General features: G+C 42.9%; 1 protein-coding gene across 1 annotated transcript; it reads right to left on the bottom strand.

The window, feature by feature from the left end:
- Positions 1-44,493: 44,493 nt before the first annotated feature.
- Positions 44,494-105,374, bottom strand: LOC124624717 (lazarillo protein). The gene is made up of 5 exons (XM_047149124.1): positions 105,250-105,374; positions 74,821-74,951; positions 58,491-58,722; positions 47,889-47,975; positions 44,494-46,966 (listed from the first exon to the last, which is right to left on the bottom strand). The coding sequence occupies exons 2-5, from the start codon at positions 74,941-74,943 to the stop codon at positions 46,764-46,766; spliced, it is 645 nt and encodes a 214-aa protein (XP_047005080.1). The 5' UTR covers positions 74,944-74,951; positions 105,250-105,374; the 3' UTR covers positions 44,494-46,763.
- Between the last annotated feature and the right edge of the window lie 38,805 nt (positions 105,375-144,179).

Raw genomic sequence — 144,179 nt, 5'->3', positions numbered from 1 at the left:
GATCCAATATTCTCGCGAGTATGGTTTGTATTTGATGACCTGTACACAACTTTGCGATGTTTATTTGTCTGTGCAAAATGTTCAGTGTAAAATAGTTTATTACCACTCAGTGTGGCGTCTGTAGAAAGATCAGGTTGGGTGAGTATAGATTGACGTAACTGTCTGTGCAATTTATCAAAATAACGAGAGAAAGCCCAAGAAAGAAAATGCTCGATTGATTGTTGTGGGATATAGAGCTGTGAGACTTCCTCCGGGAGGAAGACTGGATTAGACAAAATTTTGGTAAACAGATTCTGTTAGGACAGGAATTTTGGCGGATACAAGCTGAGACAATAAGAAAGTGAGCGTTATCTATTTCTTGTGGGGGGGGGGGGGGCTGTGAAATTAAGTAGAGTTAGACATGGTTGTTATTTTAGATAGCAATGTGAGTTGAATATAAGATTGATAACATTGCTAGATGCATTTGCAATGGTATATAGCTAAGCGCAGCGAAGTGTGAGTCAAACGTGGGGTAGGGTCCGTCAGAATCGCTAAGACGAAAGCAGGTTCTACTATTGTGGAACGGAATTCTGCAGCTTCTTTGCCGGACCGCAGTTAGAGTGAGGGTACAGAGGAACGCCGAATGCGTGCGGCTCTGCTTGAACTGCGCGCTGTGTAAGTAAACCTCCAGTCGTTAATGGCGCCTACATACAAATAAGGTCTGCATTCGGCTGCAACTCGCAGTTGCGCTCCGGCCCGATCACGACAGCAGGTGTGTAGGTGAATACGTATTTCGATAGGAATTTCTCAGGTGTTACGTATGAATGGGGGAGCCGCCACCTCATGCTTGCGGAAGCCGAGCAGGGGTTGTGCGCGGCTTTCATCTGAGGGATGCACCACTTATCACTACCTCCTCTGTACTCTAATGGAGAGGGGGCTGTGGACTGTGCTTGCTCGCATTGATTGCATTATTTCGGGAGCGGGTCTGTAGGCCGTGATATGCGCTGTTTGGATAGTTTACGAGTACTTAGCGTGTCTACAAACCAATGTTCTGTATTATTTAGGAGCAGTTTGCAGGCCTGTACTGAAATTACTTCGGAATGTTAGAAGTTGTTTGTGTGTTCAAAAATGGGTTCTAATGGCTCTGAGCACTATGGGGCTTAACATCTATGGTCATCAGTCCCCTAGAACTTAGAACTACTTAAACCTAACTAACCTAAGGACATCACACAACACCCGGTCATCACGAGGCAGAGAAAATCCCTGACCCCGCCGGGAATCGAACCCGGGAAGTTTATGTGTCTGCAGACTGTGTATTGTGACCCCAAGCATAATACGGCGAGTGTTTTTGCGTCTGTGTGATAAATATATGCGATCGCTAGAGAAAATGTTTGAAAATAATTAGAGTGAATTCCTTCTTTTCTCCCCTCAGCTCCCCAGAGCAGACTGAGTCGTTTTCCCTCAGGATCTTGGTTTACGTCACGAAACGGACGACAGCATCATAGACCTCGTGGAGAACACACTGTTTGCCGCTATTACGGATAACTGTACTTCTGTCATCAGCTGGTATCGCTGTGGTCTCCTCTGATGGCGAGGAAATGTACTAAGACACTTGGGGTCTGGTGCTCATGGTGAACACACTAGGCAGCGTCATCTTAGATTACAGTACTTGCGTCACTACAGCATCCTCTAGTGGCATCGATATGAACAAAGTCAGCTGGGCTATGGACTCAGTGGGGGATGCACTTGGTGGTGATGCTGCCTCTAATTGTTTAAATAAAGGATGGTGAATGATTTCGACAGTTGAGGATTAGCAAGCAGAGTCTTTGACATGGATTATTATTATTATTATTATTTTCGATTATTCCCATTTAAGAGAGCGTTTGAACTTGAATTCCTTTATGATGATTGTTTATGATTTTTCTGAGCCCAAATTTCCTTCATGTGTTCACTGTGTTGTTTCTTTCGCTCCGCTGTCCATTTGCATCCTGGTCTCTTCTGTGTTGTGGTGTCAAAATTATGTTTTTTGATGATGTTCCTGAATTCAGTTCTATTTTCTGCAACGTTTACTGTTATTTGTGCTTGTCTGAGGTCCTCTTCAACTTCTTTTATCCATTTTGTTTTTCCCCTGCCTGAGTTGATGACTTTAAAAATTCGCTTTGAAATTCTGTTTTCATTCATCCTGTGGATATTTCCGTAGAACTGCATTCTTCTTTTCCTTATCGTATCCGTAATCTTGTCTGTGTATTTATATAATTCTGTTGTTGGTCTTTTCTTCCAGATTCCTTGCTCTTGTATCAGGCCAAAAATTTTCCTGAGAATTTTCCTTTCTTGTTTCTCTATTTCTTTGATTTTAGTTTCCCAACTATTTGTGTTGTTTCAGATGCATACAGTGCCTCCGGAAGTACGACAGTGTTGTAGTGCCTCAATTTTGCGTTAATGGATATGGACTTTTTGTTATAATAGTTCCAGGTGAGTTTATATGCTTTCTGTAGTTTTTTTATTCTTTCCTCATTGGCCTTTAGGTTGATCCGTGATGGCTGGATGATTTCTCCCAGGTACTTAAAATGTGGTACTTGTACGATTTTCCCATGTGTTGTCACAATAGGCAATTTGCCTTGTGGCACTCTTTCTATGTACTGGGTTTTCTCATATGAGATTTGCAGGCCAGTTCTTTGTGCAATTTCGTGTAACTTCTCTATGGCGTTAGTGGCTTCTTTTCTATTATTTGTGAGGATTGCATGGTCATCCGCAAAAGCTAAACACTTCACATTGAATCTATTATCTTTTCTAATGCCAAATTGGATTCATTTGACTTCTTTTTCCCATGTCCTGATAATTTTTTCAAGAATGATATTAAAGAGTAATGGTGAAAGTCCGTCACCTTGTCGCACTCCAGTTTGGATTTCAAATGGTTCCGAGATATCCACCATAAATTTAACCTTTGAGACTGTGTCAGTTAATGTTTGCTGAATGATTGATCTTGTCTTTCTGTCAATGCTGAATTCTTCCAGCGTCTTGCAGAGCGCTACTCTGTCTATTGAGTCGTAGGCCTTTTTAAAATCTACAAAAGTGACCACTGTGTTTCGGGTGTTTCTCATCTGGAGAATCATTTTCAGATTCCAGATATGCTCTATGCATGATCGTCCCTTGCGAAAACCAGCCTGGTATTCTCCTATTTGTGGGTCAGCTTGTTCTTCTAATCTATTCATGAGAACTTTTGATAGGATTTTATATGTGTCCGGTACGAGTGAGATACCCCTGTAATTATTTCGTTCAGTTTTGTCTCCTTTTTTGTGCAGTAGATGGATGAGTGCGCATTACCATTCAGAAGGGATCTGTTCTGTTTCCCAAATGTTTAATATGATTTTGTGAATTTTTCCTGTTAATCTTTCATCATTTAGTTTCCATAGTTCTGCAATAATTCCATCTTCTCCTGGGGCTCTATTGTTTTTCAGTGTCTTGATAATTTCTACTATTTCTTTGATGGTTGGCGGTTTACGTCGGGATTTGGTGTAGACGTCTGGTAGTGAATACCCTCTGTAGGTCTTTCGCAGTTGAGAAGTTTGTTGAAATAGTCTGCGAGGATTTGGCAGTTATTCTTCGTGTTAGTTTCTATTGAACCATCCGGTTTCTTGAAGCAAAGATTGGGTGGCTGGTACCCTGCAATATGTTCTTTAAACGTCTTATAAAAATTCCTGGTGTTGTTCTTCATAAAGTCTTGTTCTATCTCATCTAGTCGCCGTTTGTCGTAATTTCTTTTTTTCCCTCCGAATAGTTTTCGATGTTTGTTTTCGGATTAATAGAAATTGTTGCCGTTTTTCTGATGTTTTGTGACTATTGAAGTTTTTCCAGGCATTGGTCCTTTCTTCTATTGCTTGGTCACATATTATATTCCACCACCTGTGTTTTCTCCTTCTCGGGGGTTGACCCAATTTCATGGTGGATTTGAGGACGTCCACAAGTTCTGTCCAGTTTGTTGTGTTTGTCTGACTAATTTCCTGTAAGATGTTTTCCTTGTTGTGTTTTATGTATTCGGGGTCTGGTCTCAGCACCTTATTTAGTTTTGGCTTTTTTTCTATTGGGTTGTAATGTGGTCTTTATCTATAGAAGATGGTGGTCTGATTAAAAAAATCCTCTTCTCGTTTTCACATTCGGAATTTCTGCTGTGTTACTCTTGGAGATGGCCACATGGTCTATCTGGAATTCACCCAACATTGTGTTGGGTGACTTCCAAGTATACAGTTTCTTGTTGGGTTTTTTGAACTGTGTTGGCATAATTACGAGGCCGAAATTTTCGCAAAAGCCTATCAATCTTTCCCCATTATTGTTAGTTTTCTTGTGAGCTGTATGGATTCCGGTGATTTTCCTGTATTTTTTCTCTTTGCCTAATTGTGCGTTAAAGTCGCCTAACAAGATTATTACATGGTGTTTGGCAATTTTGTTTGTCGTCTCTTCAAGGTATTTCCAGAAGTCATCCACTTTCTGGCGGTTCTTCATGTTATAGTTATTTGTGGGTGCGTGTGCGTTGATCAAGGTATATGCTTTGTTGGCCGATTTCACGGTGAGCGTTGACATACGTTCTGAGACAGACTGGAAATCAATGACAGAGTCGCTGATAGATTTGTGGACTACAAATGCTGTACCAAACTGTTTGAGTCCTTTCATCATGTTTGGTTTTCAAGTTGAAAACTAACTTGGTGGTGGTCCTTCCGAGGAAAGATCACGAGGAATACGACTTGATTGTTGAGATCAAGAAGGTTTCTGCAGCCGCACCATCTAGGTGAACAGACGCTGACCCCTAACCGCTGGATACCAGACAGACGTTAGTGGATTTCGGTTGATGGTTTTGGTCCACCCCGGGTATTTTGTTTCCCCGGTACCCTCCATATCTGGAGAGCATTCCCCTATCCGCCACCTGGGGAGGCGCCCGATGGGAGACTATCAACTCCACACGGGGATTATTATTATTATTATTATTATTATTATTTAAGATTTGTTTGGCTATTTGGACGTAAATGTATTGCACTATTTAGGAGGGGTTCGCATGTCTGTAGGCTGTGGAATGCATTATTTTTGACGGTTCACAATTAGCAAGCGTGTTGCAGGTCTGTATACTGTGGGACATGTCAGAGCGTGTGTTCTGTGATAAATATACTCCACCCCTAAATAAATTTCTCCAAAATAAATAAAGTACACTCATTCCTCTCTCCATCAGCATAGTGCAGGATGAGTCCTTTTACCACCCGGCCCTAGGCGGCCTGGTGACTTAGGTTAGTGATGGTGGAGAGCTTCGTTAGCAACACTTTTCTTATGTTGGTAGAGAAAGCAGAAGTGTCCTTTCTTCACTGCCAGAATTCAAACTTGGCGCCAGTTCCTAGGAGGTGGTGGCAGTCGGGTGGTTGATGTTAGTACAAGTATCGTTTCTTTCCCACAATTTTCTTAGGTTGGTAGCGAAAGCACAAGTGCCCTGTCTTTCCGCTATTTTCTTAGGTGTGACGCATTATCAAGTTGGAATTTGAACTTCGCACGATTTTTTTGGGGATATGGTTAGGTTAGTGGAGGTAGACCAAGTGTGCAATCTTACACCTTATGGTGTAAGCCGTCTTGAACAACGGTACATGCATCACATTCTGACGTGAAGGTGGTGCTCTCTTTAAAAATGGTTTAAATGGCTCTGAGCACTATGCAACTTAACTTCTGAGGTCATCAGTCACCTAGAACTTAGAACTAATTAAACCTGAGTAACCTAAGGACGCCACACACATCCATGCCCGAGGCAGGATTTGAACCTGAGATCGTAGTGGTCGCTCGGCTCCAGACTGTAGCGCCTAGAACCGCTCAGCCACTCTGGCCAGCTGGTGGTGCTCTCTGGTGTGATCAATGTGAAGTGGACTCTGGATCTTGTGGTGGTGGACACACTGAGTGCAGCCATCTTGAATAACAGTACTTGCGTCATGATCTGATGTAACAGTGGCGTCCTCTGGTGGTGGCGCTGTCTACTGTGTCAGATGGAGTCCAGATCTAGTGGTGAATACACTGGGTGTCGCTATCTTGGATTACATCACAGATGAGAGCGCCCTCTGGTGGTGGCGATGTGTACTAAGTCAGTTGGAGTCCTGACCTTGAGGTGAACACACCTGCATGGAATTGTTTAAATAAAGTGTTGCGTCCAAGTCTTTTTCCCACAAATCCTTAGGAGGTGGTTTCAGTCTGGTGACTGAGGTTACTACGTCTTTTCTTTCGTGCCATTTTGTTAGCTTAATAGAGATATCGGAAATGAATTTCTTTTACTGCCAATATTAAAACTTGGTGCCAGTTTGTAGGAAGAGATGGCGGTCGGGTGACTTAGGTTAGTGGAGGTAGGCCAAGTGAGTTATTTTCACGCGATTGTCTTTGCTTAGTAGAGATAAGAGTGGTGTGATGCATTATCCTGTTGTAATTCAAACTTGGCGCCATTTCGTAGGAGGAAGTGGCGGTCAGGTGACTTAGTTTAGGAGAGGGAGCGCAATTGACCTTCTTCCTGCGATTTTCTTAGATTAGCAGCGAAACATCAAGTGACTTATCTTCCTGCGATTTTCTGAGGTGTGGCACATTATCATGTTAGAATTTGAACTTTGCACCATTTCCTGTGGGGTGGGGTATTAGGCTAGTGGAGGTAGCACAATTGACCTTCTTCCCGCCAAAATTCAAACTTCCCGCCAAAGTCCGCCATCTTGGATGATGTCATGTGCTGTTGCAAAGTCTACAGGCCACCATCTTGGATGACGTCATCGCCGCTATCTTGGATAACGGTACTTTGCGCTGGGATACAGGTTGTTCCAATACTGTCTATCTATGAACTAAGTGTGCCAAGCCTGATATGAGAACACTATTCATATTTCTGTTAATTAATTAATATATCTATAACTCTCGTAATACTTTGCCTACATAAATCCCAGTATACTTTGCGTATATAAATCCCTGTTGCAGTTTCGCAATCTTTTGAGCAAACGAAGTCGTTCGATATATATCACGATAACATTCTGTTTGATTTTTATTTTGGCAATTTTCTAATGATTTTTGTGTTTGTGTCTTTTAGCACTTCCATACTTGTTTCAGTGTGGTTCAATGCATATATCATCAACAGGATTTACATGTGAACAGAACTGGCAGCTTGTTAGGGAGCCTGAATGTCACTTAGAGAATTATCCAAGTAACTGACCATCAGCATAGCTTAAAGTTACATGAAACTTAATTTCATTCATAAGTGACGTCGTAATTCTGACATAGGACCTGTTTAACACCTTGGGAATGACGTCACGTGCCACTAGAATAAAAGCAGCAGGCTCATCTGAACCTGGGTAATCAGCCAGTTATGGCGACAGTCTTGGCACGCTACCGACAGTAGCAGCAAGCACATGCTTTGACAACTACAGGCAAGATAGCTCGATATTGCTTTTGTGTAGTATGAACGAGGCAAAACATTACTCAAGGTTTTTGTATACTTGTTATAAAGTAAATGGTAAACATAAAGTGGATCCTTGGGCCTGTAGCCCTGGATAGCCAGCGGCCACCAAAATAAGTACATCCGCATGAGTAGTGAAACTGGGATTCTACGTTATTAGTGGAGAACCACATTGCTGCCATTTCAGATAAACTTAAGTAGATCTCATACGAATGCCAATGTGCTATTGCTGACAGCTTAGGTTTTTTTTTTCATGCCGATGTCCTCGAGGCCTTGGAATAAACGAATTAATATCAATAAAATTTTGAGGGTATGTGACCGCACTGTCAATATATAAAATTCTTCAGCCTTTCGGCCACTGTAGCAAATGGCCTTCCTCAGTGTCGAGTGTTAGACATTCTTTACTGGTGTTCGCTTTATTTCTGGCCACTGGTGAAAACAGGCGAATGAGAAATGGGTGGCAGTTGTGACGTAGCGCTGTTTACTTGCTGCCTAGTGCCGGCTGAGGCGTGCCAAATGGTTCAAATGGCTCTGAGCACTATGGGACTTAACATCTGAGGTGAACAGTCCCACCGGTCGCTGTGGCCGAGCGGTTTTAGGCGCTTCAGTCTGGAACGGCGCTGCTGCTACGGTCGCAGGCACGAATCCTGCCTCGGGCATGGATGTGTGTGATGTCCTTAGGTTTGTTAGGTTTAAGTAGTTCTAGGTCTAGGGGACTGATGACCTCAGATGTTAAGTCCCATAGTGCTTAGAGCCATTTGAACCATTTTTTTGATCAGTCCCCTAGACTTAGAACTACTTATAACGAACTAACTTAAGGACATCACACTCATCCATGCCCGAGGCAGGATTCGAACCTGCGACCGTAGCAGAGGCGTGCCAGTACACAGTGTACCTACAGACGCTGCGGTCTCACGCGCGCTTGTGTGGATTGCTTTGCGAATGCCGTCGTCCAGTAGCCCTGTTAATACAGAGACGTATAACACCCCTCCTCCTTCTCTTCCTCAATACCCTATCAGATTACGAAAACAGGTTGTTTCGAAAGTAAACAAAAACTTAAGTTTCTCTCATTCAGCAGTCAGGATAACACCCTAAGGCAGGCCACTTGCAACAGTGGCCGAAACGTTGGAGAATTTTACATACTGATAATGTGGTCACATACCTTGAAGAATTTTATTGACAGTAATGGCGACAGCGATAACCTACGCTTACATTAGCCCACCCGGCTAGGCGCGCGGTTTAACGTGCTGCTTCCCGAGCAGGAAGGCGTCCCGGTCGCTGGCACGAACACGCCTGGCGGATTAGTGTCGAGGTCCGGAGTGCCGGCCAGCCTGTGGATTGTTTTTAAGGAGGTTATCCATGTGCCTCAGCGAATTAGAGCTGGTTCCCCTTATTCCTCCTCATTTACACTGTGTTGGCGATTGTGGCGCAAACAGTGTCTCCAACTCTCCACGCAAACATTTAGGGTTACATTCGTCTGGTATGAGACGTTTCCGGCGGGTCCACTAGGGTTCGGTGTGGGGCGGCATCGGGGTGGGTGGACTGCTGTGGCCTGTTGTGGAGCTGTGAACCACAGAGGGCTATGGCGGGACGAACCTCTCCGTTGTTTCTAGGTCCCCGGTTTAATACGATACAATACGTTTACATTTCACAAATTAATGTTTGTCTTAGATGTGAGCGTGTCTGTGTAGCCTTCTTTCACTGGTTTTAAACACTGCTGATCACCGATTTAGTCATGAAATGTTATGAAGGTACGTATATTCTTTGGTTGTATTAATCAGCATGCCGTTAAGACGCCTTCACAGATATCAATAACAAAAGATTTCCAATTTTCTTAATGCTCTGAGTCGGTGCAGACTGCAGAGAAACCGCATTACTGAGTAGAGCAGGTTAGTTGTCGACAGAAGGCATCTGAAAAAGATCGATAATTAAGCCCGTTAATTATTCAACACTTCAGTGAAACGTTTATCACCAATCACAATTTCTCGAATGTAATTATCTTAAAAGCTGGTTGTCGCATCCGGCCCACAGTCGACGTAATTGATACACGTCTATGTCCCGCGCCTTTATCATCTCACAGGGTTTTCTGTAACTAACACAAAATATAAATCTTATAATAAAATATGCTTCTGTATTCTGAAAATACCATTCTTGTAAGATGAGTTTCACATAAAAAAGAAATGTTCTTTTACTCAATAGTGACTTGAAATATGCGGAAGAAACTACTTTCTTCATTCCTAAATAACTTGTAGCACGAATCATACGTAACTGCAAATAAATCTCATCTACAGCGCTTCACTAATTCTAAGGATACGTTTTCGAATTGAGGTTGTGAGATCCGTCTGTAGTCCCAAAAATACTTCCTGTATTTCATTGCTTGAATAGAATTTTTATAGGCAGAGGATTTCAGTAACACCTGCTGGATTGTGTGTGTGGAGCCTTATCAGAATTTAATGTTACTCCATTTGATTTGAAACACTTGTTGATGTTTTCGAATATTTCACTAGCTTCCTTTCCAGTGAGAGGATTGGTACACCTTTTTATATCCACTCATACACCGTACGTGACAAAATTGGTTCTTCCGACAATACATGCCGATGACCAGTTTCGTATATAAGAAACAACAGACGACTCAGCATAGAGTCCTGTGGTCGACCATGTCTGGTTGTTTCTAATTTTGAGAGCCTGTTGCTACGTTTTCGACATGGCACTGGTGCTGTCTCCTTTTCGTCATGTAGTTAAGATAAAAACCACGGGCTGCTGTATCTTGTATAACACGAAGATATAATGGTTGACAGTTATTACCAAGGATTTCATATTAGTATGGATAATTAAAATATAAGCATGGAGTAAACAGAAAATACTGACTAAAGAACAGCGGGTTAGTTCGAAGTCGATGTGCTGTTTGCCAATGCTATCATATGGTGGCAAGCTTGATACAGTCAAGTGAATAAATGAAGATATGTACACTTTCAGCAGCCTATGCACAAAATAATCTGACGTATTCAGATCAAGTGCCTGGAATACCATCACGCAAAGCAGCAAACGCGTCCGGTCAATATAAAGGCAAAGGCACAATATGCGGAGGCCGTTAACTTCCTCTCCAAAATTTGCACGTGTTCCATAATGCATGAACCTCGACACGCGAAGAGTCGGAAATCTTTTCGTCAGGACAGATCATCAGAGAGTCACGTTCGACATTATATAACTGCGTGGCTACCTACTGGTGAAAACATTAACAGTCACGGACGGTAGAGCGTCGCAAACAGCACTGGTTTGTTCTTCCGTTTTATCCATAACTAGATGGAAGTGAGGGCACTAATTAAACAGTTTAAGAGAATATTTCGGCTCAATCACTACTGCAGTATTAATCACCTTAAAAGTTGATCACATTAAAACTTTTTTATGAGATCGGTTTTTAGGGTAGCTAATATTACGAAATGGTTTACCCGAAATATTTTGAGGAGTTATTATTTGTTGATGATGCTGTGGTCTCCAGTCCAAAGATCTGTTTGATGCAGCTCTCCACGCTACTCAATCTTGTGCAACCCTCTTCATCTTCTAATGACTACTGCAATTTACATCCATTTGAACCTGCTTACCGTCAAGCTATGGTTTGCACCTACAGCTTCTACCTCCATGCACTTCCCTCCTTTACTACAACTTCTTCATAGTTCAAGATCTGTCGTATCAACCGAATTCCTTTTCTTCCCAGTTCGATTCAGTCCTCCCTCATTAGTTATTCGGTCTATCTGCCTAATCTTCAACATACTCGTGTAGCACCTAATTTCCGAAGTTTCTGTCCTTTCTTGTCTAAACTGATTACCGTTTTCATTTCCGTACAACGTTACATTCCAGTCTTTCAGAAAATCCTCAGAAAAATCTTCCCAACATTTAAATTTATATTCGATGATAACAAATTCCTCTCCTTCTCAAATTCTTTTCTAGCTATCGCCAGTATGAATTTCGTATCCTCTTTTCTTCGTCCATCGTCAGTTTCTTCGGCCCAAATAATAAAACGCATCTCGTTTTTATTGTATCATTCCCTAATCTCGTATTCTCGACGTTGAATCATTTAATTCGACTACATCCCATTTTCCCAGTTTTGTTTCCTCTGTTGTTCATCTTATAAGCTCTTTCAAAGACCCTACTCTTCCGTTCAAGTGCTCTTCCTGGTCCGATGCCGCCTCTGTCAGTATTAGTACGCCTTTGGCAGTCCTCAAAGTTTTAACTTATTCCGTATGAACTTGAAACCCCAACCCAAATTTATCTTTTGTTTGCGACACAGTTTACTTTCTGTATACATCGAATAGCACTTGGGACCGGCTATATCACTATCTCACTTCCTTCTCAACTATTGTTTCCCTTTTATGTCCACTTCTTATAACTGCTGTCTGGTGTATGTACATATTATAAATAACCTTTCGATCCCCGTATTTTATTTTTGATACCTACCGTATTTCAAAGAGTGTATTCCAGTCAACCGTGTCAAAGATTTCTCTAAATCCAAAAGTGCTATAAACGTAGGTTTGACTTTGTTCATCCTATATGTTATAGGATATGTATTGCCTCAAATGTTCCCGCATTTATACGGAACCTACATTTTTCAGTAATAAATTCTTGTCAGTATTTTGCGTTCACAGGTTTTTAAACTTATAGTTCAGTAATATTCACAACTGTCAGCAACTGCCTTTTTTGAAATTGGAAAAACTGGACTTGTGACATTCTACTTGAAGCCCAGAGCTACTTAGCTTCTCTCACAAATCCTGCGTCATGGCAGGCTATGCCAGGGATCACAATAATTCTGAGAAAATGTCGTCTATTTCAGGGATCTTGTTTCGACTTAGATTCTTCAGTGACGGGTCAAATACTTCTCACGATATCATGACTCCCGTTTCATCTTCATTCACTTCCTCTTCGCCTTCTATAATAACTGTCTTCACTTTCGTTTCCTTAGTCTAACGCATATATACATTCCTTCGCCCTTTGGTTGTTGACATACGCTACCGGCCATTAAAATTGCTACACCACAATTATGACGTGCTACAGACGCGAAATTTAACCGGCAAGAAGAAGATGCTGTGATATGCAAATGATTAGCTTTTCAGAGCATTCACACAAGGTTGGCGCCGGTGGCGACACCTACAACATGCTGACATGAGGGAAGTTTCCAACCGATTTCTCATACACAAGCAGCAGTTGACCGGCGTTGCCAGCTGAAACGTTGTTGTGATGCCTCGCATCAGGAGGAGAAATGCGTACCATCACGTTTCCGACTTTGATAAAGGTCGGATTGTAGTTCATCGCGATTGCGTTTTCTCGTATCGCGACACTGCTGCTCGCGTTGGTCGAGACCCAATGACTGTTAGCAGAATATGGAATCGGTGGGTTCAGGAGGGTAATACGGAACGCCGTGCTGGATCCCAACGGCCTCGTATCACTAGCAGTAGAGATGACAGGCATCTTATCCGCATGGCCGTAGCGGATCGTGCAGCCACGTCTCGATCCCTGAATCAACAGATGGGGATGCTTGCAATACAACAACCATCTGCACGAACAGTTCGATGACTTTTGCAGCAGCATGGATTATCAGCTGGGAGACCATGGCTGCAGTTACCCTTGACGCTGCATCACAGACAGGAGCGTCTGCGATGGTGTACTCAACGACGAACCTGGGTACACGAATGGCAAAACCTCATTTTTCCGGATGAATCCAGGCTCTGTTTACAGCATCATGATGGTCGCATCCGTGTTTGGCGACATCGCGGTGAACGCACATTGGAAGCGTGTATTCGTCATCGCCATACTGGCGTAACACCCAGCGTGATGGTATGGAGTGCCATTGGTTACACCTCTCGGTCACCTCTTGTTCACATTGACGGCGCTTTGAACAGTGGACGTTACATTTCAGATGAGTTGCGACCCGTGGCTCTATCATTCATTCGATATCTGCGAAACCCTACATTTCAGCAGGATAATGCACGACCGCATGTTGCAGGTCCTGTACGGGCCTTTCTGGATACAGCACATTCTCCAGATCTCCCACCAATGGAAGACGTCTGGTCAATGGTGGCCGAGCAACTGGCTCGTCTCAATACGCCAGTCACTACTCTTGATGAATTGTGGTATCGTGTTGAAGCTGCATGGGCAGCTGTACCTGTAAACGCCATTGAAGCTCTGTTTGACTCAATGCCCAGACGTATCGAGGCCGTTATTACGGCCAGAGGTGGTTGTTCTGGGTACTGATTTCTCAGGATCCATGGACCTAAATTGCGTGAAAATGTAATCACATGTCAATTCTAGTATAATATATTTGTCCAATAAATACCCGTTTATCATCTGCATTTCTTCTTGGTGTAGCAATTTTAATGGCCAGTAATGTATGAGTTTTTAATACACATACAGATGCATACAGATGCTTCTCTTTAGTCACAGAGTTCAATAAAGTAAAAGTTGTTCGTAAGTAAAGAGACTCTTCAATTAAATGTTGAAATGGCAAAACTTCATATGAAACACAAATGTACACCGGGTGTTTGGAAGGAAGTGCTCCATTTTCTTACATGAAATAGTCTTGGTAAAAAAAAAAGAACGCTGCTCATCGGGGCTCAATTCGAAGTGGTACTCGTCATACTCGTCACTGAAGACAGCTGTGTTCCAGTCAGTGAGATTTGAGGTCGAAGGCATGTCTGGAGATGTCCCGGACAACGCCACACGCCCGCCATGCGGCCCGACGTCCTCGGGTGACGGTCTGGAGTGACACTTCTTTTTCATAACAGGACGTCTTGGGTTGTCATCCACGGCAACCTTGCAGCACAGCCGTACGTCGACTATTTTCTACGTCCCGTTTTGTTGCCCTTTATGACAAGCCATTCAGCACGATAATGCCCGCACGCACACGGCGAGACTTTCTGTAGCTTGTCTTCATGCTTGCCAGACCCTACCTTGGCCAGCGAGGTGGCCGGATCCCTCCCTAATTGAGAACGTTGGGAGCATTATGAGCAGCGCTCTCCAACCAGATCGTGATTTTAACGATCTAACAAACAAATATAGCACGATATCCCTCATGAGGATACCAACAACATTATCATTCACTGCAAAGTCAAATAACTGCTTGCAGAAAATATTGACTTACTCAGTTTGTGAAGCTCTTTCTTTTGAATAAGTCATACGAGTTTTCTGAAATTTTACTCATTTGTTTGTGTGTACATGTCCACCACATCAATCGATATCCGTCCCGTTCGGATAATTTCTTCGTGGTTCGTCGTTTTTTGTGTCTTAGAGTGTACTGAATACCTTTTTATGATAACTTGGTCGGCGTCTGTGGCCGAGCGGTTCTAGGCGTTTCAGTCCGGAACCGCGCTGCTGCTACGGTCGCAGGTTCGAATCCTGCCTCGGGCATGGATGTGTGTGATGTCCTTAGGTTTGTTAGGTTGAAGTAGTTCTAAGTTTAGGGGACTGATGACCTCTGATGTTAAGTCCCATAGTGCTTAGAGCCATTTGAACCATTTATGATAACTTGTGTACTGTAAACAGTAACGGCCCTATATGATTCCAGAATTACCTTTTGCGTTCGTTGATTTCGTTCCGTTAAGATCCACGTGTTGAGTTTTAGCGCCAAAGTACACTGCGATACTGTAGACAATATCTTGTGGAATCAAAGAACATGGCCTCAGCTTGGGCGCCATTGTTTTCGGTGCTTTGGATCTGATAGTCTAATAGAGACAGTTGGATTTCGCAAGATCTCCGTTTGCGGATTACATGTTAATTTCTATTCCACTCTTGAGCGATTTTAGCTGATTTTCTATTTTGGGCTCATTTATCTCTTTATATACGTTTAACATCACCCATTTTTCGGATGAAAGGTAACGAATATTGTATGAGCCAGGAATAATTATTTGTCCTCAACCACGTTAATAGTAACTGATTCGCAAGCTGAGAATGCACAATGGTGCCTCGGTCATAGCAGCTCGCAACTACCTCCGGATACTAGGAGAAGCATCAAGTGGAAAATGGCTCTGAGCACTATGGGACTCAACATCTATGGTCATCAGTCCCCTAGAACTTAGAACTACTTAAACCTAACTAACCTAAGGACATCACACAACACCCAGCCATCACGAGGCAGAGAAAATCCCTGACCCCGCCGGCAATCGAACCCGGGAACCCGGGCGTGGCAAGCGAGAACGCTACCGCACGACCACGAGATGCGGGCCATCAAGTGGACATGCTTGTTACCCACAGCTGAAGAAGAGGACACGGCGTGCTACGCGGTTCGTGTGGGTGAAAGTGGACAAGCGGACGACTTTACGTAAGACGAGAACCCATAATCCATTTCGTTTTTTCTTTTTTTTCTAATTACGTAGGAGATAGCAAACAGCTCGGAAGAGGAACTAAAAGGAGTGTTTTGAAATGTGGCTCTAAGATGAGCATATACGAAAGTAAAATACGTTTAGTAGAACATAGTGGGATTTACTGAGGCTATGCTCAGAGAATTACATTAGTAAATGAGGTTCTGAAATTAGTAGATGAGTTTTTCTTGTTAAGCAGCAAGATAACATTACGGCCCAAGAACAGGGGATATAAGATACACAGATGGTGTACAGCAAGAACAGTATTTATGAAAAGAAAGGAATTATTAACATCTAATAAGCTTTAAGGCTAGGAAGTCTTTTCTGAAGGTATTTGTCTGGAATGTAGCCTCGTACAGTGAAACATCGACGATAAACAGTTCAGGAAAGAAGAGAATAGAAGCTTTTGAAATTTGGTACTGCAAAAGAATGTTGAATATTGGATGGATAGATCGAGTAATTAATGAGGAGGGCCGGCTGGAGTGACCGAGCGGTTCTAGGCGCTACAGTCTGGAACCGCGCGACCGCTACGGTCGCAGGTTCGAATCCTGGCGCGGGCATGGATGTGTGTGATGTCCTTAGGTTAGTTAGGTTTAAGTAGTTCTAAGTTCTAGGGGACTGATGACCTCAGAAGTTAAGTCCCATAGCGCTCAGAGCCATTTGAACCATAATGAGGAGGCACTGAATAGAATTGGTGAAACAAGAACTATTTGGCATAACTGGTTGACAGAACATCTAGCCTGTTGGTTTACACGACAGGCGGCGTCTAGGAATTGTCGATCGGTAAAAAACTGTGGAGGGAGATCAAAGGCTGAATACAGTAAGGAAGTTCAAACGGATGTAGGCTGTAGCAGCAATGTAGAGATGAAGAGCCTCACACAGGATAGAGTAGCCTGGAGGACTCCATCAAATTAGTCTTCGGACTGAAGGTCACAACAACAAACATCTACTGACCAAACAGGAAAGCAGGGATATTTAAGTGGTCACAAAATTGTCCTTGGCCATACACAATAAGGTGGCGTCTGGAGTTTAGATACAGATGCATAAGTAAGTTGTTCTTGAGTGTATATCGACTATATCTAAGATATTTTCGCGAAACGAGTTCGCACGCTATAAAAAAGTGACATAGTGATGTATCCCTGAAAGTTTTTTTAATTATCACTAAACTTATTTTGTAAGTTGTCACTGATAAAAGTAAAACTTCGCAATCCTCAGAATTTTAACAGCTGCTGTGAAAGTGTTAGTTTCCACAACATGGCGTTGTTTGAGACAAAGACAGTGTTACAGGAAACCAAATTTAATGATATCACGAAATAAATGAAGAAATAAGAATATAAAGATTTCCACAAGACGCCACTGGATGCCTTCCTAGGTCTACGTCATTATAACTCCATTCGCACATGTTTGCATTAAGCTTCATGGTTCAAGAAGATTTTACATTTTAGTGACGCGTGGCACTGGAGGTCGTGTCCATTAATTGGATAATGCCAGGCTAATCAGTCGCTAATGAACCAAAACCGGCTCTGGAGGTAAGAGGCTTAACAGCTGACGCGCACGAGCTGGCGTGCATAGCGCGTGGTGATGGAAGATGTGCCTGCCATGTAGGGACAGCGTAACGAAATCCGCCGAGGGCGGCACGCGATCTGAACCTCACGCACACCACGCCCTCCAGGTGCCCACACTGTTAACGACGCAGTTAATTCTGCCTATAATTAGCTGTGTCACACTGTGATTAGATCACATTCGAAAAACGTGCGATGTTGTGTTCTGATAAGTGCTTGCTGAAAACTTTAGTTGACACCTCTCCGCCGATGATTAATGCGATGGAAAAATCACTGTTAACCATTCTCAGGACTTCTTGGACTGTATCCTCTTCTTCTGCTCTTTGGATGGGATTGAATCACTTGCTTATTTAATCGGCTCTCATATATTCGCTCGAAAATTAATCTTGGTTTCTAATTTCTATATTTTATCATGTAGAATGTGCATGTTCGCCTCTTGTGTCACAAACCAAATCCTGACTCTGTCCGGTAAGGCACAACTTTCCAATTTGATGACATGGACAATGTAAACCAGGGTGTTAGTGGAATTAAAGTCCAAGTGAAAGAAATAAGTTCCCAGACGTCAAAAGTCGATGATTCGACAACATAAGATGTATCTAGTCTGAATTGCCCATTTATACCATAGAATTCCTGTATCTGTTGAGTGTGCAGCTGAGATTGTAGTTAAGGAAATCTCACAAAACAATGGAGGAAAATTTTCAAGAACCAGTTGTGAAGGCGGACGTCTTATAAGGCAGTACATTGCGTTATCGTCAGAATTTGCACATTAGTATTAGGAAAATTTGAAGTACTTCCAGCGGTTTCCAAAAAATCTTTCTATGGCATACTGCTGAAGTATGGGACAGAATTTCAAAACAACAGATTTGTTGTGCACTGCAAGTGTGTCCAGCAGAGTTCAAGAAGTCGTGAAGGCGAAGGTTTGAACACAGCCCGTATTAATGTCCACTAATAGATGACTGGCTGCTTTTGATCGGATAGTGTATGCAAAGAGATTCTGCATTGTGGGTAATAACAGCCGTCGACACAAGACAGACACATGACGAATTCGGCAGTGCATACCTATAGACATATTGGTCACGTGGAGTGCAGTAGGTCTCCAGTCCAGAAACGTACAACACGGAGCAAGACAGGTTTCGTTGCTACTTTGAGAAATATTTGAATAAAGAAAAAAGTTGATACTAAAATATGTTGATTCTGAAAGGCAAACTGAAACTGTTTGAAATTCATGAAAAATTATGAACCTTTCTGGACAATGATTTAGAAGTGCTACGACTAGTATCGCCTACGCTCGAAATTCGACCAACTAAATCAGTGCGCCTCATCCGAGATAAAAAAAGAAGTCGTTTATCTTACAGTGATATATTCCACCGAGATCTCTGAAATTTCACTATCATAAATAACCCATAGCAAATGCTGCATTTTAGATATGAGTATTCTTGAAATAATTCTTTGATTTCTGTCTAATTGTTTGATCGTTCGAAGTGAGTCCTTGATACAGTGCATTGAAAAATAAAGTTTGTGTTAATGGCGGCAACAAAACTTATGACAACACAATGTGAATGCCGTGGTAGTCGCGCAAAGTAACATCAGACGCCAAATGATATGCATTACTTTATCTGGACTACAAATTCATCAGACCGAAAATACAAAACTCAAAATTATTTGACGTTACGTTCAATGCACATTTAAATGTAACTGTAAAAACAACTATAGGATTATTATTACCAACGTCCACATTATTCCTGTTACTTTGTCTACACAGAAATTGTCCTCCATTCCGACTCGTTAGTACGTACAGTTCCATGTTATAAGGAAAGTAGTAACCTTTCAAAACCTGACTGGTACGTTTGGTAGAAACCGGTAGCAATGTGGGAGACAGAGGAAAACTTTTCCTTTTGCCTGTCTTAATGTTTATGTACACACATAATTTTTTGTGCACATGGCAAAGTACCTTTTGAATTATATAAGTTTCATTGGCCTCCGTGTATAACTAAGTTTAAAAATCAGTTCTTCAATTTCTGATGTTCACGTATTAATATTGTGATCGTTCAATAAACTAGATGCACTGTCATTATAAGTGTCCACATTACTCTCCCTTTCTCTGCGCAAAGATTGTCAGACTAGCTCTGCGGTTTTTACTCCGAACTGTCAGCATCTTTCTTGTAGCCATAGTCTAAAACAAACATAGTTTCCGTATAATAAGGGAAGATGGAAGTCATTGTTATTTAAAATGAAGAAGATAAAAATCAGGTACTTACTTCAAATTTTGTGGTTAAGGTGGCAAATGATCACAAAGTTACTCTTACATACGAGTAAAAGGAAGCGAAATAACGACGTCTATATACAACTTTATTTGCAGACGTCGTTACTACGATATCTAATTTCCACTGCTGACATCAATCGCCCTAGGAGTTGTCACATTGCAGCTGCCCGGTATGGTTGTGTTACTGCAAATGAACCAAATAAACATGAACGTCCCTAGATTGCGATCCACGAAACTTCGTTACTTACGTGTGTCGGGAGATTTTAATGCGTGACAGAGAAGGTATCATCAGAGTTACAAATACAGAAACGTCTACGTCCTTTTATCTCTCTTCGCGGCTACATACACACATGGTTTTGTCTTTGTGCACAACTATGGCAAAGTACTTTTCGAATTATATAAGTTCCATTGGCCTCCTTATACAATTAATATTAACCCTCGAGCGGGCGCACCTGTATATAAAGTGAGCCAAGCAAAAATAAAATGTTTTTGTTTCACAACTGCAAACCTATACCTATTCCTTCAGTATTGTTTCAGGTAACACAGCGATAAATTGTGTTGTCGTACTTCCAAGTGAGCAGCAGTAATACATAATGCAAAGCGAGCTAGGCGAGAAAAAACATTTACGATCACTTCAAAAAAAATGACCCCAGTTACGAACTAGCAACACAATCCCACCTTGAGGCAGTTGTTTACGAGATAATTAGTGATCGAATAAGCAGCTGACCGAGATCTGATGCAATTGCACTGCTTAATACTTCGAATGCGTCATTACTTAACACCTGTCCTAGGCAACAGAGAGTTGGAGTGAAAATTTATTTCATTATTGTTTAATAAAACAGTAGTTTAGCTCATATTATGCAAGTTTATTTTTTCCTTGTTGAAATAAACTAAGATCATTGATTGGCGACTCCATGGAGTGTTCTGTGCACCACGACCAGATAATGGATATAATTGGAAGGTGAATCACCATTGGTCGTATTTCTTTGTTTTATTATCCGCAAAATCGATTTTCGGTCACTTAGTGACCATCCTCAGTGCTGTAATATACAATTAAAATTGGTAGGCACTGGTATCAACAAGCTTAGAGCGATCACATTTATGTGTTGATACCAGTGCCTACCAATTTTAATTGTATATTACAGCACTGAGGATGGTCACTGAGTGACCGAAAATCGATTTTGCGGATAATAAAACAAAAAAAATAATAATAATAAATAAAAAAAATACGACCAATCCTGATTCTCCTTCCAAATTAAGATTAAACTGTGATTTTGATGATACGTGACTTACCTTGGTAACATAAGGAAACCTATTCTATACATGTGTACAAAGTACACAGCGCGCCCGCTCGTGTTATAAAACACGGCGCGCCAGTTCTAAGGTTAAAAATCGGTACTTCATTTCTCGTGATAAGTATTAATAATATGATTTTTTGGTAGTTCTCGATAACATATACGTGACAGTGAAGAATCGAAGAGCAGCAAATCGCTAGAATTGCCGAGTGGCGTGAAATGACGTCATAGACGATGGGAACAGTAGAAGTGCGAGAATCGCGAAGTTGAAACGTAGTGACAGACGACGTGAGAACGGCTGGAGAATGCTTGCAGGAATGAGCAACTGGGCAGCGTCGCAAGTTGAAGTTCAGTCGCCTGTCAGCAGTAATAAAAACACCAAAGCGGCACTGCTAGCTTGTTATTTGGTACGTGACTAAGATGAATATCGTTCATAATGGTTACGCATTTAAAGTGGGGTATACTGAACAATACGAACGAACGCCAAGAGTGGTGATACACTGCTGGCCACCGTAAATGCAACACCCTGAAGGAAGCATCCGATTCAAGTGAATTTTACACCATGGGTTTGCAGCGATGAGATATGCAACTGATTAGAATTTCAGCGCAGACGCACATCACGCGCGCCTGTGGCGCCACCTCATAGCGCCATTTAAGGCTTGGCGATTTCGACGAGTGTACGTTCGGCACGTGCGTTTACCTTGTGGTTGTTTCACAAGACGATCAGTAATGCCTCGTAGACAACAGCGAACATCGTTTGATCAAGTATCCGAGCTCGACAGAGGAAGGATAGTGGCTTACCGAGATTGTGGATTATCATACAGAGAAATCGCTAGTCGTGTTGGACGAAACCAAACAACTGTAATGCGGATATGTGACCGTTGGATGCAGGAGGGTACGACGGACCGACGTGGTCGACCGCATTCACCTCGGTGCACCACTGCACGTGCTGATAGGCAAATTGTGCGCATGGCAGTGACGGATCGCTCAGTGACATCCCGAACCATAGCACAGCACATTGCGTCTGTAACGCATCATCCAGTGTCTGCGCGTACCATTCGACGCCGTTTACAGCAGAGTGGTCTGTCCGCAAGACGTCCATTGCTTCGTCTACCATTGACGCAGAACCACAGACGTCTCCGTCCCCAATGGTGTGATGACAGACGGATGTGGACGGCAGAATGGAATGACGTTGTCTTTACTGACGAGGCACGCTTCTGTCTGCAGCACCACGATGGTCGGACTCGAGTGTGGAGACACCGTGGAGAGAGGATCCTGGACAGCTGCATTATGCACCGCCACACTGGTCTTGCACCGGGTATTATGGTATGGGGCGGTATTGGATATTACTCTCGCACGCCTCTAGTACGCATTGCCGGTACTTTAAATAGCCGGCGCTACATATCCGAGGTGCTGGAGCCAGTTGTCCTTCCTTACCTTCAGGGCTCGGCCACAGCCATATTTCAACAGGATAATGCGCGACCACACGTGGCACGAATTGTCCAAAGGTTCTTCGTCAATAACCACATTGAATTGCTTCCCTGGCCGGCTCGCTCTCCGGATCTTTCGCCGATAGAAAACATGTGGTCCATGGTTGCTCAACGAGTGACCCAGATTACATCCCCAGCTGCCACACCAGATGATCTTTGGCAACGTGTGGAAGCTGCTTGGGCTGCTGTACCCCAGGAACACATCCAACGTCTCTTTGACTCAATGCCGAGACGTGTGGCAGTGGTGATCTCCAACAATGGCTACTGATTCTGGCAGGAACCACATGTCACAGACGTCTATAAACGTAATCATTTGATACTTGGTCAACATGTTATCTACAAAATAAATTTTGTTGTGCTACCTCTTGTCTTTCTTGGTGTTGCATTTACGGTGGCCAGCAGTGTATTTAAGCCATTCGTTACAGTTTTATTGACATTCTGGGAACAATGAGAATCAACAAGGTACGTTTCATTTGTTTTATTTCATATGTTTTGAAACCATTCAGATTTTCTTGTTGCGATTTTCATGGTTGAAGTTATCTGAATATCTTTTTTCGTCCCCGCGTAATATATTTTCAGTGAGTCATTCTGGACCTAATAAGGATTTGCTTATCAGCGTTATACACACTAGCAAAATACGCTTTGTCAGGTTTATATTCCTTGCATATCATTTACCAGAAAAAATAATTTCCTCTGTGTATGTTAATAAACAAAAAGAGATGTCCAGCCTGTAAATTGTATGTATTATTACAAGTATGCCTCATATGGCGCAAATCAAATTTCTTACATCATTAAATCACTGCCAGATATGAATGGAGCTGTGGAATTAACGAAGGACTGACCCCAAGGTCTTTGAATTACTAAGCAGACACTATGCCACTTAGCCATCAAGACACAGACCAATGTATGACGTTAGTCGCGGTGTGTTATGAACTAAATGAATAGTTCTAAGTGTAATTGTAAACAACTACTAAAGTCATTGTATGACAACTCTTTAGCAGTAAAACATGGCTTTTATGTTGGTTGTTGTGCAAGCAACACAGAAATTATACACTAGAACACCTAATGACGTTGTAGCTGTAGTAATCACAAAGAAATGTAAACGGTGAGGCATTCCTAACGGCATATCACAGCACATAACACGTATTTTACATAGAAAGGAATAATTTGTCGGTTTCGTCAAACGAACTTTTCCGGGTTAATTATATCTGCCCATTGTTTGCGTCTTACTTCATTTATCGGAAATGCTAGCGACGTGAAGTCACTTTCACTAGATTTAACACAGTCGAAAGCGAAGCAGCGTGGAATAATTCTGTACTGTCCTTAAACACCTCGTGATCCCTATTAGTTACATCCATCAAAATTTAGTCTACAAAAATGGTATCAGAATATAATACGACAATCAACGTCGCTGATTCGACTGTACACATGATACTTTTATAGATGAGAGCTTACGTAAAATGAACCAACAAAGGACGTTCATAAGTGCACCAAGACCTACCGCATTTCTTCCTGCAAATAATTGTGCTTCGGCTTAGGTGTTGGAAACGTTATAATTGGTCTGCAATAGCAACTAAAGCCACAGTAAACACAACAGAGGGAAAAATACCGGTTTCTGAGCTCTAAGCTAATCAGTGTCTGTATCACCATTGGCCATTTTCTCTATACTTACTCTGTAGACAAGTTCACAATTCAGATAACACTAGGAGACATTGGTAAGTCGTGGTAAGACAACAGATATACCCAGGATATATAAATGGAAACCAAGGAGGAATGAACAGAAAATGAGACCGTGGAACAGTGATCCTCACAACCAACAAGAATAGGATCAGAACATGAAAACAGGAAAGACGACTGACGTTAACGGACTGGAAAACTAGGGAAGTCAGTCTTAGCCCTGAACCTAACGCTGGAACTAAAGGCATGATCAAAGGAAGAGAAATAAAACTTTTGCTCTACAATAACAGAGAACAAGAAAGAACGTGAACTAAGAAAGGATCGAATAAATGTACAGTGAATAAGACGAAGCAATCAGCTACAAACATCAACGTAAAAGGAATAATGCTGGTAGCGATCACCAACACAAGGGGGGATTTTAGTATTCTTTCTATTGATTTATTTAATCAGAAAACAGGGAAAAGAGGAAATAATGACCTTTCAGTATGTAGCTTTAAATTAATTGGATCCGTTAATCACAACGCGATGGTAGTTAAGATGGAAACCCGTATGGAATTGGAACTGAATAACAACATAATGGAACATCCCCTTTAAAAGGTGACTGGACTTTCTGATTCGTTTTTTCAGGGATGAAGGATGCACAGATCGACTTCAGGACGGAAAGTTAAAATTGTTCGTTGAGAGAGGAGAAACAGATGTCGATTTACTAAGACCCAACAATACCCAGCAGTGTTCTGTGATCTGATTCAAGCACTAGATAGTGAAAATGGACCACTACAAGATGTGCACCAGGAAGAAATGGAGTAATTGAATGGAAAGGTACTCGCAAAAATGGACAAGAAAGAACAAGCTTGCTTAAATTTCGGATTCAAGTAAGAACTTAAGATGCCCGTTATAGCTGTTCGGATGAATTTTCAGAATGACTTGTCTTATTGATGTCATCTTAAAACGAAGCCTTAAGAACGTTACTTCCTCCCAATAACTTGGTCCGAATGATCGAATATAAACGATGAAATTCAATATATATTTCGTTGGCGAAGGGAGGAAAGGAGCATTATGACAGGAAAATACTACACAAGTGCGACAGGAAAGTTTGAGATTTAGTTCGTATACAGAATTAATAAAGCCACCACTCATAGCGAGGCTTATAAAAAAAGGGAAATGTTGTAAATGTACAGTATAGGATTGCTTGCATATCATATGCTGGAGCATATTTAGTATGTTAGCCAACTTCAAGACATATTAGACGATGATTTCTTTAACAAGATTTCGAATGTTTTTACATTCAAGAAGAAGAGACAGAAAGTTGCCAAGCAGTGACAATAATATTGTATTGGAGTAACATTTTGGATATTGAGTTGGAAATGACATGTAACTGGTAAGTAAATGAAACAAATTCAATACGAAAAAGCATGGAAACATTTTCATTTATCATGATTATGCACAATCGTCAATAGAACAATCACAGGGCTGTTGCACCGATATTCGATATCGTCACTCTCTTCTTTAGTACTAAAATATTTTGATTTTATTGTAACGTGTAGCCGGGATTTTTGGGAAAAAGGTAAAGGACATTTAATACACTGTTGACGTCACGTATATTCTGCACGCTCGTAAATACGGCTTACACATACGCCGACGTTAATTACGGTTGCTACGCAGTTGTTGTAACGCAACATGTTAGCAGAGTTTATAGAGGTGTCTTCACTTTTCTCCTTGGCCACTACCGGGAGGCACGGGCCAGGTTGACTTTCGTCCACAATCCCTATTATTCCAACTCGTTCATCGTGATGCTGCTGCATCAAGCGACTGTTTCGTTCCTGCACATTATTGTGCTCGGAATTATTTCTGTGTTGAATTTTTCCGTCAGGTGGGCCCCAATTTTGACTCGCTTGAACCGCCTTTTGGTTAGCCCACCCCACGTGTCGGTCTTATATCGACTACTTTTAGGATGTTGGAATTTGGGTAGTTGTCCCCCATGATGTCTCCGGGTCTCTTCTTATTATTTTCTTGCTGATTATTGACGTACCCGTTCCTATTTGAGTTCGTGTACGTTGCATTCTGTTGTAGTTGCCTGCAATCACCGTTGCTATGATCACTGTTGGTATGGTAATCGTTCGTTTTTCTGATTCCGTTACTACTGCCGTTTTTATTATTATTAATTCCGCCGTTCTGCGGAGGGTGATTGCCGTTACTGGAGCTAACCTTTCTTCTATCTTCATGGATCAGATCTAGTGAATGCACAATATCCAGCACTCTTGCCAAGTAAGCTTCATGGACGTTAATTAACTACTCTCTGACTGGAATAGGTAATTTCGGTTTTAATATTCTTAACATCTCTATCGTTTTCATGGGTTCGCCCCAATAACGAGTTTTACTAATATAACTCTCTATGTATTTTCCCGCGCTACCTAAGTTCGTTTTGTACACAGTAGGATTGTGCACCTCTTGTCTTAGACGTTCTTGCGTACAAGTACTCCAATATTTTGCTAAGGAAATTTTCTCAAATTCTTCGAGTGTTTGATAGCTGTCCGCTGCCAAAAGTGCGGCTTCGCCTATAATATGTGAAGTCATAAACTTTTTTTGGCACTCGGTCGAAACCTTGAGCAGGACGTGCCAAAAACTTTTGATGTAAATGACCGGATACACTGACAAATGGCCTTACATTAGTTAATTCAGCGGTAGGTCCAGGTTGTACCTTATGCATCCTTGTCCAGGTATGTAAATTCCTTGTTGTTATAATTTCCTCTCAATGCAAGGAAGGTTTTGAAATTTTAATTTTCGAATCAGGAAACATTAATCAATTAATTACAGATACAAGAAAAATACAATATAATAAAATAATGGTTTCTATTTAACTTTGTGTTTTGCGTAGATTAGAGCCGCGCGTTAGGGCACCACTTTATCGTCCCTCCCTCTTTTTTGGAACTAAATGGTTTTGATGTTAATATAAGATGTGTTCGTGACTGTTGGGGAAAAGGTAAAGGATATTTAATAAACTATTGGCGTCGCGTATATTCTGCGCGCTCGTAAATGCGGCTTACACATTCGCCGACGATAATCAAGGTTTTGCTTGTAATGGTTTAATTACGTTACCTAAACTCGCGGATGGCTCACGGACAATCAGAAGTAGCATGAAACTATTACTGTTAGTGGCCGTTAAATTAACTGCTGCGAAGAGAGAAGCGATATAACCCCCTACGTAACGTAAGAGTTTTTACGCAAGATAAATAATTTCATTGATATCAAACTAGATTACGCATTTCCTTGACAGAAATAAATTTAATTGCAAACTCAAAGGTATCGTGAAGTAAACCTAAGCCTTGTTGACTCTTGTAACTAAAGATATCGATGCAATTCCGTAAAAATTCTGATGAATTGAACTTTGCAAATATTAATGCTTGAAAATTATTAGCAATATTCAAAGTATTTATTATGTTAACTTGAGGGTGAAGCCCAGTATTTAATATTTAATTACATTCCAGTTAATGGCCGCCTGTGCGCCATTACGACAAAAGAAAGCCAGATGAGTAAATCTTCTACACAACTCACTTTAAATAATTATTTTTCACTTAAATGTTTCCACAGAGTGGGGGCGGTTTTGAATAAGAACAGGAGAAATTCACGTTTTACCGTATATTGTAACAGAAAATACGTACATCAAATACTTAGTGCGTCAGAACAGCTAAGCGATTTATTTCTTCAACAGCAGAGACAAAAAGTAGAATTTCATCTTTGAATCAAGTCTTTTTATAACCTTAACGAGATAGGATGTCCGTGGTTACAAAGAATGTCTTTACATTGTATAGTTACTCTCTGATGCTAAAATACATATTTTATTGTTATTTTTAACACAAAAAAATCATATTAAGGAGCTGTGGGTTTTATACCAATCTGTCGTATTAGCTACAGTTTTTATCGACAGAAACATACTCAGTTTAGTGCTTTCTTTACACTTCACATTTACACATCTGCTATAGGTTTAGTTTAAATTCTATAGGGCTTTCTAGGAGAGGTCACATACATTGTGCTGATGAACTGTTTGTGTGTCGGTCAGTATGACTACGTCAGAGAGGGAGAAGTGGCCATCAATCTGAAGACCGAGCACCATTGAGCTAGAATATGAGTTGAGAATGCAAGATCACTCATTCAGTACCCTGACAAAACGAAAGATACCAGATAGCCCCTATGAAAGGGGAGGTTCTGGTATATTACAGATAGGGCAGGACTTCTGGAGGAGGTGATGTAACAAGAAAACTGGGACAAATGAAGTCATTGCCTCCCATTGGTGACACCTGTACGCTCCAGCCTGCTATGAGTGCTGCTATTCAGGGAAATACTGGGTGGTAGTCTTAAATCTTTCAGCGCAAATATCTCTGCAACAACAATAGACACTGAAAAACGGCTTTCATGGGTAAGAATGTAAGGCAGGATCTCATGAAAATAAGTATTATGAGCCATTCTAAAATGTAAGCAAATATTGTTTTCAACGCAAACTTACGTGTTTTGTAAATGGACACCCCGTATTACCTCCTGCGCAATCTGTACCATGAAAAATCACAAAAAGAAAGGCGTTGGTTGCATCGCAATACGTCAATTATACGCCGAGAAACTGATAAGCGAAATTGGCTCTTGAAATAAACGAAACGTGCCACTATAGCACATCCCGAGATGCAAGTGTTGACCCCACGTTGCCCTTAATCGCGATGTGATTGACATACTACGATGCAACTAACGCTGTACTTACTGCTGTTTACAATCTTCCAGAATGAGATTTTCACTCTGCAGCGGAGTGTGCGCTGATATGAAACTTCCTGGCAGATTAAAACTGTGTGCCCGACCGAGACTCGAACTCGGGACCTTTGCCTTTCGCGGGCAAGTGCTCTACCATCTGAGCTACCGAAGCACGACTCACGCCCGGTACTCACAGCCTTACTTCTGCCAGTATCTCGTCTCCTACCTTCCAAACTTTACAGAAGCTCTCCTGCGAACCTAGCAGAACTAGCACTCCTGAAAGAAAGGATATAGCAGAGACATGGCTTAGCCACAGCCTGGGGGATGTTTCCAGAATGAGATTTTCACTCTGCAGCGGAGTGTGCGCTGATATGAAACTTCCTGGCAGATTAAAACAGTGTGCCCGACCGAGACTCGAACTCGGGACCTTTGCCTTTCGCGGGCAAGTGCTCTACCATCTGAGCTACCGAAGCACGACTCACGCCCGGTACTCACAGCCTTACTTCTGCCAGTATCTCGTCTCCTACCTTCCAAACTTTACAGAAGCTCTCCTGAGAGCTTCTGTAAAGTTTGGAAGGTAGGAGACGAGATACTGGCAGAAGTAAGGCTGTGAGTACCGGGCGTGAGTCGTGCTTCGGTAGCTCAGATGGTAGAGCACTTGCCCGCCAAAGGCAAAGGTCCCGAGTTCGAGTCTCGGTCGGGCACACAGTTTTAATCTGCCAGGAAGTTTCGTTTACAATCTTATTCATTTGACTGGAATCAGTGCAGATGTCCAGTCACACAACTTCATATAACTACCATTTACCCCTCTGTTATATCCTTGGTGAGCCATTACTTACGTTTACCCTAGCCGGTGATATTCGGATATTCGTTACCGTTATGTCCATTGTAGTACTATAGTAAAGATCAATAACGAATGAGGAAACTTTTTCCTCATTTTTCATTCTGTGTAAGTGGATGTAAGTATTGTTCCCAATCCACAGAATAACAGTGTAAACAGCAATAAATACAACGTTTGTTGCATCGTAGTAGGTCAATCACATCGCGATTGCGAGCAACTTGGGGTTCGTGCTTGCGTCTCAGGATGTGCAACAGTGACGCGTCTCGATTATTTGAAGCTTCAACTTCGCTTTGCAGTCTGTCGATATGTGATTGATGTATTGCTATAAAACCAACGCCACTTTTTGTGGTGTTTGATGTTGTTGATTGCATAAGAAATATTATGGTGTGTCCATTAAGGAAAACGTAAGTTTGTGTTAAAAATAATATTTGTTTGTATTTTAGAATGTCGCATAGTATTTACTTCCATGAGCCGCTGCCCTACATTCATAACTGTGAAAATCGGTTTTCAATATGTATAACTGTTTGCTGAAACGTTTAAGTTGGCCACCCTATACAGGGTGAAGAAAAATTCGCGCTCTCGGCCTTCGTAGTGCGATTTCTCACTGCAAAAATGTCTGTCACAAAATTTCGGCCAGTCAACGGACGTTAAAGATTGGCAATCTGGCAACACTGTAATCAAGTGTACGATAACTATGTCAGTAAAAAGCGCACTGCTGTGCATATGGTGATATATCTTGACAGAGGTACTTACTCTACACGTGATTACAGTGTTGTCAGATTGCCAGTCTTTAACATCCATTTACCGCCCGCAATATGCGCAGGACGAAATGTTGTGGAGACATTTTTGTATTACCAGTATGCGAGGAATCGCGCGGCGAATTCCGAGTTCGCGAATTTTAGGCTTTCTCAGATGTTTGATATATCCAGGGTATTCAGGTGAGTGATGCAGTCTGTGCAACTTAAAAACTAACAAACAGAGACCACTTGCGGCATAAAATGGTTCAGCCACCTCCAATCCGTGGACTCTGACGCCAGCACAGCTGCTGGCTGCTGCCTAAGCTGTGGGTTGCATGCAGTCAACTTGGTGCCTCCACTCCGCTGGTTTACCAGCTGAGTGACTAGTTTCCGTTGTCAGGTTCTTCTCTAGTGGGTCGTAAGTCCAAGCCTGCCCAGCTACGCTATCGCTATCATGCAACCTCTATGAGCTTACATTGTTGCTGACCATTTCCCAGGGTGGGCTCAAACTGACATCTTTGATGATGCTGAACACTAGGGTTAACACCATTTACCTCACTTTGTCGTCACTGTGGCCGAACCACGAGCAGCGCCCACAGTAAACCAGAGCGGTCGGTGCGGCGCTTACGCCAGGTTTCTCCCCTGTCGCATGATATCAGCAGCTGCGCCCCCCTGCACGTGTTGCCTGCAGGGCAAGCGAAATGCCGACACCAACAAACTGCACGTTCGCGGCCCTGTGCGTCATCGAGGCCAATAACCTTCTCCCTGACTACGTCTCAGTCCATGTAAGTCACATGAATAAAGAACTGTTATAACCAGGGATGTTGTGCTGACAGTTCGCTGTACCATTCCAGCCACCACCACACCCGCAACCTACATCTAGATGGGGAGACGGCTCTCCGTGCTGATTTGCCATTAGCCGTTCCTCCCATCACCGCAGGGATCAATCTGACGGGACACGTATCTCATCAGATGACGTCCAGAAATGGAGTGCTAGTGTGATGTTGATATGACATGTCAGTCACCTAGCGAATCCCTTGCGGTCTCGTTTGGCTGTTGACTGACAACGAGAAGCGAGTAGCTGTTTGCTGTATTTATTACAATAACACAATGCGCAGCCACGGAACCCAACAGCCAGTGGAATGGATAAATTATTGCGCAACCAAGCTGTCGATGCAGCTCTATTCTACTCTCCAGGGCAGTCACTCGCCAGTTCCCATTACACGTGCAACGTCTACTGTCTGCAGTAATCACACTTCAGAAGCAGTGTCCAAGGAATTTCGGATTCGATCGTGGGAATACAGTCACATATTTACTCAAGCATAGAAGCTGCAGGAAGGCCATCCAAGAGGGAATGGAAAATGAGAACGACACAAGTGATAGCAGACATGAGAATGAACGCAGGGATCAAAGGCAAACCCTGAAACTGAGTAGAAAAAAGGCTGACATACCTCCAGAAGACGAAGTTAGAATGCTCTTTGCGAAAAAGCATTTGAACCACTTAGCATGACGCTTGAAAATCTTTGGGAAGGTCCCGCTGTGCGACTGTTGAACCAGTAGTGAATGAATTCCCAAACGCCTCAGAATACTTTTCCAGTTAGAATGTTCTTCACTAAGACTCGGAGTGTGAACTCACAATGAACCCCAAATGACCAAACTGTGAACTATGAATGGCCTCCAAACGACTTCTCAATCTGCTTTGAAAGACCTCAAACTGCACCTACTTGGCAATTTTTTCCCCAATCTGTCCTTAAGGGTGCTGAATTCTTTATTACATTGTCTTATCACTAGTGTACTCAAATTCTTCGTCATCCAGTGAATGATGGGCGTGTGTACCATGTCCTCTCTGAAACGGTACAAGATGACAACCTTTCCAATTTTGATAGCCCTGGACGGCGCCTACCGTGTATCGCGAGAATTCAAGCGACGTTCTCAGGCTGTCTACCGCTGCGGCAACTACTAGTGTTTATGGCTGGTTTCCTGGCAGTTGAAATGTCACATTTATTTGAAAAAACATTGTGAACGCCGCTAGAGCCACAAAGAAGACGGCAGCTTAACACAATCCCATTTGTTCACTGCTGGAAGGCCTTTACACTCCAGTTCGTCTCAGGACCTAATAACTCGGCGTCGTCCTTGAGCAGTCAGACTTTAAATAAGATAACCCTTTCAGACCGAGTCAGAATTCAAAACCTCTCCATCTTCTGTGGCTTTCGGGAAAGTGTCACAGTATTCAGGCGGGACATGACTGCAACCATTTCGTCTAAAGCGTCGGACTGCAAAGGATTAAAGTATAAGTGTTCCACAATGCGTTTCTTTTAAGGTTGATGGAAATATATGCTATCATACATAGGTAATTTGTTTTCCTTTGCAATGTGTACATAGCTCATGTGACTGACTGGAATTTTATTTAAGACTTTTCTTAGGGAATATTTGTGGTACAATTGGAAGCATAAAGGAGACGTCTTTTAGTTCTGCTATTATGATTTCCTGAGATAGATTGGAAGTGCCAATGGTAATTTTGAGATTGACTAAGGATGTTCAAGTATAGTTAGCAATGTAAAAATCAACTATGAGATGGATCTAAAATTTGATTGTATGTAGCAGAAGACGCTTAAAGTCAGAAAATTACTATTTCAGTTGTTTTGCTTTACAAACGCAGTATTTGGTTTAAGAAGCGAAATTAAATTCTGCTATAAATTTAAAGACATCTAATCAAGTATTTGTGTTCTGCTGTTACTACTGAGGAGTTGGTGATGAATGATTTTTGCAGAACGATTAATCGCTGATTCGCAGTGAACAATTGCAAGATCATTCATATAGCAGTGCAGTGCAAAGTACTTACCTGTGTGAACAGCAGTGAAATAAGGTGCACACGGAGCAGAATGTTGCAGCACACTGACGACGCTGTCCTAGCGAAGGCCAGTAGTTTCGCACGCAAAGCAGTAATGCTGTATATTAAACGACGACAAACACAGCACCACACGTAATAGCTATGCAGTGAACAGTTGAACTGCAGCAGACTGAATGTTGTTAAACTGGCAAGGGGATCGCAACTGCTGATCGTCAATGACTTCCTCCAAGTTTATTGTACGTGCAGAGCTTCACCAGAAACGAATGTAACTGAAGCGAGAGCTGCAGATGACCAAGTGATCAGAAAAAAAGCATTTTAGCGACAAAGGGAAGTGGCTCAGTAGTTAGCACACTGGAGTCGCATTCGGGATGACGGCGGTTCAAAACCGCCCTCGACCATCCTGATTTAGGTTTTCCGTGATTTCCTTAAATCGATTCAGGCAAGGACACGGCTGACTCCCTTTCCCAACCTTGCCTAATTCGATGGGACCGATGACCTCGCTGTTTGGTCCCCCCCTCCACATCAACCAATCAACCATTTTTGGTGCGGGCCGGGGGAGGCATGAGGCATTTAGTTAGCTTAATTTCCAGGCAGCGGCTGGCGCAGCGAAACGAGTACACAACAGTAATCCGAGGATCATGGGGCGAATCCCACTGCCGATCTTTATTTATTTTCATTTATTACGTTACTTTTTACTGCAAATACGAGGGATATTCCGAAAGTAAGGTCCGATCGGTGGTGAAATGAAAACCACAGGGAAAATCCGATAAATCTTTGCATAGGTGTGTTGGACAGTCTCTAGTATGTCCGTTGATTGCGTCACGTCTGTCTTTTCAGTTCTGAGCGCATAGTGAGCACATGAATATGGCTAGAAAACTCTCTCTCCCGCCAAGTATGAGTGCCCGTGAGAGATATCGCCTGATTAGATGCAGCCCACGCAACACAACTTTCGTGCATTTCCTCCTCCAAGAGAGTTCTAGGCCACACTCTGCAGGGGCAATGAGACACCCCTGCAGCGTTTTCGATGGGAAGTGTTTGATTGCCCTCCGTACAGCCCGGACTTTGACCCTCTGATTTTCATTTCTGCTGACATAAACCGCTGGCTATGAAGTCGACGTTTTGGCACAGACTATGAACTGCAGATCAGCGTAGACAACTGGCGAAAAGTGCAGGCGGCTGCCTTCTATGACGAGGATATTCTAAAGCTGGTACAACGCTACGACGAATGTCTCAGACGGAGCGGCGACTATGTAGAGACGTTGCTGGAAGCTATAGATAACTGTTGCAAATAAAACACTTTTTATTTTCACCGTGGTTTCCATTTCACAACCGATCAGAACTAATTTTCGGAATACGCATTGCATCTCGAAATAATGCTAAATGTATTGTATTTATTAATATTTTCATAAAAGGCAGGGAAAGGAAAGGCAAAGGATAATTGGGGATTACAAATAAATTTCCAAGGACACTTACAGCGTCCACGAGAATTCCGCAAATAAGTTTCCAAGAAGGGATTTAACTAAAGCGTATAGGAGGACTTCGTATTCTGTTAGTTTCATTTCGACCTTCGAGCAGCCCTCGGCATCTGCACACGAACAGTAGCTTTCCGGTGAAGGTAAAATAGGCCCGTCGGCCGCTGGGGACAAAGTTAGCTACGACTCATTCCGTCGATTCCGTTATATCCCGTTTAGGAAAATGTTAATAATGTAAACTATTGAGTATTATTTCAGTTTATTTGCAGTAGAAGTAACATAAAAATTGAAAATAAAATCTGCCTAGAGATACATTCTCATGACCCTTGTAGTACCGTTCAGTACTCTTTCTGCCGGGCCAACCGCTGCGCTAACATGCAGGGCTAAAAGCCGTGCCCAGCCCACGCCAGGTATGCTATTTTTCTTTTTTCAAAAACACTTGGCCATCTGCAGCTCTTATTTCTGTTACTTTCATTTCCGGTCAAGCTCTGCATGTAACATAAATTTGGACGAAAACGTTTATGTCGAGTAGGCGCACACGCCTGTACAAACTACTGTACAAGGCGAATTCTATGGTGGCGCTGTCTTAACGAGGCCTACGAGAAAGACAGCCCACGGCGCGTACCTCACGATGGTAGGCCGAGTTCGCTCGCTCTCTCACTCGCTCAGCTCAGCAGATAAACTGTGTTTCTACACCCGTTAACTCGTAACTGGATGTGTACGTACAAACTAGAATTCCATCTTCTACTGGAATCCATTATTACGGAATGCTACTATTATTAGTCCTACAACGATAGGAAGTGCATAGGCCTACTAATAATTTGTTACGGCTGTAATAGGGTACAATTGTTACGGCTGTACTGGGGTACAATAAAATTAAAATCATGACAAAATGATTGTCATTACATCACATCTTGTGTGAAATGAGAACTGTTAAGCAGAAGAGACTAAATGCTACAAAGAAGCCTTTATACGATTTATTTAGAAAAATGATGTTAAATTTTGTTGTACGATTAGTAATCAGTAAGACTTCATAATACCAGATTCCAGTAGAAGATGCTATTCTCGTTAGTACGTATACACCCACTTGCGAGTTAACGGGTTTCGAAACGCATTTTGTCTGCTGAGTTGAGCGAGCGAGCTCAGGCCTACCACCGAGACGTACGCCCCGCGGCCAGTTTTTCTAGTGGGCCTTGCGTCTTAAGGGGCGACGTATGAGAAAATACACGGTTACGTGTAACTTTTACTGTTTGAGAGGTAAAGGAACCGAATTCTGTACATATTGTCATTAAGTTATTGGCTATAATCTGCAATGTTTTCAATTTTTTCTGTCAAATGATTTGTTCAGGACGTTGCTAGATACTTGCAGGATGCATTACATCACTATCTTAATGTGAAAAGTTGTTCTTAGTAATTAGATAAACAAATCTGTGTACTAGTTTCTCAATACCACTCTTAGAACTCTCTTAACAGTGTTTTAAATTTACGTGTATGATATGTAGCTATTTATCTTTCACAAAGTTTAAATAAGTAGACAGTAATACATTCTGAAAAATTTGAACCTGTCTTATAAACACAGGAAGTTTGTAATGACAAAGTCTGTGGCAACTTTCACCTTTTTATCTGCAATACTTCAGCAGAAAATGTTCCTTACACGGTGAAAAATGAAAGTTGTGGGACAGGCAGGAAAAAGATTTTATTAATATTTATGCTAGAGGCAAGTACCTTAATGTTGACCATGAGCATACGTTTTTTTTTGTTTTTTTTTTTTTTTCTCTGCATTAGCTCTTTTCTTCTAGTCTGTTCCTTCTCGTTTGTCCTTTTCTCAATGTGTTTCAGTGACAATTCAGAACTAGTAACAATAAGATTTCAGAGTAGCCACCTCCATCAAATACCTGTCGTAAGGGTCCTTAATATTCCACTGTTACCACCATTGAACATCATACAAGCATCGTGTGATGAAATTTTAATAATAGTAATTGGATGAAATATTGTCTTTGGTCGTATTTTATAAATGAGGTTATTGAAGCTTTCGTTCAGATGTTGTGTTCAACCAAGTCTGCATTTCTTTAAAAAAATCGTAATTAATCGCATTATAAATGGTCTCCCAGCCTTTTATACTCTACAGATGTATTCTTTGATGGCAGGAAATGATAAAATATCGCAAAAAAGGACGGAGTTGTGCAGAAAAGTGGGGTGTGGCACTGCGCATTGATTGAAACAAGGTGGCTTTTACATCACATGTAGCACGTATTAAACTCTCAAAATTGCAGACAATGTTTTAACTTGCTGCGGAGCTATATGGTGTCAAAAAAATTCATCATTTTTGACAAATTTTTCGTTATTTCCCCTACAACTGCTAGTGCGACGTGATATTCAAACCAGCATAATCCACTCGGCGGCACTAATGGCGACAAATGATAGACGACCGAACTGTGCACTCGACATACAAATGGAGTGTGTTTCACTAAAGGTGCCTAGGAATTTTGTTTATGTTCTGGAAGCGTGTTTTGTTCTGACTATCCTTCTAGCACGAATGAGGTAGGCTGTGTGTCTAAGTCGATATTTTATCTCTCATGAAAGCATCCTCATCATTTAATGTGATAGTTCCAATTTGTGTAAATTTCCTTGGATGATGAACTATGATGACAAGAGAATTTTTACTTCATGACACGAAGAAAAGAGTGTCATTAATGCTTTATGATTATTTTTTAATTACGGAATTTGGCCAATTGTAGACAGAATTTGCCACAGTTTTTCTTACCTCCCTAGAACTACATCGTGCGTTGGCTGATGGCCTGCCTTTGCTCAGTTGACTTCACTCTCCTAGGCTGTGGTTTCTGTTTCTATGTTTCTGTATAGATCTTCATTTCGCCTCTTTGTCCAGTTGTTATCTTAGTTGTCTTGTAGTCCCAAAATTTTTTAAAAGTAATTTCCTTTGTTTTTCTTTCACTTCTTTAGTATGTATTCATAGGATCTGTAATTGTCCACGATTAAAATGTGTACAAGACTGTAAGTTCAGATAATCTCCTCAGATACATGACATCCTGCGATACAGTTTCTGGAGGTGTCTTTCATGTCGCTAGCAGTGGTAAATGTTGGGAGGAAAGAGACACTGAAGTCGTCGTAATTCACTGCAAAAAATATTCTGACATATGAAAATTAATGAAAAATTGTGTGAATTAAATTGTTATATTTCTTGTAGTATTACATCTCTATTCCTTTCAATATTTTAAAAAGAATGATGACTGCAATTATAAAACATTGGCAATATCTAAAAATTATTTCCACACATTCTTCACACGTTTACCATAATTAATTGAGGTTGAGAATCGCTATTACGTTTTTTACTGTGTTTTCATTAAAGAGTTGCTATTGATATTGTGTATTGAAAGATCAATAAGGAATATTGCTGTTCGACAGACAAATTTTAAGGGACGAATTTAATTCTGTTAAACAAAGAAATTAGAAAGCAAACAAATACACTATTATGTGAGGACGAAAGTGTAACTGGACTGATTTATAACACAGCCGGGGCCTTGTCATATTACACCTCCCCTGGCTGTAGTGGAAATTAATCTGTATAGTTTTGTGATTGACAGTTGTGTTTAGGTGTTTTTGTCTTGCTATACTTCGCTGTCAGTTAGAAAATCACTTGAGCATCTGTTCATCTACTACCAGCTCACTTTCCTTTCATTTGTCAGGAATAAGATTTGAAATCAATGAGAGAATTGAACTACTCTCGGGTTAGTGTCGAACTAACAAGAAGTCCGACGCCACTGTGAGCATTTAAAATAATCAGTGTAACATTTATGAGATAATTGTGGAGAAATAGATAATGAGGTGACTTACGAGAACCATTTAGACTTGTCTTCATAATGTATTGTCATTCCATTTATATGACATTCAGATTCTCAAATCGATAACGTAACCAAATCAAGTCATGGGAAGGGGTAAGAAGTGTTTTGTTATCAAAAGGAAAGGCGGAAACAATTTCAACCAAGGGGAAATTCTAAGTGCTGAAACCGTAACGCCTTTTAAGTCTTTATGTCATTGCCTGAGTAGACTGTTTCATAGCTAGTGGAGTTTAATGGCGCGTTTTGAATCGTAAAATAACCTACTGACCCTTGACAATATTTAATGATACCCCGTTTATCTCGAACTATTTTTTTGTGATATCCTTTCTCTCCAGTGAAGAACCTGGTCAAACTGTTTATTCCTATACTTTTATCATTTGAAAAAGGACGAAATCTGCATCTTCTGACAATATAAGTAGAAGACGCGAGCATTATTACAACTGTTAAAAACCCGCAACTTCTCTCCTAGTCTCTCTCACGTTTGTGCATTGGTCTACCACCAAACATATGAAACTAAGACATAAATGTAATCTTTGTCTTAAATGAGTGTGTTAAAACATCACGACACAACAGATGTTAAAAGAACAGTTCACGACAATTTGGCTGGTTGATAACATACACAATGCGCATACGTCAGAAGTACTTCACCTGTCACCCCTTCAGAACAAGCGTCGGAGACTTCCCAACTCGATCGTGTGGGTGAACATTATTGGGTGATCCAAAGTGTCCATTTTTTCGTGTGAAAGGAACCACGACCAGTAAGTTACTCTAAGAAGAAGACTCCGCAAGTTGAAACAAAAATTTGCCAATACTGTTACCACTGTCCATGCACAAGATACGTCTCACAGAATCATCATGGGTTGTAAATCCCAAAAGAGAACTTCTGTACTCTCCAAAGGGCTGCTGGACAGATGATGGTTACGCCCCGATATATTGCCTGAGGATGACGCATCATGAATAGCCTCCCAACACAGTTAAGAAGGAACAAACACAAATGAACATGGTGAGAAAGGTGGCAGGTGGCACTTGCAGAGCAAATATATCAGTTATTCGTGGAGCATTTCCTGTATCGATACACTCGGAAGCAGAAAATTTGCGCACCAGTTTCGCTCCGCAACGCTCGTGTGAAGAAAGCTGAGGTTTATTTGAACGGAGCTATAAGAACCATTAGTGGCAAAGTCACATCTACACCTACATGCTGGCAGCCAATACTATCGAACATCTGTCCAGCTCGTCTTCGTCGAAAGATGGCTCTGTACAATCTTTGCCAACAAGTTTATAAAAATGAACCAGTCGCTCTTCAGAAAGGTTTATTCTCGCTGCCTAGAAAACGCTTCAAATTTAGAAGACCAGCCTATGAAGAAGGAGTCCAAATGCTCTTCACTGGATTCAACCCAATGCTGCTTGGAAAAGTGAGTAGCAACCAGGGAAATCCAGAACCACGAACTTATTGACAAACCAACTGTTAAGGTTCCTGACTTTCATCTTCCGAGAGAGGTGTGGATAGAGCTTAGTAGGTGCCTGACTGAAGAAGGTAAGCGCAAATACAACAGGCCCAAGTGGGGTTTTTGCACTGACGGTACGTGTGACTGTGGTGACATTCAGACAATAAACTACATCGTAAATGAGTGTCCTAGCAGACAATTCCCTGGTAGCATCAAGAGTCCACACGAAGCATCCAGAGAGACGCTACACTGGATTCAGTCTTCCGACGGAGATGTGTCGTCTGGGCCGTTTGATATTTATGTAGCGTAAATAATTACATATGTGTATTTTTGTTTTAATGTCTATTGGATTTGTTATAATTGATACGTATGATAATAACAACATCAATTGCTTAATGCTTACCTTGTGGAAGCCATAATCCAATTAGGAGATTCTTTTGCAATTTTACTGCAGCTCTTCTATCTACACCTTTGTTTACCTATTCTCTCTCAAAAGTCTGTAAGAATTGCATTATTTGTCGGTTACCATTACGTATTGCTACGATCCGTTGTCAGCTACGTACGTTCTCACATGTTTTGTTACTCATCGGGTGTCCATCAAACACAAAAAGAAAGAACCAAAATACTTTAACGTTTCCTATCTTACAAACTGGTAGAAGAACTGTAGAAGATGTCATATTTAAAAAAATCGTATTCGCTTCATTGTCAGCTGAGTTACAGGTTGTTCTGCTGGTAGTCAGAATGTGTTATAACGTGGAATATGCAAACTCACAGTAACGGGTTTTCGTCCTGCCCGACATGTAACTTACGTGTCATAGTGCCTCTGGAGGAGTGTTAAAACTACATAAAAGTTTTTCACTTAACAAGAGATCAGTGGTCAACTCATTGATTTAACTAATTCTGGTGTGTCGTCGCTCAGTTCCACTCTCCCTTCAGTCGAGTTATGGTCCCACGCCTCAGTCGTGAGATGACAAAATGTAGTGGGAAGGGAGGACATTGCTGATCACTGTGTCTCATGCAGGCATTCTCAACGGCTTCATCTGCATGCTCGTTTTCTTGAACTCCCATATGATGCAGTGAACAACTAAAGCTGTCTTCTTATCTGAGATTACCTTGAACACCACATTGCTTTCCTACGCACAGTGGTATGCCTTTGTCTTTCTTCGACATAACTGACTTACCCAACCGATTACAAGGTTACAAAGTTTAAAGGGGTCTCTGAACCAATGTGTAACTTCTCATTTTTCAGATTATTGTATCGTTGCCACAGGTGAAAGGAAGAACCAATACCAAAAACTTCCTAGGACCGACTGGAGATTGAAACCTAAACTTTTAGAATTTTGGTCTGACACACACACTTTTTTATGTTGAGGTAATACGGTACTGAAGTGCTGCACTTAGTGCGAAACTCTTTCTATTTACTCTTTTTCTTCTTCAGTCTCTAGATATCGATTCCTGGACGTAGGCTTCTTACAAAGATTTCCATTTTGATCTTTGCTGGGCGGTATGGATCCAGTTTTTTTCTGCATGTTGTTGGTTGTCGTATCCCCCATGTCACCAGAGGACTCCGACGCTTCGCTTAGAGTCCCGTGGAGGCCACTGAGTGAGTGTTTGGACCATTTGAAGTTGCTCCTGGCCTCGTGTCCTGCTCCGTGGCACCTCAGTCTCGCAGTCCGCTCATCAACGTCAAAGACCTCCGTTATTCTTCTTATGTCTCGTTTCTCGATCCAGTTTCCTGCTCTTTGATGCATCGAACTTCCATGTTGAAAACAACTGGAAACATTTGGTTGCTTTGCAGATGAGTTAATCTGATAAATACGTGATGTTAAGCATGTAACGTAGGAAAAGTTTGGAAAAGGTTTGAAATCATGTTTAAAATTTTCTGGAAATCGTTAAGTGCTGTTACTATAGGCTGGCAAATTTGCACTCCGTTTTAGTAAACGCTTGTTTTTCAAACATGTTTATGATGTCATATGTCCTGGACTATGCCGGCCGTGGTGGCCGAGCGTTTCTAGGCCCTTCAGTCCGGAACCGTGCTGCTGCTACGGTCGCAGGTTCGAATCCTGCCTCGGGCATGGATGTGTGTGATGTCCTTAGGTTAGTTAGGTTTTAGTAGTTCTACGTCTAGGGGACTGATGACCTCAGAAGTTAAGTCCCATGGTGCTCGAAGCCATTTGAACTTTTTTGTCCTGGACTATGTTTCCTGCAATGATGTGATTTTGCAGGGACATTGAGTTGTTTAAGTGGATACTGTGTGCAAAGCGTGACGTGACTACAGTTAGTACTAATCTACAGATAACTGCCGTAAGGCGCAAGCACTGATATGGCATTGCGCGGGAGAGAGTACCTTGAAAATCACTGCATGGAGTTGTGCCCCGTCGTTCGGACAAGGAGGCCGGTGGTGTGTCGCTTAAATGTGTGTGTGTGTGGGGGGGGGGGGGGGGGCGTGTGTCTGTGTATGTCATTCCTTGTTCGCAGTGTGATCGAGCATACTTCTTTGGTGTGTGTTATTTCCGTTCACTGCGTATATGCGAAGGATCAAAGTGTTTTCTGTGTTGACCTACGCGAGGAAAGAGTCGTATGTGGAAGCTCACTTTGCCTCCATACCAAAATTTTACCGTCTGAGCATTCCAAATGATTTGACAATGTAATGACTATCTGATCAAAGGTATCCAGAGACCTATTAGTGGAGTTACGGAGGCTTCATGAATGCTTGTACTCTGCTGGGAACGCTTCCCTTCAAGTGTCTGAATGTTTGTTGATGAATGGCAGTTCATTGCCGAATACAGAGAAGACAGGCTGGACGTTGGTGTATGGAGCCAAGACGACATTCCGACTCAGTACTCAAAAGATTCCACCGGGCTAAGATCTGGACAGCGGGCAGACCAGCCCATTACAGGAACGTTACTGTCCACAAACCATTACCTCACAGACGCTGCTTTATGGCAGGGTGCCCTGTCATGCTGACACAGGGTGACATTTATTCAACTATATGAAAAAAGTAAATTAATTACTTTATTCAACATGTAAATGTCACTACAGATATTCGGATTTAGGTTATGACACGTTCGATATGCCTGCCATCACTGGCGATGATATGGCACTGACGAATAGCGAGATTCTGTATGACCCGATGAAGTCTCGGGACATCGATGCTGTCGATGACTTCCTGAATGGCTGTTTTCAGCTCAGCAGTGGTTTTGGGGTTATTCCTGTACATCTTTTCTTTAATATATCCCCATTAAAAAGGAGTTGCATGTGTTCAGAACCGGAGAATACGATGGCCAATAGAGGCCCATGCCAGTATCTGGGTATCCCAGAGCCAGAATGCGATCCCCAAAGAGCTCCTCCAGGACATCAAACATTCTCCTGATTCTATTGGGTCGAGATACGTCTTGCATGAACCACACGTTGTAGAAATCGGGTTAACTTTGGATAATGGGGATGAAATCATCTTCCAAAACCTTCATGTACTGTTCGGTGCTCACCGTGCCATCAAGAAATATCGCACATTTGCAAAAACAGACATAATGTCTGATGAGATACCGCAATAACTGGTTATACAATGTTACTTATAATCCGTCTTGATTGCAAAATGTTTATTCACACGTGCTGCGTCGCTGTATGTGAAAGTTGCTCTGTGTGGACGGGTTACTCCTGTAACCGAAATTGCAGATCTGAGGATGGTTCTAGAGGAACCGAAACCGGTCATGTGAATAAACATTTTGCAATCAAGACGGATTACAAATAACATTAAATATCGCGGTTAAACCGTGACATGGCGCCTCAAACCGCGCGGGCCACTCCGCGAGGCACATTTCCTCTCCATTTTCTTCAGTACGCACTACAAGTACTGAATTTAAACATCTCTTACCTACTCACCCCAGACGAATGACACAGACCAAATGAAGTGAACCAATATTCCTCGTGTGTTTGAACTTGTGAAGCTACAGTATCACATGTATGTTTTCCGCTGTGACTGGAAACCACACCTCTGTTTATGACTCAGCCTACTGGTCCATACAGTACGACATCTGAATCTATTATTACCCTTTGACTGTCAGAGGGCCGCGGAAAACTGACGATAGAAGCGTGCTTATATTTCTTGATCTTTTGATTCATTATTTACTAGAAATGTACCAAGCATCTCGAGACATGCACTTTATCTTTCTATTCCTAGGTGACAATGCCGAACAGTTTTATTTCAAGAAGCTGAGCACATTGTGATACCGTGACAAACAAGACTTTGGATTGCTGATTACTTAACTTTAATAATAGTTTGATGAATTACATACATTTGTGTAGAACTTGTATGTAAACCTGTAAATAACAGTTATAATGAATTGTTCTTAAGTTTTTAAAATCTTCTTAATTCTCTCTCTCTCTCAAGATTTCGAGATTTTTTGTACCTTCATGCAAATGAAAGATGATGCATGTACGGGTTCTGGATGTACCATATGAAAAAGCAATAATTTTTTTGTAGAAGAAATTTTAGTGAACTACACATTAAACTTTATTATATTTCTGTACACGAAAGATAAATTAACGCAATATGTTTCTCCTCTTTGTGCAAAATACACTGTAATCACATGTGGACTGAAACGACTGAATAAAATAATAGAATCTATATAGACAAATTCGATTACACCTACATTAGCTGAAGAACACTTGCTACTGCACAACTATAAACACAAGGAATCGACAAGAACCTTGAAGATAAAGAAATATTCACATTTTTAACAAAAAAAAAATGTAGCATCTGCAGCTGTTTGTTGAAGATAACCTTACAATCCTACACATAATAAATAATTATTAATATAGTGTTGAAATATTTAACTGTTTAAACATTGTAATTTGTGCATTTAAAAAAGATAGAACAGAAAATGGTTTTAAGTCTTTCAGTCAATTTCAATTATTTCCATGACAATTTATACGTGGCTGCAACCATAGATGCAAGAGAATGTAATTCACAGAACTATCGCCATCCAGATGATCATTTCTTTTAAGTACCCCGAATAAAAAGCTACTATTTTTAGTTTTTCCCGGAAAGTAATAGTCGATGGGATACTAGAAATTAGAAGAATCAAAGAACGATTTTTCTCCTGCGATTGCACAGGTTCTTGACTGCCACAGTTCTCTTCTAACAATTTAGTCATATCCTCTTTTGAAGCTCTGGTTCTATTGTGGGGTTGATAGCTTTACATTAAAATGAAAGCCACATTATGGATTAACGTGCCTTCTTTTTGGTCCCTTCTCTAAAGATATTATATCTAGTTTGAGTGTAGCCAGATAACTCTAGACTCACATCATGAAAATGATAGCAGTCAAATAGCTGTGTAATCACTCAATGTGCCTGAATTTCCATTATACATTTACATGATCCCATTTACTTTCTTTGGTTTTGTGATGTAAACTGTTAACCACACAATTCTTTTAGAAGCATATTACAGCAAAACAGGACGGTAGAAAATCAGTAATACTATAGCATGTAAGTTTTGATCATAATTTCCAAATCCTCTAAAGGTCGCGAAATTCAAGAGACTAAGAAAGGCCTCCAGAAAGCACTCAAGTTAACAGTAAGTATATTTGAGATTATGAAGCATGAGCAATGTCGTTGAATCAATTTGGAAACGAGAAATACTAAATGTGCCTACAAAGCACCATCACCCTTGAGGTTCGTATTTGGACGATTCTTCCCAAATGAAAAATTACCCTCATAAGCTTCTTGCACAGTACAAGATTATGTAGAATGTAACCCTTAAATTAAAGAAATTTTTCAGAAAAGGAGTATATTATTTACACTGCAGATAACATTTATAAGGTTTAAAGTTAGAAAATTTGCCAAGTGAATCATACCATCTATGAAAGCCTGATTGTTCAGTACATCAAGAGTTCTCCACAGTAGGGCAGACTGCCACCTGTTATTTAAGTAAGGAGCTGTGCTATTCAGTTATTAACGTCTGTGATGTCACATTTGATAAGATGTTGACGAGTACTAGATTCGATACCTGCCCCAGAAAATTAATTTGAATTACAAATCTGCCAGAACAAATATTCACCCACAGCCAAACATTGTAAAAAGAAAACGAGAAACATATTTCATTGGAAATAGTAGGGCATCTTGAGAAGGAAAGCAAGAGCAATATACAATACTAAGGACTAGATATTACACTTATTGACAACAGTATGCATGAACATTTTCAGGTCAATGTCACCTTGTTGATTACATAACTCATAACCTGTTTCTAAACATTTTCTGTAAGTAGACAATAAACTGGAACCTTTCACAAAGCTTTATCATTAAGAAGAGGAAACATCAGTTTGACACATTCTGTAGCAAAAACAAGAAAAAAGTCATCAAATATTTGTGTTGAATGGTGCTACATTACAGTGAAGTAACTGTGTGTTTTATTTAATGAAAATGTTATCAGTGTATGTTCATTTCTGAAACAATGTGGACAATAAAGTGAGAAAACCCACGGACCACTCCTTCAAATCACAAGTTTGATGGTCTGATACACTTTATGGTCCCTGCTGTTGTATCCCAGGTAATGTGGATCGAAAATCTCACAAGAGTGCAGTGATGTTCACCTGGAAAACAATATGAGCTTTGGAATGCAGAATGTGTCGCAGCCTTAGACCATGAAGAGTGGAGATTGTAACTCTGTGCTGCACAGTAGTTTATCTTTGACGTGTGCAGTATTTGTCCAGGAGCGATGAGCCAGCATCGCTGACCTGAGTCATGACTCGCTGACCATACTGGCTCTAGTGCAGGAGCGCGAACAGCGACGCAATCGCAACGCTGAGCATTGCCCCCACCACGTGCTCTGCGCCAGCGCAATACTTTGCACTTTGTTCCGTTTTCGTGTACTTGTTCAAGTCTAGCTGCAGATTCTTCAGCTCATCCTCCACTCTCTCCAGCGTCATGTTCGAAGAGTTCCGTGATCGTAATAGGATCCATGAGATTTCTGCACAGAGAAAGAAGGGGTTTGATTCACGAGTAACAGAACAAAAAAGTCTTGTTTTTGTTTTTAGCACAAACATATGAGGCTGTCATTTACACATAGAACTCTTTTGAAGAAATTACTCCAACTTTCTTGTGCTAGCAAATCTCAAACATAATGTGTGTTGTATGTGAGCTGCTACAGTATATAAGTAATGCAAGATAACTTATAAATTCATAACTTCAGTTTAAATATTTCGAGATGATGGTACATAATACAGTTCTTTGTTCTGTTTGCATCCTGGTACCAAGTGAAATCCCCTGGCCACAGTACCATAGCACACCACTTAAGGAGGCAAAATAAATTATTAAATGGAGATGGGCTGTGCCATTTTGTTTAGGACAGTTGTAGCAGAATGACACGATACTATGGTTCAGTGATTTCAACATGTACCAAAACTGCACGCATATACCTGCATCCATAAAAATAAAATTTTTTCGAGATGATTATTAAAGCTTCTTGAATAACCCATCAGACTGTTTACATTGCATAATTGAATGTGCAATATATGTAATGTAGTTTTACACTTTGTGAAAGAACTGTTGAGAGTGTCTCAGAAGTTGTGCCTGTTACTCCACTCCCAGCATTACTCACATGAAGTGGTAAGTCACAGTAGTGCACAGTATCAGAAGACCACACAATGTAAACAGAAAATGTGATTTTTAACAATGACAATCCACTCGAGAATGGCATTAATTCAGTTAAAGTGTGTGTGTGTGTGTGTGTGTGTGTGTCTTAACAAGAATGGTGGTTTGTGTATGTGCAGTTGTAAACGAGGATGACTAATACTGGAAAAATGACTTCATTTAATAAACGAACTATATCAGGAGATTCATGGAGAAAGAAACATGACTGTGCTGAACAACAATAAAGCTAACTGACTGACCTGTAGAAGCTGCACTGTCCGGGCGCTTAACGCAGGACCACACAATGGAGTAGTTGTCGTAGTCTGTACTCAGAATCCAGTAGTTACCTGCAACATTACCATTACCTCCTGTAGTCAACAGTGACAACTTCATGAATAGTATACCACCTTGCCATACATAATGTCACTACTCAGATAGACAGATATCCCACCAGTATTTGTCCTTATTGCTTGGTAGTATTTGCCTAAAAACTCCACTGGTGGTCTTACTTTCTAGCTTGAAAGAAGGAAGATTAGAGTTTCGAGTCCACTCAAAATTATGGCAATTACAATAAAAAAAACAAGCCTATTGATAATCACGGAAATAAGCAGCTATGCCTTTGCATATACGGGAATGAATAAAAGTAAAGCGAAGAAGATTGTTCCGCACAGAAAAAGGAACAAAAAGTTGATATCGGCGTCTCTCCAGAAACGGATGTCGAGTCTCAATAAAGCAGTTAACAATACCAGTAAATAAAATAGCAGGAATTTCTTTACTGTTAGAAAAGATCTTGAAAGTGATCTCCATGGCAGGCAGTGCAAGCTTTCACATGCCACATAATGGATTGCCGCTTTCGAATGTTCCAGGCTGTAACCGAATAGTGTCACAAGCTATACCACAGTTCAAGGGCCTGCAACTGGTTCAGCTTACACTACGCTTTTCAGATGCCCTCACAGTAAAAACTGGGGAGCTTTAAGTCTGATGATCGAGGTGACCTTATACTTATTTCCTTTATGGCGTTATGGCAAACAAAGCAAACGATCGAAGTGTAGGGAAGCCAAAATTCCTACCTGAACACTGAAATTAAATAATTCCTGATGTCACGATTGAACCATCCTCCAGAATTACTGTAACGAACAGAGTACTGAGCTGGTGTATGATACCAGCTCTACCACAGGTAGCGTCGTCTGAAGAGTACTGGATACACAGTATATACACATATACACCACTGGTCATTAAAATTGCTACACCAAGAAGAAATGTAGATGATAAACGGGTATTCATTGGACAAATATATTATACTAGAACTGACATGTGATTACATTTTCATGCATTTTAGGTGCATAGATCCTGAGGAATCAGTACACAGAACAACCACCTCTGGCCGTAATAACGGCCTTGATACGCCTGGGCATCGCTGTACATGTATATGTACAGCTAGCTACCCATGCAGCTTCAACACGATACCACAGTTCATCAAGAGTAGTGACTGGCGTATTGTGACGACCCAGTTGCTCGGCCACCACTGACCAGACGTTTTCAATTGGTGAGAGATCTGGAGAATGTGCTGGCCAGGGCAGCAGTCGAACATTTTCTGTATCCAGAAAGGCCCGTACAGGACCTGCAACATGCTGTCGTGCATTATCCTGCTGAAATGTAGGGTTTCGCAGGGGTCGAATGAAGGGTAGAGCCACGGATCGTAACAGATCTGAAATGTAACATTCACTGTTCAAAGTGCCGTCAATGCGAACAAGAGGTGACCGAGACGTGTAACAAGTGGCACCCCATACCATCGCGCCGGGTGATACGCCAGTATGGCGATAACGAATACACGCTTCCAACATGCGTTCACCGCGATGTCGCCAAACACGGGTGCGACCATCATGATGCTGTAAACAGAACCTGGATTCATCCGAGAAAATGAGGTTTTGCCATTCGTGCAACCAGGTTCGTCGTTGAGTACACCGTCGCAGGCGCTCCTGTCTCTGATGCAGCGTCAAGGGTAACTGCAGCCATGGTCTACGAGCTGATAGTCCATGCTGCTGCAAACGTCGTCGAACTGTTCGTACAGATGGTTGTTGTCTTGCAAACGTCCCCATCTGTTGACTCAGAGATCGAGACGAGGATGCACAATCCGTTACAGCCATGCGGATAAGATGCCTGCCATCTCGACTGCCAGTGATACAAGGCCGTTGGGATCCAGCACGGCGTTCCGTATTACCCTCCTGAACCCACCGATTACATATTCTGCTAACAGTCATTGGATCTCGACCAACGCGAGCAGCAATATCGCGATACGATAAACCGCAATCGCGGCAGTCTACAATCCGACCTTTATCAAAGTCGGAAACGTGATGGAACGCATTTCTCCTCCTTACACGAGGCATCACAACGTTTCACCAGGCAACGCCGGTCAACTGCTGTCTGTGTATGAGAAATCAGTTGGAAACTTTCCTCATGTCAGCACGTTGTAGGTGTCGCCACCGAAGCCAACCTTGTATGAATGCTCTGAAAAGCTAATCATTTGCATATCACAGCATCTTCTTCCTGTAGGATAAATTTCGCGTCTGTACCACGTCATCTTCGTGGTGTAGCAATTCTAATGGCCAGTAGTGTATATTGTAATAGAGCCTCAACATTCATATTCATTTTCCCGTCAGGAATTCTCATGAGGTTTGTCCCCCTTAATGTTCACCCCATATGCACGAGGTTGGTTCAGCACATACCCCTGTTTGGTGACAGATGTCGCTATTAAGCCAAGTGGAGGTTAATAGTGTGTGTCTCCATTTTTTACTAACACAAAAAAGGCACAATTTAATAAGACACTTTGAATTTAAACGGCCATTTCAAATTTTGTTATATAGTTTCCAAAGAATCTTAATCTGCAGTCTGTTTCACTGAGTAAGTGAAACCATTCGCTTTTGGATGGAAACTTATGACGAGCTAAAATCTAAATTGGGTGCTGTACACGGTGGACCTTCGCCATCTATGACAGATATTGCTTCAACGATGTTAAAGGTGGTCGCCAGTCCTTTTCTGATGATGATCGGCATATCTGGTTACCGATGGAATCATCAAGTCCACGACATGAGTGTCACTGATCGTTTAACATAAGTGCAAATAGAAGCAGACATGTGTATCGACGGGAACGACAGTATTTTACACAATGGGTTGGCAATGAAAAAATTTTCGGCTCTACAGATGACGTGAGTACAAATGAATAATTGAGTGTGGCTTTCAAGTCCAAATACGTGCTTGGAGACATTTAAGTGAGATACAAAGGACACTTTGCAGTGAGTAGTCACCGTCACTGGACATTATATCCCGAAACCAAGTTACAATCAAAGCTAAAGGTTGCTTCTGGTGAACCTGCTCCAAGGAAATAAAAATGTTCCAATCAGCCAGGAATAGTACGGATATCATACTAAAGGGCATTATTAAATAAAGTGTCCTTTTCTTATGCCACGCCTAGCGAGATAAAACATTCGAGCTTTCGACAGTCTCCACGGCAGTCGTCCTCAAGAATTAGCAAAGATATCTCTTAGGCAAGCAGCAGCGTCCAGAACGTTCGAGAGATGAGCCTAAATCCATCGGCATACGAACCATGCTTTTGAACATTAACGTTGAGCGTGGCGAGTTCAACGTGCTGCTGAAGACCCAGAAACGATACGACTTTGCGTAAGGTACGCGCGTACCAACGTGGTATAGCCGATCGCAGCACGCTCCAGTGGCATTTATCAGCCATCTGGCTCGTAAATCACACTATGAAATGGACGGGCATAAAATTCCTTTATTAAAACGCACATTTCCCCCATTTTCCATGTATTATGTTGAACAATGTAAACTCCATGTAGGAATTTCAACAATTTAGGAAAAGATGGACAGCTATGTGCGATAAAGAAGACTTGTTAAGTTGCAGAGAGGCGCGATTAAAACACAATTACACAAATCTTTCAGCCAGGGCCTTCATCAGCAAAAAGGAAACCAACATCATTCATACAAACACACTTCATACACACATGACACCAACTCCAACAGCTCAGTCTACAATGCTTCTACCATGTGGGATGGCAATAGAAATATGGAGGGGGCGGGAAAAGGGAATGAATAGTAGGATATGGATGGGGAGAGAGATGAACACTGTCTGGCAAAGGGTTCAGGGACTAGAATGCAAATAGGCGCAGTATCAAGAGATGGTGGGGCAGGTAGGTTGGGGAAAAAAGGAGTGAAAGAAAGAGGAACAGGGAAAAACGGGCGGGTGCGTTGGCAGACGGCGGCAAACAAAGAGGCTGGGAGATGAGAATATGGAGGACATGATAGACAGAAGGGTTGGAAACTGTTAGGTGAAGGGTTTGGAGATAATATAATACCAAAGGTTGAGGCCTGTATAATTACGGGATCAGAGAATTCGTTGTAAACGTAACTTCAATCTGCGCAGTTCAGAAAAGCTGGTGGTGGAGGAGAGGATCAAGATAGCTTGGGTAGTGAAGTAGCCATTGAAATCAAGCATGTCACGCTCAGTTGCATGTTGTGCCAGTGGGTGGTCTACTTTTCTCTTGCCCACAGATTGGTGGTGCCCATTCATCCTGGTGGGCAGCTGATTGGTGGTCATACAAATATAAAAGGCTGTACAATGGTTGCAGCAGCGCTCATAATGACATGGCTGCTTTCACAGGTGACCTGGCCCCTGATGGGATAGAATAAAGCTGTGACAGTAACGGAAGCGCTGGGTGGGTGGATTGGGCAGGTCTTTCACCTGGTCTTCCACAGGCATATTATCCTGGCGGCATGGGATTGGGGTTGTGAGTGGCCTAGGGATGGACTAGGATGTTGTGGAGGTTGGCTGGGCGATGGAACATAAATTTAGGAGGGGTGTAAGGATCTTGTATAGAATATCCCTTGTGTCATGGCATGATGATTGGTAATCAAAGCTCTGGCGAAGGATATGGTTCAGTTGTTCCAGTCCAAGCTGGTACTGGGTAACAAACGGAGCATCTTCTGAGGCCAGTCCTTGGGTGTGGCAGGAGGATGGGGATGTGAGGGGAAATGGTATAGGAGACCTGTTTGCAGACTAGGTCTGAGGGGTATTGCCTGTCTGTGAAGGCGCAGATTGAGCCATCAGAGGAGGAGGTCAATGTCTATGATGGTGGCATGCTGGGTTGAAGAGGACCAGGTGAAGCGGATGGTTAGAAGGCATTAAGATTGTGAAGGAACAAAGATATGGTGTCTTGGCCCTGAGTCCAAACCATGAAGATACCATCATTGAATCTCCTCTATATAGCCAATGAACAGATTGGCATAGAAGGGCGCTGTGACAGTGTCCATGGCTCTGTAGTTGACTTGTTTGTCTACCTTCCCATCAGAGAAGAATTACTCATGGATTAGGATAAAGTTAGTAAGGTGTATGAGGAATGAGGCTGCAGGTTTTGGGGTCTGACGGACAATGGGAGAGGTAATAATGTTCAGTAGCGGTAAGACCATGGGCATGAAGGGTGCTGGTATATAGGGAGGTGGCACTATCAATGACATGTAGGGATCTAGAAGGCAAAGGGGTGGGGGTGATGGGTAGTTGATGAAGGAAGTCGTTATCTTTGATGTGGGAGGCTAGATTACAGGCAATTGGTTGGATGTGTCAATGAGGGCCAAAATTCTTTCAGTGGGGGCAAAATAACTAACCATAACGGGGGCTCCAGGATTGTTGGGTTTGTGGATTTTGGGGAGCATATAGAGAGTTGGTGTGTGGGTGTCGTAGGGGTGAGGAGGGAGAGTGATTCAGGGGAGAGGTTCTGGGAAGGGCCTAAGGCTTTAAGCAGAAACTTCTGGGATTAGATCACTCTGGTAGAGTTTATAGGTCGAGGAACCAGACAACTAGTGGACATCTTCTTACAGGTAGTCACCGTGTTTTATAACAACAGTGGCGGAACCTCATGATTTAATTTGGGTGAAGGGCTAAAGGTGAGGCCTTTGGATAGGAAAAACTTCTGTGGAGCTGAGGGTTTTGGTAGAAAGATTACCAACAATGTTGTGGGAACGTTTCGGCTCTGGATTTGATGGGAGTTTTGGGGGATACTTCAAGTTGAAAAGGTGACACAGTTTAGGTGTTACGAGGAGTGGACAAGGGGGAACATTGTGGGAAGGATATGGGCTGGATAGTGGTGTCCTGAGGTGGCAGTAGGATGCCAGCAGGTTAGATAACTTGTGGCGGTGGTGTCTGAAATGCTCCTCCAGATCCAGGACAGAAAGAAACTAAATTTCACAGATGTGGTGTATGGAGTGGGAATTGCACAGTAATAGTGTCTTGCAGAGGGAGCGGAAGTGGTTCTGGGATGCCTGTACCGTGGAGATGCGTTTTTGCCGTACAAGGTTTGTGAGGGCCAGGGACTGCCAGAATCTGAGTAGTTTAAGGTCGTTTTTAAAGGAAGGGCGGGATTCAGAGGAAGGAATTTTTATGGTTACGCCATGGGGGCGAGAGTGTTCCATGGTTTAGGCAGCATTTGAGAAATAGAATGTGGGGCTGGGTTTTAGCCAGAGAATGGGATACTTTTCTTAACTGGTGCAGAAAGATAGAGCAGGGGTCCATTGTGAAGGAACGGAGTAAAAAACCGGGAATGACACGGAAATGGGCAAAATAGGTGTTAATGGTTGTGAGAGGAGCTGGATAAGAGAAAAGACGCGTACGAAATACGTAAAGACACACAGAAACACATATAGATACGCAAAAATACGCACAGACATGCAAAAATACGCACAAATACGAAAAATACGTGAAAATACGACAAATGCGCGAAATTGCGTGAAACCACGTAAAAATACGCACAAATACGTTAAAACGTACAGAAACGCGGGCGAAAAGGAACAGGTGGTATATGGGAGTATAAACCTTGCAATAAGTGAAGAGAGGGGGAGGGAGGTATGGGTTAGGTCGAGGATCACAATTTCTTGTGGCATTGGCAGGTGCGGAAAATAAGATGAGGGATGAAATGGGGTCAGTAGGAGTAAATATTATTATAACTATCAGAAGGAAAGATTTGGGGCATCAGAAGCTGTATCAACAATCCGTGCAGTCACGAAGCCTGTGTCGTGCGCTGACGATCGTTGATACAGTGTCGCTCGGAAGTACATGAGGTTTGGAAGGCGGTGCATAAAAACAGGAAAGAAGAAAAAGATCGGATAACGAGAAGAGTAATACTATAGAGAAGAGTACCAAAGGAAAAAATCACAGTGTCATGGGATGGAAGAAAAGCTGTTGGCCAAAATTAAACAATAGAAACTCCAACGTAGGAATATGAACAATGTAGGAACAGATAAATTATTGTTACTTATAGTAATTCTCCCCTCCCTTAATTATCCCGGCCTCATCCTATGGTAATATACTGTTCCCACACCCTCCACCCAACAGTTTGCTCCCCCCCCCCCCCTTTCCTGTCATCCCACTCCAGTTGCATTCTGGCCTGAGCTGCTGGAATTATCATGTGTGTGTGTGAGCTGTGTTTGCTTGAGTGAATGAATAGCGGGTGTTTCTCTTTTGCTGATGAGGGGTGTGTCCGAAAGCTTTGTGTAAGTATCTTAACTGAGGCTGCCTACAATTTTACGTGTCTTCTTTACGGTAAGTAGTAATCTACCTTTACCTATGCTGTTATGTTGTTCAGTCTGAAGTATACGTAAATATAAAACTACTTCGTTATTCATGAACATGATATAAGGCGAAAGGAACAGTATCATGTGCAGTCAATAAGAACATCAGCTTATGGAAGTTCCATTGCAAATAGTTCTCCGCGTAAGATAAAAATTATTTCATCTTTCTCTCTTTTTAGCAAAACCCTAAGGTCATACTTACTTGATCACTGTTCCTATTCAGTAGCAGAATCTTTATATGTGAAATACAAAACTTCAAACAAGGAAGTGCAAAATATCTTACTGCAAGTAGTGCAAGGTGTCTTGTACATAAAGCCAGTCTAACAAACTCGCTCCTCAGAAAGAGAGCACTTATATTTGCGTAACATCGAATTATATACTTCTGTCAAGCTAATAAGGAATCACAACCTATTTGAAAATGCATTGGTCAGTACAACAATATTTTGAGCCACTGAGACGCGAATCAGTAACATGTCACCTGTTACCCTACAATTCTGCCTCTCTACTCACTGCGCTACACCGACCATGAATGTATAACGACCATATTTTGCATCTTAACATCTCTTGAACGCTTTAACCGTAAATGTGTTATTAAGGAATTATAACAAACTGTAACAAAAACAATGCTCTTTGTGGAATGCTCAATGAGCTGTTGCCTTGAAACGGCATACTTTTGTAATATGCAATTTACAATAATTCTTTAACCACGAATGCGGCGTTTCCCGTAATTTTACTACAACACAATTAATCACCTCATTAACGAGGGGTTTTTGAGAGATCCTCAAGTTACTGGTGACTAGACGCTATATATGGACTTCATCATGTGACGTAGGTGGCGTTCTTCCATCTCACTGGGTGACGTTCAAAAGCACGTTCAGAATATCTGACATGCCAGATACTGCCCTGCGCGTTCGGACAGATGCCCCGTGTTTTCTCCACGCTATGACGTCAGACACTCGGCACGCTCAACACCTAACATTTGAAATTACAATGAAATGAACACCCTTAGCTGTTAACAGGCGTTGACATACGTCAACGGGGGACAGATGAAAATGTGTGCCCCGACTGGGACTCGAACCCGGGATCTCCTGCTTAGATGGCAGACGCTTTATCCATCTGAGCCACCGAGGACACAGAGGATAGCGCGACTGCAGGGATTTATCTCTGGCACGCCTCCCGCGAAATCCACATTCTCAACGTATTGTCCCGCACTACATTCGTAGCCGCCTCAGGAATATGAGGCGGTCGACTCGCTTTTCCCGACAGAAGTTTAAATTCTTGAGGACGATAGCGGTGACAGCCGTAGAAAGCTCGAGAAATTTATTTCAGTTGCTGCGACTTGCGAATAGAGAACGTCATGTCCATACTCAAGTCTTAAAGAAGGGGAGAAAGAACGATCACTTGACAATAGACTACTGCTTTGACATACTGCACCACTTTTGCAAGAAACTTGAGAAAACACAGTCCGCTTTATTAAAGACTTAAGTGCTGCTCCATCACGACAGTGCACCAGCACGATCATCGGGAAATTTTTTGCACCACTCCCGTGTTCGCCCCGCCTGCCTCTTAGTAATTTCTATTCCCAAACATAAAAAAACGGCTCTCCAGGAAAAATATTTTGCTCAAATGAGGCAATCATCGAAATAGGGGGGTAGTTACGTGACCTGCATATTGGGAAGCGTTTACATCTCTTAAATGATTGCTAGCATAAAATAATTTGTGGCTTTATTTCTAAGAGTGTGTACCGCAAATGGCGTTTTCTGGAAAAAGTGTCGTCATACGTTAACAGTGGTATGTCACTGGGATCAAGTGAATTTAGGAGACTCCTGGAAGACTTAGACAGGCCACAAGATGTGAAGCTGAAGTAACAGTTCATCAAGTGCACATTTAGATGTCTTCGTTCTCCACCAGCCAGACATGAGTCATGTAATGCCGAAGCAATTCTGCTGTCAACCGATTCGTTAAAATTGTATCTTAAAAAAGGGCTTCAGTAGTCATAGAGTCGCTAACTAAGACTCGATATTTAACAATTATTTCCACTCACGACAGAATACCTGTAACGACATACCCAAGAATGCAGCCAAGTACTAAATTGACAAATTGTCGCCGTCATTTGTTCAAGACATTTATTCGTTGTAGAAACAATTTTATACTTAATACAAATTACATATTTTAACAACGCATATTTCAGTCATGTTACATCCTGCTGTTTTAGGAATTCGACGTGGTTACCTTCGGAGAAACTTACAAGAACTCAGTGTCACACAAAGTAAGCTTGAGTTTCTTTGGCCATGATGGTGCTTTAATATACATAGTCGTATAGAAATTGGTTTATGCCTGCGTGGATCCTATCTGATAATAGGACGTACAGTCATATTTAGTCAGGTCTAGTTTCACGCGGAATTTAAACCTCAATGGAACTAGGCCTCAAACGAAGCAATGCCAGAGGTGAAATCGATTGCCTTAGGAAATTGGTACTAGTCTGGGATTGAAACTCAGAACTCTGCAGTGGTAATGTGGGACGTAAGTAATCAGCAAATATTAATTTCAGTTAAATATATTACGTTATGACTGACGTACCAACGAAGTTTGGCACAGTTTGTATTCTCATTTTTCGACTGCTGTTGTAGAGATCGATCCAAAACAATCCTATGTTGATTCAGTGGTAAGAATGGAACATAGCTGTAACGGCTCAAGAATGGAGAGGGAAACTGGCCAACGCCTGTGCCTTAATGGACTTAGGGACACAAGGGAAGATCCAAATATGGATAGCGGGGCAATGATTGGAACAGCGGTTCTCCTGAATGCGAACAGAATGCCTTCACCATTGCGTTATTTGTCTGCCACAGGAGTGACAGATGAGACCCATTCGGACTATGCATTGATTTGTTTTCCGCCCTGAAATGTAGAAATAAGGATCTTCTCGCCAAGCCGTAAAGGCCCAAAATGTCTACCGGTCGTTGTGTCATTCTCTGCCCTGCGGCGTCATGCGGATGCGGTACGCAGGGTCATCGTGGCCAACACACCGCTCTCCCGATCGTTTTGCCGACTACACAGATCGTGGAGTGACTATCGCTTGGTGAAGTAGCTCGTCGAAACCTGTACAAGTAGCCATACCGAATTTATGGGAGCATTGCGTATTTTAACACTAAAGTATCAAACATTAAAAAAATAATTTCATATTTTGCTTGAGACAGTTTACAGTGTGGAGGGAAGGGTAAACTCACCAACACTGGGAGAGTTCGGGAAGTGTACGCTGAGCTTCCCGTCGGTGTGCAGCTCGCTCGCGAACTCTGCCCAGCCCGTGGTGGTGTTCACCTCGTGCGTCGTGTTGTCCTTCATGGAGTTGACGACTGTGATGTTGTTACTCGACATGGAGTACTCTGCCGTTACACAAACGCCACCCTCCTCGTAGGGCATGCTGCCCATCTTGGCGTACTCGTACCACTTCCCCATGTACTACGAAATCAACCACAAACACCATCTTTAACCACACAATATTTATTCATGAACAGGCTGATTCAGCTGCCCCTACTGCTGGGTGTTATGCTGCTGCGACGTCTTCAAATACAACGTAGAAGATTTTCCTATTCTCTCGCTCGCTATCTGCAAACTATTAGTCCTACAGAAAAAATGAGAAGAACCTTTTTGCAGGAAATGTAATGTAGTTGAATTATGTACTGGGATAAGTTTTCGCTAAATGCTGTAGTTTTCGAATTACTCAAGAAAAAACCTACAAAAGCGATCTTTAAGTGCGATTTTCTTGAATAACTCGAGAACTATGGTCTCCAACGAAAACTTATCCCAGTACAAAATTTAACTACACTAAATTTCCTACAAAACGGCCGTGTTCAATTTTCTGTAAGACTATCAGTTCACACATAGCGTGCGAAAGAATAAGAAAATGTTGCATGTGAAGACTTTATGGATTGCTTAAAAGCAAAAATAGGGGCAGCTGAATGACCCTGTGTAAGCTAACTTATTAGTAATACTTAAAGACCTTCAGGGCGCAATGGGATGATAAAGATTCAGTGGAAGATTTTGTGGACGTCCTTCCAATTTTAATGTTATTTTGAGCGAGTGTCACGATAACCAAGTGATTTTCGTTACTCCGAATGCTTCAATAAGAACTTTGTTACTTGTGACACAGTCGGAGCTGATTACTGTGTCATAAAGCAAAACTACTCCAGTTTTTACTCAATACTTGGGTAGTATCGCATCACGACACTGCAGGTGCAAGCGCAGTTGTTCCAAAATGTAAGTTTAAATTGGTCCGGAACATCCTTTCTCAGTTTTGGTACGAAAAATATGTGTGTTCGACAACCTTCAATGGAATTTCCGTACCTCGTACAGTAGACTCATTAGTATGGTTTAGTATCTTGAAACATCATTATATATATATATATATATATATATATATATATATATATATATATATATATATATATATACTTACTATTACTTACTTTCGACTTAACAGTGACGGTCAGTAGCCCATGCAAAATGACACAAGTCGAAGTCCACAAAGAAAGTACTATCTATATGATTTCAAATAGTAATTAAATTTTTAATAAATTTTAATAATAAAGTGTGCTCGCTGTTGTCCTATGCCTAACGCAAAAAGCGAACTTAAACTATAAGTTGCAACTATTATTTGTTAAAGAATGACACCAGAAAAAGGTTCCAAATCTGACTTCGAGTCAGCGAAAAATACGCCGTGATTGACTACCGTCTATATATTCATTTATTACTACATCCGCACCTTTGATTACAAGTATCAGTTCCTTTAATGATGCCTCACAACACGAAGTCCGCATAGTTTTCCCTCATAATTTGAAGATGGTTGCTGAGAACTGGAATGTAATGTCTGACAAATAAATATCCAGAGTTACAATAGCTGCATGGCTGTAAAAATAGTTTGTGTTCCTTGTACTTATTGCACAAAAAATTAAAGTACGAAGTACTCCATTTACATATTACAATTTTGACATTGCTTTGCAATTGTTAAGGAGCAAACACAGACATTAGAACAGGGCCCACCCATAACAATGTCTGGACTATTTTACTTTTATTTTTATCATTTAGTTTACATATCAGACAGCCAGAACGAAATTAGAAAAGTAATACATGCGATTACTAAACCAAATTTATCCATGCTCAAACAGTGTACATATTAGGTGGTATTAAAATGCTAAACACTTACTTCAGATTTAAGAAAAAATGTACGTAGAAGTACAAGCACAATTGACCTGATGTGATATTGGGTCATTATCTTCTGTTTTTACACAGGTTACTGCAAAGTAAAAATTAAGGAACACACAGATATGGCACCTGGCGTACATACGGTAATGTCCAGAAGCTCTCACAGTCAGTGGGAACAGACTTTGTTTGTACATCAAGCAGTGACTTGAAAAGTGGGGTCCGCAGCTCGTGCTCGTGTGGTAGCGTTCTCGCTTCCCGCGCCCGGGTTCCCAGGTTCGATTCCCGGCGGGGTCAGGGATTTTCTCTGCCTCGTTATGACTGGGTGTTGTGTGATGTCCTTAGGTTAGTTAGGCTTAAGTTCTAGGGGACTGATGACCATAGATGTTAAGTTCCACAGTGCTCAGAGCCATTTTTTTTTATTTTTTTTTTGAAAAGTGGGTGATTATTTTGTACGTTGCATTTTTCGATGTAAGATAGCGTTGATACAAGAGGGGAGTTGCTGTTTTAGTTCGTTTAATATCTTGCACAAAACGACGCTACCACGAAAAAAGATTGATCTGAATTACCCTCACATAGCGAGTGGCGCGAACGAGCTTGTGAGTCCGATTGCTGTCCTGTGTAGATGGTTGCAAACTTCCCATGATGGAAACACATTCATATGAACTTTAGGTACAGTGTCACATGTTTAGCTTTTAAACCACTGTCTTTGAGGTGAAAGGGGCGACCCGAAGGGGGCGACGTAAAAGGGGAGACGCGAAAAGGGGGGGGGGGGGGGGGAAGGAGGCTGCACACCTCATTCTTCTTTCGACCTGTTAATTGTCATTTGGTACAAGTAGCTGTAGTGTGCGTCTCATCCATTGTGAGGAGGTATGAACCGACCTGGAAAGTAAGTTACACAATACTATGGCAGATAAAGGTAGCTTTATTGAATGCTGCACTACGAAGTGTAACAATTGCGAGACTCTGCCTTCCAAACAGTCATTAAATCTGTGTTGAGAAGTCTGAACTTTCTACCACTCGTTCCATTCCTCAATGACAAAAATACGCCTCTTGGTCACGGAGACAGTCAAGAACGCCGGCCAGGGTGGCCGAGCGGTTCTAGGCGCTACAGTCTGGAACCGCGCGACCGCTACGGTCGCAGGTTCGAATCATGACTCGGGCATTGATGTGTGTGATGTCCTTAGGTTAGTTACGTTTAAGTAGTTCTAAGTTCTAGGGGACTGATGACCTCAGATGTTAAGTCCCATAGTGCTCAGAGCCATTTGAACCATTTGAACATTCAAGAGCCACTGCGTGATCGTCGTCGTCGTCGTCGTTGTCGTCATAGCAAAATAGATGTTCTTCCAATGTGCCTAAAAGATTGAAACCGCGTGGAGCAAGATCTGGACTGTGCAGCGATCAGCATCCACTGACATCTGTGCAGCCACGCTGAAACTATAGGCATCATTTCGTTATGGCTGGATGCGATATTGTATGTGGTACATACAGGATATCCCAGGAGGAATGGGCAATATACAAGGATATGACAGGAACGATCATTCGAGACTCTAGTAAATGTGGGCTGTAACATGTGTGCCTTAAGAGCTAAGAGCGCTTCATCATCGATACTGAGAAAAACATCTCTTCTACTGCAGGCTCTCCGGATTCCTTATTTTGGGAGTAGTGGTATGGACCAAAGCAAGAAAAACGTCCATTAAATATGTAAGTGTATCTTAAGAGCTACATCTACATCTACATCCATACTCCGCAAGCCACCTGACGGTGTGTGGCGGAGGGTACCTTGAGTACCTCTATCGGTTCTCCCCTCTGTTCCAGTCTCGTATTGTTCGTGGAAAGAAGGATTGCCGGCATGCCTCTGTGTGGGCTCTAATCTCTCTGATTTTATCCTCATGGTCTCTTCGCGAGATATACGTAGGAGGGAGCAATATACTGCTTGACTCTTCGGTGAAGGTATGTTGTCGAAACTTCAACAAAAGCCAGTACCGAGCTATTGAGCGTCTCTCCTGCAGAGTCTTCCACTGGAGTTTATCTATCATCTCCGTAACGCTTTCGCGATTACTAAATGATCCTGTAACGAAGCGCGCTGCTCTCCGTTGTATCTTCTCTATCTCTTCTATCAACCCTATCTGGTACGCATCCCACACTGCTGAGCAGCATTCAAGCAGTGGGCGAACAAGCGTACTGTAACCTACTTCCTTTGTTTTCGGATTGCATTTCCTTAGGATTCTTCCAATGAGTCTCAGTCTGGCATCTGCTTTACCGACGATCAACTTTATATGATCACTCCATTTTAAATCACTCCTAATGCGTACTCCCAGATAATTTATGGAATTAACTGCTTCCAGTTGCTGACTTGCTATATTGTAGCTAAATAATATGGGATGTTTCTTTCTATGTATTCGCAGCACATTACACTTATTTACATTGAGATTCAATTGCCATTCCCTGAACCATCCGTCAATTCGCTGCAGATCCTCCTGCATTTCAGTACAATTTCCCAATGTTACAACCTCTCGATATACCACAGCATCATCCGCAAACAGCCTCAGTGAACTTCCGATGTCATCCACAAGGACATTTATGTATATTATGAATAACAACGGTCCTCCGACACTCCCCTGCGGCACACCTGAAATCACTCTTAGTTCGGAAGACTTCTCTCCATTGAGAATGACATGCTGCATTCTGTTATCTAGGAATTCTTCAATTCAATTACACAATTGGTCTCTTACTTTGTTCATTAAACGACTGTGGGGAACTGTATCGAACGCCTTGGGGAGGTCAAGAAACGCGGCATCTACCTGTGAACCCGTGTCTATGGCCCTCTGAGTCTCGTGGACAAATAGCGCGAGCTGGGTTTCACACGACCGTCCTTTTCGAAACCCATGCGGATTCCTACAGAGTAGATTTCTAGACTCCAGAAAAGTCATTATACTCGAACATAATACGTGTTCCAAAATTCTACAACTGATTGACGTTAGAGATATAGGTCTATAGTTCTGCACATATGTTCGACGTCCCTTCTTGAAAACGGGGATGACCTGTGCCCTTTTCCAATCCTTTAGATCGCTACGCTCTTCTAGAGCCCTATGGTACACCGCTGCAAGAAGGGGGGGCAAGTTCCTTCGCGTACTCTGTGTAAAATCGAACGGTTATCCCATCAGGTCCAGCGGCCTTTCCTCTTTTGAACGATTTTAATTGTTTCTCTATCCCTCTGTCGTCTATTTCGATATCTACCATTTTGTCATCTGTGCTACAATCTAGAGAAGGAACTACAGTGTAGTCTTCCTCTGTGAAACAGCTTTGAAAAAAGACATTTAGTATTTCGGCCTTCAGTCTGTCATCCTCTGCTTCAGTACCATTTTGGTCACAGAGTGTCTGGGCATTTTGTTTTGATCCACCTACCGCTTTGACATAAGACCAAAGTTTCTTAGGATTTTCTGCCAAGTCAGTACATAGAACTTTAATTTAGAATTCATTGAACGCCTCTCGCATATCCCTCCTCACACTACATTTCTCTTCGCGTAATTTTTGTTTGTCTGCAAGGCTTTGGCTATGTTGATGTTTGCCGGCCGCGGTGGTCTAGCGGCTCGAGGCGCTCAGTCCGGAACCGCGCGACTGCTACGGTCGCAGGTTCGAATCCTGCCTCGGGCATGGATGTGTGTGATGTCCTTAGATTAGTTAGGTTTAAGTAGTTCTAAGTTCTAGGGGACTGATGACCACAGATGTTAAGTCCCATAGTGCTCAGAGCCATTTGAACCATTTTTTGTTTATGTTTGCTGTGAAGTTCCCTTTGCTTCCGCAGCAGTTTTCTAACTCGGTTGTTGTACCACGGTGACTCTTTTCCATCTCTTACGATATTGCTTGGCACATACTCATCTAACGCATTAAGTAGAAGACGCGTTTCACAGTAGCGAAGTTCACATAGCTCTTAGGGTATGCATTTTAGGGTGCTACGAATGATCTTCCTGTCATACCCCTGAATATTGATCATTCCTCCAGGGGCTCTCCGTAGACCATCAAAGTTTCACGGTGAATCTACGTGCAATTTAGACGATTCTTAAAAAAAAAAAATCTTGCTGTGCCACATACATCAATTTTTGGGAACGTTTCCAGTTGCCGCACCATCTCACTTGCACACTGTGATGAAATGACTAGCAGTAGCTCTGAGGAACTGTGTCCGCAGGGAACCCAGAACATGTACTCTCTTGTGACAATGCTCCATTCTTGTTGCACAAAGGGCTTAGCATAAGGTGGTATGTATAAATTACTTTATGAAGTCCCTACATTTTGATGGAACCTCTGGTGTGTTAGAATACAGAAAATGTTCAGCGCAATTGCATTCCGCTGCACATCAGCCGCCTTTTGGATTGTTTTCGTAAAGTGTATGTTGAGATTTCTCCGTAGTGTCAGACGTTGATAGCTGATAGCATACTTAACGAGTTAGATGTAATCAAGAGCCGTGCCAAAACGGTGAGGTTGCGCGATGGCCACCGCTTCTGCGGTAAGCTATGACATGTTCTAAAACTGGGAATGATTGGTTCTATTTCGATGTCACGACAGACCTAGCCATGTATGGTTGATCAGTTTTTTCAACCTGTCAGTGAATATTTTAATCTAATTTGGCCACTGCACCTACAAGGATTGTGTGTATTGTGTACTGAACTGGGGACCTAGAAACGACGAAGAGGCTTCGTCCCGCCGTAGCCCTCAGTGGTTCACAACACCACAACAGGCCACAGCAGTCCACCCACCTCACCGCCGCCCCATACCGAACCCAGTGTTATTGTGGAGTTCAGCCCCGAGTTTATTGTATTCGAAATGCGAAAATGTTCAAGGATTCTGCAACAAACAGAATTTAGGGATGTGAGGGGTCCACTTGTACGTGGGGCCCGACTTTGCAATATATTTCATGAAAAATGACATGAAATGGCTATCACATGGGGAAGAGATTGTATCTTTGACACCACTGAATCAAAGATGCTGCCTGAGTGGCAGCATCGATCGTAAGCAGGGGCGTGCGAAGCGCAGTAGCAGTCGCTGTTGCACTCTGTTAAAGGTAGGATGCAAGACTTTAAGCTAGTGGCTAGCTGTGAGAATTTAACTGTTGGCCTATGGACGCAGCATAATACAGTTTTGTAAGGTAATGAAATTTTGTATATTTAGTTTTAAGTATGCAGCAATGCAATGTAGATTTTACTATTTCTAACAGTACTGACCCTTGAATGTAGGAACCAGTATTTGCCATTAGATTTAATGTGTGGGTTGATTAGGTATACCCGATTTGTAATATTTTGAGTGTTTTGTAATCCTAATACAGACAAGTTAAAGTTTGGAATCTATTTTGTTAAACGTTGTTAGACTTTCTGTCGTGTAACCATCTAAGTATCTTTAATTTCGTCAATAAGTGAGAATTGTAGAAAAATTGGAAAGTTCACTGGTTTTGAAGTTAATGTAAAATGTTTCATATTAAATTTTGTGAAGGAGGAACTTTATTTTGAATACAATTTTCGAACTGAAGAATTAGATCGTAGCATATCCTGTTATCAGTACCTCATCCTCTACCATCTCGTGTGACATTCTTTGTAAGAAGCTGTTTTACGGCCGTCATTGCACTTCTCTGAGACAAGATTGAATATTTTGTATGCCTACTGTGGAGAGAACAGAATACCAAGATTACATCCGTTGCGACTCAGGAGCTAAGAAAAATGCATTTCATTGTTTATTTACACAGGGAATTTTATCAGTTTACTGGACAGGGCCGTAGAACTCGGTGCCCGCGAGACTCAGGAAATTTCAGAAGAACTGATCTGATTATAGGCGTTACATATTGGCTTTCCAGATTAAGTTGTTTAATTTTTCTTTGGATTACAGTAAAAGTTATTAAGCACACCATTTGCTCAACAACACGTCACACAGTAAATATGAATAGCACAAAGTTATTTTTAAAGAACATTACACTTGTAACAAGGATAATATATTTTTAACGGACGTTACAGGGATATTAGTCTAATTTTGGGGGTTCGTGTTCTTACCCTTGATGTATACTGGAGTCAGCAGCGCCTTTTTTGCAGTCGCTTGGGAATTTGTGCTGGGCGAGAGATTCGCGATAAATACAGTGGCCAATGCCGTAGAGTACTCTTTGTATTTCCCTTCATGGTTGCTGTCTTATCAGACGGCGATGTCATCTTTCAGCAGTATAATTGTCCGTACCTCGGAGCCAGAACGGTATTAACAGTGGTTTGAGGAGCATTATAGTGAACTTACGTTGGTGTCTTGGTGACCATATTCGCCTGATGTTAATCCTATGGAACTACCTGGATCGCTACGGGTGACCATCACCGCGTATAAAAATCAGCGGTTCGTTATTTACGTGAGTTACATGAAGTATGCGTAGAAATCTAACGCTACTTATCTCCACAAATCTACCAACAAACTATCGGATCCCTGATACGCAGAATCAATGGTACATTTCGTTGTGAAGACGGACAAGCAAGCAATTATGCAAGTAGTCAAAATGGTTTGACTCATCAGTGCATTTCCAAAGGGGTCGTAGTGCACCATTTACATTTGAGACGTACTCCACGAGCAGTTTATATGAAATGGTTCAAATGGCTCTGAGCACTATCGGACTTAACTCCTGAGGTCATCAGTCCCCTAGAACTTAGAACTACTTAAACCTAACTAACCCAAGGACATCACACACATCCATGCCCGAGGCAGGATTCGAACCTGCGAGCGTAGCGGTCGCGCGGTTCCAGACTGTAGCGCCTAGAACCGCTTGGCCACTCCGGCAGGCAGTTTATATGACATTTGCGATAGTGCAGCGCCTACGTTGTTCAGAAATATGATGCAAATACGAAAACAGTTTGTTGACACATTGTTGACGACATATGGACGTTTTTGTCTGGCCGTGAGTCATGCACTCTGATGGCATACTGTATGACGACCGCTGGCGCTAAGCGGGAAATCCTGGTTCGAGTACTGGTGCGACACAAATTTTCATTGTCATTCCGTTATACAGCTGATAGTTGTCCATATTCGCAACTGCGAATACGTTTCATGTGTTCAGTTTATGTAGCCGGCCGTGGTGGTCTCGCGGTTCTAGGCGCTCAGTCCGGAACCGCGCGACTGCTGCGGTCGCAGGTTCGAATCCTGCCTCGGGCATGGATGTGTGTGATGTCCTTAGGTTAGTTAGGTTTAAGTAGTTCTAAGTTCTAGGGGACTGATGACGACAGATGTTAAGTCCCATAGTGCTCAGAGCCATTTCAGTTTATGTACCTACATCAGTTTACGTACCGTAACTATAAAGCCAAAGGATTGTCGCAAAGACGATGGTAACATAGGCAACAAGTCTAAAGAGCTTCACGAACATACTACGCAATTCACTCTTCATTATCTAGGCAATGTAGGGTACTTTATCAAATGCCATTGACAAGTACAGTTGCAGATACCCTATTTCCGCCATGTTGGGCAAAATACTAGATACTTTGAGGAAGCACAATGTTATCCACGAAAGTAGTCAGAACCCAGTGCATCAGGGAAACAACATACAACTCCACTGTCTCTGTGGCATGGCAACACCTTCTGAAGGACAGTACAGAGATGGAAGTAACGTACATGACACCTTCACGGTCATTGACTATGTAGTCTGTGTCTTGTTCCAGTAGGTTTTCACCATGGTAACCGATCTCAGATTAAAAAGGACGTAAGGGCTGGAGTAAATGTGCCTACTGTTCAGTCCGTATACCGGAGAAGCAATTAAACAAATAAAAGAAAAGTTTAGAAACAGAATCAAATTTCATGGTAAAAAAAAATTTTTGTGTTCTGCCTTATAGGTCTTGTCATGGGGGAAGCCGCGTCAGAGTGATCCACCGCATGACCGTCTAGGGAAGTGATTCCATTGGTGGTGTCAGGTTGCCTTCCACTGATGATAATGAAATGATAAGGAGGACAATACAACACCCAGTCCCTGTGCGGAGAAAATCTCCAACCCAGCCGGGAATTGAACCCAGGTCCCTGGCGTGACAGACCGCCGTACTAACCACTCAGCTATCGGGCGGACATTTCATGGTGGAACAATATAAATAATAGGATTAACTGGTCACATTGCTAATGTTTACGGAAGGCAGAATTATAGGAATTGTTAACTAGATGTTAAAGAAAGTGAACAGTTTGGTGAGCACAAAATATCGATTGGGAGTAAGAAAGACGCAAGCGTAGCAAAGCAGCAGAAAAGAGATTAGTGTCAAACTTATGACAACTGGGAACCACTGAGATGCAACAACATGATCGATTATCGAACCAAAGTAGACTGTGACGCCAAACAACAAACGTTTTGACCCTAACCAAAATTTAAATTCAATTCAGTTTTTTTTTCTTACACACAAACATTTATGGCAACAGTAAAACGTTGACGCTGATTCTAAGACTCTTTTGAGATCCATGTAACAAATCCGGTTACGAATTTTGAAACCACATTAACAAATTATCCCTAATTTTGCTACCAAAGCTGAAGATTGATAACCGCCAAAGACCATAATCGGATAATAGATTTCGTGAGGGACCAATTTGAGTAGCTCGAAAATTTTATGAGAAATAAACTGAGCCGTGCGTCGGCTCGGCTTCTTTCGATACCTGACGAGAGCAGTCAAAGACCGTGTTGCTGCAGCGTTTTTTTCGTACGCCGCTCGGCATGGAAAAGTGCAGAGATGGTGTGATGCACCGCGTGGAACGATGTTGTCGAACAATGTCGTACGGCAGCATGTTGCGTGGCTTGCATTGAAGTTTTCTACCAGGCAAGGTTTAAATTTGGCTGCAGCTTGCTGAGCCATATGCACTGATGATTTATGGGCTCCCCATCTGTGAGGGAGGATTGTGTTCAATTTGGTGAGCACTTATTTGTTAATTTGAGCCAGTGCATCTTTTTCTGTGGGAGACTCCTTTTCAGTTCCCTGTCCCTGGCAGTGCTTTGATGATAAGGGATTTATTTCTGTTGAACATTTTATTAAGAGCATGTTCTTCTTGTGGAACCAGTTTATATTCTGGTTGGTTACCAGAATCTCGTTAACTTAAAGTAAAAACAGACCAGGCACTGATAGTTGTGCGCTTGTGACTTACCGCGATCAGTGTACAGCCAAGCTCAGCTTAATCAGTAATTATTCTCGGCGTTCATTTCATATTTTACTGTGGTTATATTTATATACACTTAAGTGTATGGCTTCTGTGTAACTTTGATTTCTGTATATTGTAGTCAAATTGCCCATTGCTGCTAGTGGTGTCTGCAACTTGTAACACACGCACACCACCTGTACCAAGACAAGTTTATTTTATGTGTTCCCTTACTACAGAGGATTCGCGAATGAGGTATTTCATTTGACACTTGCCCGTCTATCAATCTTGTTAATAATCAGATCACTAAAGTTGTAATTGAAGTGTGTTACTTTGTTCTTTTTTTGTTTTAAAAGTTTTGTTAATTGTACTCGTAATTGCTTACTTGGGATTGTAACCTCAGTGGGCAGTATTTTTAAAATTATTTTTATTAATTTTAATTGATTGCTGGCTTCAACAATAAAGTTCTTCTTATTTAATTATACTTTGGCTAGTTCAGAGTGTTCTGTTCACTCTGTGTTTAACTACCTGAAATGTGTCTTTTAAATGGCTGTGCTAAATTTCTTTTGTGGAGACCGTTGGAAAATAAAATGTAGTTATTGTATTTAAAACTTTACTCCACGGGAACCAGTACCTACCGCTACCCTGCACCATGTAACTGCTACCATAGTCAAAATTGTTCATCATATCATACAAAGGAAGATACATCGTGTTATTCAGAGTCAAATAAAAGAATGTTCTGAGAAGCAACTTTTATTCGACTCATGCTGGAAAACGAAAGATCGTGTTTTATACGTACGACAGCCGTTAAAATAGTCTAAAATTCTGAACGGACCCTTTCTCCTTCAAAGAGATGCTTTGTTATGAAAAAAAGTCTGGCATGGTGTCGGTTGACATCGAGACCTGATTTCTGTATCTGAACTGATTGAACAATGTCGCTGCCGCTTTCGGCAGTTGGCAGGAGAGCTGTTTTTTGGGATCAGAAGGTCACTCAGATGTCAATAACTCCTCACGGTTGGGGTTCCGAGTCATGCAGAACTATTTAAAGGACATCACATTTGCCATTGACTGTGGAAACTATTTATTTCGCCGTTGGAATTTCGGCCTTACGGCAAGTATCAAGTGGTATTGATAAACATTTTGCTTCTGCACATATCAAACTTTATAATCCTACAATATCCGCTGATGATGGCATGTAGGTATGTATTATAAAGTTTTTACATTTGCTGTAACAAAATCTTTTGCGGTACCACTTGGTAATGATCTTCAGGCCGAAATTGCAATCCTATAGTGAAATAAATAATTCGTACATTCAATGGCGAATATGATGTCCTTTAAAAAGAAATGTCCTTTAAAAAGAAAAAGTTCTAGGGACTGGTAATTCTGAGGTCATAAAAGCGAGAAGTATGGCCGCCTCAGCCCATTTTCTCTTCGGATCTATGCCGTCGCACGTACCTGGTGCGATCGGCTCCTGGCGCTTGCCGCCTAGAGCCTCGTTATGGCACCGCCGTTCATTACGTCAGTCACAGACATTAATGACGCCCACAGTAAAGCGCCACTTGACTCTGAGAGGGCAACTTCGCGCAGGAGCGTTGTTGCAGCCTGCTGGGTATCGACTGCTGCAAACCACCATCAGCTTCACCAAGAAGACTTTGGCTCCTCCTCACCCTCTCTCTTTGTCACCGAGCCTGCTTTATCGTGTGTTCAATTCTCCGACCTGCTATTTATCTCTAAATCTTTCCTGCATAGTATTACCAGTGCAGAGGTAGAACTCTAGTGTAACGGCACGTTGCCTGCCGCTTTGTTGCTACCTCCTGTTTAGAAGCTCACAAATAATGCCTCCCCACCCCCTTCCCCCCGTGTGTACCAATGTTTTGCATGACATTTTCTGCCGCCATTTCGTTGCAGTAACTATAGGTTGTGGGGGCTGCTAGGAGCAATGTGTAAGGTTCTCATTTTCAATATTCGAAATTTTAAATGTTTTCTTCGTGTATTTCAACCTGTCCACCCTATCTGTCCCTGAAATAATTAGGTCGCTAGAAGTAGGGCGAGGCGTAAGTGGGCCACAAATAGCCAAGCTCTCCCTCTCCCTCCGACCCCCCCCCTTTCAAGGCTCAACATCAATATGCGGCAATCAGTTTCACGACTATGCCACTCCTAACCAACCTATGATCGCATCGTTGAAGCTAGTATAAAAGGCACTCTCTGAGAAAACGTGAGGCTTGGAGGCTTGTCCACTTGATGTTCCATCAGTAGTCATTTAGGCGTGTACTCCGTGGCGATTGTCGGGGAGACGGGGAGGGGCATGCTGTAACCATTCTCAGAGTTGAAAAATAATGGTAATTTGAATTGCTAGGAAATTGCTGGATGGTAATTGCGTAATTTAGTACCAAATGGTGCCGTCGAAATAGCAGATGTAGTATCCTGGTTTTCACGAGAATGCTCAATGCGAGTCATGTGAGAGGCCCCAAAATGACGAACTGTGGCTAACAGCCCTGAAGATGACAGTGCTAGGAACCATATACTTGGTACCTGTTGCTTTCCATGAGAAGACTAGTAACGGATAACCTGTACGAGCAATTTGCACCCCAAGAAGTATGTCTAAAACTGCTAAGGGCTTCAAACTTTCCCCAAGTAATCGTTTTTGAGCTGACGGATACAGGGCAACTGTCTGTTCACTGTCGAAGAGGAAACCCGAAACAACTTGACTGTATGACTACCTCAACAGCTCTGGTTGAACCGTGGTGCAACGACGTGTATGGCTCGTGTTTGAGCGCGACAAACTAGGAAGCCTTGGCAGAGTGCACAAGAGAAGCCCATCCGTATAAATCCTTAGAACTTTTGCTGGGCTATGGCGTCAGACTGGAAGCTGTACCAACTACTCAAGTCGTAAACGTAATGGGTGGTACAGCTCGTTAAAATTAAGTTTCTTGTCCTTGGCACTGGGCGAATCCACCTTTTCGTTCCGAAGAGGTGGCGGTCTCAGTTGGCTATCGCCAGCCGACCAGGACACTTCCAGCCCTCTCTTTACTGCATGTCATGGCACGGCAGTCTTCGTGCATAGTACACAAAAGAATCACCAGCCCTTTTGGTCCAGGAAGGGGGAGGGGGGGAGAGGAGAGGAGGGAAAGACTGTGCAGAAGACGCTAACCTGAAGAAGAGACAGGAGCACACACACACACACACACACACACACACACACACACACAGAGAGAGGTAGTTAGAGAGAGAGAGAGAGAGAGAGAGAGAGAGACATAGATAGAGAGAAGGAGAGATAGAGAGACAAAGAGAGAGATATAGAGAGGGGGAAAGAGTGGGAGAGAGGGGGAGAGAGAGGGAAAGAGGGGGGAAAGAGGGGGGAAAGAAGGGGGGAAAGAGGGGGGAAAGAGGGGGGAGACAGAGAGGGGGGAGACAGAGAGGGGGGAGACAGAGAGGGGGGAGACAGAGAGGGGGGAGACAGAGAGGTGGGAGACAGAGAGGTGGGAGACAGAGAGGGGGGAGACAGGGGGCAGAGACAGAGAGGGGGTTAGAGACAGAGAGGGGGGAGACAGAGAGGGAGGCAGAGACAGAGAGGGGGGCAGAGACAGAGAGGGGGGCAGAGACAGAGAGGGGGGCAGAGACAGAGAGGGGGGCAGAGACAGAGAGGGGGGCAGAGACAGAGAGAGAGGGAGGCAGAGACAGAGAGAGGGGGCAGAGACAGAGAGAGGGGGGGCAGAGACAGAGAGAGGGGGGACAGAGACAGAGAGAGAGAGGGGGGGCAGAGACAGAGAGAGAGGGGGGAGAAACAGAGAGGGGTGAGAGACAGAGAGAGGGGGGAGAGACAGAGAGAGAGGGGGGGCAGAGACAGAGAGGGAGGGGGCAGTGACAGAGAGAGAGGGGGGCAGAGACAGAGGGGGGCAGAGACAGAGAGAGGGGGGGCAGAGACAGAGAGAGGGGGGGCAGAGACAGAGAGAGAGGGGTCAGAGACAGAGAGGGAGGCGGCAGAGATAGAGAGACAGGCGGCAGAGGCAGGGAGAGGGGGGGCAGAGACAGAAAGAGGGGGGGCAGAGAGAGGGGGGGCAGAGACAGAGAGAGAGGGGGCAGAGACAGAGAGAGAGGGGGCAGAGACAGAGAGAGAGGGGGCAGAGACAGAGAGAAAGGGGGCAGAGACAGAGAGAGGGGGAGAGACAGAGAGAGGGGGGGCAGAGAGAGAGAGGGGGGGCAGAGACAGAGAGAGAGGGGGGAGAGGCAGAGAGAGAGGGGGGAGAGACAGAGAGAGAGGGGGTAGAGACAGAGAGAGAGGGGGGAGAAACAGAGAGAGAGGGGGGAGAGACAGAGAGAGGGAGGAGAGACAGAGAGAGGGGTGGAGAGACAGAGAGAGAGGGGGGAGAGACAGAGAGAGAGGGGGGAGAGATAGAGAGAGGGGGGAGAGACAGAGAGAGAGGGGGAGGCAGAGAGAGAGGGGGAGGCAGAGAGAGAGGGGGGGAGGCAGAGAGAGAGGGGGAGAGACAGAGCGAGAGGGAGGAGAGACAGAGAGAGAGGGGGGAAAGACAGAGAGGGATGGGGGAGAGACAGAGAGAGATGGGGGAGAGACAGAGAGAGAGGGGGGAGAGACAGAGAGAGAGGGGGGAGAGACAGAGAGAGGGGGGAGAGACAGAGAGAGAGAGGGGGAGAGACAGAGAGAGAGGGGGGAGAGAAAGAGAGAGGGGGGTGAAAGAGAGAGGGGGGAGAGAAAGAGAGAGGGGGGTGAAAGAGAGAGGGGGGAGAGAAAGAGGGTCGAGGGAGAGAGGGGGGAGGGAGAGAGGGGGAGAGAGGGGGAGTGAGGGGGAGAGAGAGGGAGATAATGATGAGCTGCGACACTAAACGAGGCTATTCAGGTTGTGATGGGGTCTATTGGAAGTGACACAGATCGAACGGTTCGCTCCCACATCTGAAAAGCTTGAGCCTTTTTTAACTTTCACACTTTAATTTATATGAAAGTACTTAGCAGATAATTCCGAGATATTCCTAATGTTAGCATTCTGTATTTCTTCTTTTTTTGCTATGGTTGAAAGAACTTACAGTATGATCGGAAGTACAGGACCAAATAATCCACAGTCATGAAGTTCGACTGGAATCATTTAAGAATACCAGTTAAGACATCACGCCGAAGGTTGTTATCATTAAATTCAAATTCTGTGTGTATCTATGTGGAAGGGGGGATTTTTGGTAGAGTTAAGTTACGTGGCGATGCATTCTTTGCGAGTTGTGTGCGATCAGCCTTACCAGCGTGGCGTTGAAGTCATTAATGGCGCTCCTGTCGGCGCACCCCATGGTTTCCTGCGCCGAGCAGCTTACAGACAGCAGCACCAATGCAGCGGTCACAGAAAGAAGGCTCCGGCGAATCATGGTTCCTCCTGCCGGCAAACCAACCGCGTCAACACAGTTCTCAGTAATTTGGGAAAACCTATATAAAGCATGAAGATAAGTTTTAATCAAAGCTGTATAGATCATGAAGGAACTATTGAATCCCTCTCTGACTGACAATTTTTGGTGTATCGTCTTATCACTCGATTGGTTGGTTCAGGTAACGGAAATCAATAGCAATCGAAACCGTTAACAGGCAATGTGTGCAGTACGAAAAGCAGTAAAGTACAGTTGCAGCACTGAGGAAGAAACAAAAAGGTCTTTGCAGGGGTATGTGACTAATGATTCTATTCTTGTGATAAATTAAGTGCCCCTGTAGCATGTATACCCCTAATATTTCAGTTAATATTTTATGAATTACAAATGTAGTTCCTGTAAAATTGTGTAACACTAAATATGGAGTACTGTAGGTTTATGCCAGTTAATTCTGGAGAAGAAAAAATTCAGGGTGGGAACTTTTTTCCAGCGACGCTCGATGCCGTCGACATAATATGTGTGCGGTGTAATTGCAACTCGTGGCACAGTTACATTTCTGCACAGCCTAGCAGTTGTCTTCACTGCTGGTTAAGCACTCCTGCTGTGGGAGGGGTTACGCGCATCTTTTACTTTGCTGGACACGGCAGGTCGTGTACGACAGCAGAGGGTACCGCTGTCAGGATAAAAGTTGATCTTGCCGTGAGCTCTGACGTGTGGATAGTAACTTTTGCATTTCGATAATTTGAGTGCTGAATTCCTTATTTAAGTTCATCTTGTTTATGGGCTCGGAATTATTAAATTTGATCAACTAATACATTTAAAACCCAGCTATTACCGTTCACGCATTACTGTGTCTCAATCTGCTAGAATGGAAGAGAAAGAAAAGTGGAAAACACATGTTTCTACACCTCCTCCTGCCCCTGTCTCTTCCTCTCGCTCTGTCCATCACCTCCTCCGAGTCATCTCCATCTTCTCCTCCGACCGCTCTCTCCATCTCCTCCTGTCCCCTACCTATTGATCACCTCCTTTCCGCTTTCTACGTCCATTTTGGCCCATCCCTCTCTCCGTCTCCTCTTACTCCCACTGTCTGAACCTGACCGTTGTTTATTATTATGGCAAATTCTGTTGTAGTATCCCAATCGTAAGCTAATAAACCATAAATACCACTTTCCTGTTTGCTAACAACATTTCTCGATTGTATAAAAAAATTATGACCTATATTTAGCAAAACGTTTAAACAAACATGCAAACATTTGAATTAAACTGGTAGAGTACTATTCGAGATTTTTGGTAACAACGTGTTCCTTTCACATATTACATATGTATTTATGTATTGTGTATATTAAAAATATATATCCTAAATCCGTCCGAATGTTCATTAGAGTACTGTATAAAAATTTGAAGTAAATTGGTAGAGAAGTTTTAGAGATTTTTAGGAATAACTTTCCCCCTTTACACTCAACATACGTATTCATATATATTATATGTTTAAATACAGGTATATAAAACATGTGCGTATTCGAATGAAACATTGTGTCAACGTTTCCAAGGGAACGGTGAAGAACATTCGGAGGTTTATGATTTTGTACAAACGACATGAACTCTTTTGCTAACAACGTATCCTTTTTATTAATCTACATATTTATTTACATAGCGTACGGTGGCCCAGTAGATATATAAATTCAGGCCCGTATTCGAATGCAACGTTGTGTCAAAGTTTCAAAGAAATGGGTGAAGAACTTTCGGAGATGGACGATTTTGAACAAACGAACATTATATTTACATCGATTCTTAAGGATATACGCCCACTTCCACCGTCTCCTGCACCATATAAGCAGCATCAGCTGTTACTGGACCATCCCTTCGTCAGAAACTTGAGTTTGCACACTCTAAATCGTAGTGTGACAGGAGTGGACGCGATAGGACACCATCCAACCTTGAATGCTGTCAGACCATTCGAAGAGTTCCGCTGGCTGCTGGCAGTGCGCAGATTCATATTTGCCCTCGGAATGTTGGTCAAAAGACGTCGACTCTCTGTAGCGCACGTCGATGGCCGGACATGGTTTCAATTTGCGCCTCAAGACACCCCCTACAACCTCTCTTAGTGTGTCAGTGTCGTTTTATTACACTATGTAAGTAGTGCTATTGAGCGTCTGTTGAAATAATTCGTAATGACTTTGAAATGCCAACGCTATTTTGATGACGGTTGGCACAAAACCGTAACCCGAGGGCCACATCAGGTTGAGGTGAATAAATAAGCGCGAGCGATGCGAACCAGCTGAAAAACGCAAATTCCTATAGCTGACTACCGAAGATAACTACAGGCCGCCCATGCACTATGTTAACTACTTCTGTGTGTCCACCTATTTTTCATTGCCCACACGTGTCGAACAAGTGCTCTTGTGAAGACAAGTAGGTATGCAAGTACGCACAGGCAAGTTGTGTAGTTTGGATAACCAATGAAGGCGTATTGCAAGTAGCTGGTGACTAATGTGCTTTAGGCGCAACTTCATACAGGGAATGGGCAATGTTTCGAGTCCTTGTCGTCGCCCACTTCAGAGTGGGGTGCGCCCATGGATCGCCAATCAACCATCCTCGTTGCAAACGTACCCATTTCTCACTGCCGGCGTTGTCGGACGAAATCGGTACGTGATGTCTTAATTACAACAGGGATTTACAGACGGCGCTCTCTTCTCAGTTTGTGTGTGCTCAGCGGAGTGGGAGATTCTGATTCTCAAACATGTTTTACATCCAAACGGTAAATTTCTGACCATGGGTTCCTTAGATTCCGTGTTCCAGCATAGCTATGGAACTCAAGTAAGTTTAACTAAACTTGGTACGTATACGTATATATTACCTGTAAATACACGCTCTTTGGGCAAGGCACCTCTTGCACACTCTATAGGCGAAGTGCAACCAACACGTAAGAATAATAAGAATAATCGAATATATACAATATTATTCTCTAATGCATAGTATTGCGTCTTGCTTGCTCAAAAATGGATTCGCACAAGATATATTTATTCTTGAACTTTGAGGGAAAACCGAAAAATTATGTAGAGTCGAATGTTTGTTGTTACATTAATATTACAATTAACTTCTAACATTTAATTTCATAATTTATATACCGTATTTACTCATGTGTCCGTACTATTTACAGATTTCCTTTCCTTCTCTTATCTCATGTGAAATAACAGGTGTAAATACCAGTCAACCAGAGGTAATATGCTAGTGGATAATAAGTAAAGACCCTCGTAAGAAATTAACCAGGTCATACATTATAGAATCTCGCGGTCTCTCGGCTATAAGTCGAAATTACACCCTTTAGCCGCGCGGAGTAGCCGTGCGGTTTGAGGCGTAATGTCACGGACTGCGTGACCACTCCCGCCGGAGGCTCGAGTCCTCCATCGGGCATGGGTGTGTGTGTTGTTCTTAGCATAGGTTAGTTTAAGTAGTGTGTAAGTCTAGGGACCGATGACGGAAGCAGTTTGGTCCCTTAGGAATTCTCACGCATTTAGACCCTTTAGAGGTGTATCACATACGCAGCAATGGGTGTTACACTGTAACAGAATAGGAGAGCGAAGGAGAGACTACTGAAAAGAATTCTGAATATTACGGAATTTATTTACACGAGCAAAGAGAACAAAATTTAAATACAGAAGTAGTGCAAAACAGTGAAAACCCACTGTGATGTAAAATCTGACAATGTTTTACTACTGACCCGTGCAGACGCTAGAACGCGTAACACTTAACATTTACCATATTTTCCACTATCCGCACTTATTGGTTGCGCTTACTGCAATAAGCCATTAGGCTACAGTGCAATAGTGCACGACAAACGTTTGGACACAGGAAGGGTGACAAGTATCACTACGTAAATTTGAGACCTGTCTTCCAAACCAATATCGTTAATGCGCATGACTCCAAGATAATCTACATCACGGTGGAGTAATTTACTATCATTTGGTTAGCGGAGGACGATGAAGTTATGACGAAGTTCCTGGTCACCAGGCGGATAAATACGCTTTTGTGTCGTTAATCTTATGACTGGCTTGGCGTTGTCGCCACCATTTCCTATACTATGGCAATCTCTTGATCTTACCGCAGCAATTACACTGAACGTCCTACATTATGTGTTTCTGATATAATTTTTAACTATTTCTATTAAAAATGTAGTATCATCCCGTCTCTTCCACTTTGTATTTCCAAAATGTAGTATCATTCCGTCTCTCCCACTTAGTGCTTTACCACACTCTTTTCAGCGTTGGTACTGCAGAGAGTATTTATTATGAGTCCACTTGAAGAAATCCAAATTCCCCATAATGTGTTGTGGAGCGCCTTTCTAAACCTTCCGTCTGATGAATGGAAACCTTAAAGACTGTGCAGGACGTACAGGGTGTTTCAAAAATGACCGGTATATTTGAAACGGCAATAAAAACTAAACGAGCAGCGATAGAAATACACCGTTTGTTGCAATATGCTTGGGACAACAGTACATTTTCAGGTGGACAAACTTTCGAAATTACAGTAGTTACAATTTTCAACAACAGATGGCGCTGCAAGTGATGTGAAAGATATAGAAGACAACGCAGTCTGTGGGTGCGCCATTCTGTACGTCGTCTTTCTGCTGTAAGCGTGTGCTGTTCACAACGTGCAAGTGTGCTGTAGACAACATGGTTTATTCCTTAGAACAGAGGATTTTTCTGGTGTTGGAATTCCACCGCCTAGAACACAGTGTTGTTGCAACAAGATGAAGTTTTCAACGGAGGTTTAATGTAACCAAAGGACCGAAAAGCGATACAATAAAGGATCTGTTTGAAAAATTTCAACGGACTGGGAACGTGACGGATGAACGTGCTGGAAAGGTAGGGCAACCGCGTACGGCAACCACAGAGGGCAACGTGCAGCTAGTGCAGCAGGTGATCCAACAGCGGCCTCGGGTTTCCGTTCGCCGTGTTGCAGCTGCGGTCCAAATGACGCCAACGTCCACGTATCGTCTCATGCGCCAGAGTTTACACCTCTATCCATACAAAATTCAAACGCGGCAACCCCTCAGCGCCGCTACCATTGCTGCACGAGAGACATTTGCTAACGATATAGTGCACAGGATTGATGACGGCGATATGCATGTGGGCAGCATTTGGTTTACTGACGAAGCTTATTTTTACCTGGACGGCTTCGTCAATAAACAGAACTGGCGCATATGGGGAACCGAAAAGCCCCATGTTGCAGTCCCATCGTCCCTGCATCCTCAAAAAGTGCTGGTCTGGGCCGCCATTTCTTCCAAAGGAATCATTGGCCCATTTTTCAGATCCGAAACGATTACTGCATCACGCTATCTGGACATTCTTCGTGAATTTGTGGCGGTACAAAGTGCCTTAGACGACACTGCGAACACCTCGTGGTTTATGCAAGATGGTGCCCGGCCACATCGCACGGCCGACGTCTTTAATTTCCTGAATGAATATTTCGATGATCGTGTGATTGCTTTGGGCTATCCAAAACATACAGGAGGCGGCGTGGATTGGCCTCCCTATTCGCCAGACATGAACCCCTGTGACTTCTTTCTGTGGGGACACTTGAAAGACCAGGTGTACCGCCAGAATCCAGAAACAATTGAGCAGCTGAAGCAGTACATCTCATCTGCATGTGAAGCCATTCCGCCAGACACGTTGTCAAAGGTTTCGGGTAATTTCATTCAGAGACTACGCCATATTATTGCTACGCATGGTGGATATGTGGAAAATATCGTACTGTAGAGTTTCCCAGACCGCAGCGCCATCTGTTGTCGAAAATTGTAACTACTGTAATTTCGAAAGTTTGTCTGCCTGAAAATGTACTGTTGTCCCAAGCATATTGCAACAAACGGTGTATTTCTATCACTGCTCGTTTAGTTTTTATTGCCGTTTCAAATATACCGGTCATTTTTGAAACACTCTGTAAGCGCAAAATGTCGCACTCTGAAGCTCGTATCCCCAGGCAACCACAAGTACTATGGAACTGACTGACTACTCCTGGTCGAAAACCTAACAGTGCTACACGGTTGACATTGAAATACAATGCATAGTATAAAAAAACAGGTGAGATATAAAGTGCAGACACGCACTGATTTGTGTATAGTGCCAAGATACGAAAGTCGGCTTAGTAGGATACATGAGGTACGTTCCGATCCGTAACTATCGCGATGTAGGCAGCCCGCTATGCATATGCGAATAGTACACTATTGCTACACAAATCTCTGTACAAAGCTGGAGGTTTCTGGTGGTTTTGCCTGCGATTCGGCGCTCAGAAATATGATGTTTATGTCAGAGACGTAAACAGTTTAATAGAGTAAGAACTACATCGTAGAAGAGATACCGAAGGTTGTATAGGGGCTACTGAGGAGAAGTATAACCAAACGAGGTGTCCGCCTCCGGCAACTGAGTGGTCAGCACGACAGAATGTCAATCCTAAGGGCCCGGGTTCGATTCTCGGCTGGGTCGGAGTTTTTCTCCGCTCGGGGACTCGGTGTTGTGTTGTCCTAACCATCATAATTTCATCCCCATCGACGCGCAAGTCGCCGAAGTGGCGCCAAAACGAAAGACTTGCACCCGGCGAACGGTCTATACGACGGGAGGCCCTAGTCACACGACCAAACGAGGTGCTTCTTAGATTGTAAGACATTTTTGATACGGCACTAAGTTGAGAGCCCACGCAGAAACAGTAGTAGTACTCGTACGGCGAAAATCTGGAATTTGCGCTGTGCGTTTTTCCAGACCTCTAGGTATTGCATAGTGTCACGTAAGGCAAATCGAAGTCTTTAAATGGCTTCTGTCGGATTTACGCTCTAGAGGTGTGGCCATTCGAAGCACGCAAGGGAAGAGGACATACTCGGTGAGGAAAAAATGGCTCTGAGCACTATTTGACTTAACTTCTGAGGTCATCAGTCGCCTAGAACTTAGAACTAATTAAACCTAACTAACCTAAGGACATCACACACATGCATGCCCGAGGCAGGATTCGAACCTGTGACCGTAGCGGTCGCTCGGTTCCAGACTGTAGCGCCTAGCACCGCACGGCCACTCCGGCCGGCGGTGAAGAAAAAGTACATTTTTTGCAGCCCTGTCTCACAATAGTGTCTAGAGTACAGCTTGGCTAGAAATGGGGTATCTCAGCACAGTTTTGAGCTGTGCTGTACCTGATCGCTTTTGCCGAGAGGTACAGCGAATTCTGAACAGGCAGGTACTGTAAAGGTCCCAATTATTTGGGTTCGACCTTAATACGTGTCTATTGAGGACGAAAGCCCCAATCCAATGAAGCACCAAGTTCGGATATAGGTTTCAAGGACACAGTCGTTATTAATATGGAAAGTCCGTCACTACATTTTTACAGCGCTGTCTCTCTTATCTCACTACAACAATCGTGTATAGAAAAGGCGCTGCAGGACGGTACATACCGCTGGGAACGGATGGCATTAAACACTGGCAAGGCTTATGGACTCAGAGATTCAGAGTGTCAGACCCATACTAGACCCAACAGAAACAGGTGTAGTCCAAAGGATTAAACTAATGCGGGCGGTTATCTTCCTCCGAATAACAACACGTATTCTGACTGCCTAGTTTAGTATTACCCTTACAGAGACTTCACCTATATTTGCTTGTTTACGCCTTACTGCGCTGAGCAAGAGAGGTTATCAGCGTCTCAGATTAAATTTACTCGTTAGCGGACACTTCACACCTTGGAACTTAATCACTCCAATAAGAGCGTCACACGCACGGGGGCACAATTGCCAATGACCCTCGAAGCGTCATTTCGCTTGTAGAGTAGGTAACGTGTAGTGTACATGCGTCATCTTCTGTCGCATAGCACTCAGCTATGTGATTTCTGCGCAACTCACTACGATGCAAACAGGGTGCAGGTCAACATCTTCTCATAAAATGGTGCAGAAAGTACGTATAATCAGGAAGAGGGGCCAAATAAGCCATAAAAATGGGGCCGCACAACGCATGATGTGTTCGAACTTCAAATAAACAAGGGCCGCTCTGGTAAGTACATACTGTACGTAGATCACTTCCAGTAGCTGCCCTTACTCTTTGAGAATGTCGGCCGCTGTGACCGAGTGGTTCTAGGCGCTTCAATCTGGAGCCACGCGACCGCTACGGTCGCAGGTTCGAATCCTGCCTCGGGAATGGATGTGTGTGATGTTCTTAGGTTAGTTAAGTTTAATTAGTTCTAAGTTCTAGGGGACTGATGACCTCATAAAAATGGTTCAAATGGCTCTGAGCACTATGGGACTTAACATCTGAGGTCATCAGTCCCCTAGAACTTCGAACTACTTAAACCTAACTAACCTAAGGACATGACACACATCCATGCCCGAGGCAGAAGAGAATTTCTACAGTGGTAATTCGTCAACTCTTACGAGCCGCGCGGAGTGGCCGCGCAGTTTGAGGCGCCATGTCACGGACTGCGCGACCTACAGTGACCCTACGACATGGAGGCAGCAACATCGGAATGTACTACAGATTTGTTAATCAAGAGATTTCGTGAAATACTGCAAAACTATTGCGGAAGCATATCGACATGATACAAAATAATCAAAGAGTCTGGTGCACCAAAAATTATTTTCTTTCTTTCTTTCTTGGGGCCTTTGTCCCGCTTCAACGCGGAGTCGGCCGTGTTACTATTGATTTGGCAGTGTTAGTTGCAGAGAATGGCTAGATGCCCTTCCTGCCGCCACCCCGAACCCCCCCCCCCTCCCCACCCAGACGGAATTAGTGTACCCTAGCTGTCTGCATCTAGTGTAAGCCATGGAATAGTGCGCACGTTTTTCAAATGTCTGTGAGTCCTGTAACTGATGCGGAACGTGGGGACCAGACCAGTATTCACCTAGTGGGATGTGTAAAACCGCCTAAAACCATATCCAGGCTGGCCGGCATACCGGGCCTCGTCGTAAATTCGATCTGTGGCCAGCGCGCCTACCCGAGTCCAGGAAGCAGCGCATTAGCTCTCTCGGCTACCATGACGGGTCGTGGACAAAAAATTATATGTAATTTAAATTATGGTACATGTTATTTAACGCAGTCCAAAGTATAAGTTAGTTTGAGAGATCATAGGTTGATTGTGAATTAGCAAAATCTACAAATATGTCCTTTTACACTGTGCATTCCATTGTTATATTTACGTACCAGATGCAAACTTCTATTTTTCCACTGTGGTTTGTTATTTTCAATTTAAGCTGGAAGATGTTAACAGGAATGTCCTCACCCAAAACTCCAAAGCTTAAAACACACTTGATTTTATTACGTCATAATGACTGTACTCCTTGTTAGCGGTAGTGCGATGCTGAACTATGTCAAAACAGTAACGAAAGGAAATAAGGGACAAATATGTTCAAAAAAATGGCTCTGAGCACTATGGGACTTAACTTCTGAGGTCATCAGTCCCCTAGAACTTAGAACTACTTAAACCTAACTAACCTAAGGACATCACACACATCAATGCCCGAGGCAGGATTCTAACCTGCGACCGCAGCGGTCGCACGGTTCCAGACTGTAGCGCCTAGAACCGCTCGGCCACTCCGACCGGCTGTTCAAAACTGAACTCGAAATTTGCTGTCTCGACCTACTGGACATTATAAACAAAGGTAACATGTACCATAAAAAATAAATTCTCCCAAAAGTAGACACACAGCATCTCGTGAGATCGGTATTTCATTGTACAGGAGGAAAGTTAACTACTTCACACAGTCGATGTTTGAAGTACGTAGACCAGAAATGTCTTAGCCAGAACATCAGAGGAACAGCTTAGTCATCTGTTTCGAAAAAAAGAGAAAAATAAGGTGTTGACATTACAGTACGTTAAAAGTTAGCACAATTTGTTTCCTTTTTCGTAAATACACTCCTGGAAATGGAAAAAAGAACACATTGACACCGGTGTGTCAGACCCACCATACTTGCTCCGGACACTGCGAGAGGGCTGTACAAGCAATGATCACACGCACGGCACAGCGGACACACCAGGAACCGCGGTGTTGGCCGTCGAATGGCGCTAGCTGCGCAGCATTTGTGCACCGCCGCCGTCAGTGTCAGCCAGTTTGCCGTGGCATACGGAGCTCCATCGCAGTCTTTAACACTGGTAGCATGCCGCGACAGCGTGGACGTGAACCGTATGTGCAGTTGACAGACTTTGAGCGAGGGCGTATAGGGGGCATGCGGGAGGCCGGGTGGACGTACCGCCGAATTGCTCAACACGTGGGGCGTGAGGTCTCCACAGTACATCGATGTTGTCGCCAGTGGTCGGCGGAAGGTGCACGTGCCCGTCGACCTGGGACCGGACCGCAGCGACGCACGAATGCACGCCAAGACCGTAGGATCCTACGCAGTGCCGTAGGGGACCGCACCGCCACTTCCCAGCAAATTAGGGACACTGTTGCTCCTGGGGTATCGGCGAGGACCATTCGCAACCGTCTCCATGAAGCTGGGCTACGGTCCCGCACACCGTTAGGCCGTCTTCCGCTCACGCCCCAACATCGTGCAGCCCGCCTCGAGTGGTGTCGCGACAGGCGTGAATGGAGGGACGAATGGAGACGTGACGTCTTCAGCAATGAGAGTCGCTTCTGCCTTGGTGCCAATGATGGTCGTATGCGTGTTTGGCGCCGTGCAGGTGAGCGCCACAATCAGGACTGCATACGACCGAGGCACACAGGGCCAACACCCGGCATCATGGAGTGGGGAGCGATCTCCTACACTGGCCATACACCACTGGTGATCGTCGAGGGGACACTGAATAGTGCACGGTACATCCAAACCGTCATCGAACCCATCTTTCTACCATTCCTAGACCGGCAAGGGAACTTGCTGTTCCAACAGGACAATGCACGTCCGCATGTATCCCGTGCCACCCAACGTGCTCTAGAAGGTGTAAGTCAACTACCCTGGCCAGCAAGATCTCCGGATCTGTCCCCCATTGAGCATGTTTGGGACTGGATGAAGCGTCGTCTCACGCGGTCTGCACGTCCAGCACGAACGCTGGTCCAACTGAGGCGCCAGGTGGAAATGGCATGGCAAGCCGTTCCACACGACTATATCCAGCATCTCTACGATCGTCTCCATGGGAGAATAGCAGCCGGCATTGCTGCGAAACGTGGATATACACTGTACTAGTGCCGACATTGTGCATGCTCTGTTGCCTGTGTCTATGTGCCTGTGGTTCTGTCAGTGTGATCATGTGATGTATCTGACCCCAGGAATGTGTCAATAAAGTTTCCCCTTCCTGGGACAATGAATTCACGGTGTTCTTATTTCAATTTCCAGGAGTGTAATAACATCCTTTCTGCGTGCAGTTATCTGACTGTATATTATCTGTTATTTTATCTGTACGATTCAACATCAAAGGTTAACTAGGTGGTTTCCGACACTGGGCATCTGTGGTAGTGGATCGCGTATAAATCAAAGACTGATTCATTGAAAATGCAATAGAAGAAATAAAACACTCGTTTTGCTTCTTTTCGTGTCGTTGCCACATGACAGATGAGAAATTTTCAGACACATCGACTTGTCTGACAATATTGCACAATGTTTCTCTTTGCACAGACCTGGTTACAACGGTAAATGAACTTAGGCGCATAAAGGTCCGATTACATTCGAATTCTTACCCTCACCTAAACGTAAAAGTGGAATGCTGTATTGGAAACGTTTGTTGAGTGGTGCGATGAGAACGACATGCGGGAGAAAATTCTCTGTTTTTGGAGAATTTGTTACATGTTGTGAAGGTTCCAGACGTTACGCAGATGTAGACTCCAGGGACTGTCGTGCGCCCGCATCTCGTGGTCGTGCGGTAGCGTTCTCGCTTCCCACGCCCGGGTTCCCGGGTTCGATTCCCGGCGGGGTCAGGGATTTCCTGTGCCTCGTGATGGCTGGGTGTTGTGTGATGACCTTAGGTTAGTTAGGTTTAAGTAGTTCTAAGTTCTAGGGGACTGATGACAATAGATGTTAAGTCCCATAGTGCTCAGAGCCATTTGCCCGTCGTGCCTAGACGGAGGATGCGTCAGCGGGGTAGGCGAGCGCCAAGGAGGCGGACAGCGCGGTGCCTGCAGACGCTGTTGTCGTGCCACAAGACCAAATATCGGATTTGGCACACAGCTGCTGCTGGGGGTGTCCACATTGCCGTTTTCCAAATCTCTTGACTGTTTCGCCCTTACGATCGACGACGAGCGTCGGGCCACCAAAGGTTTGCGGTCTGCACAATCTTGACCTCAAACTTATGCGCACACAAGTCTTTAAGCTTTTGTCCCGTATACATTCCTGACTGAGGTATTATTTCATTTGCCCAGTGACAGAATTATTACTAATAATGTTACATGATTTCACTTGAAGTCCAAATAGCGATCGAATATTACGAGGCTCGGTGACTGTAAATATTTTTGCAGAATATACGCAAACTAGCTTAGAGCCCGCCGCTTCACTCGGGTACAATGTATGGTCTGCACAGATATTTCTGTTTTTCTTTACTCGAATTTTTATATTGTCCACACATAGCAACATCTTCTACACTTTTTACGCTAATTAAGGCCGTAGAAGAATGGTCTTCTCCGGGTGTAATTCTGACCAAAAAGGTAGCTGGAGTCCACAGTTTTTGTTAGTCATGCCTTTTGCGCTCTTATGGTGATATTTAGAAATTTTCATGCCCTAACACGCATTTCTTTAGATCTAATTGAAAAGTGAAATACAATTTCTTATAATTTAGCTTCAATTTTTTTTTGAAAACGAAATATTTTCTTACAAATTTCCGTCCCCTATTTCACCCCCTTGGGGTTGATTTTCCAAAAACAATGAAACATGTATTTTTTTTTATTTCCAGCAGAGAAGCCTAATGTACATTTTCATAGATATAGCGTTGGAAATGCTCTGATAATGAAATAATTTTATAAAACTTCTCATTCCCAATCTCTCTCCCTTTGGGGGCTAAATTTCCAAAAACACTGAAACTTTTTTTTTTCATTTCTAACCAAGACCTCAAATACCAATTTCCAAAGATGTAGCTTTAAAAATGCTTTGGAAATTCTTTAATAATGGTTTACTGTCAAATAAGTTTCACATACTATTTTACCCTCCTAGTCGCTGAATTTCGAAAAACACTGAAACACGTATTTTTTTATTTGCAATTCAGAAGTCAAATGCCAAATTTCATAGATGTAGCTTTAAAAATACCCAAGGAGCTCTTCAAAACAAACTTTCACCCTACATGAGTGAAGTTTCCAAAAATGCTGAAAAACTTATTTCTTTATTTCTGACAGAGAAACCAGGTAAAAATCTTCGTAGGTCGAGCTTAAAATTGCCTTTATAGCAACAAATATGTCAAAAAATCTTTCATCTTCTGTTTCACCCCCTTTGGGATGGAGTATTGAAAAATCCTTTCTTAAACGGCGCCTACAGTATAAAATCAACATCCTCGGCAAATTTCAAGTTTCTATCCGTAGTGGTTTGGGCTGTCAGATGATGCGGCAGTGAGTGAGTTAGTCGTTCGGGACATTGCCTTTTATATATAGAGAAGAATATTTGTGTTCTGCCGTTCAAAGTTTTTATTTTATTTTTTTTTTTACATACATTAAGCTTATGAATGATTACGTGAAATTTGTTTTCAATTCAATGCATGTCTGAACATTCTTTTTAATTATGAATTTTTCCTTGATTGTGACGGACTGCTGCTTGTGAAAGTTTCATGCCCGGAGCGGCGAAACTTAATTGCCGTAGAAAACTGGGTCACCGAAACGCCTTCAGATCGCATATTTTAGGCCTTCAATATGATTTTTGTACTGAAACATTTAGAACACTAGGGGAGAGGTCCCCAAACACAGTTCAGTGATTTACCATGATAGTACTTACTTTTCTAGCCTTCTCATTAGTGTATATACTGTCCTGTTAACTGATATAATCTGATATCACTACTGAGTGCACCATAAATGTCCTGTGAAGAACTTACTATACTGAAATTCATCACATAGAACACATTTATGTATCCACTGTCAAAGAGCTGTATTTACTGAAACTGTTTTTAACCTTCTATACCTTGACGATGATCAAACGCACCAACCGGTTCATGCTGAAGTGTTTCAATAAAACAGCTGATGGTCCAATATACATTTCATTAATTATTTCCCGTCTGTTAACACTCACTTATGAAATATGTTTACTGCCAGTATTGGTCTATAATTTACAGCATCCGCTCTTTTGTTCTTTATGCATTGTCACTAATTGTTACTTATTTCAGTGAACTGAAATATTGTGATGTATTTGAACATACCGTATCGAAGAACCACATTTTCAGTGACATACATACAGAAAACTGGTTAGGGACGCTAGCCAACAACTCAATTTCTGTGATCGAGGCCAGTAGACTTCCTTAGAGTTTTGTGCGATTATGAGAGCCGAAAGACGAATAACAACCGCGTGAGATCAAATGAGAAGCAGCTGTGGCAAATGATGATGCAACACGCAAGCTACCTAATTGATTTCAAAGCCAAATAGGGCTAGCACAGTCACTTACCGGCTTTCTCAGTCATAGGCTCCCAGAGGTGATTACCAAAATTCGTTTGCGTTGCAGAGCAAAGAGCCAAAAGTCTTACAGACAGGACTATGGAGAAACAAGCAGGCTGACGGGCACTCGATACTTGAGACTTTGGGAAAACAATTCAGGTCAGGCCGTGACTAGGTTAGGTAAGCAGCTGCTAACAGAAGTAACATTGCGCCGAGCCGATACAAAGGAAACACGCGGCCGTCAGACGCGCACGGCAGGAGGAAAATCCGGTAAAACGCCTGGCCACTTTACGTAACTTTAGCGACCGCATTCACATACGAAGCGGAAACCGACCTCAGAGGTCTACTGCAATACTTCCTTCTCTAGTATTCCACGCCTTTTCAATGAGAAAACGTGGAATTGTGTTTACAAAAGTGCTTCAAATGGTTCAAATGGCTCTGAGCACTATGGAACTTAACTTCTGAGGTCATCAGTCCCCTAGAACTTAGAACTACTTAAACCGAACTAACCTAAGGACATCACACAAACATCCATGCCCGAGGCAGGATTCGAACCTGCGACCGTAGCGTTCGCGCGGTTCCGGTCTATAGCGCCTAGAACAGCTTGGCCACTTCGGCCGGCAAAAGTGCTTCAGTTCGGCAAATAAGTGTGGTCAATGACCGAGAATTACCATCCCAATACCACAAACAGATGCATAGATTTAGCGTGATAAATGTATATACGCGCTGAAAGTCATGTAGAGCTACATTAAAATGTCTATGTCCGTATTGTAAAAGGGCAACAGTCTAAGACCTCCGAGTTTGCAGCAATCAGTACGTCGTTATTAAAGGAGAATAATCGCAAAAAAAAACGAAGTTAGCGTATGACGTACCTCAAGGTATTAATATAAAAAAAAGACGTATCTCGAAGGAATTATCCGAATGGGGCGATGTGTAGATGTGATGTTCATGTACAGACACACATATGATAATTTCATAAAAATAGGATCAATAGTTAAAGAGGAAGAACTTCACAAACTGAGCAAGTCAATAACACGTTGGTCCACCTCTGGCCCTTATGGAAGCAATTATACGAGCTAGCATTGATTAACAGCGTTGTTGAATGTCCTGAGGGATACCGTGCCAAATTCTGTCCAATTGGCGCGTTAGATCGTCAAAACTGCGGGATGTTGGAGGGCCCTGCCCATAATGTTCCAAACGTTCTCAATTCTAGAGAGATCCGACGACCTCGCTGGCCACCGCAGTGTTTGACAAACAAACACAAGGACAAGCAGGAGAAACTCTCGACGTCTGCTGACGAGTATTATCTCGCTGAAATGTAAGCCCAGGATGGCCTGCCCATGGAGGGCAATAAAACGGGGCGTAGTATATCTTCGACGTACCGCTGTGCTGTAAGTGTGTCGCGGATGACAGCCACAGGGGACCCTCTAAGGAAAGAAATCGCACCACACCATCACACCTGGCTGTCGGGCCATATAGTGGGCGACGACCGCGTTGGTATCCCATTATTGTCCGGAGGGTCTCTAGACACGTCTTCGGCCTGGAATCTCATTGACTGGAGTACCATTATCTACAGTGATAAGCGCCGCTTTACGTGTTATAGTTATGCACGTAACAGTACTTGTATCAAAAGTAATTGCTTTGGCTGCATAAAAGCGCAGAAGTTGTGCGATCGACTAATGTTTACTACTTATAAAATTCAGTATATTCTGTAAGGATATAAAACACACTGAACTAACACTGAATGATGTACGGTTCCAGTCATGTGCAAAATAATAAAACCAAAGGAAAAGCAAAGAGTAGATTCCAGTTTCTCTCTTACACATTCATTTATCATTCTTTCCCAACCAATACTACCAATTCTACCGTTAATACTACCGTTCACTACGTCATTTATGAAGTGTACCAAAACTACCAGTTTTATTGGGGAGCGGTGTGTGACTTCAGGCCTCCGCTGGTAGCGACTGAAGGAACTGTCACAGCACAAAGGTACGTCCTCAAGCGTTACCTCTCGTACTGAAGTACTCTGGTACCAGTTTTCAATACGATTATTCTCGTCCGCACATGGGACGTGTCGCTATAACATGACTGCGTGATGGCGAAGTACTCTGGTGGCCAGCAAGAACTCCAGACTTGTCCCCGGTAGGACATGTGTGGGGCTGGGTCGGACGTCAACTCCGTTCCAAGGACTCTATCCAGAATATCAAGGGGCAGTTACAACGGTTGTGGGCAGGCTCGCCTCAGAGGAGGACGCAACAGCTTTAAGCGAGCACGCAGCAGAGGGAGTGCAACGTCATTCTTATGAGTGGACTCATACTGCCAAGTTATTTGTGAATGTGACTCGATTTTGTAATCACTGCAGTAACCTATCCCTATCAAGCCGTGGCGCTCCATTTCGTCTTCTCCTCCCTTTCTGAGTGTTTCACTTATCAGACAGAGTAAAAGATTTGAATGGTAACTTATTAGAAACTAAACATGTAGCACAGCGACAAGAATGAAAAACGAACGCTCCTGGTTTTATTAATGAAGGTGTTTACTTGAAACAGTTAATAAAACCTCAAGTGAAAACCGTATTTTGTAGTTGGACGTAACACACGGTTGACTCTTTTACGGAATACAAGAAGCGAGCCTCAAGGAAGCTTTGACTAAATCCTAAATGTAACGTTAACCACTGATGTCGGTAGAGCAGAATGCTTGCCCATATAGTGCTTAAGGAATTGTTATAAAACGCTATTGGATTTCCTTTCTCGTTCACTGAGCGAACGCTGGAATTCCTTTCAAACGAGTCCACGCTACTAACCACAAATCCCATGACATATAGATACAGATTACAAGCATTAAAATTCAGAGACACTTCAACAGCTGCCACAGCAGATCGTTCTCACCGCTATTTTCTGGCCTATGAGTTTATTTAAACACAGCTGCACTATAAGATGTTATCGGGCAGACAGAATTCAATTTTACAAATAGGACTTGGGAGATGGACTGAATCGAAGCATTGTGATGACTTCAACGAATATTCCTCGTAAACGTGTGTGTTAATTTGATGACTAATCCTCTTTGTGACGTGCAACCCCTTTAGCTCCCCCCTCTGCCGCTGCTAAGCCTGCGTATCCGACTCACTTGTTCTGACTCAAGCCTGTGACTAACGGTGCTATTTTAAGCTACTCCCACGTACCTAATCACTTGTCTGATAGCGTGGCATTTTTTTCTCTCCAACGCTGCATTTGTAGAATTGTTACAAAGTTCCAGACCGACTCACTTTGAGTTTTCATAGTTCTTTGATAATGTGTGTTCAGCAACCAGGCAGCGAATACCCAGCACATAAGAAATAAACTCGAACGAAAGGGTGGTGCCCATATTATGTAATGTATACCACTTTTGCTGTGGAACTGAAGCAGATTTGTTAGTACATTCAGGTTCTGCAAGAAATCCGTGGTGTACTCAGTTGGCACCTTCCACCAGTATTAATCCCTTCCATTCGCGATTCTTAAGAAAACCTAGCGTAAAGAGGCACTAATTCTACTCTGGGACCCGTCTTCGGGAAGTGGTCCGACCAACCCCAAAACGCTTAAGGAAAACGCTGAACTATCTCCTTTCAAAAGGACGTTTAACTTTAAGTCTTTCTTCCATCTGAATGCGCTGTGCTACTCTTTACATACTATGGCCTCTCCGTTTTACGTACATGGTTCTTAGATTCTACTGAGCAGGTTCTCTAAATGTTTATAGCAATAATTCAGACCTGACTACATTTTAGTGAGCTCCACACACCAGTAGTGAATATTCATAGCTTTCATTAATCAAGCAGTTGTTCTATATCTGCTTGTTTTCGTAGAGAATCTCTCATGACTTAGAATCGAGTAAGAGTTTTACAAGCTACAGCCTTCGCAGAGAAAATTAACTTCAGCACTGTCACAACGATCTTCGGCGACTACATATTACGGAACACCGAACAGTCACCGTACCTTCCCCTTCACTGACAGCTGTGTTATCGCCGGTACACTGGCAACTTCTTTTGCAATTGCTTTACATTAGTAAATAGTAATGGTCATCAGACGCTGCATTGAACGTTCTTTTCGGCGTGACAATTTATAGGTGCTGTGGACCCAGATCTCGTATTCATGGACGACAATGCTCGACCACATAGAGCACGGGTGCTTGATGTTTTCTTGTAAACAGAAGATATTGTACTCATGGCGTGACCTGACCCCTCTCCCGATTTTAATCCCATAGAGCATGTCTGGGATGCACTAGGGAGACGGGTTGCACTACGTCCGCATCCACCAACCACTCTACAAGACTTTCGAGCAGCTCTGCAAGGAGAATGGGCGTTATTGTCTGAACAGGACGTTGATGACATCATTTGCAGAATGGTCTGTCATTGTCAGACCTGTACTGTTGCCAGAGGTGGTCACATCCCCATTCTGAGGACATTAACCAACGGTTTGCTATTAGAGTAGAGACACAAGGAACCGCTCAGTCTCTCTTATTTTACCATTAAACACACACACACACACACACAAACACACACACACACACACACACACACACACACACACACACACAAAGCACACCCTCGCACGTGCGTTTGTGTAAGCGTCAAAAAGTCACCATGTAGTTTTTTTGGAATATCGCTTCTAAAAAGTACAGAATCTACAGATAAACATTTCTTATTCGTATTTGTTCTGTTTGACCAATGGTTTGCTTTTTATGCAAACGATCTCTGGAAACAGAGCACAGAATCACATTGAAACTTCCCGGTACGTGTTGGCAATACGCTGCAGATACATACAACGGACAACATGCCAGATCCTCTTTACGTTTTCCAAGTACGCCTGTGACAGCAAACTGATGTCACTATTGTAATCCTGCTGGCAAAATCCGGACGAATTACCATGTTTGCAGAGTTACAACCCTCTTTCATTTAGTGCCTTCTGCGTGCCATGTGCTTCGTTGAGATTTAGCTCTCCCATAAAATCTGCAGATTGTGATCACTTTACGTATGATCAAAGCTGCTTTATGTACTGACGTGCTTCTGAGGGATGGAAAAGTAGCGATGGCTCTAAATTTTGGTTTGCGTTGAAAATCGAACATACTTTTTCGATTCCTTTCACTTGAGGTTTTGCGAAGAATCGTGTGCGTATATTGCAGTACAGTCTACTTAGACACATTCACCTTGGTCAGTCGAATTTGGCAAGTGGCGACTCTTTCATTGAATCTGGTCTGAAATTACCTTTCGCACAACGAGCTTTGTATTCTTTTTACACCTAAAGTTGATTCGACATTTGTCGGATGTGACAGTCCAGTGACTGTATGGAACCATGCAGGTCCCAATACTTACCGCCACATACACTGGTTTCCAAAATTAAGGCAACAAACGGAAATTTTGCAAGGTTGTGCTTATTTTACCACAAAACAGTATAAATAGGTAACAGTAAATTAGAAACAACGTAAAAAATAAAGAATAGACAACTGCAACATGCATAACGGTAGACAAAAATGTTGTTCGTTTTTTCCAACGGATTTTCACACTCATTCCGACAGCTGGTTAATGTACTCAGCATGGGGTGTGACCACCTCTAGTAGCATAGACGGGCCATGCTGCGAATGATGTCATCAATCTCATGTTGAGGCAATAACGCCCGTTCTTCTTGTAGAGCTTCTTGTAGAGTGGTGGGTGGATGTTGACGTGATGCAACCCTTCTCCCTAGTGCATCCCAGACATGCTCTATGGGGTTAAAATCTGGAGAGCGATCAGGTCACGCCATGTGTGCGATATCTTGTGTTTCCAAGAAAACATCAAGCTCCCGTGCTCTATGAGGTCAAGCATTGTCATCCATTAATATAAAACCTGGGTCCACAGCTACTCGTAGCAACCACACGAGGTCCCAAGGTCTCTTCAAGATACTTGACAGCAGTTAAACTCTGCCGATTCACCAGTACAATTTCATGAAGAGGTGTTCGAGTAGTCAGCGTAATCCCTGTTCACACCGATAGGAATCTTCCTCGATATCGGTCCCTTTCCACAATATTTGGACCCGAAATCGTGTCATAAGTTCTCTCTAGATTCAAATCCACAGAAAATCACTCTCCAGAGCAAATCGGGATTCATTTGTGAAAAGAAAATTGGCCCATTGTGGCGACCGTCCACGCGGCTTGTTGACGACTCCACTCTAGACGATTCATTCTGTGAAGACGCGTTTAAGGTACACATACAGCAGGTCTCTGACAATAAAGGTCACTCTCCCGAAGCATTCTGTACACCGATTGTCTCTATACAACACGTCCAGTGGATGCTGCAAGGTCAGATGCCAGTTGCCGAGCAGTACGAAGTCGGTAGCGCTATGCCTTTACAGCCAAACAACAATCCTATCTCTCTGAGGTCACAAGTGGTCAGCCCTACCCTGGTCTTCGGGTTATGCTTTTGTTCTCTATAAACTGTCGCCACATCCGAGAAACAACAGAACGATTCAAATTAAACCATGGAGCCACATCAGTTTGCGACTGTCCAGCTTCCATGTTTCCTATGGCCCCACCCTGGTAGGTGTCTCTTCTGTGCCGTACTGCACACAGCGATTCTGGATGTGAGACTACCCGACAACTCTACCCCACAATAAACATAAATAACCTTGTGGATAACATCGGAAATTCACTGAAACTTTTTGCGGATGATGCTGTAGTATATCGAGAGGTTGTACCAATGGAAAATTGTACTGAAATGAAGGAGGATCTGCAACGAATTGACGCATGGTGCAGGGAATGGCAATTGAATCTCAATGTAGACAAGTGTAATGTGCTGCGAATACATTGAAAGAAAGATACTTTATCATTTAGCCACAATTTAGCAGGTCAGCAACTGGAAGCAGTTAATTCCATTAATTATCTGTGAGTAGGCATTAGGAGTGATTTAAAATGGAATGACCACATAAAATTAATCGTCGGTAAAGCAGATGCCAGACTGAGATTCATTGGAAGAACCCTAAGGAAACGCAGTCCGAAAACAAAGGAAGTAGGTGACAGCACACTTGTTCGCTCACTGCTGAATACTGCTCACCGGTGTGGGATCCGTGCCAGATAGGATTGATAAAAAAGATAGAGGAAATCCAACGGAGAGCAGCGCGCTTAGTTACAGGGTCATTTAGTAATCGCGAAAGCGTTACGGAGATGATAGATAAACTCCAATGGAAGACTCTGCAGGAGAGACGCTCAGTAGTTCGGTACGGGATTTTGTTGAAGTTTCGAGAACATACCTTCACCGAGGAGTCAAGCAGTATATTTCTCCATCCTACGTATATCTCGCGAAGAGACCACGAGGATAAAATCAGAGAGATTAGACCCCCACACAAAGGCATACCGACAATCTTTCTTTCAACGAACAATACGAGACTGGAATAGAAGGGAGAACCAATAGAGGTACTCAAGGTACCCTCCGCCACACACAGTCAGGTGACTTGCGGAGTGTGGATGTAGATGTAGATTTGATAGGTGCCCTGACGTCATCGCTGGCATGGTTTCCCCTTGACGGGAATGTCATTTTCCGTCCAGAACAAGATCGTACGGATATCTGTGAACAGCTTGTATGATTATATTGTGAATTAGGCATAGGACGGGGAAATAGTGGTCTGCTGCTTTGATTTTGGACATCAGTGTATATTAAGAGATTCATGCGACAATTAAGGCAATTAAAAACTACGTTCTTTCTGTTCCCTTCCTACAGTACCAGTTTACGCCAGTGCTGTCTTCGTAAACAGACGATAGCGCTTATGTGGTTCAAAGACAAGAGCCTCAGTTTCCTGTAGATGTTTTGCATACTATGTTGTAATGTACCACGCCAAAAACAAGAGGACCAGGCATTGGAAACAAAGAGTCGTGGCGTATGACCACATGTTAGGAGAACCACATTTCTTGTATCTGAAGACGTGTCTTCTACCTCGCTAGATACTGACATGGAATTGCTCAAGGCTGAATAGCTGAACATGATTTGCACGTTAGCACGGATACTCTAAAACGTAACTCACGACGTAGCGGATGATTCTTGGCATGTGGACTTCGCAACGACGCTTCACCGAGGAAAATATTTTTGCTCTCCCACTTCTTAGAAACTCTTAACCTATTCGTCGTCAAAACTTAACGTCTCACTGCGGATACACTAAGCCACAAAAACCGTACGTGGATTCACCAAGCCACAAAAGCGGCAGGACAGATGAAGAGATCGAAAAAATTGCAACTGATCCTTTTCAGGTGCTTCTGACATGAGCTTCATAGTTTAAAGCGGGATCTGTAATGCGGCTAAAGATATGACTGGTTTTCTTTTTCTTTCTATGTCTCTGGCATGAAGTGCACTAGCTATTAAACCTATTTCGTCATTCCTCTGACATTTGGAAACTGAAGCGGAAACTGTATAAAATATTTTTGGAATTGATTCCTTTTCTGTCTCCAGAACGTTTTGATTCTTTTAAATGCTACAATCTAAACGCTTTCTTATGGTTCATTCGTTGAATAAAGTGCGACAAAGTTACATATTATTTTTGCTTCTCAAAGAACAAAGAACTTTCATTACAGCATAAAAAAGGGATGCCAGGTTTTCAAGCTAAAAATACGGGACGTATTGGAATAGGCCGATTGTGGCATTATCGGCATTTTCTAGCTTTAGGAGGCAGTTATCTGCAACTGTACATAAAATGTACACGAATAATGACTGTTCCCAGAAACTATTACACATTGAAACATCTTTTGCCGCGCGCGATTAGCCGAGCGGTCTCAGGCGCTGCAGTCATGGACTGTGCGGCTGGTCCCGGTGGAGGTTCGAGTCCTACCTCGGGCATGGGTGTGTGTGTTTGTCCCTAACATAATTTAGGTTAAGTAGTGTGTAAGCTTAGGGACTGATGACCTTAGCACGGGGTTAAGTTCCATAAGATTTTACACACATCTGAACATTTGAAACACCTTTTACAGAACATACTGAAAATTGGCAAGAATTCGTCTCTGTACATGGTCCTTAAAATTAGTTTATTACAACAACTTTCTTAGAATCACAGCTACGCAATATATCATACGTACGGAAAATTTAGCACAAATAAACAAAACTGTATGAAGCACGAGGGAAAACGTGAAATACGTTAGATGGGTGAAATAAGGAAAAACCAATAAAATATGGGAGACACGTCGAAAAAATGGGAAACAGGACAAAAACGTGGATAAAATGCGGGAGGGCCCGTAAAATAAGGGAGATCTGGCAACCCTACTGTTGTAAACTACGCGGGCGAGCGGAAGTTACTGTATAAACCCGCATAACTAGTCAGTAACAGATACGTTAAAATTTTCACCAGGAACGAGTCTGCAGCGTATGTAGGCCCACGGGAACCACGAAATGATATTAAAAGTCGCAGACATGATTAGGCTATTCCTCATTTTCTGACTATTTGAATGTTTCAACATGACATTGTATGTAGCTAATGTTACTGCGAATTAACCGTTCCTCTTTGTTTCTTACACTTTTACATTTACTCCGAAAGCTAGCTTATGGTGTGTCGTGGAGTGTACTTCTGGTACCGCTATTGGTTCACCACTTTCCTGTTCCATTCGCGAATGACGCGTGGGACGAATGCCGAAAGTTCCGTACGACATTAAATTCCCGATTTGCTCTTCGTGATAATTTTGCGAGGCGTGTATAGGAAGACGTAATATGGTGCTCGACTCTTGTTGGGACGTACGCTCTTGAAGAAATTTCAACAGTCAACTCCACGTTGCACAACGTCTCGCTCGTTGTGTCTGCCGCTGGGGTGGGTTGAGTATCTCCGTAACGCACTCGCACCGACTAAACGATGGCGTGACGAAACGCACCGCTCTTCGTTCGATCTGTCCACTCGTCCATTAGTCCACCTTGGTAAGGGCACCCAGATTAAGTCACTTATTTCGTGGATGAATTACACTTCTTTAAGATTCTCCCAATGAATCGCAGGCTGGCATCTGCTATTCGTACAATTTGTTTTAATTGGTTATTCCACTTTAGGTTAGGTTTTGCGGTAGTTATTGTTTCCACTGATTTGTAGCCAACAGTGTAATCGTACAGTAGTGGATCCCTTCGCCTATTTATGTGCAAAACGTCGCATTTAGTTTCGTTCAGAGTCAACTGCCACCTATCGTCCGTCAATCCTCTGGACCGCTTCCTGCATTTCCTTACTCTGCATGCGTTGCAACCTTCTTATACAAAATTCGTTCGCGAATAGCCACACGGAGATTCCAACTTTATCCACTGGGTTATTACATTATTAATATAAGTGGTATGAAACTTCCTGGCAGATTAAAACTGTGTGCCGGACCGAGACTCGAACGCGGGACCTTTGCCTTTCGCGGGCAAGTGCTCTACCAACTGAGATACCCAAGCATGACTCAAGCCCCGTCCTCACAGCTTTACTTCCGCTAGTACCTCGTCTCCTACCTTCCAGAGACGAGGTACTGGCGGAAGTAAAGCTGTGAGGACGGGGCGTGAGTTGTGCTTGGGTAGCTCAGTTGGTAGAGCACTTGCCCGCGAAAGGCAAGGGTCCCGAGTTCGAGTCTCGGTCCGGCACACAGTTTTAATCTGCCAGGAAGTTTCACATCAGTGCACACTCCGCTGCAGAGTGGAAATCTCATTCTGAATATAAGTGGTAGTTTGTAGAGCCGTACAGCCATCCCTAGGGGTACTCCCGAAATTACCGTTACATCCATCGGTTTTGTTCCGTTAAGTACGACATGTTGAGTTCTATCTGCAACAAGTCCTGTTTGCAGTCACAACTCTGGTCCGATACTCGGTATACTCGTATTCTTTTCGTTAAACGATGGTGTGGGAACTGTGGAATGGCTGACCGAACTCAAGAAACACGGCATGAAACTAAGTCCTTCCGTCTACGTTTCTCTGGATCCCATGAACGAAGAGAGCTAACTCATTTTCGTAAGATGTTGATTTTTAGGGATCCGTACTTCTATCGGTGAAAACGTAGCCGTTAAGAACCACTTCGTTGTCTATCCGTACGCCTGCCTGCCTGCCTGCCCGACTGTTCAGAACCCTTTTCCTCAGGTAACGCATGAAGTTCAAAATTGCGTCACATCTTGATGTCTACGATTCCTTGGTGATGTAAAGAAGTGAACCTTCTAAGTCAGTGCAATCAAAAGATAAGACAAACTCAGTCATCAAAGCATATAGCGTACTTTCCGTTGACCTAGAACCATGAAATTTACGAAGAATTTCACACTAAAACCAAAGGAAAATATCCGAAAATTGTTAATTTTTATTTAAATCACGCGAAAAAGAACCGACGTTTGTTATTTGACTGCCTGCCGTCCCTCTGTTAAGACGCCTTTTTCTCTGGAATAGTTAGACATATCATGTTGAAATTTGTATCACGTAGTAAGGTCTATGTACCTTGCGAAATAACTGTATCTTCTGGGTCAATACAGTTAAGAGACACGGCTATTTATGTCATAGTTTTATTTTCGCGAACTCAATCATCAAAACCTACAGTTACTCCCCGTTCGTCTAGAATCACGAAATTTGTCAAGAAGGAAGGCTACACAGCACAAGTAAAGAGCAAAATCCGAAACTGTTACCTTTTAATTACATCACACGGAAAAAAATTATTTGTCATTTGTTATCCGACTCTCTGTTCCTCCATCTTTAACACCATTTCTCTCAGGAGTGAGTAGACGTATCAAGTTTAAATTCATGTCACATACTGAGGCCTGTAGTGCTCTAGGAGCAAAAAAATTTTAAGTGTCGAAGTTGATGCAGTCAAAAGATTAGTTCATTTATACAATATATTTTGATGCTTGCAAACTCACTCATTAAAACGTATAGGGCACTTCCCCTTGACGTAGAATCATAAAATTTGGCAAGAAGAAAGGTTTCTCAGTACAAGTAAAGGGAAAGCATCTGAGAGTTGTTAATTTGTAATTATGTCGCACAAAAAAGTACTTCTTTTGTTATTTGTAGTCCAACATCGAAGTAAAACATTCTCGAAAGACTTGAGATCCCTAGGACCGATATCTTGTCAGCATCAGTGTCGATAATAGGCAAAAATCGTCACGATTCTCGATTCCTGGAATGGATGGAATGTCTAGATACATAATCAGGTTTGTAAGAAACCCTCAGTAAGCGAGTCCTGCTCGTACCTGGCCAAGTTTTGGGGGAGATTTTCGTTCTGCAAGAACGTCATAACCCGTGCGCATAAAACGCGTTCCGTAGGTCTAAAAACGTCAGCGACGTAGACTTATAATTATGCGCGTCTGCTAGACAATCTTTCTTGAAGACGGGAAGGAGTTGCGCTTATTTTCAGTCGCTAGATACCCTTCGCTGCTCCAGTAACATACGATAAACTGATGCTAGAAGATAAGCAAGTTCTTTCACATCGTCTCTATAGAACATCACAGGTACCTCTTACAGAACGTAACTAAGATTAGGATTTACAGTCCCGCAACATCGAGGTCATTAGAGTCTGCACAGAAACTCTCATTGTTGCAAGGATGGGGAAGAAAACTGGTCGTACCTTTTCAAAAGAATCGTTCCCGCATTTTGGTGGAGTGATTTAGGGAAATTACGGAATTCCTAAATCGGGGTGATCAGACGCGAATTTAAACCGTCGTCCTCCCGAATAAGAGTCCAGTGTGCTATCCATTATGCCATCTCTCTCGGTAAACGTGCAGTTGCGGACGGTTGGTACGTTTATTCCAAACGGGAAGTTAGATGACTAGTCAGTACTCCACCGGAGTTGCAACAGCCTGTTGTCGGGAACCGTGAACTACTTCCTGAGCAGTGCACACAGAACATCCTGTGACGTCATTCGCAACGATGCGCTGGTCCGACCGACGAATGGGAGATACACTTTATGCACATGTGGGCTTACGCTACATGTTTCTAATGACACCAGCAAAATATTTCGCGGAGAACACATTCTAACATATGGTTTACTTCTCATAATGGCTTCGTCAATATATCTTCTCTTTTTATATAACAGGTACGCAACCAAACAAAGGGTAATAAAGTTGCGCGCTCCCAGTGTCTGCAGGAAGCGGCTCATAAGGACGAAAGGAATTTATGAAATTGAGAGCTCAGCATCTCCGGAGATATTTCATTGGAGATGGAACGTGATCTAAATTGGGAAATATTGCAACTGGAAGAAATCGACCGCGGACGAAGACAAACTGCCTCAAACTCCCCGCAAGGCATTCAACGAAACCAGCCAGAAACTATGCCCGAATAGCCAGCCACAAATTTGAACCCAGCTATGAAATGCGAGTCTAGCATTTTCTTCACTACCACAATAACGAAAATTAGTTTATCCTTCTGTCAACGCTAGGATCATTAGAAACGGAAAGAAATTCGTCGTAACTTTCTCAGACGAATCATCACGGCTTCTGTCTTTGACGATTTTAGGAAAACAAAAAAGAAACAAAAAAAAAACCAAATGTGGGTGCCTCGGAGTGGTTTGAACCAATGTCCGCTCGAATGTGAGTCAGTGTCTTCTCATGGCGCCATCTCTAGGTGCTACAGCCAGCGAACTCGCAAAAAATAAAAAATACAGCACAAATTAAAATTGCAAAGTTAATTACCATTCATCTTACAGTAAGCGAACCACTTGAGAGAAATTTTATCTTATGAAAAATTACAAGCAAAATGCAGTTTTCAGAATGAAGTTTTCACTCTGCAGCGAAGTGTGCCCTGATAGGAAACTTCCTGGCTAATTAAAACTGTGTGCCGGACCGAGACTTGAACTCGGGACCTTTGCCTTTCGCGGGAAAGTGCTCTACCACCTGCGGTCTGCAAGCGCGACCCACGCCCCGTCCTCACAGCTTTATTCCCACCAGTACCTCGTCTGGCAGTTCTGCATGTTTCGCAGAAGAGCTTCTGTGAAGTTTGGAAGCTAGGAGACGAGGAACTGGCAGACGTAAAGCTGTGAGGACCGGGCGTGGGTCGTGCTTGCAGACCGCAGGTGGTAGAGCACTTTCCCGCGAAAGGCAAAGGTCCTCAGTTCGAGTCTCGGTCCGGTACTCAGTTTTAATCTGATAAGAAGTTTCAAAATGGAGTTTTGTTCGAAATTTTCCCCCCGGTAAAGAGATCCTGTTACTTGATATTTTTCAAATAAGCCATGCAGCGTTCTTTACATGCTGTTACGGCAGTTCTCGAAAACTAAACAAATCTCTAGTGCGTGATGGTATGCCTATGAGATTCTGTACTCAAATTGCTGCTTTGTTAGCCCCTCTTTCAACTATTACTTACATCCCTCGAATATAAAAACCATGCCCAATAGCTGGAAGAAAGCACAAGTCACGTCCGTGTAAAAGAACGGTAGCACAAGTGACTCACAAAACTACCGTTCAATATCCTTGACATCCATCCGTAGTAGAATCTTAGGACATACCCTGAGCTCAAACATAATGAGGTATCACGTAGGGAAGGACTTCCTCCATGCCAACCTTCATGGATTCGGAAAGCACAGATCATGTGAAACCTACCTCGAATTTTTCTCACATGACACACAAAGTCATGGACCAGGCAGTCAGATTCAGTATTTCAGTATTCCTCGGTTTCCGAAAAGAATATCAGTCAACATGAGATCCAAGTTTTTGAACAAAAGTACAGTTGTATGAGGTATCAAGTGAAATTTGTGGCTAAACTGAGGAGTTTTTGGTAGGTAGGAGGCAGTAAGTTATCTTGGATGGAGACTCATCGACAGATGTAGAACTGTGTCCAGCAGGGAAGTGTGCTGGAACCCTTATTGTTCGTGTTCTGTATTAATGACCAGTAACCTCTCACTTTCGGTCAAATGATGCAGTTATCTATAATGATGCCCTGTCTAAAAGAAGCATCACAAATAATCGATGAGACTTGATAAATATTCAAAGTGGAGCAAAGATTCGCAACTCGTTCTAAACGCTTCACGAAACGGAAAAAAGTAGTATCCTTTGACTAGAATATCAACGAGTCACAACTGATATATGTCAACTCATACAAATACTTGGGCTAACAATTTGTATGGATACGAAATGGAAAGCTCTCATACGCTCAGTTGTAGTCAAAGCAGGGGTCAGGCTGCGGTTCATTCATTAATAGGGAAATGCAATCAATCTAAGAAGGAGAACGCATACGAAACATTCGTGCGAGCTGTCGCAGTATATTGCTCAAGTGTGTGAGACCCGTAGCAAATAGGACTAACCGGGTATACTGAAAGGATACAGAGAAGGGCAGTACGAATGATCACGCGTTTGTTTCACGCACGGTAAAGTGTCACGAAGATGCTGAGAGAGCTCAACTGGCAGACGCTTGAAGATAGACGTAAGATATGCCGTGACGGCCTACTTAAGGAATTTCTAGAACCTACTTTAAATGAGCAATGTAGGAATATATTGCATTCCTATAAACATCGCTCCCTTAGGGATCGCTAAAGCAATATAATACACACACAGAAATATTTAAACTGTCTTTCTACCCGAGCTCTATACGTGAATGCAACTGGGAAAAGCCCTAATGAGTTGTACGGTGTGAAATACCCTCAATCATGCACTTCACAGTGGTTTGCATACTATAAATGTGTCCAAATTACGTTAATAGCAAAGTACGTAGGCACGCAGTCTTAAGACCTTCCATTCCTGAATGGAAGGAAAATAAAGGCTAACATATTTTATAATAAAAAATAGTTTCTTCCACGTACTGTGTAATGACCGGAACGGCACAGACAAAATTTTAACCATAAGCTATTACAGACAGAACGTAAGCTTGCATTAGTCACTGGCTAAAGTAGCCCAGTCTTCCGAAACTTACGGTGGCAGAGCGGTCTGAAGTCGGTCGGTGGCCTGTGCGCTTTAGCAGCGTTCCTGCGGGCGGGCGTGGCGGTCGGCGGTTGCGCTGAGGTGGCACCAGTTGCACAGCACGTGCTGCACCTGTGGCTTCCGGGGCGCGACTGAGGGGCGCGCAGGCCGAGGTGCGACCGTCGGCGCAGGTCGGGTCGCGTCGGATCGAGCCGGCTCGGGTCGGAAGTCTGGTCGACTGGCGCCTGTCATCGACCAGGCGCCAAGTCTTGACACTAAGTGCGTAGTCCGGATGACTGCGCGTCACGTGCTTTTTACTTTCCTCGTCGGATATGCCGATAACAGAAAACTTAAACTATCAACTACTCGACGGAGTTTCAAATGGTCGAAGAATCACTGTCGACGGGACACTCAAAGCTAGATTCACAGGTTGTGCAGTTCGCGGGCGGCTCTAAACCTAACGGATAGATGAAACTTCGACTGTTTAAATGTCAATATCGCTGCTCATTTCTTAAATAGCTTCTTGTTATATACTTTTACAACTACGAAACACGCCTCTACACTTACTTTCCAGCTACACACGATTTACTGGGAACTGACATCGCCGTATTTGCCAGAAACATCATCATCGTCGTCTTAGCACCTGCCATACCCTCGTCATCCGCGTTTTGATAAAAACAATCGTCAAAAGAAATCATTTTTATTGTATTTTGATCCCATTTGCTGCATCCATATTTTTCAAACCACTGCAAAGTGCATGATAGACGGTACTTCTCAGTGTACCACTTATCTTCAGCTCTTCCACTTATCTTCAGATCTTCTTCAGCTCAGACAGTTCAGGTATACATGCCGACGTAGCATGATGAAGATGAAGAGACAGAGAAGGTATATGAGGATATTGAAAGGGTAACGCAGTCCATAAATGGACATGAAAATCTAATAATCATGGGGGATTTGAATGAAGTTGTAGGGGAAGCAGTACAAGAAAAAGTTACATCATAATGCGGGCTTGGGACAAGGAATGAGAGTTCTGCAACACATTTGAGCTAGTAATAGCGAATAATCTATTCAAGAATCGCAAGAGGAGGAGGTATATTTGGAAAAGTCCGGGTGATCCTACGATTTCAGTTACATTACATCATGATCAGACAGAGATTCCGAAATGAGATACTGGAGCAGATATAGACTCAGATCACAATATAGTAGTGATGAAGAGTAGGTTGAAGTTTAAGACGTTAGTCAGGAAGAATGAATACGCAGAGAAGTGGGATACGGAAGTATCTGGGAACTGGAAGAGCTGAAGGTGAAATTGACCCCTTTTGAATATCAAACGTTGATTTATATATCCATGCTAGTAATAAAACTGTGAAACTGTCATGTGTATACATTAAAAATATTTGTCAAAAACTGATAGTAGATGATGCCCAGAGAGTAACACAATACAATAAGACTATTTTAAAAAAAATCTGCAAAACCACTAGACGAATTTTCATGGGGTTTTCACAGGTTACTTGAATATAGCTTGGTAGCTTGGGACGACATACAGACTTTATTTGATCAAAATCGGATCACGGAGAAAAAGATATCTTAATTAAAAACTAAAAGCTTACGGGTGGAGGCCACGACGTTGGAATCACGGATTTACTTCAGACTCTATACACCTTTAGTAGGCCACTAAAACAACAAAATGGTTCAAATGGCTCTGAGCACTATGGGACTTAACAGCTGTGGTCATCAGTCCCCTAGAACTTAGAACTACTTAAACCTAACAAACCTAAGGACATCACACACATCCATGCCCGAGGCAGGATTAGAACCTGCGACTGTAGCAGTCGCGCGGTTCCGGACTGCGCGCCTAGAACCACGAGACCACCGCGGCCGGCTAAAAAAAAAAACAACAACACAGCGTTCATGTAGTGCACTACTCTGGCAACACCGAGAAAATTTGCAAGAGATGTTTTACGCGCTTATATTGTAGCTGATGTAGCCGTGCACAGGGGCAGGACGTTAGAGCTATGGCGTTCAAGTGGTTAATAGCCAGCACAGTAGCTCAGCGTGTTCGAGCAATAACGAACAAAATGAGATTTTTTTTTTTTTTAATGCTGGTTGGTGTTCGAGTTCCTTCAGACGGTTCGACTCCCACTCAAACCTTCGTTTTTGTAGAACAAGTGTAAATTCTGTGATATTCAAAATTTTTGCACCTACACCGTTGGTTCTTGCTACATTAACAACGTCTCACCGTTAGGCAGGGTATCATCTAAAATGGGGCAGCCTCTGTGTCTGCAGCAGAGTATGACAGGTATACATTTTCAGGAAAACTCTACACGTTTCTTCATTTACTTGTCGATACTTGTGAATGTTTTTTCTAATAATGAAATTTAATTAAAAATAGTAAGCAATCAAATTTCGAAAATTCACTAAAACTTCAAGCAAATGCAGGTGTTTTTTTAAATTATATTAGCTCTCAATTGTCATATAAATTAAATAATATGACCAGTGCTGAAAAAAGTTTAGATTAAAAACTAAGCCTGAGCAAGAGTCCAACCATCGCCTCGTACTACGTAGCGCGAACATTAACAACTTCTTTCTTAAAAATTCGGGGCGGATGTCCCTTGACATCCGTTCAAGTACGTCGTCAATCCATTCACTCAATTTTTTTTATTGCAGAGGGCAGCTAACCCTCTGACCGAATGTGCCTTTTTTTTACATTTTGTTCGTTATTGTTCGGTATATTAGGTCATAGCGGGCATCAAATGACATCCGTTTGAAGTTCGTTCTTGATCCGTTCACTCAGCTTTTTTTATTACAGAGATGAGACAGCTCTCTGATCGAACATACTGAGCTACCGTGCCGGCTTGACCACCAGGGACTCTTAACGTCCAGCATCTGCTCACAGGTACATCAGTTACACAACAGACGAGTAAAATTTCTTTTGAGATTTTCTCGGAATTGCCAGAATAGTGCGCATATTATACTGTTTTAGTGGCCTACTAAAGGTGCACAAAGTTTGAAGTAAATCTGTGATCCCAACGTCGTGGCCTCCCCTTGTTAGTAGTTCGAACGTTCACCTCATTGACACAATCGTCAAGTCGTAGCACACCAAAGAATCAATAGATGATGCTGTTACTTTCGTAGTACTCTAAAAAACCAATAGATGACACCTTTAGTTTCGTAGTACTCTAAACAACCAATAGATGGCGCTGTTAGTTTTTTTACCTCAGTGACAACTATTTTCGGTACTCTGCTTCAGTAAGAGAATTAAGCGGAGCAATCTTACATATACAAATACAAACTAACACTGAATCTACCTGCTAGGAAATACATATTTCCTGATTTCACATTGTATGTTAAAGACTTCACAAAATTGCTTTGATACTTTGGATAAATTTTATTTATATTTGACCTCTCAGCTAGAAAAAAAAACGAATTAATTGACTTTGATTTCTGGTTTGGATGGCTACTTCCATCTACCCCTCCTATCAACTTTGATCCTCCTCCCCCCCCCCCCACTTCCTGTGTCATTTCCTTTAGGCACCCTCCCTCCCTTCTCTTTCCTTTTCCCCAGTCCCATCCCTCCACCCCTCTTCCCCCGGGCTTCCCCTCTCCCTTCCTCCCTTCCCCCTATCTCCCCTGCCCGTGGCATCTGCTCTCCATTCTCCCTCTCCCACCCCCCTCCTCCTCTCTTGGCAGGTCCCCGGACTCGTACACGGTTAGTGAACATTCGCGCCGGAGATCAACGCCTCGTGTTCTGTATGTGCCGTCGTTTTGTGCTTAAGTGATTCAGTGTTATTCGTTTTGTGCACCTACGTTCACGTGTGCCAATTTTCGTCTATGTTTGTGTCGAAGTGTCTGAACAAATTTTATCTTGGACTCTACGACCGTGAGCGGCTCCATGTATTTTAAGAAGTGTTTGTCTCCGTTTGTGTGTCCACCGTATTTTTTTCTCTAAATGTCTTCATTTGTATCTTTTGTGTTTCTCTGAGGCCCAAGAGCGGCGTAGTATGCTGCTGCTGGCCTGCCTGTACACAGGTTTCAAAATAACAATAAAAAAATGGATGGCTACTTATTACATTTTGATTTAATTTTGTTTAGGAATAAGTCTGCCTAGAAAACAGTCGAGTCCTCCTCAGTGCCCTACATTGCCTGAAAAGACTGAGGACTGCGCGGCCACAAGAATCCAGCGAAGTTCATGAGGCGAGACTTGCTACAGCTCTAGAACATCAGGCTTGGCTCTTTGGAAACTCCTTCCAAAAGTGAGGTGTAACGTAACTGTGATCGAGATTGTCATGCGTTATCTTGCTCCTCACTACATATTATATAGAGGTGATCCAGCCCTGGATACTTCGTGCTACCTGTGTGAAGCTAGTAAATCGTATAGTTCGTGATTTTCTGAGTGTGTGTTGTCTAGTTACCAGCATAATTTGGTACATACAATTTGACTGTATATCGTTGATTTCATGATTATTTGCGGGTTCGTCTCGTTTGAGGAAGAATATGGCGAGGAAAGGAATATTCTTTTCTACGGTCACTTCCAGAGCCGACGGCCTTGCCGCAGTAGTAACACCGGTTCCCGTCAGGACTGGCACTTGGATGGGTGACCATCCGGTATGCCGAGCGCTGTTGGCAAGCGCGGTGCACTCAGCCTTTGTGAGGCAAACTGAGGAGCTACTTCATTGAGAAGTAGCGGCTCCGGTCTCGTAAACTGACGTAGGACCGGGAGAGCGGTGCGCTGACCACATGCCCCTCTATCTCCGCATCCAGTGACGCCCGTCGGCTGAGGATGACACGGCGCCCGGTCGGTACCGTTGGGCCTTCATGGCCTGTTCGGACGGAGTTTAGTTTAGTTTTTTGGTCACTTCCAGAAACTTCCGTAAAATTCAGTCATTGATTTTCTCCGCCGTGCAGAGAGTGTGTGATGCAGCTTAAACAGGCACTTTACAAGATTAGTGAATCGGTTTCTGCACTGTTTCCAAACATTTCAAAAATTAATGTACCATGGGATTATTTCGCAGGTGTTTGACTTTTCATCAGAATTCAGCTGGTATCTCTTATGTCCTTTTAACACAAAAATATTTTTTTTTTTTTTTGTAAATAACATCGTCGAAGTATTGTATAACCAAAGCCATACTACTGACTTTTATCATTTCTCAAAATTAAATAACATTTTCTTATATAAAATTCCATATTAACCACAACTGCAATAATCTGCCTCTAGGATACATAAGGTGGTATGCATAATTCAACGAATAGTAGTTATTTTTCATAAATAGGGTTTATTTTCACCAACGATATACAATGGTAGGCTACGTAATACTAAACCTGAACTCATTCCCTAAAAAATGAACTTTATTCTGGAGAAGCCTGTGAGAGACTGAAAAAAAGGGCCCTCTCACACATAGCTTTTTATTACGGCGGGAGAACCCTCCGTTTTGTGATGCTTGTGGTGTGCACATCTCTGTCCGGCACATTTTAACAGACTGCATTTTATACCGTGATGCACGGGCAGAAGCACAAGTTGATGGGGATCTGCCTTCTGTTTTAGCTAATGATGAGTCGTGTGTGTCTAGGGTTTTTAAGTTTTGTGACGTGTCTGGACTCTGGCCTCAATTTTTAGGCTGGAGGTTTTAGTGTATTGCAGAGTGGCTGCTCCTCCCTTTTTTCTTTGTGGTCAGCCAGCCACTTGCATCTGCTACATTGTTTTAGCTCCCTCTATCATTTTCTTCCTGTGTTGTCCATGTTTTACTGTTGACACCCTGCTTCATCCCACGCTTCGGTGTGAATGAGCACATATTTTTCAACGATTGTTACCCGTGTTTTATGTTCCGTTTTATATTCCTGTTCTGGGATTTTTCTTGACACCTGTCTCTCTATGTTACTGAACGGGCGCTGAAGACCTTGCTGTCGTGCGCCCAAAAAACCCCTCTACTACTATTACTACTACTGTGAGAGACTGAATACATTCTTCCAGACATACCTTACAATCAAGTTTCATTCTTTTATTTCGCTGACTGATCGTAATCGCCGTGGGAGCTGTGGTGTAGCTTCAGGCTACTTTTTGTGGTGAAAGGCCGTCGACGTGATAAACCTGTGCTGCCCTAAATACAGGCTTCAGCGTTCGCCGACCTCCACAAAATACTAGCAACAAGTAAAAGCAAACAAACACTGTATAATATTGATGTAATAAACTCTTTAGTTTAATTACCTACAGTATCACGTGCATCGTGTAGGCGGCAAGCTCTCATTGTGATACCGCGCCACTTCAGAGCTACTACAACATGGAGCGTGGGCTGAATGATTTCTTAAACATCTCTGTGGTAATTAGTCCACCTTTGTCTTAGCGAGGCGAAGTAAGTTCCACATTCCCCCCGTTCTTTAAAATTTGTAAGTGGGCTTTCACGAGATATTTTCATAAGAAGGCAAAAACCTCCGCTCTGAATGTAGAAAGTTTTATTTATTAAAACCACGTTCGGTTTCACGCCAATTTGTGCGCATTCTCACGTGATTTAAACGGGGATTAGAAAGGAACTATTTTACAATATTTCTTTTTCTACTGGCTCAGTAAATATTGTTAAATATGTAGTAAACTAGACCTGTGTAGTAGTTACTTACACAAATTGTGTATACAACATTATTTTACGCTGCCCTGAAGCCTCTCCCCATCCTATCCATCATTTATAAGTTAAAATCCTGTAGAAGCGTTTGTCAAATTGATAAAAAGTGGCTGTCCTTAAAAAACGAGTATTTTGTGAAGAGAAAATAAAATAAGCCCTACAAAGCGTACGAAATTGTTTATGAGCACCAATAAGAACACACATTTTATCGGCTCAGAGTAATGCGGGCACTGCCATAAGGAACAGAACATTGCAAGCAGCCATGTGGTCAATTGCATTGGCTGGGGTATCCGAAAACCCGGCGAGATTGCGCTAGAGAATGTGGGACTAGTGCACCGAACAGTGAAGCATGGAAGAGGGGGAGGTTCTGTAAAAATAAATTACAATTTAAATCAGCAAGTGATGTAAAACATAGACGATATGTGGACAGAGCGTTAATACCGTAATTCCCGTGTGATGCAGACTACTGAGGTTTATAATGGACGTTATACCACACAATTTGAAAAACAGCAAAGAATTTATAAACAGTAAAAGCTTATACCTCGTATGTGCAGTAAAATACGTTGTCAAAAACAAGAACAATGGGCTGTCTGTTTAAGTAATCAAAATTTCCTAAATTACTTCTGTATCTCAGTTATCTGTGAGTGTTCAAGATGAGCTCAGGAGGTTTTTGTAATAATATAATATATTAACGTTGTTACCTTTATTATCTAAAAATATGATTTGCATACTGTCGAGTATATCGGTGATCTGACGTCATGGACCGCGTAAATGCGCACTTGTTGCTGATGCTGAATTCGCGCCCTTGGAATGCTCCGTAAGCTGAATTGAAAAACTTCTATTGCCTTGGCCTATATATTTGGCGTCACGTTGCTGAAATGAGATGTAGTAGACACCCGATAACTTAAACCTATCTCGAAGCATACTTTCCACATGTTTACATTTTTAGCCGTTGTTCATAGGAATATCATAAGCCAGAATTACGAGTATGTTTTCTGAAACCAAGCATTCGCCTAGTCAATCAAAAATATCTCCGTGTCCGCATCGCCGATAACCGATAATATGGTGTGTTATTAATTGTGCTTATGTACATTTTCGATCGCTTTGTAGGACTATTTTATTCTCTCCGACCAAATATTGTCTTTTTTAGGGAACTCCCTTTTTATCAGTTTGACAAACGCTTCCAGCGAGTTTTAATTTTGTCAGTGGCATGAAGTACGGGGAGAGGCTTCAGGACATCGTGTAAAATAATGTTGTAGACACAATTTGTGTAAGTACCTAATGCACAGGACTATGCTATTCCATACAGGAATATTTACTAAGCCAGTGTAAAACGAAAGATTGTAAAATAGTTCCTTTCTAAACCCTGTTTAGATCACCTGAGGATGCACCTAAATTGGCTTGAAACGGGTGGTGGTTTTTAAAAAAACTTTCTACAGCTAGAGCGGAGTTTTTTTGGCCTTCTTATGAAAGTGTGGACATTTGGCTGCTGTTGTCCGCAGTTCTAAATAATGTCAGGGGGCTGTTTGCGTCGATCTTGAAGTGTTTACAAGTTCAGTTTTTTCAATAGCTCCGCGATGCTCTCCAGTTAGTTGTACAAATCTGTGACGATTCATGATGACCTGTACAGGGTATTTCGAAAACACTTTTACATTTCTTCCAACAAAACAAGAAAAAAAGTTCACAGAAACATATTTTCGAAAATCTTTCGTTTCCGATTTGTTAACGAAAGTCTGAAATTTAGGTTACTGGAAGTCATGAACACACAAACTCATAATAAACGCTCTAAATGTCTTCTTGACATATACTCATGCACTTGTCGACTCATGGGCTGTTCCACCCTTTCAAATACTCTGTGACGGTTTCGACTGGTTTCGCGGGATTTCATGGCACGCCGATGAAAGTTTCTGCATCCGGATGGTTTGCTGTATGGACCAATTGCTTTAGGTGCCCCAGAGATAACAGTCCGAAAAACTGAGGTGGAGAAAACTTGCAGGCAGTGGAGCTGGTCGTCCTCTACAATCCAACTGTAAAGCTAGATACCAGCCGGTGTATCTCGTACGTTGAGACTGAAATGTTATAGAGCTGCGTTACGCATAAATTACATGTTTCTTATTGTTTGCAGGGGCACATCTTCTAGTAGGTCTTGGGGGATGTTCTGAATAAAGTCGTGTAGTCAGTGTTACGGCATAAAGTCAAGCGCCAGCACGCCAGTCGGGAACGGCAGAGAAGAGACGGCTGTGAGAAGACGTCAGCCAATCGCACGCTGCAAGATCACCACGTGTCCGAAAGAACAGACACCATCTTCGTATAGAGAAGGCTTACCGGCCAATGATCTTCTTCAGTGCGGATGCACTCACGTTGCTGAAACTCTTACGGGAATCGGTAGATTGACTGCCGCGTTAATCAGTATAGTGGGCTGGGGCACTACAAATGTAGTACGCGAGCAGTGAGTTGGAAACGTGGGTCTCACGGGGAGCGTGCCAGAGATAAGTCCCTGCAGTAGCACTATACTCTGTGCCCTCGATGGCTCAGTCAGTTACACTTATTAACATTCAGGATCAATTGCTATCCCTGCAACATTCACCAATCCTCTGCAGGTCCTTTTACCAACTGCTACAGCCTCCTGGCGTTGCCACTTTCTTGTAGACATACGCTTCATAAGCGTAAAAGGGATCTTTAATGTTAATTTACAACGTTTAAATATTTTATAAAATCGTAAGCTTTGGACAAGCTACTTACTACTCTCAGGTACTAAAAACGGCATTAACTACATGCCAAGCGTCCAGACATGATAATTTTTATGTAGGTCAGCGTTATTCAGGAACTGCATCAAAATTATAAAATCCAGGAAAATATCTGATTATACATTAGGCAATATGTTAACAAGGGAAGTACCATGTATTGTTGGCTAGGCTCTATTTACTTCCTCTGTTCGCACTGTGTTACGTGGCTGCTATTGGTACACCATTCCTTGGAGACTTGTTACACGGTAATCGGTGACACACCAGGAAATAGTGCAACTTCGTTCAACTTCTGACCATGATAACGTGTGACAGCTGCGCCGTCTCAGGTGCCTCTCCCCCCCCCCCCCCCCCCCCACCCTCCCCCTCGTCGGACCGTCGGAGGTTCGGATCCTCCCTCCGGTATGGTTGCGTGTCCTTAGCGTAAGTTGTCTTAAGTAGTGTGTAAGTCTAGGGACCGATGACCTCAGCATTTTGGTCCCGTAGGAACTTACCACAAATTTCGAAAAAAAATTTTCTGTATTCACGCCGACCAATCTTCTGCTTAATCCATGCAACTGATTGGCACATACACAATATTGCCCTGCCATAACTTATGTCAGCGGTGAAACATCGCATGAACACCTGGTATCAGTTATACGTAGAGTTTTAAAACTACTGTAGGCTATTATAGGCTATCGTAAGTAATGGTAGACTACGACAGTTTTCCTAACAGCTTTGGTCGGTTAAGCTTGTGTCCGTGTTACCTGTACATTAGGTGTGCTGCATACCTATCGGGCGTTACTTCATAACGATCGCGTTCTTTACGTACGCGCTCAGTATCTTGCCAGATTCCTCCTATAAACCGAATGCTGTGAACCATTTAGAAACTGAGAGGATATATAAAGAGCCGTGTAACCTACGGAAATGTTTTTATCTAATAGTTATCCTCCTGTCTCTTACTTACAACCAAACAGTATTTATAACAAAATTGAAACTGTCAGTGTTTAATTCAGGTATTATTCTAAAATTGTTGATTTTTAATGAAACAGAAGGATGTTGCAGGAAAAATGAAGACAATAATATAGACTTATTATATGGCGCTAGAAAACGCAAGTTCCTCAACAAAAAGGTAAAATTAAAAAAATGCAAAACAAACCTTGAAAGATTACTGTCAAACCTCCTTGCCTAGGGACGCTAAATGAACGTTGATGTCGTCAAGCCCTGAATGAAAATTGCGCAACGGATAACTGGGGAGGGGAGCTTGAGAGCGCCACCTAGAGAGCGTGTCCTTTCTGTACGATACTAGGCAAGGGGCTGGAGGGCTCACACGCTGATGTGTGGGTCCCTGAATTCTATATCTTTTATTTTAAATGAATTCCTTTAACTTGATTCCTTTGTGATTTTTAGGGTGTGTTAAAGACTGATGACAATTGATTACGTATTAATTTTAAACATTATCTCTCGACTTTACAGCGACTGCAGCAATTGTTCCATTTTACAGATATTACAATTTTACAACTTATAGCTCGGGTATATTATATACTAATCTGCACGCACATTTCTACGGGCAAGACGGAATTGAGTTGGCCAAATGTATACCACCGAAGTCTCCCAATATTTTACATGGGACATCCACTATGTGAGGAGGATAACGGACAAACTGAAGACCAGATACATTAACACAGGGGGGGGGGGTCAAATTTCCGAAATTAAACGAGAACATTCATTTCCTTACACAATCTGAAGCTGGAAATAAAAGAATTAGTGCAAATATTCCAATACCTCTCTTCCACGCATGAACATCGAGACAGACGCACTGAGGGCATGTCTGCTCACTAACCCGTCTTCTGTAACACTGCCAGAATATCGCAGGCACCCGGAGGTCTTCCTCGGCCCCGGTGGAGGAGATTGTCAAACCACTTGGCCGTGAGCAACCTCTCCATCCCAAATCTTGTGACACTGGAACTTCTTTGACTTTTACCTGCGTCTGCTGTATCTCTGATGCCCTACCCAGGAGTAAGGTTGGCACTGCTATATTACAGAACTACTTCCCAACTACGATTTGGCCACTCTTTATGGAAAGGTGTGTGGAGGATTAGGAAAGTTCATGAGCAGATTCACATTCACGTGCAACAAATGCATAATACACGACACATATAAATATGTATTATGAAGCCTGACACATTTCTTTCCACCCGTCCACATGGGTTCTGTTGCACCCGTCGCCGGCCGCGTCGTGCAGTACAATTTGCGGCGGAGCCGCCTCCGTTTGTATTTCCCGCTTGCGAGCGAGCAGCGAAACCTGCTGCTTATGGAGCGGAAACTATTGTACCGTTTCAACCTATATCAGACATCGCTTCAATACTTCATCGAATTTATATCAAACATGTTTCTATTATTATTAGACAATTTTCTCATTTATCATGTTGGATTCTCAGTCGAGTACAAAATAACAATAATTTTATACATATATATATATATATATATATATATATATATATATATATATATATAATTTTTTATGTTTGCGCATGTAAACTGTACTTGCATCAAAAGTAATTGCTTTGCTTACATAAAAGCTCGGAAGTTACGTGATCAGCTAATTTTTATTATCGAAAAGACGGAATTTATGTTTTAATTTATGTCTTATAAGGTCATAAACTACACAATGGACTAACACTGAATGACACGCGGTTCTAATTACGTGCAAAACAAACACCCAAACAAACAAAAACTTCAAGAGAAGTCGTCGGCTCCGAATTTCTCTCTTACACAATCATTTTTGTTTATTTCCCTGCCAAAGCTGCCATTACCGTTTAGTACGTAATTTATGTGGTGTATCAAAATTACTGAACCGTAGTTTTGGTAGATCGCAAGTCTAGTTCTACACCATCTCCAGCACTCCAGTGCGACCAGTCTGCCTTTTGAAGGGGGTGATATTTTGTCCTGTGAGCTTAAACATCATTAACAGCGCTCCAGTCGCTGTAACCCTCTACCCAAGCGTAGGTAATTCGCGAGCGTTGTGTTCTGGAAAAGGCGTCTTTGAGAGGGTAAATGAAATGCAATGTCGTGTGGCTAGGGCCTCCCGTGGAGTAGACCGGTCACCTGGTGCAAGTCTTTTTAATTGACACCGCTTCGGCGACTTGCGTGTCGATGAGGGTGATATGGTGACGAAGACAGCACAACGCTTCTCATTCTGATGCACAGTTGCATGTGATACGTCACGAACCCAATTCATGGGAATCGAAAAGCAATTTGTAAGTTAAATTATGACATTAACGCTTGTTCCAGTGGTCTCTCCCCATTGAGGGACAAATAAGGGTGCCGTAAGGTATGAAACCGAGATTCTAGCACACAATCTTAAGCACCAAAGAAGTAGCGTGCGTTAGCGATTCCGGGATACTAAGGCGGACAGTTTACAGGCGACGAGGTGGATTTACGGGCGTCATTCGCAGAAGAACGTTTGCGCATAGACCTTGGGTCGCTCTGTCGTGACAGTGGGTCATTCGTTGTGGCTGCTCAGTAAGATGTAAGATTACCCAGTACCGCTCGTACTGCCGCTCATTTCACCGCCAGAACGAAACGAGCTGAGTCAATACGAGCGGCGGCTACAACTGTCTTATCCTGTTAACTACAAGCGATGATTGGTTTCTTGGAGACTGAATATGTTAGACCCTAAGGCGTTGATTGACGTTTGTCAAGGCGTTATGGCTACAGACAAAATCGAGAACTAATTCTTAATACTTATGGACAAGTTATCGAAGGAGAAATATGTTTGCGTTCCCAGAAAGATTGTTTTACTCTGTAGGAGGAGACGAGTGAGACATTGTACCGATAAAAACCAAGAGGTAACGAAGAAAACAGAAGACCACGAGAGGAGCGCTCGCATTAAAACAAGGTGCAAGACAGGTGTGTCATCATATTCACTGTTCAGCGAAGGAAATAAAATAAAGATTCACAAGAGAGATTACAATTCAAAGTGAAACAATATCATTGGTAAAATTCGCTGCTACACGCTGTTTCTCTGTGAAAGTGAGAAAGAACTACCGGACTTGTTGAATGGAATGAATAAACTACTGAGTGCAGAAAGTAGACACATATAAGAAGGTCACTAAATAAGTCATGGCAGCTATGGTACATCGAGTGAACGTGTGGTATCATCATAATTGCAGTAAATATATTCGAAAGCCCGCTACAAACATTACCAAAATTAGCCGAGAGATTGCTACGGCATCCGAGGATGGCTCGCCACCAGCGACTGACATATTCGATGTGACGTTGACCATATACAAGATGGATCCTCCCCCACTCACCCTTCAGTCCATGCGATTTTGACCTCATTCCACAACTGAGCATACCATTGTGTGTGGGGGCCTTTGCAAACAGGAGGAATGTCCTCGCGGCATTTTGGCGACAGGTGGCAGACACTGATGGCAATGCCAATGGTATTCATCACCTTCCCCATTGTTGGCAGCGTTGCTTGTACGCATTGGTGGACTATTTCTATGCACAGTAGTTGATTTTGATTCATTATTGTTCCATTCTTACTCGTGTGCAATAAATTTACATAGAGTTCCATTGCGTGCGTTTCATTTCAACCTTTACCTTGACCTCATGTATTGGAACCCTATTTTATGTTGGCATTCAGAGACACACTGCCATACTCGTTCAGAGCACATCGTGGAATTCTTATGTCATCGCATTATCTCAAGATATACAACAGTTGCCATGACGTATGGAATAATCCTCCTACACTGATGAGCCAAATCATTATAACCACCTACTTGAAAGAGAGTTGATCCACTTTGGGAACGCAGTTCAGCAGTGATTGTGCGTGCCATGGCTTCGACAAGTACTTGACAGGTTTCCAGAATTTGTGGCATAACTCATCTACGCACACGCTTCCCCTAATTTACGGGTAGTTGGTTTTTGGACACGGAGCTGGCGTCCGATTGGCTCCCAGTTGGATTTCATCGGATTCATATATGCCGAATTTGATGGCCAAGAAATCTTCGTGTGGTTACTATCATGATCCTCCAACCATTGCAGCACGATTCTGGTCTTATGACAAGGACAGTGTCCTGCTGGAAGATGCCATCGCTGTTGAGGAAGACATCAAGTATAAAGGGTTTCAGGTGGTCCCTAATAACGTCCACGTAGTCCACAGCTGTCTTGGTGCCTTCGATTTCTACCGCAGGTCCCGTGGAAACCCAGGTGAATGTCCACCGTAACGTAATACTGATTCCACTGGCCTGGCGCGCTGTGTGTTTCGAGCGGCCATTCGCCTGCATGACGGCGTACCTGGACACGATCACCCATATGGTTTAACAATAAACGGGATCCTTCCGATCAGGTGACTCGATTCCATTCATCCGGTGTCCAATCTCGATGATTCCGCGCCCACCGTAATAATAGTTGACGATGTTGTCTGCTCTTCATGCTAACACGTAGGGGTCCTCTGCTGCAGAACACCATGTTCAACACTTTTTGCTAAACGGTGTGCTCCAAAACACTTGTACCTCCGCCAGCACTGTGCTCTGTGGTCAGATCTGCCACAGATCGCCACCTATCCTGCTTTAGAGAGTGGGCAAGCCTCCGATTTCTATATTCTGTGATGAGGTATGGACCTCCAACTTCTTGTCGCCTACCGCTTTCCATAGATTCTCACGACAGTGGCACGCGAACAGCCGAACAGCGTCGCCGTTTCCTTTACGCTCTCTCCCAAGCACTGGGTCACAGCAATCTGGCTGAGCCGTGGTAAAAATTGCTGTTTTGAAGAGCGCGCCTCAGCGCGTAGTGTGAAGCAGCCGCCCTCCGTTTCTGGCAGTGGCGCCGCTGTGGCAATCGCAGCTTTGGTGTCTCCCTCTGGTGAGAAAGGGAAAAGGTTGCCTGTTCACGTGCATTTAAGGGGCGCTATGAGCTCGCCAGTCGGTCAGTCTGGGTCAGTCTTCGTCCCCAGCTTGCTAGTCTGTCTCTCGTCCGCATTTGTTAGGCAGTTAGTGTCTGTCTGTCGTTCTGAGTGCTAGTATGTCTGTCGTTCGGATCAACCTTATAAAGCCGGCAAAATGAGAGTCTTTCCACTCGGCCAGTAAGAGAACTCAGCGAGTGGTCGCCCGGTCGGGGTTTGGTTCCTGCATCTGAGTCTGCGCGTTAGGCCGCCAGTCTGCTCGAGATTGCTCAGGCAATGGTCATTGGCGGTTGGATCGATCGGTTGGTCGGTCGCGCACTGAGACACAAGATGACTTGTCCGTCTTGAGCGTCGGTGCATGTGAGGTCGCCACGTGAGTCGTGGGCTGCGGCGTATAGCGAGGGGTAGCGACTTCGCGCTCGACACGAGAGCAACAGGAGTCAACCCACATGAGTCTGGGCGGTGCGAGCTGCGACGCCGTGAGACGGGAGATCGGCGCGCCTTCCTGCGTCCCTTGAAGAGGCTGGCAGTGGGCGGTTCGGGAGAGCGATTTGGGGGTGCTGCGCCATGTCTTCTCGAGAAATCGCAGTTTATTAGAAGTTAAGTGATTGGTGATATCTTGTTTGATTTACTCTTGTTAAATTCTACTTGTTTTCTTGGTGAGGTCACCAGCCGTTTTGCTTTGGGGTCGTCCCACCATTCTTCTCCGTTTGCCCACGCGCGGGAAGATGGTTGTCTATAAATTTGGTGGTCCGTTTTTCCCTTGTGGAGTAGGGGCGGGTTAGAGCAACCTGCGTTTCTGGTTGTTCGGTAATCTCTTACCGCGTAACGGTCACTTGGCGCCGCCAGGCAGCACACAGTCTCGTGATGGGCAGTGGTCATAATGTTTTGCTTCATCAGTGTACACGAACGCAATAACAGCAGAAATGAGGTTAGTTATAAACATATTGTCGAAACTGAGAAATCAAGTAATGGACGAAGTGAAGGAATTCAGGAACATTGGAGACAAAGTAATACATGACGGACGAAGTACTGAAAACGTAAGAGGCAGACTAGCATAGCCAAAGAGGGCATTCGTCGTTAAAAGAAGTCTACTCGCTTCCTACATACGCCCTAAATTGAGAAAGAAATTTCTCAAAATACGGAATAGGTCTGCAGCGCAGTGGCGTAGCTAGGCAGCTTCGTAGTTAAGTCTCAGCACCAGGTGGTGCTGAGCTTTAACTTGTCACCAGCCCCCCCCCCCCTCTTTCTCCCACCAGCCCCATACAAGCATAAAATAATTCTTTTTTTTCGGAAAGTAATGCTCTGATACATTTGGTTTAGCAAGCAAAGTAGAATGTTCGCTATTAATGTTAACCAATAAGAAAATAAATTTTTATGAATGACACACGTAACAAATGACCAAAGATATTCCTAGCAATGGGTGAGTTTAACATATGCAAATTAGAATCTCTTCCTTCTAACTATTCCTGCTGTAAATTTTGAAACTGCATCATCAAAATCGATATCATTAGCTACACAAATTCGATTTACAAAATAGGCATAAATAGGCATACTAAAGAGTCGTGCTTTATTCATATAGGACCTAGGATGGTTCTTAATTACTTGGATTGATGCCACTGAAACACACGTTCAGTTTCAGAGAAACGTCTCATATTTTTCATCATCGTCGCAGAGAATTTTCAAGGATTTTCCATAAAGATAAAAGAAATCCCTTGCAACCATCATAACGACAGAGTAGATAAAAGCATATACGAAAAATATCGACGAATAAGTCCATTTATTTAGGTAGTACACATGAATAAATATTATATCACATTTCCTGTAAGCTGCGTCTTATAGTCTAAGTGTGAGGAATGAAACGACAAAACTCTTGCCACAGGACCCAGCAAGCTTTGTCACCACCACGGAGCTGGTGCTCAGTGCGGACCGCACCCCCTGCTGCAGCATAATACTGGACGCAATTGATTCGTGAACTGAGAGACAATCGGAACGCAAGAGAATCGAAACATTTCAGATAAGGTCTTACAGAAGTATGCTGAAAAACTAAGTAGACTGTTAAGAAACGAGGAGATACTGCAAAGAATTGGTAGGAAAAGGTAAGCTCACCGAAAAAGGAGTTGTCACCGCAGTGTGCCCGCACAGTTGAATCGTTAAACCTTTACAGATGACGCAGCGATCGAGTCACGGGCTATACTGCGCGCGCACTGCCTCTATGTGAGCAAAAAGCTTTAGCGAACCGTGAGACATTTATGTTTTAAGCGGATATTGCTCTTAAATATGAGTAAATGTAAGGACGTGACAGAGTGGCAAAAAGGGACCATCGTGTTTGGCCGCTCCGCTGGCCATACGGTGTGTGAAGCTGCTGGATTTGTTGGTATTTATGAACCGAATGTTCAGCGTGTCTACAGGCAGCAGTGTACTACACGTGGCCACGAAACACGACATCAGAATTGTGGTCAGAGAAAGACCGTGAGTGAGACAGTTTCACGGCTTGTTAATCGAAATTGCTTTCAAACCCGACAGGAATTGCTGCAGGCATGAATCAACGTCCATCCCAACTTGTTATTGAGTGAACATTCGGCGGGAACTGGATGCAATGGACATATAGAGCCGGTCACCTCTCAAGAGACCATTACTCCCACAGGCACATAATGACAACAGCAAAGTCCGTTGGGATGAAAGAATATGTGACTGGTTTTCTGAACACTCCTCAACCATGTTACATCTTGAATACCCTGCAAACTCACCTGACTTGACTCCGTAGAAAATCTATGGGACATGTTCGAACAACGGATAAAACGTTGACATAGCATCCCCGCAATTTGGTGGAACTGCCAGATGAAATCCTCAGCGAGTGGCTTAACCTGGATACGACGCCCTTGCACAACTGCCGAATCCAGGGGTTTATCAAGCCCAGGAGCGGAATTACACCGTATTAAAGATGGCTGTAATGATTTCGCTTAGGGCGTCCAATGTTTCGTTCGGTAAGCTTGTATGTAAATATCACTAACCATAAGATAAAGATCACGGGTCAAAAGTTCAGCTGTCATAGAATAACTGCTATGATAATAGAGGAAGCCACAAAGGGCTGAGATGAAGAGACTGGTACTGCAGTGGAATTTGTGGCAGGCCGCATCAAACTACACAGAAGAATAATGGAAAAAGAAAATATAATTAAAATAAGAACACTGAAAGACCTAAGTCGAAACAAGGCCCCGGGAGTAGACAACATTGCATTAGAACTACTGACGGCCTTGGGAGAGCCAGGCCTAACAAAACACTACCATCTAGTGGTTCAAATGGTTCAAATGGCTCTGAGCACTATGGGACTCAACTGCTGTGGTCATCAGTCCCCTAGAACTTAGAACTACTTAAACCTAACTAACCTAAGGACATCACACACATCCATGCCCGAGGCAGGATTCGAACCTGCGACCGTAGCAGTCACACGGTTCTGGACTGCGCGCCTAGAACCGCGAGACCACCGCGGCCGGCACCATCTAGTGAACAAGATGTATGAGACAGGCGAAATACCCTCAGACTTCAAGAAGAATATAATAATTCCAATCCCAAAGAAAGCAGGTGTTGACAGATGTGAAAATTACCGAACTGTTAGTTTAATAAGCCACGGCTGCAAGATACTAACGCGAATTCTTTACAGACGAATATAAAAACTGGTAGAAGCCGACCTCGGGGAAGATCAGTTTGGATTCCGTAGAAATGTTGGAACACGTGAGTCAATACTGACCCTAAGACTTATCTTAGAAAATAGATTAAGGAAAGGCAAACCTACATTTCTAGCATTTGTAGACTTAGAGAAAGCTTTTGACAATGTTGACTAGAATACTCTCTTTCAAATTCTGAAGGTGGCAGGAGTAAAATATAGGGAGCGAAGGGCTATTTACAATTTGTACAGAAACCAGATGGCAGTTATAAGAGTCGAGGAGCATGAAAGTGAAGCAGTGGCTGGGAAGGGAGTGAGATAGGGGTGTAGCTTATCCCCGATGTTATTCAATCTGTATCTTGAGCAAGCAGTAAAGGAAACAAAAGAAAAATTCGGAGTAGGGATTAAAATGCATGGAGAAGAAATAAAAACTTTGAGGTTCGCCGATGACATTGTAATTCTGTCAGAGACAGCAAAGGACCTGGAAGAGCAGCTGAACGGAATGGACAGTGTCTTGAAAGGAGGATATAAGATGAACATCAAAAACGCAAAACGAGGATAATGGAATGAAGTCGAATTAAATCGTGTGATGCTGCGGGAATTAGATTAGGAAATGAGACGCTTAAAGTAGTAAATGAGTTTTGCCATTTGGGGAGCAAAATAACTGATGATGGTCGAAGTAGAGAGGATATAAAATGTAGACTGGCAATGGCAAGGAAAGCGTTTCTGAAGAAGAGAAAATGGTTATCATCGAGTATAGATTTAAGTGCCAGGAAGTCGTTTCTGAAATTATTCGTATGGAGTGTAGCCATGTATGGAAGTGAAACATGGTAGATATATAGTATGGACAAGAAGAGAATAGAAGGTTTCGAAATGTGGTGCTATAGAAGAATGCTGAAGATTAGATGGATAGATCACATAACAAATGAGGAGGTATTGACTAGAAATGGGTAGAAGAGAAATTTGTGCCACAACTTGACTAGAAGAAGGGATCGCTTGGTAGGACATATTCTGAGGCATCAAGGGATCACCAATTTAGTATTGAAGGGCAGCGTGGGGGGTAAAAATCGTAGAGGGAGACCAAGAGATGAATACACTAAGCAGATTCAGAAGGATGTAGGCTGCAGTAAGTACTGGGAGATGAAGAAACTTGCACAGGATAGAGTAGCATGGAGAGCTGCATCAAACCAGTCTCAGGACTGAAGACCACAACAACAACAACAACAATTTAAATAAGAAAAGTGATAGGGTGTCGGGAGCTAAGGGCTAGCCTTTGTTATTGTTTAATGTAATATCGTGACGGAGCTCTGGATTACGTGATATTCGATTACTGAAGTGCGTTCACACCGAGAATAATGTAGCATTTCGTCCCGTATGTGCACCTTGTTCTATTCACTAACTTCACTAAACTCCGCATTTGGATTTTGATGAGGAATAAGGGAATAATGTGTAATGACGCAGCAGATGTTTCGGAAATATGACGCAAGTACCGTAGGTATTAATATTGCATCAATGCTGGCGGAATTTGTAAGACAATAAAGAACTCCGTAATAGTCCCAGTAAAGGACGTTTTGACGGTGCGTTCCTCCTGTGGTATCACGTAAGGAGTGATACGACCAGTTACGCGGCAGAAGATGCATCTTCGCGAAAAAAGAATTCTCTCAAACCAAGACTAAGTGTACGCATAGTTGACAAAAAGTGTGAACGGTTCCTACGGAACTGTAGAAGCCTACATGGAGAACATTCCAGCAGCAATAACTGCCACCCCTGCCGTGAAGAAGTAGTACGGAAAAGTCTGCAGTGTAGCCCAGCTTCACTTGCATCTGGTTAATTTATTGGAACCAAACAGTAGGCAGAGGATTTGCGAAAATTGCAACTAGGCCTCAGCAGGAAAGCCGACCGCGCAGTAATCATTTCATGTAACACCTCAACTGATATTGACAACAGAATAAAAACCTCGGAGGCATTACCTTTCAGCCTGCTCTCGTGTTTTCCAACAACATTAGATATGTTCAAAATAAATGTGTGTGTATTCCTAAAGGACCGAACTGCTGAGGTAATCAGTCCCTAGGCTTGCACACTACTTAAACTAACTTATGCTAAGAACAAAAGAACAACACACACACACACGCGAGGCAGGACTCGTACCTGCTGCGGGAGGAGACACGCAGTCCGTGACATGGCGCCTCAAACCGCACGGTCACACAGGCACCAGAGCTCACTGTTATTGCGCCTTTGTGGTCAACTTCCGATACAAGTGTGCGCGATCGCTATCCACCTCTATCAACGTTACCACCATTTTGCAAGAAGAATAGTATAAGATTCCCTCGAAAGCCATACCTAACCCGTATTTATCCATTCGGAGACGACTGGAAAATGTCCTGCCAAAGATTTTCCTACACCGTATTGGGCATGGTTATATGTTCTTAATGCTTCCATATTTTTGTCCACCTCGTGCAATACAAGAAAGTGCACAGGTTGTCAGACACACTCAGGAACAATGAAATGTCAAATCGTCATAAAGTGTCAGTCTTCCTCTTCTGTGTATGCTTAGCTCACGAAGTATGTGCTTGAGACCATGTTCAATAACCTAGATGCCAGATGACAAGCAACAGTGACTTTCAGTTTTGTAAGTGATGTGGCGGAAAATAGAAAGGTTTGAGCGTTTGGGCACATGTTGAACAACTAGAGATGGGTTGCGAATCTTAACTTTAGGCTTCCAAAAAATCAATAATGATGGACCCTAATATACATCTGTATTCTGGATCAGAACAACAAAGTGACTGACTTCTAGTTGTTTACAGGACAGCTATATATGGCAACAACATGTCAGAAAAACGAGTTCCAGAATGAAATTTTCACTCTGCAGCGGAATATGCGTTGGTATGAATCATCCTGGCAGATTAAAACTGTGCGTCGCACCGAGACTCGAACTCCAGGACTTTGCCTTCCGGGAGCAAGTGCTCTACTGGCAGACAGTTTTGATCTGCCAAGAAGTTTCATAGGGGTACGAGTTCTTTCACATCTTCTGTCTCGTGAATTGTTGTCGTATCGTTGTGTCACCTTAGATTCCGGCTACGGACTACAATTGTCGTCTCTAACATAATTGTTATGATCTGCTCTTGTGCTATACGTTTTTTTTTCTTTTTTTTACGGAATATGTTAAGCTGATTGCTTTGGAAAGTATAAGCACCATTACATTCCTGTAAAGCGAAGTTAGTACTGCGCGTTAACGAGGAACGTATGAACGCACTCTGATGTTGCTAATGGAGCCGTATTGTACTTACGCCTAACTGCGAAACGACAACGTCCACTCCTCTTTCCATGCTGAACTGCCGATCACTTTGTTGTTCTGAGTTAGGTACATTCGCCATTCGGTCGCGCAATGAGATGTCCGCTGTCGGAGAGGCGAGGGACAGAATAATACCAAAGTTTCCTGAGCGCATACGCACCACGAGTAGTTAAATTCTATCAACAAACGTCTTTATGAGTGATTTAAAGTGGAATGACCATATAAAATTAATCGTCGGTAAACAGATGCCAGACTGAGATTCATTGGAAGAATCCTAAGGACATGCAGTGCGAAAACAAAGGAAGTAGATTACAGTACACTTGTTCGCCCGCTGCTTGAATACTGTTCACCGGTGTGGGATCCGTACCAGATAGGGTTGATAGATGAGATAGAGAAGATTCAACGGGGAGCAGCGCGATTCGTTACAGGATCATTTAGTAATCGCTAAAGCGTTACGGAGATTATAGATAAACTCCAGTGGTAGACTTCGCAAGAGAGACGCTCAGTAGTTCGGTACGGGATTTTGTTGAAGTTCCGAGAACATACCTTCACCGAGAAGTCAAGCAGTATATTGCTCCCTCCTACGTATATCTCACGAAGAGACCATGAGGATAAAATCAGAGAGATTAGAGCCCGCACAGAGGCGTACCGACAATCTTCCTTTCCACGAGCAATAGGAGACTGGAATAGAAGGGAGAACCGAAAGAGGTACTCAAGGTACCCTCCGCCACACACCGTCAGGTGGCTTGCAGAGTATGGATGTAGATGTAGATGAACCGTCCCACTGTTAGGATGGTTAGTAGGCCAATGTTAGTAGTTCACAGTGGTAACGTCGACGTCAGCTAACTAGAGGTGAGGAATAAGCTATGAATACTCCTTTGAACTCGGCATTGGGACCCTCTTTCATCTCATCTCTGACCACGCCGACACCGTAAGCCCGGAGACTCGGCTCGCACTTTGAGCCACTGGACGTTTAACTTAAAAATGGTCACTTGAGTCTGTTGTCGGATACAAGCAGGGCCGGTTTAAGGCCCAAGCGACACAAGCAGCTGTTTGAGGCGCCATGCCGAGAGAGGCGCCTTAACTGCAATATTTCCGTTCAGAACCTATCACAATGCTGGGAATGGAAGATACCACTTATGAAATGAATATTTCAAAAAGGGGGCAGATCAAAACCCGAAAATTATAGAGGCATGTAATTATTAAATACAGCGTATACGATCTATGGCTAGAATAATAACCGATAGATTAAAACCCATAATGGAGTGCCTGCTGTTAGAAGAACAAAATGAATTCAGAACGGGAGAAGCTGTACAGACAACATAGTTATGCTATAGCAAATTATAGGAAAACAATAGGAATTCAATAAAGAAACACATATCATTTTCGTCGATTATGTAAAGGCTTTTGATGAAGGAAAGAGACAGCTGTTATGGGAAATTTTAATAAGAATAGGTATACCAATACACATTGTACAGGTAGTTCAAAAGATCTATGCTAATACAAGAATCCAAATAATTGGGGATACTGAAGAAACAACAAAGGTTATTAATTTAGGAGTTCGACAAGGTTGCAGCCTCTCTCCACTGCTTTTTGATATATACACTGTCGACATTAAACGGCAATGGAGAATGAAACTGAAGAACTATACATATAGCTTCAACCAAAAAGATTACATTATGAATTCGTTATTCGCCGATGACCAAGTGTTAATTTCGAATAATGAAGATGGACTGCAGAGAGCTGCCTACGAACTACACCAAACATGCCAGGATATACAGGGTGGTCCATTGATAGTGATCGGGCCAAATATCTCACGAAATAAGCGTCAAACGCAAAAACTACAAAGAACGAAACTCGTCTAACGGATTTCAACTGCGTTTTTTAAGATAGAAACCTCCATTTTTAATTATATATTCGTGCAGTACGTAAAAAAATGTGAATGTTTTAGTTGGTCCACTTTTTCCGCTTTGTGATAGATGGCGCTGTAATAGTCACAAACGTACGGCTCACAATTTTAGACGAACAGTTGGTAACATGTAGGTCTTTTTAAATTAAAACTCAGAACGTAGGTACCTTTGAACATTTTATTTCTGTTGTTCTAATGTGATTCATGTACCTTGTGAGCTTATCATTTCTGAGAACGCATGCTGTTACAGCGTGATTACCTGTAAATACCACATTAATGCAATAAATGCTCAGAATGATGTCCGTCAACCTCAGTGCATTTGGCAATACCTTTAACGACATTCCTCTAAACAGCGAGTTGATCGCCTTCTGTAACGTTCGCACACGCATTGACAATGCGCTGACGCATGTTGTCAGGCGTTGTCGGTGGATCACGATAGCAAATATCCTTCAACATTCTGCACAGAAAGATATCCGGGGACGTCAGATCCGGTGAACGTACGGGCCATGGTATGTCGCTTCGACGACCAATCCACCTGTCATGAAATATGCTATTCAATACCGCTTCCACCGCACGCCAGCTATGTGCAGCACATCCATCATGTTGGAAGTACATCGCCATTATGTCATGCAGTGACACATGTCGTTGTAACATCGGTAGAACATTACGTAGGAAATCAGCATACATTGAACCATTTAGATCATCATCATCATCATTTAAGACTGATTATGCCTTTCAGCGTTCAATCTGGAGCATACTCCCCCTTATAAAATTCCTCCATGATCCCCTATTCAGTGCTAACACTGGTTCCACCTCTGATGTTAAGTCTATTACGTCAAAATCATTCTTTACCGAATCCAGGTACCTTCTCCTTGGTCTGCCCCGACTCCTCCTACCCTCTACTGCTGAATCCATGAGTCTCTTGGGTAGCCTTGCTTCTCCCATGCGTGTAACATGACCCCACCATCTAAGCCTGTTCGCCCTGACTGCTACATCTATAGAGTTCATTCCCAGTTTTTCTTTCATTTCCTCATTGTGTACACCCTCCTGCCATTGTTCCCATCTACTAGTACCTGCAATCATCCTAGCTACTTTCATATCCGTAACCTCAACCTTATTGATAAGGTAACCTGAATCCACCCAGCTTTCGCTCCCATACAACAAAGTTGGTCGAAAGATTGAACGGTGCACAGATAACTTAGTCTTGGTACTGACTTCCTTCTTGCAGAAGAGAGCAGATCGTAACTGAGCACTCACTGCATTAGCTTTGCTACACCTCGCTTCCACTTGCCATTCTGTGAGAATATGCATCCTAAGTACTTGAAACTGTCCACCTGTTCTAACTTTGTTTCTCCTATTTGGCACTCAATCAGTTTATATCTCTTTCCCACCGACATAACTTTCGTTTTCGAGATACTAATCTTCATACCATAGTCCTTACATTTCTGATCTAGCTCTGAAACATTACTTTGCAAACTTTCAATCGAATCTGCCATCACAACTAAGTCATCCGCATATGCAAGACTGCTTATTTTGTGTTCACATATCTTAATCTCACCCAGCCAGTCTATTGTTTTCAACATATGATCCATAAATAATATGAACCATTTAGATTGCCATCGATAAAATGGGGGCCAATTATCATTCCTCCCATAATGCCGCACCATACATTAACTCGTCAAAGTCGTTGATGTTCCCCTTGTCGCAGCCATCGTGGATTTTTCGCTGCCCAATAGTGCATATTATGCCGGATTATGTTGCCGCTGTTGATGAATGACGCTTCGTCACCAAATAGAACGTGTGCAAAAAATCTGCCATCGTCCCGTAATTTCTCTTGTGACTAGTGTCAGAACTGTACACGATGTTCAAAGTCGTCGCTATGCAATTCCTGGTGCATTGAAATATGGTACGGGTGCAATCGCATTCTCAACACCGACGTTTTTGAGATACACGATTCTCGCGTAATTTGTGTGCTACTGATGTGCGGATTAGCCGCGACAGCAGCTAAGACACCTGTTTGGGCAACATCATTTGTTGAAGGTCGTGGTTGACGTTTCACATGTGGCTGAACGCTTCCTATTTCCTTAAATAACGTAACTATGCGGCGAACGGTCCGGACACTTGGATGATGTCGTCCAGGATGCCGTGCAGCATACATAGCACACGCCCGTTGGGCATTTTGATCACAATAGTCATACATCAACACGATATCGACGTTTTCTGCAATTGGTAAACGGTCCATTTTAACACGGGTAATGTATCACGAAGCAAATACCGTCCGCACTGGAGGAATGTTACTTGATATCACGTTTTTATACGTTTGTGACTATTACAGCGCCATCTATCACAAAGCGAAAAAAGTGGTCCAACTAAAACATTGATATTTCTTCACCTACTAAACTTATGTAGAAAAAATTGAGGGTTCCTATCTAAAAAACGCAGTTGAAATCCGGTTGACCTATGGCAGCGCCATCTAGCGGGCCAACCATAGCGCCATCTGGTTTCTCCCTTCAAGCTAGACAAGTTTCGTTCTTTGTAGTTTTTTCGATTGACGCTTATTTCGTGAGATATTTGGCCCGGTCACGATCAATGGACCCCCCCTGTTTAATATGTCAATATCGATACAAAAAACAAAATCCGTGGCTTTCTGTGGAAAAAATCCAGTAAGAACAAAAGTAATTATAGACAAAAAGATTATAGAGGAAGTTGATAGATCGAAATTTCTATGAACTGTGATGCCGTACAGGCGAGACCTAGATCAAAAAGCCAAAATTGAGAAATTTAACTACTATATGGCACTCTCAAAAGAGCCCTCCAACGTAAAGTAAGAACAGAAATATATCTAAAATTTTATAAGTTATGTCAGTGCCAACATTACTATATGTAAGTGAATCTTGGGTAATGAAAAAGAATCATAAAATAAGATACAAGCTAATGAAATGAAATTCTTCAGGTACATAGCAGGATACACCAAGCTAGACTATAAAAGAAATACAGATATCAGGAAGGAATTAAATACTTTCCATGTAAAGAGTAAGGTTGACGAATAGGACAAAAATGTATATCCCATCTGTTACGAATGGACAAATCAAGATTACCACTACATTTTTGGCGATATAGTCCGCAAGGCAAAAGGTGTATTGGAAGACCTGCAAAGCAATGGAAGGAACAGGTGTAGCTGCAACAGGCTGAGGGAAAACCTAATGCATGACGGAAGAAGAAGAAGAAGAAGAAGAAGAACATATCACAATCAATAGCTTCCACATGAGGCGCTAGCGTGAGAGGGGCGTCAGTGGCGTTCAAGTACATAATTTGCGCACCGTGGGCATTACGATTAGTAGCGAAAACTGACACGGATGAAACTCTATGAGGGAAAAGGAGGCGGGGTGCGGGGGAAAAAAAATGTTCTCGAACCGACGATCGTGGGCACAAGTTGCAAGTGTGCCACACCAGCGTAGGTAGGAGAGCCTGTGCACCAGTACCGATGACTGGCGCGCTTCCGCTACATACGAAACTGTTGGGCACGACAGTTTTTATATACTAATACAATGAATTTCGGAAGCTCGTGGGAGAGGTCTCGGAACCATTCGAAATCAAGACAGGGGTGAGATGGGGAGATTCTATTTAATGTCTATTTAATGTTGTTCTGTAGAAAATAATCAGTACGTGGGACAAAGGACACAATGCGGGGAGACACAAGGATAGAACTGTCAACATACGATGTCTGGCCTTTGCTGATGAAATAATCATCATAACAAATAACAGAAAAGACGCGAAAGAAGCCCCAGAGACACCACACGAAATCTCAGCCAAAATAGGACTACAAGACTCGTACAAAAATCTCAATATATAAACACAAAATCCATGAACAGACACCTTCTGAAAGAAACTATGAGAATACAAAACAAGTAGAAAGTTTCAAATACCTGGGAGACATTACACAGAAAACAGGACTGAACTCGACATCCATTGAAGAAAGGATCACAAAACTACGAAATGCATACCGTCGTTCATGGAACCATTACAAGAAAAGAAGAATTTCCATCGTTTTCAAGTCAAGACACTATAATACAATCGTCTTAACAGGGCCTTCGTACGCTTTAGAAACAACACTGGGGAATCCAGGGAAGAACGAAAATCAAAGAGATGGAAAAACAGGGGAGGTAAATACTGAAAAAGGTCTGTGGTGCGGTTCAGAAGAGGTGATATGGGTAGAGAGATATAGATAAAACCTGTACGAACACACAATTAGGATTACAAATAACATCAAGATAAGAAGGGCAAAGTTCTGAGGACATGTTCATAGGATGAACGAAATCAGTGTGACTTGGAAGACTTTTAACACAGTGACAACTAGCACTGTGAAAACCAACTGGCTAAAGGAAACCATGGAATACCTCTAGAAGTTAAATATCTCCACAGATAACATGATAGAACGGAAAAAATACAGCGGAAAAGTCAGGAAACAGAAATTTCAGCAAACGCCCAAACAGAAGAAAACAGGAAACAAGTGGACAGAAGAACGGAAGAAGGAATACAGTGAATACATGAGATGTTTTTGGAAAGAAAAAAAAATAGACAGAAAAGGATGCTATGTTAACTGATTGTGTTTTAGTGCTTTCCTTAAGGGAGAAATAACGGTGTTGATAATGATAATAAAAATAATAATGATAATAACAGCTACCCTGACTACAAACCAGTACCCTGTAACGGGTAAATCGTACTGTTACTCGGAATCTCCAGAAAAAGCAAGCCCCGCGGATAAATTTAAGACAACTTTGGCATACAACAGGAACACACGACTTAGAATAAACGGTGAACTCAGATTGGCTACCTCGAATACCCACAGTATAACACATGAAGAAGTAGAACTAGAAAATGAAATAAATTGACATAGATTGAAGGCGTTGTCATTAAATAGTGAGCTAAGAATAACGAACACAGTCTTCAGGCATAAACAGATCCTTAAAAATTACGGGTCGGCTAGAATCTCGGCCATAATTATAGACTACGTTATTGCAAGTAAGAAGGTTTGGTCTTTAGTGCTGGACCAAGGGTCTCCAGAGGTCCAGATGTCTGTTCAGATACTTTCTTGTTGTTCTCAAAAATAAAACTTCTTAAAAGATGGAAGATAGCTTCCTAACAGGAATAAAATAATGGGGACGTAAAATTTAAAGTACATTTACTTCAAGAAGAAAGTATCAGGTTGATATATCATAAAAGGCTTGAAGAATACATAAGTTTAAATACAAAAACGGATAACATTAACCAGGAATGGAATAATATAAAGGAAACACTACTTAAAGCATAAATAGAAGCAGCTGACATAAGAAAGAAAAGTTCTTTCGAAAGGAGCCTGCGATACTGGGATGATGAACCACGTACTCTAGTTGAAGATAAGAAACATGTATACTAAAAAATGTTGAATTCCTCAGACGATCAAGACCTGAGACTAGATTATAAAACGAAGTCAGCTCTAGTCAAAAGGAAAGCCAGAAAAGTTAAAAACCTTAGTTGGGAAACATAGGTTACAGATATTGAACATGATGTAAGAGGACAACAAGGCAAATCAGACAAAATAATGAAACATTTAAACAAAGAAGATAAGGAAAACCTGCAGGTAAATGCAATATCTGAATCTAATTGGTTACAACACTCGTGCCGGATGTGCTAGGTACACAGGTGGCTCTGTCTGAAACAGATAGGAACGTAGACTTACAGGATGCAATAAAGTCTCGCAAGGACGGGTAGACTTCAGGGTGTGACAAAATCAATATTGGACAGATATTTTTTATTTATTTATTTTTTTTTTTTTTTAGGGTGGGGGTCATCAGTCTTCTGACTGCTTTGATGCGGCCAGCCACGAATTCCTCATCCCAGAGCAGCACTTGCAACCTACGTCATCAATTATTTGCTGGATGTATTCCAATCTCTGTCTTCCTCTACAGTTTTTCCCCCACTGCAACTCCCTCTAGTACTATGGAAGTCGTTCCCTCATGTCTTAACAGATAATACATGCACCAAATATTGCAGAAATAAGAATATTCGATTTTATAAGTAAGTGCTGGAAAAGTGGTTATATACATGAAAAGTCGAGTATAGCCCAAATATACCCAATTTATAAGAAAGGAAGCGGACGTTAGTGTAAGAACTATAGAGGTATTAAACTACCGAATTCATTTTATACATTCTATGCCAGAATTTTGAGAGAACTACAATGGCCAATCGCTGAAACTGTATTATCTGATACCCAATATGGTTTTCGAAAAAGCAGATCATGCTCGCACTTTATCTCCACCGTAACAAAACTAAAAAAAAACATCGTGAATTCAATTTATCAACTTTTCTTGCCTTCATTGACTGCGAAAATGCGCTTGATAAAGTAAATCGAAACAAACTATGAACAATTTTAAGAAACAGAAGGAACCCATCTAATCTTATAAGAGGTACATAAGATTCATGTATCAATAACAAAATGCAAATAAAAACAGCAGGCAGCAAACATAATATGGCTGAAATAAATCAAGGAGTTAGACAAAGATGTTCCCACTCACCCACTCTTTTTGATATGTATATCGATGACGTAACTCGAACTTTGTTACAGGCAATAAAACATTTTAAAATGTTGTGGATGTTAGTATACTACTTCTTGCAGACGTTTTAATTGTTAGTTAGAATGAAAATAGCTTACAAGAAGCTGTCTTTAATTTAAATATAACACTTAGAAGATACAATCTCAACATCTCAGTCACAAAGACGAAATCAACGGCATTTTTAGGACAGCAGCCCATGCGAGGTAAGATTGAAATTGACGAGCAGATCATAGAACAAGTTAATACATTTAAATATTTAGGGTGCAGGACAAACAACGAGATACAAAATAAGTTAGACCTGTATTGCTATTTCTGTGGATCTGTACGCAGAACATTGGGAGAGAAAGTCCACATTGATTACTGAAGTTCTATAAGGTTGTGGCTATACCAGCACTACTTTATGGATGCGAAAACTTGACTCTTAAGAAGAAAGGTGAAAAGAGAGTAGAACTAAGTGAAATGAATTTCGTTAAATACGTGGCTAGATACACTTTGATGGATAAAGTGAGAAATGATGACATCTGAGCTGAACTGAATATGCAAAAATAGTCGACGTAATAAAACCATACCAGTTAAGGTGGAAAGAAATATAGACCGCATGCCAGATGAAAGAATCACTAAAGCCACAAAAAATACACTCTTAAGTGGCAAAAGATCTTTACGAAGACTAATGAAGAGATGGGTTGGCCAGTTTTGAAGACGACCGGAAAGGCCAAATGGTGCAATTCTTGATGTAGATGATGCTGCTGCTTATTATTATAATTGTTATTGCTATTACTATACAATTACTGATCGGTAGCAACGAATATTGTTCTGTTTATACACTCCTGGAAATGGAAAAAAGAACACATTGACACCGGTGTGTCAGACCCACCATACTTGCTCCGCACACTGCGAGAGGGCTGTGCAAGCAATGATCACACGCACGGCACAGCGGACACACCAGGAACCACGATGTTGGCCGTCGAATGGCGCTAGCTGCGCAGCATTTGTGCACCGCCGCCGTCAGTGTCAGCCAGTTTGCCGTGGCATACGGAGCTCCATCGCAGTCTTTAACACTGGTAGAATGTCGCGACAGCGTGGACGTGAACCGTATGTGCAGTTGAAGGACATTGAGCGAGGGCGTATAGTGGGCATGCGGGAGGCCGGGTGGACGTACCGCCGAATTGCTCAATACGTGGGGCGTGAGGTCTCCACAGTACATCGATGTTGTCGCCAGTGGTCGGCGGAAGGTGCACGTGCCCGTCGACCTGGGACCGGACCGCAGCGACGCACGGATGCACGCCAAGACCGTAGGATCCTACGCAGTGCCGTAGGGGACCGCACCGCCACTTCCCAGCAAATTAGGGACACTGTTGCTCCTGGGGTATCGGCGAGGACCATTCGCAACCGTCTCCATGAAGCTGGGCTACGGTCCCGCACACCGTTAGGCCGTCTTCCGGTCACGCCCCAACATCGTGCAGTCCGCCTCCAGTGGTGTCGCGACAGGCGTGAATGGAGGGACGAATGGAGACGTGTCGTCTTCAGCGATGAGAGTCGCTTCTGCCTTGGTGCCAATGATGGTCGTATGCGTGTTTGGCGCCGTGCAGGTGAGCGCCACAATCAGGGCTGCATACGACCGAGGCACACAGGGCCAACACCCGGCATCATGGTGTGGGGAGCGATCTACTACACTGGCCGTACACCACTGGTGATCATCGAGGGGACACTGAATAGTGCACGGTACATCCAAACCGTCATCGAACCCATCGTTCTACCATTCCTAGACCGGCAAGGGAACTTGCTGTTCCAACAGGACAATGCACGTCCGCATGTATCCCGTGCCACCCAACGTGCTCTAGAAGGTGTAAGTCAACTACCCTGGCCTGCAAGATCTCCGGATCTGTCCCCCATTGAGCATGTTTGGGACTGGATGAAGTGTCGTCTCACGCGGTCTGCACGTCCAGCACGAACGCTGGTCCAACTGAGGCGCCAGGTGGAAATGGCATGGCAAGCCGTTCCACATGACTGCATCCAGCATCTCTACGATCGTCTCCATGGGAGAATAGCAGCCTGCATTGCTGCGAAAGGTGGATATACACTGTACTAGTGCCGACATTGTGCATGCTCTGTTGCCTGTGTCTATGTGCCTGTGGTTCTGTCAGTGTGATCATGTGATGTATCTGACCCCAGGAATGTGTCAATAAAGTTTCCCCTTCCTGGGACAATGAATTCATGGTGTTCTTATTTCAATTTCCAGGAGTGTACATTCATTTACACAGAAGTATATGTCACATACGTAAATCCATACGTATATGTATATATGTATGAATGTACGGTAAATATATTAATGTATATGTATGTATGAATATACGAACGTCTATATAAACAATTACGTGTGTACATGAACATATCTATATTGTATATGTATATTTGTATGCATATGTATATACTTTAAATGTATGTATATCTACAAAGCGTTTTCGAAGACTGCTGTAAGCTTATTTCAAGATTTAATGTCTACCCAGAAAAAAAGGCGGAAGGAAGATTGTGGTTTAAAGTCCTGTCGACAACGAGGTCGTTGGAGACGTAGAACAAGCGTGGGAAGCAAATCGACCATGTCCTTTCAAAGAAACAATCACAGCGTTCGCTTGGAGAGATACAGGGAAATCACGGAAAACCTAAATTCGAATAGTCGGACGCGGATTTGAATCGTCGTCTTCTCGAGTATGACCGAGCGAGGTGTCACAGTGGTTAGCACACTGGACTCGCATTCGGGAGGACGACGGTTCAATCTCGCGTCCGGCCATCCTGATTTAGGTTTTCCGTGATTTCCATAAATCACTCCAGGCAAATGCCGGGATGGTTCCTTTGAAAGGGCACGGCCGACTTCCTTCCCCATCCTTCCCTAATCCGATGAGACCGATGACCTCGCTGTTTGGTCTCTTCCCCCGAACAATCCAATCCAATCGAGTATGAATCTACTGCACTAACCACTGCGGCACGTCGCTCTGTAAGAGAAAGAGAATGCATAACAGTTACGTTGACACGCACTTTCGACACGTTACCGGGGCTGTGACGACAGTATAAGAAAACAGGAACTGAGGATGAAACATATTCTTTAAATGGTGGTTAATTTTAAAATAAATTTGCAGAAAAAAAGTTACAGAAGTGAATGATACACTGTATAATCCGTCACTAGGTCATAAATTCAAGTTGCCATGACCAAAATAATGCATAAGGTCATAGGGACATAACACTGGTGACGTTGCTCTGTTCCCCCATTTTCGATAGAGGCAGCACATACATTTTTCGTAGCTGAAGCGGAATAAACTAGAGTACAACCATACTGCATTCGTTTCACGAACTTTGTATGTTTTTCGTCTGAGGGTGGACTATAGGATCAAACTTTTTGTAGACATCATTCTTCCTCTTATAAGGCAGATTTGCAATTGTGCGCACTGCATTGGTTGATTTTCATCGTACTCTATGCAAAGTCTCAGAATACACAGCTTTGCTAAAGACAATCGGTCATTTTCGTCCAGCCAGTGGTTCTTTACAAAGCAAGATCGTGCTACTCAACGTCTGCACCGCATCACAACTAGGCTCATACTTCTGCACGCTTTAGTAAGCCGCGCGGGATTAGCCGAGCGGTCTTAGGCGCTGCAGTCATGGACTGTGCGGCTGGTCCCGGCGGATGTTCGAGTCCTTCCTCGGGCATGGATGTGTGTGTTTGTCCTTACGATAATTTAGGTTAAGTAGTGTGTAAGCTTAGGGACTGATGACCTTAGCAGTTAAGTCCCATAAGATTTCACACACCTTTGAACGCTTTAGTAAGATGGGACGAGTAGGAAGCAACCGTAGCGCCACCGTTCTCAGACTGACCATAGTCGCGAAGCTATAGCAATTTTGGTAAGTTGGAGTAAGGTCTTATGGGATCAAACTGCTGAAGTCATCGGACCCTAAGCCCGAGGGAGAACTCGAACCCCCGACGGGGGAAACAATAGCGGGAAGGATGGAAGCCAGTATAGGCCTGACGTAAAAGAGGCGCCATGATTTCTCATGTGTGCAGCTCTCAACATTATATGAGTATTCGCTCTGTTCCTGATCTCTACAGCTGAACTGCGTACTAGCTACCGTATTTCCTCCTGACGCGGGGATAATAGGTTACGCGGAAATGGAAAGAGTTCCAGAAGACGTAGCATTAGGAGCTGCATCAGTCTGTTCTTCATGTTGAACATGACGGACTCCCCTTCGTGTAGTGTGCGGGCCTGCTGCCGGCGAGCGGCTACCCCTTCGCGCCCTGGGCAGATCGCGTGACCGTGCCACGAGCGGGTGGGCGCCACCTGCGGGCTATTAGCCTAGCAGCTGTGCTGAGCCGACACGCACCTCCCGCGGCTGGGTTGACTCACCGCTGCTTCCCTGCTATCTCTCTGCTAACCCCTCCGCTACCGCAGCGCCCCTCATAAATTAGCAGTAACGGTTTGCAGTGACGTCTACCATAGACTGAGGCAAAAGTATTTCATTCGCAGCTGCTCGTCAGCCTAAACAAAGCGACAACATTAGCGTGGATGTGCACTTTCCTAGCCACGAAAGTGCGTTCAATAAATACTGCAACACTTTTTTGTTCTCGGCCAGTTTCGGCTGAAAATTGTGAAATTTGTTGTGGGACATTTTGGATCATTCACGCTGCAGCCTCTATTGTTTTACAAAGTTCCGATAGGTAGCGGCGTTCTACGTAGCCTTCAAAATGGCGTCTGTAACGAAGGTGCGTTGCAAGCAGAGAGCTGTAATTGAGTTTCTCTTAGCGGAAAACCACAGCATTGCAGATATTCATAGGCGCTTGCAGAATATCTACAGAGACCTGTCAGTGAACAAAAGCACGGTAAGTCGTTGAGCGAGGCGTCTGTCATCATCGCAACAAGGTCGCCCCAGCAGCATGCAGCTGTGACTCATGCAGTGTTGGAATGTGCGAACAGAATTCGAGGTGATCGATGGATCACAACCAGACACCTCGCTGCTCAGCTGCTAGTCACACTGAAAGGGTACAGTACCGCCCAACATTGAAAATAGGTACGAAATTCTTGTCAGAACAACACATTTTTTTGTGTAAAAGTAACTGAATTTCAATTAATACAGCGAAGCCGGATACCAGTGTGGGAAAGAATGACAATTTATTTATTTAATTGATCACATGTGCACTCCCTCAAAATAAATCCCTACATCCAGTTTGGTGAGATCTGTGAAAGGAATGAATGTATGGTCGTCTGCTAACCACAGATAGTGAATCGGAATATATGATCATCTTTGAGTCGATCCTTTGGCTACCTTGGTGAGACCAAAGAGATGGAAGTTACCAGAGCTTTGAGCGTCTGAAATGTGGCTGACCAATAAGGTAGCAGGGTGCTTCTCCCACTTCGAGAGAGGTGCGAGAGAATCGGAATACGGCCATGTTTCAGGCACTCTGCCGCTGAACCTTCTGCTGTAAAGACCTGTTTTTTTGTTGTGCTCCGGAATGAAAGAGTGGAGGCATGGTATGGATGTGGAATATTTAAGAGTAGTTAGAATTAATAATTTCTCTTTCACAGGACCTTTTGTGGGGAAAATTACAAAGTGAGGCAGGTAATTTTAAGGGGATTGTAGTAAACCAACGGTCACAAAGAGCCCACGTGTAGTTATAAGTTGAGATACTTCCGTGAGCTTAAGCTGAAATATTTAAGAATTAATAGCGTGTGTACAATAAGCTGAAATATTTAAGAATTAATAGCGTGTGTACAATAAGCTGAAATATTTAAGAAATAGCGTGTGTATCATAAGTTGAAGTATTTAAGAAATATCATTCCGTGTGACGCTGAATTTAAACTCTGAGAGAGAATCAAGGTGAGTCGGCCGTTTTTCCAGCAACGCCACTTGGCTTGCATTGCACAGGAAGACGTGCGTTTATCTCCAGAGTTCACAGTAGGAAAGTAGAATTACAAAGTGGGGCAGTGTCGTGTGAAACTGGGATAAATATTGATTGAAGTGGGAAAGCGGAAAGTGATGAAGTTGTAACCGTTCTTTGTGTAATATTTCATATTGTTGTGTTGTGTATGTCTTGTAATTTGGGTATGTGTGTTTTGCATGGGAGTAGCAAGGTAGTTTCGAAAGATTTGTGGGTATGCCTGTTCCTTCTGTATCGCTCGATCTGGAGGAAAGTTTCGTGAGGATTATTGTGAGAGGCGAAGTGTGAGGTATAATAAAAGATCCACCATCCGATCCAGGGAGTGCACTGTTGCGGTAAATAGATTACGAGACCATAGTATAGAGATTCACTAACGTAAAGCCATGCCCACTGGGCGGAATTTCTCATGTGATTCTGTTGTAGGTTGTAGAATTTGTGTGTTTAGGAATAAATCAAATAGTGAAAAGAAAGAGATTGGTGGCCTTTTTCATTAAATTGTATGTTATCGTAATGTCCCGAATTTATATAAAAGCCGTTAAATCAAAGACAAAAGGTAAATGTGGTATTGCCAGTGCGTAGTGTACAGTCAGAGTTCTATAAATCACTGATAGTCAGATGCGTGTTTCCGTTGCGTATTATACATACAGGTGGATAATTTGTAACTAAATAGTAAGATACGAGAATTCATGTTGCTCGATAAATTAAGGAAGATTCCACTCGCTTGGCAAACCACTCATCTTGCAGGCCTGACTGCTTGATGCCACAGTATGAGAAAGGCAAGTGGGTGCCTCTCAACACGAGTCTGTGCATCCGAGAGTAGCTCACAATACTTCGCTGGACTGTTCTTCCTCATCCACCATACAGCCCAGAATTCGCACTTCTGACTTCCATCTGTTTGCACTCCGCGGGAAGCCACATGTGGATGATGGGGAGGATACTGATGCAGCAAGACGTTGGATCCGACGTCGACCAGCAGAGTGGTATCAAGCTGGCAAACAGGCCCTCCTAGTAAGGTGGCGTAAGGCAGTCGCGTTGAATGGAGATTATATTGAAAAACAAGGTTTTGTAGCCAAAACAGTGTGGAATAATATGGTGTATTGGAATCATGAACAAAAACCATCTGCTTTCAGAAAAAAATGTTTTGCACTATTTGTTGAACCACCCTCCTATTAACATAGCAAAAAAAAAATCATGTTGCTGACAATGTAGATCGACAATGTTGCCTGGCAATATTGCGGACGACATGGTTTGCCAAATTGTCACCCACTATCACCGGCATCGTTAGCGGCATAATGTTTCCGGGCCGGACTTCACGTGACCGCGAAATCTACGAAAGCGATCAACTGTGAATGAGTACGGTTCTCCTGCATTTGTATTCCACGCAGAAAGAAAGTTAGCATGAAGGAGAGAAATAGGGCGTTATCGATGCGTTCTTTTTTTTTAAGTAAGCGAACTGCTTATCAAACTTGAACTCGTGAACTCACGGTGGATTCACAGTTTCTAGAATGCTGAAACACGGCTTTGATTCTATCGTTTAGCAGCAATTCATCCGAGAACTACTAAGACCAATACGAATATCGAAGAACGTGTACCAGTTACAAGCAGACTGGCGAGATTTCAGTTTTGGCTACGGGTGAGTCATAACCAAAGTTTGATGTACCTCCACTTGATAAGTTTCTTGGTACCAAGCGTTTGCAACACTTCGGCGAAGGTCTCAAGGAAATGATTAAACCGATTTAAAATAACAATCAAATGTTTATGGTAATATTTTATTGTTGTTCAGCAGAACAATGACAGAATTATATAAATGTGTTACACCTCCCACTAGAATAATGTATACACAGGCCCTAATAAAAAATTACGATTGACAAACCGCTTCCCTTGAACACGGAGACACACATGATGAAGCTTCAGAAAACTTTACAAGTCTTAAGAATCAATGTAAAACAAAATTATGGCTAACTACTGCAGATCTACTACGATGGTAGCAGTGGGAAAATGGTCCTTCAGATTCCGGTTCTTGTGCCGGCCGGTGTGGCCGAGCGGTTCTAGGCGCTTCAGTCTCGAACCGCGTGACCGCTACGGTCGGAGGTTCGAATCCTGCCTCGGGAATAGATGTGTGTGTTGTCCTTAGTTTAGTTAGGTTTAAGTAGTTCTAAGTTCCAGGGGACTGATCACCTCAGATGTCCCATAGTGCTCAGTGCCATTTGAACCGGTCCTCGTATACAGAGAAATTCCGTGATGACGTTACAGACTTTCAGTGATGACGGAGAAGGGTAAATGTATCAGTTTGACGTAATGGACCCTAGTTCGGAAA

The sequence above is a fragment of the Schistocerca americana genome, chromosome 1 (assembly GCF_021461395.2).
Source record: "Schistocerca americana isolate TAMUIC-IGC-003095 chromosome 1, iqSchAmer2.1, whole genome shotgun sequence".
Lineage (NCBI taxonomy): Eukaryota > Metazoa > Arthropoda > Insecta > Orthoptera > Acrididae > Schistocerca > Schistocerca americana.
The sequence above is the reverse complement of the archived record's forward strand: the minus strand, read 5'-3'. Positions and strand labels throughout refer to the sequence as shown.

What these genes read in the sequence shown, in the direction of transcription:
- LOC124624717 (XM_047149124.1), bottom strand. Translation starts at nt 74,943, where the DNA reads ATGATTCGCCGGAGCCTTCTTTCTGTGACCGCTGCATTGGTGCTGCTG. An exon ending in ATGACTTCAACGCCACGCTG is followed by an intron (nt 58,723 to 74,820) that starts GTAAGGCTGATC and finishes TTGATTTCGTAG; the next exon opens with TACATGGGGAAGTGGTACGA. An exon ending in GGACAGTGCAGCTTCTACAG is followed by an intron (nt 46,967 to 47,888) that starts GTCAGTCAGTTA and finishes TTCTCTGTGCAG; the next exon opens with AAATCTCATGGATCCTATTA.